Here is a 144179-nt window from a genome sequence, read left to right as displayed (position 1 = left end):
GATGGACACAGTGCATGCTGTACTTTCAACTGTAATTTTCAAGTATTCAGAAAAAATGCTTTCAGCAGTCACCAATGCTGATCTGCAGTTTAGTAGATATTTTTTATTGCTATGTTGGGGACAGGGTTTAGGCTAAAGTGTGGTATATAGTTATACTGCTGGGGTGGTGCAAGGTGTATTATTTGGGTTGATAAAGGATAGAACTCAGATTACAAAATGGGAATTAAATTAGGTAGCAATATTGTCTGTAAGGTTGATGTTGGGGGGGTGTTGGTTTGACTTAGCTGGAGTAGTTTTTGTATAGAGGACCAAAATATTTGGGATTATTTTGGTTGTTTACCAGATGTTAGAGAAATAAGCTATTTTGTCATTGCTATTGTGCTGTTTTGCTAGATTTCTCAGGTGTGTAAAGGTATGAAAGGTATTTTTATTTTCTGTTTTTGATCAGATTGTTCAAGCATGATCCCTTTGTTGGAGAAGCTTACTGGTAGATTTTGTTAGCCATGGAGCTGGGTTTGATCTTACCCTTTTATTTCTATGAGGCACATGTTGGCAAATGCACTCTTTGGTTAACTCACTATCTTATATGTACTATACTTCTATAAGAAGTATAAAGGTCGTGTGCTCCATATATTGTTTATTGAATCTTTTGGTTAACATGTCTTTCTCTTGTTAATGATGTTACTGCTCTGGAGCTTTTCTCCCAGGGCCTCCACTAAAAATGGACATATATCCAGTTGGACACTCCCGGTTAACAAATCTAAAATAAATAAATAAATAAATGAATGAATAAATAAAGTGTTCATTTAGTATGTTTAATAAAGTTTGGTTGAAGCATGACACAGTGTTGTCTAGTGGCATTATTTTAATAGAGCTCCAGTTGTATCATTTTAGGATTTGGTTGAATCTTTCTGGGTTAAAATTTGTTTAGTTATGAACTTGTTTAAAGGTTATGTGTTTGGGAGTATTTTTCTGCTGTTTGGTTGTGAAGCCTGGCAGGTGGTCACTAATTATGTCTGGTGAAGTTCCTACTGTGCTAATAGCAGTAGGGTTATTTGTAAGTATCCAGTCCAGTGTTAATTCTTTATTTGTTTTTGTGTACTCTAGTGTTGATATTTACTAAATGAGTCGAAGTGCATGAATTTAGATTTGTTTGGTTGCAGGCTAGTTTTACATCTTTAATGAGGTTAATTTCTTGACTGACATTTTTATACTGCTGTTGCAGTATCTCTTCCACTGTTGACATGTTGTTTCCTGGGGGATATATATAGTCTAGAGATGCATATATTTATTTCTATTAATCTTTAGATGGGTTATTAGAATTTAATCATTTTCAAAATTTTGTGATGGGATGTGGATAAAGGATTACATTAAAAGAGTTTCTAAAAATGACTGCTAATCTACCTCTTCATTTTTGTTTCCTGCCTTGTCTATACATATTGAATCTTCATTATCTTTTGTTTCTGGTTTTAATCAAGTTTCAGTTGCCACTATTAAGGCTGGTGAGTAATGGGCAATGAATGAATGGAAATCCAGAATGTGCTTCTGATGTTTTGGAAGTTGATATTTAATATTAGTGGATTAGATCATTTTGTTGGTGGGCATGGGAGAGATGATGGGGTGAGTGTGGCAAGGGTTGGAATGTAATGTGTAATAGAAGTGGGTCCTGGATTCATAAGGGTATAACCACACAGTTTGAGTAATTTACTGGAGTTCTTGAAAGGGCAGTAGTATTTATAGTTTTAAAAGGGTCCCTATCAGGTCAATGAAAAATCAGTTCATCATTTGGCATGTTCAGTGCAATTACATCGAACATGTTGTTCATTGCAATGTTCATACCAAGATTGCGGTACAGTGAGGATCAGGAAATTTGTCCTTTCCCCACTGTAATGCGATCTTGGAGTTGGTATATATAATTAGCTGTGGGTGGGGCGGGTGTAGCCCCCCACATGAGGGGAATTTGATGAACGGCGTTTCTGAGGAAATGCCATTCGTTGAAGTGACAGTTCCCTGAAGTGACATAGACCTGTTTTAAAAAGGTACTTATATTGTGGTTTAACAGTCATTCTATGGGTGAGAGAGTATATTGGGTATGTAGTTTTTATGTAGTTAAATGTGTTAAGGTTTATTATTGTTTGATGATACAACTCTGGAGAGATTGCAAGGTAATTGGGTATGATGTAAAATTTATGGGAGTTTGGATTTGTAAGAGAAAAGTTATGAGTAACAGGATAGTTATGGAAGGTGGGGACATATGTGAGGAGAAATTAGGAGTAATGCTAAGATAATGTGATATTTGTACATCTTACAAGAGTAAATAAGGAGGTAGATGTATTACCGTAGGCTATGTTATGTGTAGTAATTACAAAAGTAGGTAGTGGGATAAAATGTTAAGGCAAGAGACAGGGTTTAAGGGTTAGTGTTTGAATATAATGGTTGGTTTATGTGTGAGGGAATATGTGTATGGATTAGATAGTGTGTGTGTGTGTGTGTGTGTGTGTGTGTGTGTGTGTGTGTGTGTGTGTGTGTGTGTGTGTGTGTGTGTGTGTGTGTGTGTGTTGATTGGTATGGGGGATGAGGGGCACGGTTATGAAAGTATAGGGTTAGGTAAAGTGGGAGTGGGTGGAAATTGGGAGTAGGGTAGGGGAGCAGAGTGAAACCTAAGTAGAACGATGGCTGAAAAGAGTGGGTCACATCAGTCTAGGTGGTATCTGCAAGAAAAACAATCATTACATTATTTTTCCAGGTAAGAGCTTGGTCTCTATTTCACTCAAGGCAGATATGTAGTTCCAAGTTGTTACTGTTACTAGAAAAAAAAAGCAATACAAATAGAAAGCGCTTTGCTTATTTTAAATTATTAATTTAAATTGTTAATGTTACTGCATGCCTGCCAATGAGGCTACTGGAGACTGGATTATTCTCCAAGCAGCTTTTGTTTCTATCCCTCATTATCAGGGGGATTGTGATGCTACTATTTGATTATCATGGGAAAACTGACTACTTAATTATTTTTAATTGTTAGCATAAGTTGAGAGCAGGGATGGTACCTTCTGCGAGTGTGCTCACCAGTAGAAAGCTTTTACAGATGAAGTAGTGTCTAATATTCCTGACAAACTATATTAAATAAATATTTCCATATTTCAAATCAAGTTTGTCTGGTGGGGTCCTTGTTTTTTTTTTCTTTTTTTTTTTCTTTGCTGCAGGAATATAAGACTTAAAGTCTCTCCAATTTGCCACCAGTTGTTTTGTTTTTTCTTGAGTATGGGTAATTTTATTGTTTACAAATGGCTGGAGAGAGAGAGGGGAAAATGATTAGATAGTTCAGCAAAAGTGGGCTACTTAGTTGTACAATATAACAGAAAGTACAAGAAACATTATATCTAGTCATCTTGTTGCTGCTGGTGCACCCTTGGCATGTATTAAGCAGGTGCCTGGAGGATGGACTCCAGGAAACGAGGAAATGACCACGTAAATAGAGTAAAAAAAAAAAAACATTAGTGCACGACTACATAGTTTGGCTATCTGGAGTTTGAAAAGAAAATAGTACCTCTTGTTACAGAGTGCTGTCATCTACCAGTGTTCAGATGGAATAAATTGCAGAAAATGTTATGGGGGTTGCTGCAGCTATTGTAAATATGTATCTTCAGGAGGCTCTAATTATAGCTGCTAGAACCAAATATACTAAAAATAAATAGCAATGCAGCACTAAATGAGGGAAGGGCATAGCATTAAGATCAGACAAGGTTAATGCAGGCATACATCAGTCAAAGAACACACACCATCTCATTAAATTCATTTATAGTAGGACTTCTGGATGTGCAGCATCTCAGACACATAAAAGTTTTTAAAATGGAATCACGTTTATCTGAATGAGACACTAAGGCCATTATCCGCAGTCGAATTGTGAAGTATGCATCATGATCTTACCTCAAAATCCAAATGTGCAGCAAAGTATTGACTCAGAGAACCACATAGTATTATAGGACAATTTTCTAAAATGAACAAAAAAATTGTATTAAGATAATTATACAATAGGCACATTAAGGACTATAGTCTAATCAGTGCATAATGTTATGCACTGATTAGACTAGTGAGTGCATAATGTTATGCAGATGAGGATTGGAAAAAGCAGGTCACATTTCATAGTTATCAGGCATGCAATGGTGCTGCCTCTTACGTCTGAGTATAAAGGCAAACAACATTTCAAAATCTGTGGCATTCCAGCAGCAAAAATGCTAGGAATAAATGTTATTATTTTAAGGCAACATTTGACTAGTGCATCTAGTGGCCATTCAAGGATTATACATGCCAAAGGAAATGGTAATGGCAAACAGCAACATCTCATCAGCTGACAGACCAGTAGATAGAGTAGAGTGGGCAAAGCTACTATATGGACACTGTTTGACCTGTATGATCCACAACATAGAACTGGAAGAATGTATGGACTTCATATACCAGTGTCTACCAAGTATGAATAATAGTTTTTACCATTCTAGATGTGTGGACCTTTCAGAGACAAACTGTGGCCACATTGCTTATTCCACAGTCATCGCCCTGTAGAATACTGAAGATGTACCTCAATAAGTTGCTGCCACATATGGACAGGAATATCTGTTTCCTCAGCATGGCAGTTTGCCCACTGGAACTCATGAAACAGGACATGCATGGAGTGTGCATCTGCGTTGCGGAAAGAAATCGTTTGGCCAAACACCAACAGCACACTAAAACAAACATATTTATGTGGGGGGAGGGGCTTTGCCCCTAACACCCCTCAACATGGGGTGGCTGTGCCCCCACACCCCCCAACTAAATATTCTATCTCTGAGACCACACTACAGTCAGGGAAATGGCAGGTGTCACAGGACGGCCAACCAATTTCTTTCTGTTGGAAAGAAATCGGTGTTTTAGCCATCCGGGAAACTTGGAGTTTGACATTTTGGTGTTGAACAAGTGAGATTTGACATTTTCACCTGTTGATCTCATGATATAGACCCGATGATTGTTGAGTCATCTGTATATTGGATGATAGATGGGTTTGGTATGGATTGGTGAAAGTTGTTAATGAATAGGTTGAAGAGAAGAGGGACAAGAACAGAACCTTGTGGGACACCTGTGGGTGTGGGAAGGAAGGGGGAGGTTGAAGTTTTCCATTGGACAGCTTGTTGGTGGTTGAACAAGTAGATGGAGAAACAGGTGATAGTGGTGGGAAAGAGGTGTAGGGTGGAGAGTTGGGATATAAGTAGGGTGTGTGAGATGGTGTCAAATGCCTTTGACAGATCTAGAAATAGTGTGGATACAAACTTGCCTGAGTCACGTTTGAGGTTTATGGTTTCAAGAAAGGAAAGAAGGGCAGTCATGGTGCTGTGGCCAAGGATGAGAAGTGAGGTTGATGGTAAGATGTAGTGGAGTGTGTGTGAGAGTTATGACAAGGGTTGGGGAAAAGTGTGAGATAGGTAAGAGAGAGAGATTAGTAGGGCAAATGGGGTTATAGGGAGAGATTTTATGTAGAGCAATGTAGGAGGGGTGGATGTTTGGGGTGATGTAGATCTACAGGTGGGTAGACTTTGGCTTAGGTGTATTGTGATTGGAGAGGTGTTGGGTGGGGAGGAGTCAGCGGATGTATAAAAGTAGAGGTAGTTGGGGTCGGGTGAGATTTGGGGCAGGGTAGGGGAGCTGAGTGAGCCCAAAGGGCGAACAGAGTGGGTTACACCTTCCGGCAGGAGTAGCAATCACCAAACAGAAAACAATCAGTGAGAAGCTTAGCAAATACAGAAATAGGACAGCCTATCATTTTGGTTTGAATGTTACCTTTCTATATGTTTTTATTATTTATGCACCAATGGGGGGGCTGCAGTTCACTGAGAAGTAGGAAAATAATGTAGTTATATCAGGGGTTATAGAAAGGGACATACAGTAAATTATGACTCAGTAGAGTACTAATTAAAAAAAAATGAAATATGGTATAAGCGAGTACACTACTGGGGATTCATATGAAGCAAGGGCAGAAAAGCTAAGTCAGAAGATGGTGCCTTTCTACATCAGGTTTTTTGATTACAAGTACAAATGGTACTTACAGTTGTGCACACTACTGAGGGATGCCCGTGGGACAGACAGAAACAGAATGTAATCAGGCAGAGGTTTTTAGTATTTAAAAATGGCACCACAGCTCAGGGGAGGAATACGTAAACTCTCAAGAGGAAGAGGGAGGGAATAGACAGGATTGACAGGGCTGGGAAGCTTACAATAAGATCATGTTAGGAGACTGAGAGAAGGGGCTAAGAGCCAGGGCTTGGAGAAAGCTGTGAGAAAACAGGTTTGACAGGGCTAGGAAATTTACACTAGAATTATGTTAGGAGAACAAGAAAAGGGGGGGGGGCTATGGACCAGGACTTGGAGAAAGCTGTGAGAAGAGAAGAACAATCAACCAGCTAGCCCAGGTCAGTACCTAAAGGTGTCTGTTTATTTGTGTGAATTCAAAAGCAGATTTAGTAGAGCATCAGGGAAGTAGAATATAAAATAAATGTAAAGCTTTGGGAAACTATATATATTTGTTACAATAAACATGAGAATACACTATAAGAATATAAAAGAAATGTGATATACAAGATAAATAAAATATAAGAATATAAAATAACTGCAAATCTTTGGAAAAATGTATATAATTGTTACAGTAAATGGGAAGAAAAAGGGGGGAGTCCAGTAGTGTGCACAGCAGAAGAATCAGTATGAGCATCACAGAGGGAAGATTATAATAGACCTACACTGCTCATATTATGTTGATTAAAGTAGAGCTTGCAGTAGCTTTTACTGGTTTGTACAGGGTTCTGCTCTCTGTGTTCTTGTATGCAGGTAGTTGCTTTAGTTTTTTTTTTGTAGTTGGACTTTTGAATTTGTTTAAAGGAACTGCTCACAGTCTGTTGATAAAAGTAGAACTTGCAGTAGATTTTACTGGTTTGTACAGGGTTCTGCTCTCCGTGTTCTTGTATGCAGGCAGTTGCTTCAGGGTTTTTTTTGTTGTTGTGGGACCTTTGAGTATGTTTAATGGAACTGCTCACAGTCTGTTGATAAAAGTAGAACTGGCAGTAGCTTTTACTGGTTTGTATGGGGTTCACTCTCCGTGTTCTTGTATGCAGGCAGTTGCTTTAGGTTTTTTTTTTTTTTGATGGACCTTTGGATGTTTAAAAGAACTGCTCACAGTCTGTTGATAAAAGTAGAACTGGCAGTAGCTTTTACTGGTTTGTACAGGGTTTTACTCTCCGTGTTCTTGTATGCAGGCAGTTGCTTCAGGTTTTTTTTTTTTTTGCTGGACCTTTGAATGTGTTTAAGGGAACTGCTCACAGTCTGTTGATAAAAGTAGAACTTGCAGTAGCTTTTACTGGTTTGTACAGGATTCCACTCTCCGTGTTTTTGCATGCAGGCAGTTGCTTCAGCTTTTTTTTGTAGTTGGATCTTTGAATGTGTTTAAGGGAAGTGGTGCACACTACTGAGGGATGCCTGTGGGACAGACAGGTACTCCATACCTCTGATGTATGAATTAGTTTAAAAGCAAGAGTGGAAAGGCAGCATTGTCTTATGAGGTGGCAAAAGCATTTTTTAGAAAAGTATGTCTTCCGATCTGGAGGTCTTCCCTTCTCTCCTAAGAAGGAGTACCACATCCAAATGCCCAACATGCCCTAAACTCTACATGAGACCCAAAAATATTTACATCAATAAATAAAACAATAAAAAACAATGACTGTGCATGGCACATGCAAAAAGAGAAAGCTGCTACATCCTGATCTAAAACTATTAAAGATTAAGTATGCAGTTAAAGTGTGTTTATTATGTTCTGAGGCACCTTTGTTTTGCAGTGAATTTAATTTCTAGTTATACTCCTGGTCAGCAGTGTAGCTAAGGTAGAATGAATGGAGAAGCTTCCCTAGATGCAATGCATTAGGGGTGTAATCAGCAGATTTGCCTTTTTTTTTTTTTTTTTTGCAGTGGAGCATGAGGACTTTAAGACCTGGTGCTTGTTCTTAGAAGGGAAGGGGTGCCAGATCAAAGAACAGACCTTTTTTTTTTCTTTTTGTTTGCTTTCATACAGAGTGTGAGGGCATGAGGACCTGGTCCTCCTCCTTAAGAGAGCTCAGAAGATTGGAGGCATTAGGACATGGCACACCTACTTATCAGAGAAGGGAGGAGCTCCAGATTGGGAAGCAGACTTTTTTAGATCCTGATGTAAAAGTTATAAATGATTTGATAAGAAAATGATTATCATGTATTGTTTGAGTTTTAGTTTCATTGATTATTCAGTTTCTTCATTTTTTTTTTCTCTAAAACCTCACTCACAAAATAATGACACTGTAAATATTGGGCAAATATTTGCATACAATGTCAACGATTTCTGTGTGAGCAGCTTCATTACATTGTAGTTTCTCTACTGCATCATTGCATATATTAATTTTCAGTGTAAGGTGTTCCACCTACAAGACCTAGTTCAAAACATATCTTTCTAGGAAGTAAGCAACTCCTGTTGATACATTTAGCATGGAAATACAATAGCCTATGTATTAATTTAATTAATGAGGCATCATGGGTTTAGTGCCTCATGATGTCACAGCAGGAGTTTTTAGTTTCCAGAAAAATTTCAGGGGCTATCATTATCACTGAAAAAAATGCAAAATCAGCACCATAAATTGTGTAAAATACAAAAACAAAATACGTTTGCACAAATAATTGTATAATTCAGCATTGTATATGATAAGAAGTTTATGTACAACTCCAAAGATATGTTACTTACACTTGCTTCAGAACAAAACCAATATACTTTGTTTCTTTGGTGTACACTGAAAAGCTGTGAGTAATGTACAAGAGAGAATCTAAGGTTCTTATTTGAACTGAAGAGTCAATGGTTACCTAAGGGTGAAAAAAAAGTATTTGTAACAGATCAGATGCTTCAGAACTGATGGTGTTTGTGATGCCCCAGCACTGGCCTAGTAATCAAAGAGGCTCAATCCTCACCACTGGCAACAGCTAGGGGACGTACATATTGGGAGGATGACAAATACACACAGTAAAGTGCAATTTCCCTTAGGAGCACACAGAGACCACATTCAGTCTGGGGCTGGTTTCTCCCTCTTTCTCCAGATCTCCAATAAGACTCCCCACTGGCACAGCTATAGGGCTGAGATCTCAGCTGAGTGGTCAAGCCAAAAGCTCCAGCACCCTCTCTGTCCAACCAGTGCTTCGTGTCCCTGCCTAAGTAGCTGATGCACACACTATGAGATTTGTTTTATATATAAACAGACTCACACCTGGGAAGGGATGGCACAGGTTTACTAGCTATGCTCCCTTCTGCCCAGATTATAAGGTAGTTATCACTGCCACCAAACACTCTTATCAGCTACTGTAGGCCCTTAACAAAGGGTGCCCAGTCCTAATGTGTAATGTTACTAATTATCCAAATGTTAGTCTTGACCAAGCGCCAGGCTATTAGGAGTGGTCTGTACAGTGTCACCAAATAGACATGCAAGTACACTAAGAGCTTAAATATGTCTCACGAATATCAGCCAGAAAGACAGGTTTAATTATATTTCATAATAAATAATAAAAGAACAAGACAATACTCAGTAATTCACAGTAACTTCTGAGTTCAAAATCACAGGAAATATTTTAAAACAACATTGCAGGACAGCCTCAGATAAACACAGAAAACATCTAAACTAATCTTTATTATATTCCTGTCTATATCTAAGAGAGATATTATGCCCTAAATCTTACTTACAGACAGGCAAGTGCAGATGATGATGATAAGTGGATGTTCTTGCTAGGTCCAAGACAAAATATAAAATGCACAGTCTCTCTCTCTCTCTCTCTCTCTCTCTCTCTCTCTCTCTCTCTCAGAGAGTTCTTAAATCAATATCATATTTTACTGCTGGGTTAGCCTGGATGACATCACTTTTTGTCACCTGACTTCAGTTCCCAAGCTAAAACAGAAACTAATAGAATTTAACATCTCTGTGTTAAAAATACATATCTCTCAGATGTTTGCAGATCTTGGAAGTTGTAAAACAATAAAACACATTACATTTTAAACCTAGTAATTACTTTTCATCCCAGACAGTACAAAACATTCTAGCTGTAGACATTGTGTCTGCTTCTGCATTGAAACTGAGAGATGACATTTCCTGTTTATGGTCCAGCTATAAAGTAACTTAACCTCAAATATTCTTAAGTTTTGCAAGCTAATCTTCTATGTTCCAACAAGGTATAGTGTGGTTACATTATTGAAGCTCAGTGCATAACATGTAGTTCTGAATAAATCATATCAATATTCACAAATGACAAAGAATTATTTACAACATTCCAGATAGCCAGGCTAGCAGCGTGACAGTGTTATATGAACCAAAGACTGTAGCATTCTACTGGCTTACCATGACGTCCTCAAACAGAAAATTGCACAGTATCTGTTTGCTGTTTTAATAGCTTTGTCTTACCACCATGCAAACTAACCATCAAGTTGCCACTACTACTTATTTAATCCACATTAAAAGGTGAGAGAAAGCCATGGCATGGTGGGTTCCTATTATCTAATCGAACTTCCAGAAGGTCAAACACCAGAAGTTTGAACCTGGAAAGTGAAAATGTCAAAGCTGCGGAAGTCCGAATTCTTTCCCAGGGAAAGAATTCAGTTGGATGTTTCTACGGCTTTGACATTTTCTCAACTGTGATGCGAAGGTTACGTAATGGGTTAAGGTAAGTGTGTGATTGTGACGGATGTTGGGGTTAGGGTGCGGGTAAGGTAAGTGTGTGATAGTGACGGACTTTAGGGTTAGGGTTTGGGTTAAGGTTAGTGCATAGGTAGTTGTGTATGTAAGGTTTAGTGTAGGTTTGTAAGGTTTTTGGTGTGCTTGTGTTGTGTGTGTATTTTTTGGAACAGCATTTTTTTTCCCTGGTAAAAAATTCACTGTTCTGATGTTTCGATGTTATTACATTTCGATCTTCCAAGTTCGAACATCTGGTGTTAGACATTATGGAATTTTGATAATGTAATCTGAACCCGGCGTGGCCATCCCAAGTCAGACACACGGATGATTTTTTTATGTGCATAACCCCTGCAGGCTGCCTGATATGTGCATCCATGTGAATGCAGGGGCATCTTACTCCATACCTCCGATGAATGCATGCTTCTCTACACATTCCCCATGAGGGCTTGCATTACTGGCTTGGGATTGCAAGCCCACATAATCTGATCCATCACTGAAGGACCTTCAATCACTGGTATTCTACAAGCTCTTTTTACACTGGAGTAAATAGGATTACCAGGGCAATCAGCTTCCTCCCCCTGGGAATCATATAGCCATTCACTCCCACCTTCCACTTCCAGACTATTAATGAACTCAAGCCATTAAAAATGCCAGATCATCTGTGTCAATTCAGGGAATTAACCTCTCTTCCATAGGGCTGGACAATGGCTATGCTGTTTAAAAAGGTTATTATTCTCTTAAATTTATACAGCTGTATATAATATGGATCATCTGGGTAGGTAGAATAAAGCCAAGTGATGGAAGTTAAGTAGTAGATATGGTCCTAATTAGAATGATGGTGAATTCTTCAAAATATTGCAAGGCGGACATCAGTGCAACCAGTGACCCAGACAGGCAGTGTCTGTTTGGGAAATGATTTCCATAATGAGAAGATGAGGAACTAATTGGATAACATAATGGAGGAAGGAGAGTAGGTAGATTTATGGATTAGTTTGAACCAAGAAAAGACAGGAAAGGATATGCATTTAGTAGGAATTGTTTGTGGCAGGGAAAACCATTTGGCTTAGTTCTTGGGCTAGGGTTTGTTGAAAGGACAGGTAATAGATACAAAGATGAGAGACAGAAACATGTTAGATCATGCATCAGTCATAATGATACTACAGAAGGGGAAGGAGAAGACAATGAATGCCTTTGCTTAAAGACAGAAAGAAAAGACTATACATTTACTAGGAGCTGCTTGTTCTATGTAATGGGTGCCCTTTTAAGAGAGATACATGTTAGATTCTACAGAAGGGGAGAGGAGAATGTTGAATGTTACAATGTTGCAAGTCACAAATGAGAGAGGCAAGAAGAAGGAAGTGTTTAAACAGGTGATTGTCCATGCATTACAAGAGCATTAAGAGGGAATAGTGTACTAAGGAGACTGTTGCTGGGATGGAGTAAAAAATGCAGTTACGGAAAATAGGATAATGTTGGAATAAAGGAAACAACTGAAGTAGATGAATATGATCAAGCAGTTGAAAAGGGATCTAAGAGAAAGTCAGAGGATATTGTCAGCTGATGAGACAGATGGCAAGACAAAGAGGGCAACTGCCCCAGGCTCAAAGTCCTGGAAGGCATGATCTGCCAATTCCTAATCCCTCCTCAGTGCCTAAACTTTACCAACTGCTTGCTACAGTTTAAAAGTGAAACAATTTTTTTTTTTATCTGAGACCCAAATGTTGTAACACTCTGTGCAGGGTGCAGAGTAGAAACTGTAGAAAGTTAGAGGTAAGTATGGGGGCATGCGGATTGGGCACTGTCTACAGCTTTGAGGGAATCCTTTTTTTTTTTTTTGCTCTTCAGTTGAAGAGCTGAGGGGGTGGGGTGCTGGCTTATGGTGCTTGCACAGGCTGCTGGTTGACCCAACTACTCTTCTTACTCTGAAAACAATTGTAGCTGAGAATGGACCCTTGTGGCTCGGTCCAACTACCATAACAAACAAACAAGCAAATAAATAAGGTTGCTTATTGGATTTCTGATGGACTCAAGTTGAGACTACAGGCAAATATTTAGCAAGAATGTTTAAGAAGGGAGAAGGAAATACAGAGAAAGAAAGGGGGCATGTTGAAAGAGAATGACATAATCATCAATGATTAAAGAAGTTATATGGAGAGATCTATAACAAACATGAATGAGTTAGAATGTTGATTAGGGTGTGAAGGGATTGGTAGTATAGTGCATACTAAGGAAAGAGGCAATTACAGATTTGGGCACCAAGATATTAAAACATGAGATGAAGAGGGAGATTATGATCTTGAATAGGGAGTTAAGGCAGGGGACTCCGGTGATATCTTTACTGAATTCTTCGGGTCTGTACCACATAGTCGAAGTGTCAAAACTTTGACTATGTAAATATCGAACCCGAAAGTTCAAAAACTGAAAAATCCAAACACTCCGAACAGCAATTTTTTTCCCAGGGAAAAAAAAATCGCTGTTCCAGTACAAAATGCGGAAACACACGAACACTACATACTGTTTCTAATAAGCCCCCACACCCCCTAATGTGGGGGCTGTGCCCCCAACCCCCCTACTTAAATATGCCAACTCTGAGATTGCACCACAGTGGAGGAAATAGCAAAGCCACGGAAACAGCCCACGGAATTCTTTCCCTGGGAAAGAATTCAATGTTCCGCGGCTTCATTATTTTTAGACTTTGAACTTCCCAGTTCAAAGTTTCGGCGTTCAGACATTTGTGTATTTGGACTTATGATATACACCCAAATTCTTCTAGCTGGGGAAGGAATTAGTTAAGTATTACAAGTGAAATGCATAAAATTAGGAAACTGCAGACATCTCCCCATCAATATACTTGTCAAGGGTGGTGATGCTTACTAAGGAAGACATGGATCTTGCAGACCTTGAGAATTGTCACTTCATATCAATTATCAGTTTCTCATATCAGTTTTGACATTACATTTTTAACATGTATGCACTTTTTCTTTTTAATAAAAGAAGAGCAGATTTACAAGGAGCAGGTATAGTAATACATTTGTGTAATTCTTTTTCAGTGAGAAAGGTACAGCAATTACTATAGCAGTAACTTACAGCTGGGTGTGGGTAATGCAGGATTTACCCATGGTTGGAGTGGTTTGGTCACAAGGGAGTTCTTACCAAGTTCAGTCCACTTATCAATGGTTAAATACTGTCTAATGGGATGGGTATCATGGTTATCATGGTTATGACTGGGGGTGGGATGATAGTTCAGGTTCTGAACAAGTACCAAAGGTTTAACTTCAAACTTATATGATGCTCACACTAGAAAAGGTCTGGCAGGTTTTCTAAAACGTATTTATAACCCTCAGTATACTCTGACTTTGGATGGCCAAAGCATGAGCAATTATTTTCTAATATTCTGAGTTTGTAAACAATTTCCAAAATGTTCAAAGCCTGTTGAAATATTGTTTTTGTTTTAAACTATGATGGTAATTGATGTGTGCCAAATGTGAAGGCATGTAAAACAAGTGAACAAGGGACAGCAGCTGGCTCCGATCTTCCATGCAAATAAGATGCTGCTATCCACACCAGCCGCAACCCCCCCACTCAGATGCACCTACAAGCATCTAACATAATCAGGCTGACTGCCTCCCTATGCCCACTTGTTGAAGCATTTAAATGTCCTGTTTCAAAGAAATGATCTGAAGAGGTCTGTTTCCTGAATAAAGTGCTCATCATGCTAGGAAATAAGTGATCAAGGAATGCTTAACAAGACTGATCTTTTCTTGTGTCTTGCATACTTAGAGCATAGACAGTATATTATACTTTTTACATGAATATCTGGTTGCTGTTGTTCATCACTTTACTGCTGAAGCTTCATTTTTGAGATTATAATCGATGCCCCCTGGGAACATGGGAGCATTGTAGAAATCTTTAGGGAATAATGGGAGGATGGGAATGCAATTTGTTAAAAGCAGGTTTTGCATGACACTCTCAGCATGGTTAGATCTGTGAGTGTATATAATAGGGCTTCAGCAGAATGTTGTTGTTGGTGCAGTGATTGTCCTTTGCATGACATATTGTGGCAGCCATTACAGATGTGATGCCACAGTGGATTGTACAATTCCTTCACCATATAATTTCTTCACCAACTGACACAGTTGTTTCTGGGATCAGACCACCACCTATGTCTGAGTCAATGTATTTCAGGTGGTGGAATTCAGGCTGGACATCCTAGACCCCATGGTATGTCAGTTATTAAGCTACCTAGCATAGTGCTGTGTCATCTGAGGATGACATGACAAAACTAAGTTTATTACACAAACAGAGCTTTCGGGTCTACACCCTTCATCAGACCCAAAAGCTCTGTTTGTGTAATAAACTTGGTTTTGTTTGACGTGGTTGTGGTCATTGAATCAACTTTTGGAGTGTACCTGGAATTACAGTGTTAGCCTTTTTGGAGGATCTGAGGATGACATGCCAAGTGTTGTGATCCTTTCTGTCATATCATTACATCAGTAAAATTCACGTGCTACCTTTCAGCTCACATGATGCCCTGTGTTACAAGACCATCACATGCTGCATAACAACTGACAACATGACCAAGTATATAAGGGAATGCATTGCCGGGGAATAGAATGTTGTGTCCTGTATAAGGTAAGTCTTCTTTTATACATCTGTTTAATCTGTGAATTTCTTTTTGTCTCAGTCCTTACAGCTTGTCCACAGTTCTCCATTATGATGTGACTAAACTTTCCAAGTCTTTGATCAAAAGGTCATCCATTTATAAAAGGTTAGTCCCTTCCTTAGGAGCCTGAAAATTAATTATCTATTTAAGTAGATAGCTGAGATATATACATAACAACAAATGAATAAACAGACAATTACACAGTACAGAATGTTTTCCTATCTTTCTGCATTCAGTTCCAGTAATTTTTCTTCACAACACTCTTCCTGTTCTGCATTTTTGGCTTTTTGATAGACTAATATGATAGGAAACAGCATTGCCACTAACATTTTGGCACTGCATTTTCAGTAAACCAACCCTAGATAAATTAAGACATCTGTATTGCAATGTACATTTGCATTTAATAATATGGTCAAACTTATGTAATCTAAAAGAAGGAGGCCAATGAGCATCACTGTCTTCTGTTAAATGTCTTTGTCGTCTTAATGTGTGAAGGTTTGGTTTTCAACACTACCAGGCCTTTATTGAGGTAAGGCTTCACTTTAATAGACGTCTAATTACCTTATTAAGAGTGCAGCTTAGCTGAAATAATTCCAAGATAAAGAACACAGCACAGACATTTACAGGAATGGAGCTATAGCTCCAAGAATGTTAGTTTGATGCAGTATAATTAAAATGGTAGCCATATGTCTTGATCAGCGGCCTGTGATGTTTAATACAAAACCATGTCATTCAGTCAGTTAGTCTCTGATTACCTGCTACCTCAAACTCATGGCTGTGAGGAAACTTTATCTTATCCTGGAGTGGTTATAAGGCAGAGAAACACATGTCAGGTAATGAACCATAGCATTGTAGAATATGTAATCTCATTTATATACAGGATGTACAGGTATAGGTAATTTGGACAATCACCAATTCACCTCATGTATGGCATGTGTTTAGGATGTGGGAAGAAACCAAAGTACCACAAATGCAGAACTTGTAGAAGCCACACATTCAATTAATTATTTGTATTTTTACCAAGGGTAGATCACTAATCTTCTTCAAGCATTTTCAACTGTGGTCTGGGAGTATAAACTTAAGTAACACACAATCCCATAAAGCAGTATAAGTCACAGTTCATAGTGGTAATTAATGACAAAAATATTTAAAACAGGGCATCACAGCTGTAAAAAGCTACAAAAAGTGTTTTAACTGCACCATACAATGTAACACAGTGTAACAATAAGCTAATATCTATAGTATTCTCATCATACTGAATGCCACTTTGAGAAAAGCAACAGCTGACAACTCGGACATAAGAAAATTTGACATTATATACTGAATGTTTTCATATTCTGAAGAAAAAAAAACACCCTTAATACTATACTATTACTTTCAATTTTGTTTGAAGGGCAGGATTAAAATGTTAATGCCTGTAGTTGAGTTAAAAGTTTACACAGGAAGAATAACAGTGAAGAACTGAACTTAAAATCACTCATAATTATGAAAACAATTACTAATGTGCACTTCAACCTGGTTTTACAGCAACGCTTCATAAATGAAGTACAATAAGCTGTCTTATGGCTGCAAACTCATGTCAAGAAAAATGCAGCTACATCCATATCATATCAAAGAATTAGCCATGTCTGCATGATAATTTCAAAACTGCATATCTTCTTTAACTAAAACAGATCTTATGAATTAAAAGTACTAGCATAAATGCCCCAACTTCAAAATGCTAAAGTAAAACCGCTAATAAATAAAAACAGATAGAGAGACAGATAGATAGATAGATAGATAGATAGATAGATAGATAGATAGATAGATAGATAGCTACATGCATACATAAATAGATATAGATATGGATATGCATAAGAAAATGTACCTATCATATCCATCATGCAAGGGAGACTCTTTGCAGCCTTGACTTATTAGTTATCACTTCTAGGGTCTACACATTTCAGGGAAATTCGAAACTCACTAAAACAGGACAAATTCATGGTTCAGTCCATCATCTGATTGATGCCTTGTTTATGCATACAATTATAGTTCCCTGAGACATAAAGTAATAATTTATGTTTCTACTTAAACCATCTCTGATGTATTCATTATATTTATAAGTATTTTACTTTTCTGTGCATTTTTTATGTTTTAAATTCTAGATAGCCTCTATGCAGAACATTCAATCTGTGACCCTCTTCCTATCAATTTCATACATTCAGTCTCACTAAGGAATGAGACCTTATCAGTGGGTTACATATCTGTCATGCACTAAGATTCAGAGAGGACTTATTACACCTTACTCAGCCTGCCCACTTTTATTAATGCAGTGGACTTCATTATGCCTGTAAATAATTGCTACAGTCTATGCTGAATATGTCTGTCAAACTGGCATTACCACTACTGTGACAGCATAATATAATAAATCTTTTAGGATTTTGCTGTGGTCAATGTAGGCTAGCCACCAGCAACAATTTTTTTTCCTACCCCCTGCATAAATCACTTTTTTCAAGTATGGTAATCAACCATAGGTTAAAAGACAACCACAGAAACAGTTAAAAAACGAGAATGCAGACTCCTTGAAACGCAAACCCTTACTGGAAAACAAGCTGTACAAAAACAGCCTATGCCTTTTGCTGCCAACACCAATAAAAAGCGAACATTAACGGAGAGTAAAAACTTGGTAAAACACAAATCCTTAACGCCAAGTTTATTGATCCAAAGCAATAATACAGGCATTTTCACTGGAGACACTGCTACAGCTTCATCAGAGGTACTAACAAAAACACCCGCCAAATCATGTTTATAATACCACGTCATTGCGTGCTCCAAGTAACGCCATTTAAAGAAACATGTACATTTCAATCAAAAACATAAAAATCATATCCATAAACCAACTTTATATAATAAAAACATCAATTACAAGTATATTAAAAATATTGTATAAAACTATTGAGTAAAGGGTTCATGTATAAATAACCCTCATCACCTTAAGTGTTGATTAAATGTATATATCATTACCAAATGCCTAGCATCAAATTTATTATGTTTCGATTACCATTAATATCAACTATGTACAACTTTATGTATTTAAAATTCTAATTTAATTTTCTAAAAAAAATCTTTAAAAACTAAGATAATTTATATTAGTCAAATTAGCAAAATTAACCACATTAAGTTGGCCCCAGTCTTTATTCACAATGCGATAACTTTACCTAGACTTTTTCCTAAACTTCCACCAAATAACGAAGCATATTTCAAAAAATGAGGGACACAGCTTTGAATTCATTGTAATAGACCAAGTATTAAACACAGGAAGAGGTGGTCCGACACCACTTATTTTAGAAAACAAGGAATTGGAATGGCAACTACGGCTGGATGCCTTTTCCTTTCCTGGGTTGAACGAGCATTGTAATATTGCTTGTATATTGAGACTAAAAAGTTACAAACGCTAACATTAGTTAGAAATTTTCTATTATATGGCAAACATTACAAATGCTAACATTAGTTGGAAATTTTCTATCATATAACGTTTGATTTTTTAGTTTCAAGTTTGTTATTTGATACTATAAGCTGTTTGCCCTAAAGAAATGGTTTTATGTTCATGTACACTGTGTTATTTGGTGGAAGTTTAGGAAAAAGTCTAGGTAAAGTTATCGCATTGTGAATAAAGACTGGGGCCAACTTAATGTGGTTAATTTTGCTAATTTGACTAATATAAATTATCTTAGTTTTTAAAGATTTTTTTTAGAAATTTAAATTAGAATTTTAAATACATAAAGTTGTACATAGTTGATATTAATGGTAATCGAAACATAATAAATTTGATGCTAGGCATTTGGTAATGATATATACATTTAATCAACACTTAAGGGGATGAGGGTTATGTATACATGAACCCTTTACTCAATAGTTTTATACAATATTTTTAATATACTTGTAATTGATGTTTTTATTATATAAAGTTGGTTTATGGATATGATTTTTATGTTTTTGATTGAAATGTACATGTTTCTTTAAATGGCGTTACTTGGAGCACGCAATGACGTGGTATTATAAACATGATTTGGCGGGTGTTTTTGTTAGTACCTCTGATGAAGCTGTAGCAGTGTCTCCAGTGAAAACGCCTGTATTATTGCTTTGGATCAATAAACTTGGCATTAAGGATTTGTGTTTTACCAAGTTTTTACTCTCCGTTAATGTTCGCTTTTTATTGGTGTTGGCAGCAAAAGGCATAGGCTGTTTTTGTACAGCTTGTTTTCCAGTAAGGGTTTGCGTTTCAAGGAGTCTGCATTCTCGTTAATCAACCATAGGTTACTGACCAAACTTTGGAACTTCTGAAAACTCGACAAGCAGAAAACAGGCTGAAGATAAATCCAGACCACCACGCCGGACAGTTGAATGGTGCAAACAACAATTTATTAAAATGTAATGTTAAGCACTTTTCATCTCGGTAAATACCGAGACTTCTTCAGACAATGTTTAAAAACACACCCCTCCCATAAATGCAATTACTGTTGATCATGTGCAACGTACTCACAAATTAATTGGTTGACAATACATCTTCTGATGAAACTCAGATACAAATAATATCAAGTAAAATTATTGTTTATATACTGTATAAAAATTGTTTGCAATACTAAAGTCATTCAACGTATGCGATCCTCACCTACCAACAAGTACCATAAAATGTGGAGCAAGTACAAGTAATCTGCTAAGAATAAAAAGGCATCTCGACTCTTGAACAAGTATGTAACTAATGCAATGTAAAAAACATACATCTAAAAATTGTTCAGGGATAACAACCAAGTATAAAAACACGTTAAGTATGTACAAATGTCTATAATGTGTACCAAAAAAATGATATTTCTAGGTATTAAAAACTTAATACTAAATGTTTGAAGCCTACTTCATTATAAAAATGCAAATCAACACATTAAAACTCAAAAAACAAAGGCAGGGATGATCCTACCTTGTCTAAATACCAAAATTTAATTAAATGTTCCTATTCATTCTGAAACAATTAAATAAAAAATATATTATGAAAAATATTAAATAATAAATAATTCAAAACCTATGTATAGCAATTAATTATCTCAATAGGCTTCTTAATTTCAAAATACAATTAATAGTACAAGTTTCATTCAATCCAGGGAATGAACATGCATCTGTACATATTTCCCAAAACAGTTCCAGTACTTTTAACCTTACAGACTCAGGCCCTTCTCTCCCATCTGTAATAATGCAGTCAATGGCTCTAAACAGAAATTTGTGGTTTGGGTTTTCTGAGACATGCTTAGCTAAAGCATTATTCATTTTAGCCTTCTTGATGTGATAAAGATGTTCATAAACCCAGTCGTGGAGCTTTCTACCCGTCCTCCCAATATAAAAAGCAGTGCACTGTTGGCACTGTGCAATGTAAACCACAGCTTTTACCTGGCAATTAAATTTTTGTTTGATCCTATATTTAGAATGCCTCAAACCAAAACATTCTCCTGTTACCATGTGGGGACAAAAGTTGCACATGTTACATTGGAACATGCCCCTCCTAGTTGAAACTCGTGGGCCATTAACTTCCAACAGTTGTTTTAAATTTTTACTATAAGAGTAAGTGTTATCAAGGTCCAAATGCACCTGTTACTAATAAAATAAATAAATGATCCAAAAGAGAAGTACATGAGGAAACCAAGGCTGACAACAAAAATCAGCATAAATCCAGCAGTCACTAAGGCTTATTCAAGCAGCAGAAACAAATGCTAGTTCAAACAATGACTGAATCCATGCCAAAGACAAGTAAAATCCAAGCTTTTTTATTGGTAAGCGCTTTCACCTTGTAATGGCTTTGTCAAACCATAAGAAACAAACACTGAACAAAATCAAGTCACATTTTATAAGAAAATAGGGCTGACATCACTTCCTGTTCCTGATTAAAACTTTTCAGTATGCAAAAACAATACATCAAAAATGTATATAAAAAACTATATATATAAACAATATATATATATATATATATATATATATATATATATATATATATATATATATAAAAATGCACATCTGTGTATAAAGGCAAGTATAAAACATTTTGTTAACATTCTAAAATATGTTTGTTTATCTCACAGTAAGTCTCCTATTCTTGAGAACAGGTTTCAACGGAATTTTGTCATACAAACCTGGTCTCCGGTCTGCTCTAAGTCTGATAATTCATTTTAATTCCAGTGTTTCAGTGTAATTGCTTATATCCCCTCCCCTAACACTGGGTTCATTGATCTGTATAACTGAAAAAATAAATGAATGTGTATTATCACTGTCTATAATATGTTTAGAAAGTGCACTGCGTGGAGACAGTGTGCGGATGTGATAAAGGTGTGCCCTTACCCTATCTCGTAGGCGTCTGTCTGTCTTGCCTACATAGAATGCTTGACAGGTAGTGCACTTGGCTAAATAAATGACATGTGATGTATTACAACTAGCACTGAGTTGAAACCTGAAACAATAGGAAGTAACTGGGTGAATAAACTGGGAACTGGTGTCTACAAATTTGCAGAAATTACAACAATTACAAGGAACAGTACCCACAATATTGTTCAAACACTCATTAGGCTGTGTAGATAAACGAGGGTAACAAAGTAATCTATGTAGGTTAGACTTGTTCCTATATCTAAAATATGGCTCCTCACCAACAATGTCTTTGAATTGTGAATCAAGTAAGAGTAAATTCCAATTCTTGTTCAAAACATCTCTAATACTGTTTATATCTTATGTATAACTAACAAAAACTCTAACTGGTGGATTCCTAACTTCAAGACATATATCAGGGACATTCTCCACTGGATATGGTTGTGAGAAATATGGTCTAGCAATACCATTCCTCAGCTCCAAAACACCTTCAAAGTGGGAGGTGATCTCATCTGGCCTATAAGCTCTTTGTGAAAGCCTGTTGTTTAAGTTTGACAACTCTTGCAAGAAGCTATCATAATTTGGATTCATCCTGGATGCTCTTATCACCCGTCCCCTTATCAAGTTCTTATAAATGTAATTGGGGTGCATACTTTTCCGATATAATAGGAAGTTCCTATAGCACGTTTTTCTAAAGACTCCAGTACTGAGCATCCCATTTGTCAGTCTGTCAACAAAAACATCCAAAAAAGTAATGCAACTAATCGAACTTTCAATAGAAAAGTTAAAAAAAATGGTTAGACTGTTAATCTCTTTATGGAAGTCATCCAGGGCTTTATCTATACCAGTCCACAGGAGGAAAAGATCATCAACAAAACGTGCATAGAAAACAACATGTTTCTTGAAACTATCTAGGACAAACAACTTATTATGTTCCCAGTCCAGCATGACAAGATTGGCATAGCTGTTGGCACATGAAGTGCCCATAGCTACGCCATCCTTCTGAATATAGGCTACCTCATTAAAAAGAAAGATGTTATTTTCCAGGACAATTTTGAACAAGGCACCAAATAAATCCTTCATAGCTGGACTGTAGGCTTTGCAACTCTGTAAACATCTCATAACACTGTCAACACCTTCAGAGTTAGGTATCATAGTAAAAAGGGAATGTACATCCAGGGTAACCATTTTATAATGCATATCTAATGGTAGATCTACAACCTTGGAGTATAAGTCCAGTAAAAAATGTTTTGTGTCTCTGAGAATATGTGCAGATTCATTCACCAAGGGTCTTAAGTGTTTCTCAAGGTAGATGGATAATGGCTCAGTTGCCCAACCTCTCCCTGCCACTATTGGTCTCATTGGTGGATCTTGGGGATTTTTATGTACCTTGGGGAGGCCTTGGATGACTGGAATCAAGGGATCTATCACATGTAAAAAATTAAACAGGTCTTCATCTATAACCTCATTGATTAATAAATCTTGCAACATATATGATATGTTACGCACCTTACTCCAGATTTCATTCAAACTAATTATTTCATAAAAATCACAGTCACTTAACATGAGAGTCATTTTTGTAAATAATCAACACTATTGAACACCACTATGTGTCCACCCTTATCATCTGGTCTGATAATAAGGTTCTTATCATCCCTAAGATTATTCAAAACTGTTCTCAGTCTAGGGGCTAAATTTCCATACCACTTCTTCTTCCTGTTATTCTGATCTAGGGTGTGCAAATCATCCTCTACCATTTTAGTAAAGGCATCTAGTAGGGGATGTAATACTGGTACATAAGTCCTAGGTTTTTTAAAAATCTTATTATGCAGAATGTCCTTAGAGGAAATACCATAGTCCAGTTTAAGCTGGACATTCCGACTGAACAACCTCACATCAACAATAGTGTCTGTGATTTGACTCCTAATTAAAGGTATAAAAGCTAGACCCCTGATAAGAATCTCTATTTCATCCTCGGATAACACCCTACATTTTTTAAAATGTTGCCTCTCTTACACACGATCTTAGGGACCTCAGGAAATTTGTTCCTCAATTCATTGTCATTGGAAATTAGGTCCCAGTTTTTCCAAATAATAGATAAGATGACATTGTTATCAGTACTTAAAGAGGTAAAGACCCTTATATAGGGAAGGACTTCCCTATCCCTGTGATGTAATCCCATTTGTTGGGTTGATATATTGTCTCTTTGTAACTGGTTCATAATTGGTTGGTAAACACCTGTTTCCCTTAGTACTGACTTCCTTAATCAAATTGTCAACTAACTGGTTGGGGTAACCCCGACCTAGAAACATACTTCTAAGTGTGTTACATTCCTCCAGAAAGTCTGGAAATCTGGATACCGTGCAGGCAGCCCTGACAAGTTGGCCCTTTACCACGGATCTTTTTTGGTACCATGGATGACAACAACTGAAATGAAGGAAAGTATTTGAATAAGTATCTTTCCTATGGATTTTAGCACGGAAAGAGTTGGTGTTGAGAACTTTACAAAGATCGATATCCAAATAAGCAATTCTATCCGTGCTGTATGTGTGTGTAAATGATAGGAAGCTAGTCGTGGAGTTGAAAAATGTTACTAAATCATGTGCTACTGCCTCACTTCCTTTAATCAAAATGAAAAAATCATCCAAAAGCCATGGGTAGTAAGCCATCTGGTAGACAAAATACTAATTCTTCTGAATAATCTCCTGTTCCCAATAGGACATAACTAAATTAGTGAAGCTAGCACCGCATGGTGACCCCATAGCTACACCGACCCTCTGGAGGGAAATAGTGTCATTGAAGGTTAAAAAGTTACATGACAAGATAATGTTCAACAACTCATCCACCAATGATATTTCCTGTGGGGGTGCACCTCTCTTCCTCAGCATAAAATTGACCCACTCAATTCCTTCCTCATGTGGAATAGAGGAGTACAAATCCTTTACATCCACAGTAAGAAAGTTGAGATCCTTGTCAAATTTAAGGTCATTAATATGCTGTAGAAATGACCACGAGTCTTTACAAATGTCTGGTTCCTTGGCTACATATTTTTTAAGGATGTTATCCAGAAATTTTGCACAAGGGTATGTGATGCTATTCCTAGCATCAACTAAAGGTCTCATTGGTGGATCGTGAATAGACTTATGAATTTTAGGAATCCCAAATAATTTTGGGATTCTGGGGGCCAACATAGTCAAGTAGTGAAGAGATGCAATATCAATTTTTCCTTCTATAAATAGGTCATTCAAATAAGAATGAATTCTGTTGTAAGCTAAATTTAATTCATGTCTGGATTTTTCTTCATATGTATTGCTCTCTAACATTCTCGACATCCTGTCTGTATAGTCTTCCTGTTTCATAATTACTACGCCCCACCTTTATCAGGCTGCAAGATCCTTACTCCTGCTTCCCTAATGGACCTTAATGCCTCCCTTTCATCTAAGGTGATATTAAGTTTGTCATGGCCATGTAATGTTTTAGAATGCAAGGAACCTCTTAAATCTAACTCACACATTTTGTCAAATAATACCAAAGTCGGATGAATCGGTGGTGAAAAAGTACTAGATACATGTAAACTGTTGCTGCTGTTGGTATTACCACCAAACAACAAATTCAAATTAAGTTTTCTTATAAAAAGTTTAAAAATCAATAATTGTATTTACAATGTCAGCCCTAGTGTCAGGGACAAAAGTACTACCTGTAGCCAAAAGTTCCACAAGTAATGGATCAATTTCAATGTCAGTGAAGTTGAAAATCTTAAAATCCAAACTTGTGTTCAACAAAATGTCACAAGACCTTTCTGGTACAAAAAGAATATCCATTACCTGTCTCTCCTCCCCCTCTTATTGTAATTGCTGTTGAAATTGTTCATTCTGTGGGGGTATAGGCACAAATTGTAGTTTGAGGCTCCCCCTCTAAAATTTGATTGCACCCCCGAATTGGGTTTGCGTTGTAGTTCAGACCCTGCTACTGCTGAAGCATAACTTGCTGTCCCTGTGTTTTCCGTTGACACACTATTAATTTGCTTCCGTAATGGTGGGTATTGGTTGTGGGCGTTCCCTTTAGGACCGACTGTCTGGTTGTTAGGTTGATTATTTACGACAGGGGGATTCTGGCCAATGAACAAGTTAACTTGGCAGGGTGGGGGTGGTGGATAAACCTGACCGCTACTGTACGCTAGATGGTCCCAATTCAGTTTTTTTCATCTTGGCTTCCTTAATTTTACCAATATGTGAGTCTATACTGACAAAAATATGCTCATAATCAAACTTGTACCATGCAAAGTCAAGGTGTTGATGTAATGATTGATCCAGCACCGTAGCTTCCTCCATAAGCACTTCACACTGAGTTGAATAATGTTTACAAATTAAGTCCAAAAGTTCAAGTCCATGCCTATTAAAAAGTTTAATCAAATCTTACTGAAAGGCAGAACCATCCACTAAACCTGTTGGGTATTGCCAGGAACGCAACCCCTTGGGTACAATTCCTTCACTTATGCACTCCTGAAAATAGGCTATTTCCAACTGAGTTTTCTTGTGTTTAAGCAGTTTTTGATCCAATAATTTCAATTGTATGGAAATGTCTGTTGGACCTCTCGCCGATTGCTCCTGGTTGTTACTGCTGGTAGTCCTTTGTAGTGATAGTGGTTTGGCTAACCACTGAACAATATTCGGAGATCCAATAAGCCCAGAGGGTCCGTTGTCATTCGACTCAAGTTGTGCATTAGAAATTAATGCTGAATGCAAGCGAGTAGCCTCCTGAAAATTAGGTCATGTAAGGGACCCTAATTGTGTTGTTTGCACATCAGATCCATGCCACTATATCACCTATCTTACCTATTTATTTATGTCTTTATTTACTTATTACTTTATTTATTTATGTATTTATGTCTTGTTTTTCTTGTTAACTTGATAAGATACTAGACAACAATTTTACTTTTCAAGCACAGCCTGAACAGGACATATGAACATGTACACACACACACACACACACACACACACACACACACACACACACATAAAATATTGATACTGGCTTAGTAACGTAGTACAGATAACAAGTATTCTGTGCAGTTTAAAAGTGGTACAAAATCAAAAGATAAACACCAACAAAAAGTGGCAAAACAACAAATCCAACAAGTTGTAGAAACGAAACTCTGACTTCTGCAAGGCTATGGAGTTAAAATAGTTATAAAAAGTACAAATCCACACAATTCATAAGCGCTTTTGTCCCTACAAAGAAACTTCTTCAGATAAAACACATACTACTTCCTTTCTTTATATACATCCAGCATCAGTTTGAGATAATTGAAATCAATTAAATAAAATTCACCACCAACTTAAATGGCCATAACATTACTTCAGCCTATGCTTTTGTTTTATTTTGTTTTTGATTATTATTCCCCTTACTTTTACCAAAACATAAAACGTTCTAAATTATACACACATGATCAACATCAAAAAATGCAACTTAACTATTTTTAAAACATTCTAAAGCTCTCTAAAATGTTTTTTAAGTTAAAACATCCGCTTTCTCTTTTAATACTGGTACATTGAAAACTTGGTCATTAAAACCTAGCAAGAATGTGGCATTTAACCTCAGCTGCCACATTAATTCCTACATCATAAGCAACCTTTGCCAGTCACCACCCTTGGGGTTAATTTTCACCTTTTCAAAAATCCCAAAAGAAAAACATTTAAAATTTTCACAAATGCAGGAATGTCTGTAAAGGGCATTTGTTCCTTTCTTTTTACTTATATCATACAGATGTTCATATATTCTTACTTTTAATGCCCTTTCAGTGTTCTCTATATAGAAGTCTGCACAGTTTTCACATTTAGCTAAGTAAACAATTTTACTCATAGCACAATTTCCATAATAAAAATCTACTTTATTTTGCAACATATTAAACAATACTATACTTTTCTCTTTTTGTACTTTATTTTAACTCCATAACCAGAAGTCAGAGTTTAATTTCTACAACTTGTTGGACAAAATGAAAAGATACCAAAGCATGTTATAACAACTGTATTGTACAGATGTAGATGTTAATAACCAACATATTGGATAAAAATGCATAAAAAAGGGAAGAATATGATAAAGATGTCTTGATCCTCTAGATTAAACAGGGAAAATGAAACATCAGCAGAAGGACAAAGCAAGAAGGAAGAGGGTAGTATTAGGCATTACAAAAGGGATACATTCTGTACATCCTTAGAAAGAAATGCAAATGGGAGATGCTGAGAAGAGGGTGATACTACCTAAGGGGCAGCTGTCAAGAAGCACATTGAAAATTTTAGAACACACTCCAAATTAAGAGCAGTGCAAAGGGAATCCCTAGCAAGAACTATTTGACTGCTAAAGTCAAAGCAGTGCATGATGGTTAGGATGCAAGATACTATGAGCAACTGAGACTTTTCCAATATACTCTGTCAGGGATTTCAAGAGAAATTTAGTAGCTGACAGACCAAATCAGTAGAAATCGAACATCACATACTGATGGGAAAGTACTACAGAACTGGCAGCCACAGAATGTGCAGTTTAATAAACAAACCTTAATGTGGAAATTGTGGTCTTACATGTATACTGGCATGAGTATCAGAAGAAATAAAAAAAAAAGAGGATAGAATTTTGTATATTTTCATCTGGAAGAAGGAATATTTTAATGTCAAGTGTATTTAATAACCACATCAGCTTTAATATCACATCAAGTAAATATTTGTCACTTTAGTTATAGTATGGCTTTGGTAACTAGCAGAATTCCACCTTTACAGATGCCCAAAGTGGGGCATTTCTTATTGAAATGTAAGATTTTATGGGTCGATCCCTGACTTGAGAAGGTACAAAAGGCTTATTTTCAGTTTACTGCCAACATAAACATGTAAATTAATAGCATTTTAATAATGTCTTTTATTTTATATAATTTTGAGGTGTTTTAAATATAATATCATACTTTTCATTAATATTAACAGGAAAGATATAAAATATTTTCTCCTATGATATCAGGACAGTTACCATTTTTTGTTTTTCTTTTTCTCCACAGGACATAGCTACCCAGTTCATGGCAATCTTGTATAAAGTGGGACAGCTGGCAATGCTAGTAACTGGTTGAAAATAATACTTTTTCTTAACTTTGTTATAGGCACAGTAATCTAGCATGCCATATATATTATATATGGCAATTTCAAATATATTATAGAAAGGAGAAGGACATTCCTTTCAGACAGAGTATGTGCAATGCACACTTCATTGCAGATGGCCCATTCAAATTAAGTTATGATGTACAGGAGAAACCATTTTTTTCCTCAAGATGAAGTGATCTCAGAAATGACTGCATTATATAATGGAATACAAGGGACAAAGTACCCTGCATAGGTTGTGTGGTACTTTTCATGCACCGGAAAAATGTTTTAAGTGTATACAAAATGCTGTTTTGTGTTGATTTATTTGGAGAACTTCATTTGCACTGGTTTTGTTTATGCTGCTACACTAAGCTCACTACAGACCATAGAAGCCCATATGAGCTAAAAGTGAATTGGCAGTCTAACTATTACTAGTTAAGGGTAACCATCTTATTTGATCAAACTACTTATTGTCTGAAGAAAAGGGGGTGATTGTTACACATAGAAAAATGCACTGGATTTGAATCTCAGAAAAATATAGCATGATAGAAAAAAGAGAAAGCAAGGCAGAAAGTTGGTAAATAAGCTCATTGATTATATACATTGTGCTAAAATATCCCCCATGGGCAAACTGCTCCTTCTACAGTGACCTCTGCAACATTAACAATTGCCTGTTGGTCATCCTCTTTAGTCTTGTGTTGATGGCATTGGGGTCAGGAGAACATGTGAGTGCCCTTTGCACATTTTGAAGAATTTCAGGATACAGGTCAGCTGCACATAAGCTATTTTGCCAAAAGTGTACATAATGGTGGTCATTCCCATATCTTATGGATGTCTGAAGCTGGGGTCTCTGCATATGTCTCTTTGGCTAAGTTTTTAGGCTGTAAATTTTCAGATGGAAAGTAAGCACTGCACATGTATTTCATCCGCTTAGATTAAACTGGAAGCTTTCAGTATGCCAAATGGATGAAAAGTTCATAATCTTCTATTTTAGGAGCACAACAGGATTTTCAATGTCATTGCTTGTTTAGACAGCTATTGAAAGGTAGTCCTTTACATTTTCAACAAACAATTTCAGATAAAGCTTTCATAAAGCTCAAAGCATATCTCTCAACCTGGAAATATCAAAAATCTGGACAAAGGCCCATGAAAAATAGATACAACTGGCCAAAAATCGGTATTCCGATTAACATAAAATTTGCATACATACTTATTTGGTGCTGCGGTAGCATTGTCACCTCATAGCAAGACGTTGTCCCGTTCGATTCTCAGCTAGAACGTCTTCTGTGCAGAGACATACGTGAATGGGGCGTGCCTTCGTTGAAGGTTGTGCGTCAGGGCTGATAACCCGGTACGTAAAAATCCACTACCAATCATTAGTGGACCGGAGTTCCGCTGTGGCGACCCCTAACCGGGAAAAGCCGAAAGACACAAACAAACAAACTTATTCAGCCCCACCCTCCAATGGAATTGTGGGATACCAACATTCAAATGCAAATTGAAAATCAAACAAAATATTAAACCTTGTATATGTGTGCATGTAGATAAACCTATCCCCTAAAGGACCATTTTCCAAACTGTAATCAGATGGGATTCAATATTTTTGCATGAGTTCATGAGTTGATGAGAAAACTAAATATAAATCACACACACACAGACATATACACTATATATATATATATATATATATATATATATATATACATATATATATATATATATATTTATATATATATATATATATATATATATATATATATATATATATATATATATATATATATATATATATATAAAATCATTATATATCATATGTTTTTGTCTCTGTGTGTCTATACACGCACACACACAGACACACACACACACACACACACACACACACACACACACACACACACATACACACACACACACACACACACACACACACACACACACACACACACACACACACACACACACACACACACACACATACACGCGCGCGCGCACACACACACACGCACGCACACACACATACATACACATATAATTTAGAAACTACAAAACCTTGAACATCACAATCCTGAAGCTCAGATATTTGAAATTTTGAAATCTCGAAATAAAAAACAAAACACCTAAAACAATAACATGTCATCAATTAAATCGTTGCAGGGGGGCAACCCCCCCTGCACCCTCCATGTCCATAGGTTCATAGGTTCATAGGGGTGTACTAGGCTAATGGCCCTGGAGCCTTTACAAGCCCAGCCCATAGAAGTGCCCTGGCATTGTGCCACCTGACGTTAGTTCCCAGTGCCTCTATCAAGTAGAGTCACTGGAGTGATCCTGGGGTGAACTTTCTATTACCCATCCACTCATCAAGATTTCTCTTGAAGAGGGACAGCGAGGTGCTCTGCTTGACATGTATGGGAGGTCTATTCCAGAGCATGGGCAGTCTCTGGATGAGGAAAATTTCCCTCCAGCATGTTCTGTTGATTGTGGTAATGAGCTTGAGGTCTCTGGAGCGTGTGGTGTGGAGGGATTGGGATTTCTTTAGATGTAGCATTTCTAACAGAGCTGGGTCAGACATGGCTTTGTAAGTCAAGCAGAGATCGCCTCTAAGTAGGTGATATGAGACAGAGAATAGCTGGAGTCTTTTGAGTCTGTCCATGTAGGACATGTGCTAATGCCTAGGATCCTCTTCGTGAGGTACTTCTGTGGCCTCTCCAGCAGTTGCAGGTGTCTAGTGAGGTGCATGCCAAATGGGGCATTATACTCTATGATTGGTCTAATGAGGAAAGAGTAGAGAGAGATGATGATCTCTTTCTTCCTGGATGCAAAATCCTTGGTAATGAGATGTGCCACATAGAAGGACTTTCTGACCACAGTGACAATATGGTGGTCGAAGGAGAGGTTGCTGTCAACCTGCGTTCACAGATCTCTTATAACACCTTCAATTATCATTGTCTCCCTTTGATGTGGTAGTTAGTGGGAACTGAGTTTTTACCAAAAGGGATGACGACGCATTTTTTGGCATTAAGCTTAAGGCCATGATTTCGACACCAGTCATTGGTCTCAGTGAGGCCTTTCTGTAGGATGTCTGCATCACTTATGGAGTTAGTAATGGCTCCCAGCTTGCAGTCATCTGCAGACTTGGTCAGCCAGAGTCCCTTTGTGTTGGTCTGGAATTCTGAGAAGTAGATGTCAAACAGGAGAGGACCCAGAACCGAACCCTGTGGAACTCCACTCATGACTGGTCAGCAGTCTGACTTGGAGTTCACTACTTTCACACTGTGTGCTCTATCTGTGAGCTAATTTGCAACCTACCTAGTGATATAGGAGTTAACGCCTAGTTTGGTGAGTTTATCAATAATTCCCTACCTTACCTTCATTCACAGCCCTGGTGACTGACTCAAAGAAGTCAACCAGGTTGAGTAGACATGATCTCCCTTTTACAATGCCAAACTGCATGGGGTCCAGAGTTTGAAGATTTCCTATATCTTTGTTAATTAGGTCCATGATGATACACTCAATAGCTTTACATATCAGACTTGTCAGGCTAGTGGGACAATAATTCCCAGTGTCTGTAGTTGCTCCACCTTTATGGGGAGGGATGACCATAGCAGTGCACCATTTGGTAGGGACAAAGCCTGAGGTGAGGCTGTGACTGAATAGGGCACACAGATGTGGTGCCAGTTCACTTTGTAGTTTATGGAGAACACAGCCAGGGATATTATTGGGTCCCACGGAAGCTGTATTCTTGGCTTTGGACAATGCAGCTTTAACCTGGGCTGCAGTAATGCTGGGTGCCTGGCATTTGTTCGGTATTGTGATTGGTCCTTTGGGGGGAGAGGGAGTAAAGTTGGCACTGAATCTGTCAGCCAGTATGTTGGCAATATCTGTTGGCTCAGTATAGGATGTACCATTGTGCAGTAACTCAGAGCAAATCTGGGTATTGCTGTGGAGATTTTCGATATAATTATAAAATGTTTTCTGATTGTTTTTAGTGGCTGCCACAATTCTGCCTTCATAGCTGGCTTTAGAGAATTTGATGAGGGATCTCAGCTTTTTGTTGAGGCTAATAAGGGAGTTTTTCCAGTCTTAGGACTTCACCTTTTTCTGCAACAGTTTCTTCCTTCTGTTGTAGAGTTTATTAATGGCAGGGGACCATCAGACTGGCTTCCTTTTTTTTGGAGGAGAGCGCCTTGGTTCTTTTGTGTATGGCTAGTTCCATGCATTTATGTCCATGTTTCGTACAATGCATTGGTGTATGATTCGGCAATCATGCAGCTATTTTCCATTTCCATGGGTGCCGTGAAGTTAGCCATCTCTGTTTTTAGGATTCCAAAGTCTGCTTTGGAGAAGTTTTTCAAGGTAGTTACCTTTGTGGGGCGTGTGGGTGAGATGTGGATTTCCATGGTGATTAGTTTATGGTCAGATCTGACCAGGGAGGGATTGACTACTGGTGTAGAGCAATGGTTGTCCATGTTAGTAATTACCAGGTCAAGGATGTTGCTTCCTCTAGTGGGGTCAGAATGAGCTGGTTCAGGGCACTGGAGTTGATGAATTTCAGGAAGCATTGGGCCAGTGTATTGGTGCTTGAGTAGTTTTCCCAGGTGATGGAGGGGAAGTTGAAGTCTCCTAGTATGAGAGTGTTGGGTTGGACCTTGATAGATTCCAGGGTGCTTAGGAACGTGGAGTGAGAGTCTAGGGACATGGTTGGGAACCTATAGCATGCTATGACCTGGATCTCAGTCTTACCCACTGTTAGTTGTACCTGAAGTATCTCTGATGCATTATGCTGGACTAATAGTCTGGAGGTGTGCATATCCTTTATGAATATGGATTGGAGACATCACCAGGGTTATATATGTATGATGGGTCCACTTCTAAATTTTGAAACTACAAAACTTCGAACATCACAATCCCGAAGCTCAGATATTTAAAGTTTTGGAATCTCAAAACTTATCACTTGAGATTGCCCGACAGTGCGGAACAGGAACCTTATCATTCTCTTCACTGTAGTGCGATATATATATATATGTATATTTATATATATATATATATATATATATATATATATATATATATATATATATTTGGTTTTCCTACACCTGGTCGAATGACTAGTTATGCTGACATCTGTTTGGTCAACACCATTTAGTAGATGCAAACATATGTTCAACAAGTGTGAAAGGTTGAATTCCTGGGTAGAAGAATATTCCCTTTCCCTGGGGATTGTGCAATCTCAGAGAGGGGATGTGGGGGTGCAGTCCCCAGCATGGATGGTACAGGAGGGCTTTGTCCACTGCAAAAACACTTGTATTTGGTTTACTCTGCTCAAAGAATCTGCAGAATGTGTTGACATCTTTACATTGATTGTCATTGGTGGCGTAAGTGGTCGTTCGACAAGGTGTCAGAGGTCTATATATACATATACATATATATCTATATATATATTTATATATATCTATATATATATATATATATATATATATATATATATATATATATATATATATATATATATATATATATATATATATATATATATATATGGGTCTATCTGATAACACTGACACGCCAAAACACCGACAACGAAATAACCGACACGAAAAAAACGACAAAAAAGAAAGTTCAAAAACGCAAAACTTCACATGCCTGACAAACCAAAATCCTGACAATTAACAAAACAAATTCCTTTCCCGAAAAACACACACACAACACAATCACACCAAAAACCTTACAAACCTACATTAAACCTTACATACACAACTATCTATGCACTAACCTTAACCCAAACCCTAACCCTAAGGTCCGTCACTATCGCACACTTACCTTATCCGCACCTAACTCACTTAATCTGCCCCTAACCCTCAAGTCCGTCACTATCGCACAATTACCTTACCCGCACCCTAACACTATCTCACTTAACCTGCCCCTAAACCTAAAGTCCATCACTATCACACACTTACTTGACCCGCACCCTACCCTAAAGTCTGTCACTATCACACACTTACCTTACCCACACCCTGACCCTAACGTCTGTCCCTATCGCACACTTACCTTAACTTGTCGGTGTTCTCAGCGTCGGGATTCTCAACTGTCGGTCTTCTCCATTGTCGATCTTGGCGTTGTGCACTTTCGGCATTTTCAGGTAGACCTATATATATATATATATATATATATATATATATATATATATATATATATATATATATATAAAATTATAAGCGTGAGTGTGTGTGCATGTCTGTATACATTTAAATTGAAAACATTTAGCAAATACTTTAATAATAAATAGGTTTCATAGTACAGTAGTTTAAGGCTGTCATAAAAAAGATTAGTAAGAATATTTTTATAAACAAAAAAGTTGGCATCTTTAGAGCTGATTTATATAAACATTACATGTAAAACTTTTTGCAGTTGCATTTCTTGGCTGCACAACAACAAGAAAAGCAATGACTTCTGTGAATTTGTACTTCAGTGGATTTATCTAAAGGTTATGTTGTCAGCAATAAAACACTGTGTTTCTTAACAGAGTGTTTTCTTTATTTGCATTTGATGGAAGACAAAACTGTATTATTTGTCACTCAGAATGCCCTATTGGTTTCTCCGCAGTGCAAAGTAAATGAAAGACAACATTCTTTGTGAAAGAGTAAGCTGCCAAAACAAACTAGCAGCGGTACACACAACATAAATATATCATGCAGCTACTTTTACAACTATTATGAATAAGAAAATACAGCCGACATTTTCAGGCCAACCAAATCAATTAGTCATCAATGACATAAACGTTCCTTTCTCAGGGAGGCTCAACCTCTGCTATAGCCTGTGTATGAACTCTTAAGCACCTGTAGTAGATTTGTTTTCAATAAAAGGACTTAAGTTTCCGTAGATGTTTTTCCAATGAAAATATAATGTTGACAGCATGATCTGAGGAAGACAAAGTTAGTTATGCAGCTGTTAATATACAAAGTATGTATAATCTCTGTTGCAAATCCATTTTTAATGTTAGGATTCATGATTTTTTTGGCCTGTGGAAACAGCTCTCCTCTACTTTCCTAAGGTGGGCTCAGTTTTCACAACTCATTGCCTGCTGTGAGAGGAGACTTGGTTCAGTGGCACTGCATTCTCTTGTATGAGTGCTGTTCTCAAGAGAAGTATTATTAGGGATGACTTTTTGCCTTCCTTTAATGAATATTCACTGTTTAAATACTTTACTTAAATGCATGAAAGTAACCTCTGATGCTGTAGTTTTTGCTGACGTTGTATTTTAAACGCTGATCTTACTTCTGTGTCTTTTCTATGATTTGTGTCCCTTTCCTTAACCCATGGTTAAAATTTCAGGCCAACAAGGACATTGAGCTATTAAAAAAATGACAAATTAGTATGCTTTAAGCCTTTCAAAAATGGTTTGGGATGGTCTTCCCAGAAGAAAATGTACACAGTAGTCCAAGATGATTAGGGTTTGGAAAAGAAGATAATGCCTAACAAATACAAACTGTTTAACTGACTGTTGATCAGAATCTTGCATTATACAAATAATCAAACTTTAAAAATGCTCTGATTATACTTTTGCTTTACTTTTGAGATCAAGTTACCGCAGAGCTGTATATTATTTGTAAAATATCTGTGTAGATGCAAAGTTCACTGATGCACAGTGGGAACAAAGCTCCCAGAAAAAGATAAAGACTCCATTTTTATATTTTTCAACAATGTTTGGCATAATACTCTGTGTTGTGGTATATCCAAAATGAACAAATGTATTTATTTTAGTTAGTTATGCCTTGATGTTAAATTGTAAGCATTTATAATAGAACACATAAACATAAATAAAATAGATTTATTTGAATGCTCTGACTGAATCATGAACATAGTAGACAATGGAAAATATGCTGAGCATAGCCTATTCTAAAACATGTCATAAAATTAGTAGGAACATGCCATTCAAGTACAATAAGTTAATTAATATACCCCCGGATTCATGAAGCTCGGCGCAAGTCCGGCATAAGGCTTGCACCGGCCGTGCGGCGTAGATGTGGAGTAGTCGCGCCATATGCATAATAATGAAGGCGTGCAGCCACCACAGACACGTGCATAGGAAACGTGCGCGAGTGCAAGGGGCGTATCGAAGTAGCTCAGGGAGGCGTGTCAATGTCGACTTTCAAGGAGCAACCTAAACTGCTGAATATTATATTCCGCCAGCAATAGTAATCGTACCTATCAGTGTCCATGGAGACTGAAACGTATGCAAAGCAGAGTCCCTGCGAACAGAAAATGAAGACTCAAACACAAATGCACGGTAGTGAATAACGGGTCCCTACCCATGAACAAATGACATGAAAACCGTGTGCCTCTAGTCCAACGTAGTGTTGATAGCTATACCATGTGGAAGTAAAACGTATCAGATGTTAGTGCGCCACCAGTAGGCACGTCCAGTCCAACAGAGAGGGTCACCAGCCGACCCATAATGTGAGGGAGGGAACATAGCTGTGCAGATGTGTCCATAACAAAATACACGAGGAGAAATATAGATATAGGTAGTGACCGTATGTCTGAATCATATCCCACAAGCCATGTAATAGTCACATACAAAAGGTATGTCCGTATTTCACATACCAAATGTGATAGGAAATAGCATACGCATGTAAACAAAACAGAAGGAGCATATAAACGAGCCATAACAACACAGACACATGTAGGCCGAAAGGAAGAGTATGATCCATACCATCGACCAAGATTATCACCTGTCCCACTTTGCGAGCGACAGTCCCTCTGTGGGCAGATGTGTCCTGACACAAACTTGTAAAACTGGCAAATGTCCAGAGAATATAGGACATAATTCCTCCGTAGACGTCATGCAATAGTTGTATTAAACATATTTCACTGGACGTATATTACATAAATGTCATAACAAACAGAATAAGATACCGAAATGCTACAAGAATAAGCTTAGATATAGGCAAGAATTGCAAGATCTATCTGCCGAACTGACCGTGGAAATGTGTCGGCCTGTAAAATATGCTGTATTCACCACAACTGTCACAGTAGGGTTGCCACCTTTACAAATGGCCAAAGTGGGACATGTTTGGTACAGACATCAGATTGTACAGGCCGACACATACCCATGGCCAGTACAAAGGACAGAACATAACTGTTTTGCCTACAGAAAAGCGTATTCCTGTAGCATTTTAGTTGCTTATTCTTTTTCTCATAACAGTCAGGTATTTCAGATACAGAATTAACTGTTTAATGCAACTATCACATAAAATATAAGAAATATGTTTGTCCTAAAATCTCAGGACATTTGCCATGTTTACAATTACATGTCAGGACACAACTGCCCAAAGAGGGACTGTCCCTCGCAAAGTGGGACAGGTGGTAACCCTATGTCACACAGTGGCCAATTGAAAAGGTGGAAACACAACCGTTGACTGTGGGGAGGCAATGTCCACAACAGTCGGACATGTGTAAGGAATAGCTTGGACATAGGAAAAGGTGCCATCCTACCAATGAGTAGAACAGGCTGGCAAAATCCGGAAGGCAGCTGTATAATCCGAACGTGTATGTGACACAGTTGAACGGGTAGTACCCGGATACACCAACCAAGTAATGAAAGTGAAGTAAGGGTGTGTACCTATGTGCTTGAGGTATAGCATGTGGAAAGCAAACATGGCAGGGTAGTCCACACAACCATAAAGGTACCCGACACATGTAGGGTAGTCAGTGTGTAACTCTGGCCATGTCATGGGCCAACAACCAAAGTAGTGCTCTATGGGGTGTGAGTAATTCGCATGTGAGGGGTGTGTGTTTAATGGTAAATTCCTCAAAGGCGATACTTGTGTCGTATGCAGAAAAGGTGAACCAGAGGTGTATGAGGGGGCAGTGGGTGAAGTGGAAAGAAACACAACCTTATGTAGAAACAGCTGCAAGACAAGCAGACAGGCCATAGTGTAGAACACAATCCCATAAACATATGAATATGGAAATATGCGAGGCAAATGTATAGATACGGCACCGTCACATACCCACAGATGGGTCCTGATGGAACTGGCCATAACAAACGCAGCACACCTGGATGCATAATAGCCTACCCAGCATACCCTCTACAACACACAACCTGCCACCATACCAGAATGTCCACCAAATCCAGCCGTACTTGGTCCACTGGTTTGTTGCAGAAACAGCTACACACAGTGACCCCTACCCATATGTAGTAGGTATTGTCACTCTAGGCAGTGTCAGGATTGCAAACCATGTATCCCCTGCAGGTAAAACCCCCTGCACGTTTTCATGAAGCCAAAAAAATCTTCGTTATCTAACTTGTTTTGGTCTTGACCAATTTTTGGGATATCCCTCATGGGATGACCAACTTGTGTAAATAGTAGAATGGGTATGACGACATGATGTCAATCCAGTAGATATCTGGACACAAGTCAGAATGTGCAGTGGAGGTCCATGACACTGTCCAGCCCTAAGTGGGCATGCATAACCTACCACCCAGGATAAAATACCTTCCCGTGACGCACGTGTCCAGACACGAATAGGAGGGAGAATATAATGCACACATTTGCAAAGTGGAAAATGGCATGAGGGCGAGGAAGACACTACGTAAACAGGTCAACCCTGATCAAGTGTGAGGGACACTGACTGTGTGCAGTCGTGACTGATCATACCTGTCAACCTGTGTGAGCAAGATATCTGGACAGAGCCGTGAATATAAGTGAGACAAAGGTCCAAAATCAGAGACAATCTGTAAACATATCTCTTAGAAACATAGAATTTGATAGAATAACAGTTTGCACATTGGCATTAATGTCTGGAGTATGAAGTCTGAAACACAACTGTCTGTCAGCACATTCCAACTGCAGTCTTTAATGCTGAGCTACTGCTGTGCCAGAACACAACAGCGTATTACAGAGGTCCGTGCCATACCACTCAACTGTCCGGATATTCACAGAATGACTAGGGTCACCACCTGTCCCACTTTGCGAGTAACAGTCCCTCTGTAGGCAGTTGTGTCCTGTGAAAAAAATCAAGACATAGCAAATGTCCTGAGAGTTTAGGACAATGTTATTTCCTACTTTACTTTAATAGTCGCATAAAACAGTTATTTTATATATGAATCCTCAATATGTTATGTGAAGTAGCATAAGCAATTCAAATGTTACTAGAATAAGCTATTATATGTACAAAAAAGGTTAAAGTTCTGTACTATGCACGGCTGTAGGTATGTTTTGTCCTGGAAAATCTGACATCTCTACAGAACATGCCCCACTTTGGGCAGTCGAAAAGGTGGCAACCCTAAGAATAACCACAGGTTCGCCCCAGTGTTGTTGTGTGCCTCCGACAATCTGCACCAGTGTGGTAAATAGCTGAGGATTGATGTCACTAAATAATGAGAAATATCCTGAGTATAAGACTCCACAATGTGCAGAAAAGTCATGCTAATGCAAAACCTAGCATTCTAACAATGTTCTAAGCTTGTATGAGCAATCGTTAAAATGTGTCCCTAATTGTCCCCCCATCGTGTAGGTTTTGCGCGGGTTCGGTGCTCTAAGAGGTTGAGAGGTATGGTCCGTACATATTTACAGGAACAGCCCTTCACACTTGTGTAATGTACAACTGCATACCTGTAGTCACTTCATGTCCAAAAATAATAATCCCCGTATGACTGTATACAGGTAATAGTCAAATGTGAATGGGAACACCCCTCACCGTGGAGTATGGACTGTAACAACCCCACCCATAATATGTAATGCCAACAGAATAAACTGCTGACAGGTGACCAAACACCTGTGTCTAGAAACACAGGTAAAACTTCAAAATAGGGAGATAATCCCTGTCCATATGCTTCGTCTGACATTTGACCTTGACCAGGGAAGTTCTGTGCACCATGTGGACAAGCCTAAACCCAGATCACTACATGAACACCTTGACAATCAAAGACCTGTATGTGGCTGGACTATATACCTTGGTGTTCTGCATATCCTTGGAGTGATTAACAATGCAGCCGGAGTCCACAGCAGTAGGCAATAGGGAATGTGTAATATGTAGTACCGCCTTTTTCCCAGCAGGAGAATGGATGCCTGTGTCATAGGTGAAGCGGTGAGGCTTATGTTGATGTAGCTAAGTACTATGGGTATGCATATTAATGAGGGAGAACACCAATAGAATAGCTGTTCCGGTATCCGGCCAACGTGAATGCAGTCCCGGTTGACCTACGACCACTGCACATATAACTTGAAAGTGTAATGAAAGCATTCGTGCTGTACACACATTTAAATATGTAAAGGTGAACGTGTGTTTCGCAGTAGTCCGTAAACTGGAATACAGATATGTAACTGTTACGGTCAGAATTATGAAAGTTCACGGAAGCACAATTATCTATGAAACATATGTAACCCACAATAAGGATATGCAAGTGCGCCTGCACGTGTGTAATCCGCTCACAGAATAGAAAATGAATGGTGTTTTCCCCACGTTCTATGTACATGGCTCATACCTGTTAACCCCGTAAAGTACAAAACCGGACAAAGCCATGACAACTACTGGTACAAATAGGGACAATCCCCAGATATTGCCTAACAAAAATAGAAAGTGGATAGAATAACAGATGTGTCACTAGCATGGATTCTCTGAAGGGTATGAAGTCGTAACCTGAAATGTTTGTCATTATTTACCAACGTCAGTCTTTAATGATATGCCACTAACTTGCCAGATAGACACAAGGTTATGAAAAATGGACCAAAGATAAGAGGCAAACAGCTGTACATGCAGCGGAAATCTGTACAATTGAAAGGTATGATATGGAGATATATATACACATATATATCCACAGACATAATCCAAAGCAAATTACGAGATGAGGAATGTACAGACATATGTATATATGTACAGATATATATATATATCTATACACACACGATACATGAATAGATATATACACAACAAACATATGTCCCTGTACATATAACACATGTACATAAATAGGTCACGGTATAGCTAATATGGATAGACAGACAGACATGCATGAAAGGAGAATACACCAATGGTTTCCAAACCATTGCCCGGAAAGTACCAGTGTGACAGGGCCTGCAAGTTCTACACGTTAAACATGAATATAGGTGTCCTTTGCAGGACCCCAAAAATTGATCCTGTACGAAGTGCGAACCATCATTGATGTGAAAGACGTCACAGTTGCAACTATGATATAGCTGTACATGCAACAGTTGCAGGTGTAAGGGTAATAACACATGGGTCGATTGAATGTATGACGTATGAGCTGATATCCGCAGAGTGGGGAGTGCCCAGAAGTGTTCCCATACTTTATTATCGCTCACATTAAACATATCTAATGGGTACTGTGGAGGTGTGTCAGGTATGGGAATCATGGGTATGCAAAATTGGGCCAAGGTGTTGGTTGGCACAGATCTATTAGGTACGCCCCATGGGAGTGATCAATATACCTATGTGGGTATAGCACATGCCTATATTCACCAAAAAGGTGCAACCCATCCACTGGATATTGTGTAAACCATTGGGGGAAGACGTAGGGACCTATATCAGTGTCATGTAGGCGATTATCATGGATGGACATGCATACGACCAAGATAGTAACCATACCTGCCAGAATGTCAGAATAAGACAGCTGGACTAAGGCATAGTACACGACAGACTAATAGGGACTATATTAAATATACCTCAGACAAAGTCAGATCGTTGATAGAATAATTGTGTAGTCAGGAAAATGAATGTTATGAGAGTTAGTAATCATGAAACAGAAATGTAAGTCATGATTACCTAACCGCACAGTCCGTCATGGTTTGCCAGCAATCTACCAGAAAGGCACATTATGATGACAAATGTAACAGAATCATAAGTCAAACCCCGGGGCATATACCCATAATGTGTACAGGTGAGAGGTATGAAAGTAACCCGTCCTAATGAAATGTACAGAACTAGTGATACTAGGTGGACAGGTGAGAAGAAAGACGTCAGGACAAATGACAAAACATATACAAGTCATAAGCATGTTTGTCCACAAATGTGAATTACAACGTATGGCCTTTGAAAGTCAATGTGGAAGGTTAATGGACTCAAATGACATGTGTCCCTCAGGGTATCATGCAGTGTCACCGATACAGTGTCCAGTCCCCCATACTCGTACGTGAGCTCTGCCACTGACGGAAAGCGCAAATACCGGCGTACACATAAGGTACATGATGGAATAAGTAGTGTGAATAAGCATCTGTTGGCCTGTGTGAGGAATATAACCCAGTGGGTGGGTGTGTCCTACAATAGGAATGTAATGGTAACTGGCCTGTGATGGCGCCATGTATTGTGTGTATTGGCATAACTGTACGAATGTGCAGATGTATGCCTCATATGTGTGGTGTGTTCCTCTCACAATCTGTACCTGTCTGCCAAATACCTGAGAACTGACGTCATTAAATAATGATAAACATATGTGTTTAAGACCCCAAATCCCTCAGAAAGGTCATACTAATGCAAAACCTATAATACTGTCAACTATCTATGTTTGTAAGAGCAATATGTAGAATCTGCCCCTATCTGTTCCCCCATCATGTTAGGCTTTGTACAGATGTTTTGCACTAGGAGGTTGATAGGTATGATCAGAAACAGATACATGTCTGAGGAAACAGCATTATCGACCGCAAGATAACTCAGAAGGTATGAAAAGCGCTGCAGTAGGAAGTTCATCCACAGGTATGTGCTGACATGTCAAATGACAGAGCAGTCTACAGGAAGTACCTATAGGGTGTCACCTTTACCAGTGATGACAGTGGGACATACCCACAGCCATGCATACACCACAAATAGACATAGCACACAGCAAAGCCTAGGCCATGATACACGAAACCTCCGGCATGTATGGATTGAGTGAGAGTACAGCAAGGAAAGATGACTGCCAGGCTCTTCAGCAAACACCTGCAGGGACGTGCAAGACCGCCCGTAACACGAACATTGCACGGACAATGTTGGGATTTGCAACATACCCCATTTGTATGTGTAAGCTATGCAAATGATGTTACACGATACATGAAACAGTAAGCTGTCCGTGCAAGAGCAGAGTTATGTGCAGAAATGTACCCGGATGTTATGCGACTAACATTTTGCATGTTGCTAAACGGAGCAATGACAGCTGCAAATACAGTATGAATACAGTCGAAGAAGCATGCCAATGTCCAAGTCCAAGGCCAGTGGTGGCCTTGTCCATTGGATATCAATGAACCAGTAGTTGTCCTCCCCCGATCCCTGGTGTGGAAGCGTAGCGCAGCAACATGAGAACGTGCTGCACTTCAAAACAAGACATATGGATAATATACATACAAAATGTAGGTTTAGTTAGATGTTAGTACGCCATGCAGATGAATGGCAAGCTGGAGACATCATGGCTACTGCATACTAGTACCTATGTGTGGAAGCGCCCTGTCAGAGATGTAACGAAGCATTTGTAGGCAATGCGAGGCAAATGAGGCTGAGGATAGTGAATCACAACATGTCATGCCATATGGGCCAAGCCTCTACAGTGTAGTGTAGGTTAAGGGGACTATTAGAGTAGAAGATAGGTGACAACAGGAGTGTGTATGTACAAAACACTGTAACCTCACTGGAGCAGTGTCACATGAGTGCTGTCAGTACTCAGTGGAAGAGTCATGTCATGAGCTATCCTAGCGAACATCAGGAGACTGACGGCATACGCCATGGATACCACCGATGTGACTTGCAAACCTGCCCACAGTGTGTCTGCGCCTGTACGCGCCAGTAAGCCTGAGTAAGCATGTGTGCACATGTGTTAGCCCGTGTGCGCGTGTGGAAGAACAAGTAAGCTAGTGTACGAATGGTGAAGCCCGTGTAATGTCGTGTATGCGTTTGTAAGTATGTATACATGTGTACTACACACATCACACACGTACTGCACACACAGACACACATGCTGCCAATACTACACACATCAGTGAAATGGCACATGGATGGAGACTACATCATCAGAAGTAACAGTGCTGTAAACTATGCTACAGTGATGGTCATAGCTGCAATGCATCATGCCTGCTGAAATACACCTGGAAGTAACACACTGTGTGTTAACAGCATGCTAACATCAATACAGTGGAATAAAGCCACCGTGTGCAGCAGCACCAGGTTAGTCAGATCCTGCATCAATGTTACACATCACAGGTGGTGGCACAGGTGACATCATATGCACAGGGTGTGGTGTTAACATGTCCAGAGCTGTCATAGAGCCATCCAATGTACACGTAGGTGTGTGTGTGTGTGTGTGTGTGTGTGTGTGTGTGTGTGTGTGTGTGTGTGTGTGTGTGTGTGAGGGACAATGGTTATTGCATGGCCCAATGGTGGTGCAATGGGTGTGTGTATGTGATAGCTGTAGCTGTTTGTGGTAAGTGTGTGTGTCTGCATATACACAGGTACAGCATGTGTCAGTCATATACACGAGTTTGTGGGACAGTCACAGACCGTACCTGCCAGGCTGTAGAGATCCCCATTACTGGCCATGGACACCCCTCCATGCATCCAACACAACCCAGTCCTGCCCCTGTCAATGTCTACACATACAGTCCTGGGATCTGTACCACAATCTGTGGATAAACGTGCGTCTGTAATGTTAACCTGGGGTGCATAGAATTGACAGTTACTACAGACGGATATGAGCAATACTCACACTCCAATGTAATAACCACTGCTGACTGTTGCCGAGATCTGCATATGACCAGTCAAAGGTGCTGCACTAACAGTGTTTCCAATGCCCGTGTAATACCCAGCAACACAATAACAAGTCACTACACATGTATAACCCACGATCACTACAGCACACAGTATGTGCACTATCACAGAGCCATAGCAGATGTACATACATCCAAGGTGCTCACGTACAGACAATGCAGCACAGTCAAGAGTGATAATCCCAACATACATATCTATATACAATATACATATATATATATATATATATATATATATATATATATATATATATATACATACATATATATATATATATATATATATATATATATATATATATATAGATATATAGATAGATGCATACACACACACACACACACACACACACACACACACACACACACACAAGGCAGGGTTGGGAGCAGAACATAAACGTAAGCAGTGTACTACACGACAGCATTACGCAGTTACAAAATGCGCTATTGTGATCAGTGGATCACATGATTCAAACAGGCACACGTCTAGCCTGCAGACAGCAGCATCAAAGGCAAAGACGCCGCACGGATGTTATGGAGAGTGAATACTGTAAAAGCAATGTACTGTTGTCATGCAGCTGGAAACACACACACACACACACTTGGCAGGGCTGGGAGTCGAACATACACCTAACTACGCTAACTCACTACAGCATGACGCATTTACAGAATGCGCTACCGAGATTACAAAGCACAGCAGTCCCAGAGGCAGACATCTAGGTGAGTGTCATCATCCGCAAAGGCAAAGACGTCAGTAGGAAACTGCTATGGTGTGCGGCGTATAAAAGCAAGACTGAGTCCCCAGGTGGACGGGAGCATGCGCGCAAACACACACACACACACACACACACACACACACACACACACACACACACACTTGTCAGGGCTGGGAGTCGAACATACACCTAACTACCCTAACACACTACAGCATGACACATTTACAGAATGCGCTACTGAGATTACTAAGCACAGCAGTCCCAGAGGCAGACATCTAGGCATGTGTCATCATCCGGACTGACAAGGATGCCGACATGGATTGTATAGGGAGTGATCAGTCTGAAGGCATACAGACATATTACTGTCCCATGGTACACATAGACAAACACACGGCAGTGGTGTGATCATGGCAACGTAAGATGTACGGTGCACCACGACAACATGGCATAGTCACGGGATGCCTCACAGACAGTACACCCTTCAAGATAGTCGACCAGTGTGTACTCCGTAGGCATCCATCATGACATTGAAAATGGACATCTGTTGGCTGGATGACCACCATGGCTATACAGGATGTCAATGGCCATGCACAGAAGGACATCAATGACACAAGGTGTCACTGGGTATGGCCACACGCTTAGTAACACACGTCCGTTTGGACTGTACTGTGTGTCGATCTACACAGCGGCATACTGGGCATGCTCACACACTTAGCATTTGCAAAGGGCCGTCTTGCATGCGGACGGAGTCTCAACTCACAAAGGCTCAGTTGGGACTGTCATGTGTGTCCATCTACACAACAGCGTACTGGGCATGCTCACACACTTAGCATTTTCAAAGGGCCGTCTTGCATGCAGACAGAGTCTAGACACGGAAGGGCACAGTAAGGCATAACTGTCCCCACGCACAGAGCGGTCACACACATGCAGTGACCAGCACATGCTCAACTGTCATCACAGCTGTCACAGGTGCAGATCACAGATGTACACACCGCAGTCTACACTGTAGCCCCCAATACATCACCATGTAATTGCTCCAGCAGTACACAGCCATACATTATACACAACACCGTGTGACACATGACCAGTGGACTGTACAGAGGTCTACAGCAACTGTGCAGGGTACACATGTACTGAGAGGGTTCCAACAGGTGTTATGCATTGCAAGTATACCACTATACATGACCAGGTCAGCTCAAGACATACCAGGGGCCCCGGGTGGTACACAGCTGTGACCCATGAGTGTTGCTGTACACCAACAAACACACATGTTTGGATATGTCAAACATGTGATTGTAGTGGATGTGTGCATGGACCACACACAACACATATGTACATAGCTAAGCCTTTGCTATCCCCGTGCAGAACAGTGGCCTAAGCAATCATACGCACGCAAATAGAAGGTGGGTCCATGTCTGTTGAATGCTCGCAGTACAGGAGGTAGCAATGTCAGAGGACACATTCCCCTGTAGTAGTCACCCATGACACCCGTGATATCATACCACAGTCCATGTGTCATGTATGTCAACACACATGTCCACCAATAGCAATGCATACAAACATGGCTACAGGAGACACATGTAGGACCAACAAACATGTACAATCTGTACTGTGCATGCAGCATCCATGCATGTGCAGTGGCCGATGTCCGTACCACAGCTGTGCCCAACTACAACATGCAGTCGCAATGACCCATCATTGACACCTGTATATGGTGACATACAGACAGTACAGTTGGTTGTACATCCAGTATGGAGGGATCTGTGTACATAATGTGGTGATCCACCTGTGTAGATGTATGTGTGCCATGGATGGCTCACAGGTGTGTCACATGCCACCCTACCATGCCATGTGCAAACAGTACACTATGTCACTGTTACTTGATGGTGATGACTTAACGCATACACAGTGGTCAGGTGTATCCAACTGTATGTCACGTGACACCTGTATCACTGACACCCACCCGTGTGCACATAGCCACACAATTGTCAGACATAGCGTTGGTACACATACTGCGGACAGTACCATTGCATGTCTATCAAACAGATCATCTTATGGCAGATGTATCATTCCCAGCACTGTCATGTGTGTCCGCTTGTGTGACCACACATGCCACATATGGTGGGGACTACGTCCCAGATGTAACACATCCCTGTACATCGTTGTACAGATCTGTACATACTGCAGTGTGGAAAGCATGAGGTCGGCAGGTGTGGTGCATCACACACATCGGCTATCCGTAAACACATAGCTGGTCACCACAGTGTGTCTGTGTATGTATGTATGGCTGTCTGGTGCTTGGTGTGAGGGTGTATGCTACCATACTGTGGAAACAGGATCACTAACCCCTCATGGTGATGCAGTCTACTACCCTGTTGATGCCATTGGTCCCAGCCATACTGGCTACCTGTGCATGTCCCTTCTCTGTGCCACGTCGTGTGGGTGCAAAGTACTGCGAGGGTGATGGCAACATAGGCACGGGTCCACACATGAACACTATGGGGTGTGTTATACTGCTGTAGGCCACGTGAATGTGGCCATGTACCTGTACTGTGACAGGGTATTACTGCTACACAGTGTGACCTCATGCTATCAGGTGGCCTCTAATGTCATCATTGGCCTGACCGCTGTGTACAACCCCTGCACCATGTCAACATACCTGCAATGTTTCCCGGTATGTATGTCACATCTCTGTCCACTGTAGCCTGTTCAACTGACCACATGCTTCAGGTGCAGTATATGTGTGGACATCTGTGTCATGTTTGGACATCTGTGTCATGTCTGATTGTCCAACAGTCGGGTTGAGGGTGCATTTAGCATGCTGATATTGCCATACGTGCCTGTGAGTACTCCACAGTTACACATGGGGGACTGCAAACACTGCTACCTGTAGGCACATGCCAGTACACCATAGGAGGGAACCAGGGCATTACCAACATGCTGTTACTGTTGTAACCGAGACACATACTGTGAACATATCACAATGCATGTTGCACCTGGGCTACATGGTATGACTGGTGCATGTTGACAGTACACCACTGATGTCACATACACATCTCTCAGTATTCACACACGTCCAATGCAACATACACATCCCTCAATATGCATACACAAGTAATGTGCGATACACCTCTCACATCTCAGTATTCACATACGACCAATACAACATACAAATCCCGCAATATGCATACACAAGTAATGTTAGATACACCTCTCTAGTCTGTTCACCCTGTGCATCAGACCATGTGAGCATATCCCTGCACCGATGGTGTTGATGACAGGGATGTGGCACAGGCTTCATCATATGCACAGGGTGATACTGTTTGCCAGGGGCATAGGCTGCACCAATGGATGACATCATGTGTGCGGGTAAGGCCAGTGATTTGAATGGACATGTCTGTTCTGTATGTATGTGGGTGTTGTGGAGCCCTACAGTTGTGTTTGCTGTGTGCGTGTATGTATGCACACAGTTCTGTCATTTGTGAGGCCTACACAAGGGTATTATGGACAGCTCCAGAATGTACAGACCAGGTTGTACAGCTCACTGTGACCGGACACGGCCACGTGTCCTGTGCCTACCAGGGGTTGCACGGGCACTACCAGGCAGAGGTACAGAATGGCTACTGTCCCATGACAGATGGCCACTGGAACCGTGTCCCCACCGGGAACGTCCAGGGCCATGTCCACGTGGCCTGCTGTGACCTGGTGTGGACATCACAGCACCAGCTGCACTGCTACTACTACCGGCACTATGGGAGCAGCCATGTGAGGTGGCACACACACGTTGACCTGCACTAGGTGGTGTAGCTGGCCTATGTCCATATGTCCTATGCTTTACCCCTACCAGATGTTCCAGCACAGACAGCTCACGCTCACGGATTGCCATGCCACGGTCGAGGATTCTGACCATGTCACCCAATCGCCTGTCCAGAACATCAGCAAGCTGCTGTTGAGCACCTGCCAATGCCGGGATGTTGTTGTTTAGGGTATTGATAGCCGCCCTCTGCAGCCTCTGCCCTTCTCTGTTCTGCCGTTCAGCATGTGCCAGTGCCACCATTACAGTCTGGAACATCCGTCTGGTGATCCCAGCTGCTGCACTATGTCCTGCAGGTGCATGTCTGCCAGAGGTCCTCCTATGAGCAGCACCAGCCACATGCCTGTGTGGCACATCTGCAGTCAGTATACTGCCACCATGGTGTGGAGACACACCTTCTGTAGCCACCACACGTTCCTGTTCAACGCTAACAAATGATGACTGTCCTTCCTCTAAGGCCACTGTAGATGCGGTATGTGTTGGCAGCTGAACTGTGTGCGGGGAAGAGGAGGACATAGCTGGGATGGCAACCGTTGGCACAGATTCTGTCCCTGACATCCCTGCCTGTACCTCATGTATATGTTCATCATTGCTAGCATCTGTGGGGACACTATCAGATGGACCACAGGAGGGTAACGCACCTACATCACCTGTGAATGCAAAGAAATAGTTTACATTACAATAGACACACCGACACACACACACACACACACACACACACACACACACACACACACACACACACACACACACACACACACACACACACACACACACACACACACACACACACACACACACATACACACACACACACACACACACACACACACACACACACACACACACACACATACACACACACACACACACACACACACACCGACACACACACACACACACACACACACACACACACACACACACACACACACACACACTGACACACCATGCATGTGAGATGACAGATGGCATGCAGCATGCTTGTGATACAGCTGACAGCATGCAGCTCAGACATCAATAGTGTTTGTAAGCATACCCCCTGGAATGCACACTACAGCAGGCAGGTGTCATATCATTATCTATGCAATTCGCACAATCATGGTAGTATGCATGCATCCCCGTGATACACCATGTGGACCAGAACAGGATAACAGTACACATGGCTGACGTGACCTTGACATGTAATCTGCTGACATGTTCATTAACATGCATGCATGCCTGACACAATGGTGTTGTAACACATGTACAGCATTGTACTGGGAATCACATTGCAGTGTTGTCCATATGCCCTACAGATAGACTGCATGTTGAGCAAATGTGCATGGGCATGGTAGGGGACTGGGCTGTCTACATTGCTGTAAAGTGTGATGTACAGACACTGTGCCATTGCATGGCATCATGACGTGTCTATATTGCTAAACAGTGCATGTTATGTACACATTGCATATCCAGAACTGCATGCATACCCATGACATACCTGTGGATTGTGACCTATGATGCTGAGGTGTATACACACCCAACCATGCTGTGTCACGTGTCAGGTCACTGGAGGACATACAGATGACACCCCTGCATGATGACTACAGAGTGTTAGCTGCCTGGCAACCATGTCTGGCAACCATGTCCACACATAGCGGACCTGTCATGTCACCATTTCACACATGACATTGATGTACCTCGCACACATGGTGCACAGCTAACAGTGATGTCCTACGGCAGGGGGGAGAAGTACTGTTTCTGTGACCTGGTGTCACTGTCAGTGGAATCTGTGAAGGTGACTACCGTCATGCTATGACACAGACAGCATGTTCAACACATCTTATGAGGTACATGTCACTGACACCTCCGCTAGCTGTGCACAAGCAGTTATGATGTGCACCGTACCACATCACCTGTACAATCGGTCTAGTATGGCTGTACTTGGACCATGTGTGGACAAAATGGGACAGGGTGTATCCACATCCCGTCTTCTGTGTGGCTATGTGTCTCTGGCCATCCCCCATGGCCATGTGTGCACATGTGTTGGTCATGTATGTGATGGCCGTCTATCACACATGTCTGTGTTGTCCCATATGACATACACCCATAGATGTTGGTTATGTCACCATCCACAGGGCTATGCAGACAACAGGTGTATGTGGGGTATGGGTTATGGGGAATTGTGACAATATTGCAACCAAAACGCTACGTGTCTCGGACATGTCGGAGGGAACATCACCATGTGTGAAACCTTTGCAGGGGCATATAACACAATGGTGACACCTGTGGTCTGCCCATATCACAGCTCACTGTGCGGTACTGGTTTGTGTACCACACATTCTGTTCCACTGTATAGTACATATGCCTCCATTGTAGAACACCTCCACCATTGTATGCACAGCTGGACACACATGTAGCAATGACAAATACTGTAGTTTCATGTCTATGTATCATTTCAGTTGTATATATTGCACATGGGTGGCCTGTGTGGATGATGGGTGATGCAACCTGTATATCCATGTATTAACTGGCCACATGGCGAATAGATCTATGCTTTGACATGCCTGATACTGATGATAGACTCACCTGCAATGGACTCTTGTCTGTGCGGCATGCCAGAGGTACCTGTATAGGTTGACACAGCAGTATGAACATTATCCATGACTGTATGACAGCCACAGGGTGCACAGTGCAGGTTAACACATTCCCCTGTACAATAGCATATAGTCAGCACATGTGTGCATACCATACTTCTCAACCTCTTAGAACAATAAATGTGGACAAAGCGTACTATGATGGGGGACATATAGGGACAACTGTGACATATTGCTCTTACTAACCTGGATATTTGATAGACCAATAGGTTTGCATGCACATGGGTTTGCAACAGAATGTGCAGTCATAAATTCAACTGTATGTCATCATTTAATGACTCCATTCCTCAGCTATTTGCCAGAAAGGGACAGATATTAAGGGGAATACACCGACAATATGAGGCTGACATCTGGACATCCTGCAATTACCTGTACAGTTCGGAGGTATGGTGCATACACAGGGTAGCATAAAGCATGTGTGTCCACATACCTTGCATATGTTGTTACATTACATGATGTACACTGACACATGCACATACGTGGGATATACTGGCCATATGTACAGTACTGACTTACTAGGCAACTCCAGGCTCATTGGTTGGGAGACGCCCACCTCCACGATGGTAGCTACTGTTTGTGGGGGCTGTTCCGAGTGTGTTCCCAGACTGGCCAGTAGCTCCTCTGTGTGTGTGAGTGGAGGCTGGGTTGGTGGCCCACCACCCCTACCACCTTGTTCTCTGGCGATTGCAGTGGCATGCTGTTTTGCATGATGTATGAGGTCCGTGCAGTGTCTGCGCACCTGCTGGTAGGTGCGGTTGTGGCCGCCCACTTCGTTGACCCTCCTGCGAAGATTCTACCACAGGTCATCCCGCTGCTGTGTATGCTGTGGCACGTGGCTGAATAATGCCTCGTAGTTCTCATGGAGGTATGGTATTACAACATCATCCTCCTGTTGGCTATATGCTGGTAGGCATGTATGCGGCATTATCTGTAAGACATGATGAAGGTGACAGGTCACATTTACAGACATGTACAGTGATACTGCTGCACATACATTCTAGTACATTCGCACAGTTATCTTTGCAAATCAACATGACACTAACACGACTGGCATGTATGTGTCCCACACATGTAACACCCAGTATGCATTAGATATCATCCCCATATATGTGTGTCACCTCATTAGTGTTCCTACTGCATGTGACGTCAGTCTCCATGTGGACATGTCTGTTTGCATGCACTGGTGTTCTTACCTATCTACCCATGCCTGATGTATCCATGGTAATGCTGCTGACCTAGATGCTGTGGATATGTCACATATCAACACGGACACAGTCTTACTGGACTTGGGCAGTGACAATGCACCAAGTACGCATGAAAACCTGTACATGCATCTGTTTTTCCATAGACATCTACAATGCACAGCTGTTCAACATCCTGCCACGGATCACCTGTGTTGCACATGTGATAGACATTTGACAGTGGCTAGTTGGACGTCATTTGCAGGTAAGGTTATCGGCTATAGCATGTACGGGCTGGGTTTCCTAGCTATATCTGACACCCATTACGCCACCACGAGGGGCATCAGTGACACATTACTGATCCAGATAGATGATACTACATCTACCATACGACCATCACACCATGTATGGCAGGGGTGATATGTGCAGCTATGTGGACAGGGCTGCATGGTATGGTGGGAGTATGGCACAGGGATCTGTCCAGCATGTGGCCATCCTAGTCATAGGACGGTGGTTGTCCATGACGTATGTCTTTCAGATCAGGCTATGGACATGTAGCATGTCTAACAGCATAGAGTCGCATATGTCTGTATGCAAGATGGATAGCATGCTGCATACTGGAGGTGAGTATTGTGGAGGCTGGTATTGGCCATCCACGCATGGGCCCTACCCCTAGAGGGTGATGTGTATTCCAATATTGGTCACACGGGTGCTGTGTATGCCTGTCCAATGATCTCTGTGCACATGAATACCACCCTGTCATGTCATGGGTACCTCTGATGACTACCTAAAGGGCCAGGGAGATGTCTTCAGCTCAGGGAGGTGTACTACACTACACCATCCCTAACACAGTGTCCATACTGTTGACCACAGCCTAGGTGTTTCCTAATGGGTACAGGGGTATTCCCCTACTGATGTCATTGCTGATATCATCCACCAGAATGTGCACATATGTCACACACATCACACACACAGCCCATTCTGTATGTTGTTCACAACACTGTGACAACAATTGCCCATAGGTCATGGCCATTCACATCATCACATACACAGATGGCTGACATTTGTCTGTGTGGTATGGGCTACAATGCGGAAGGGGTACAACGCATTAACCCTGGTTTACTGTAGCTGACACTGTGTGATATGCACATGTCACTGTAGCACCTTTGGTAGTTGTGAGTCTGTCAACAGGCCACTAGTAGAACACTCCTGTGACATACACAGGCATCTGTAGCCGAACATCCGTACTGCCTTGTACATCTGTACTGCTAACATCTACATTGATAATGGTTCATGAACCTGCAGACCATACCCGGCAGTGTTCTGATGCGGTGCCACCAATCATGACTGTTGTCAACATATGTGGGTTGATAGTATACAACACCTTATCTGTAATGTGTGGGCATGCTCAGCACATCTTCAGAGCTTCTTGGCACGTTATGTGCTACTGCTTAGTTTAGCACCCATTTCACACCAGTCCTCACAGGTACACTGTCTGTCCATACATTTCCAGCTTGATAACTGTACAACAGCTGTCGTACACACATCACTCACATACCTCGTGAGACATGGTGGTTTCACAGCCTGTCCACCTGCCACGTACCACTTATATACAGGCATGTCCAACTGGCACGTACCAGTGCTATTGCCTGTCACTATGATGACTATGTTGTACATGTGGCAATGGAGCTATTCTCATGTCCACAGTCAATGCACACCTCCCAACATACAACAGTACAGCCTGTGGGGGATACACATATGCAGCCCTGCTGGTGGTTATACTGTCACCAACACTGACTGCACCTGACAGTCATGTGGGGTTGTGCAACACTGGCAATGCACCCCACACATCACATGGTCCCACATGATCCCCACCACAGGCCACACATATGGAGACACCTTGTACAGTACCCCTCCATACTCTGTGTGGGCAACAACAACAGCCCACATCACCAAACACAACCACACCAACCTGTAGCCCACAGATACGTGTGCCCATCACATACAGCCAATAGGGTGTCAGAATATACTCAACACACCTGTCTTAGGTGACTGTCAGCAGTCACACTGCTGTTCCACTCAGCAGGCTGCACAAGGCGATAGTCACTTACATTCTGCTGTCCAGTAACTGGTTCTGCAACATAACCTATGCACACATGCCACAAGTCAGCAGGTACGGTGTGACTCCCCTTCCATGTTTGTGTGAAAGACGTTGTCACTCAGGGCACAGACTACGTGTGCAGGGACATGCAATAGCCTACCAGTGTTGTCGCCCTCCTGGTGTGGTCCACGCCCTGGGAAGCATTTTGCGTTCATCCAGACCTGTTACCACTGTACTACGAATGACTGTGTCACTCCCAACAGTTGTCCCTGCTTCTGCTGTCATTCCACAGGCATCTAGTATACGTCCACTTTGACAGACCCGGCCAAACAACATGATGCTGTGGCACAGTTGACCTGCACCTGTCAGCCCTGGGAGTACAGATCACATGTTGGTCTCTTGCTGCTTTTATACTGCCTGTCTTGCACAGTGCCCAATAACAGTCACCACCAGAATGGGAACAGGCTAGCAAAGCATGTGGTCATGTCACACAATGCTTGACATCATCCTCTGTGACACACGCAGGCAAGGCACACCTGATACTGCACCACTGCAATATCTCTGCAGTCACTGGGACCTACCTCTTGGCTCTGCAGAGCACACCTGCATTGACTGGGTATAGACAGACCCTACCTCTCAGGCACGTACCTGGACTGGCACACCCACAGCTGAGGTGTCCCCATATTCCACTATGTTGTACACACATCCCGGCTGGTTACTTCGCACAATGCATCACAGGTGCTCCACGTGCATATGACTGTGTCTAGAACTACTGCTGCTACTAATGTGAGACTGACAGTAACCCACACCTAACTGTGATAGCCGCACATGTACTGACACATTAGGCGTACACTGTGCGTGAGTCATAACCTCCGCTCAGCTGGTTTGACCCATACATCACCTCCAAGACCAACAGTATCCTTGACATGGACATTACCAACATGTGACTGCTGTTCGACACCTGCAGTTGTCCCCTCATTGGTGGAATCCGAACATCTGCTACCCACCCTTGTTAGCCACATACCGGCACCACACACTTCACGGCATACACGGTAGATGAGTACTACAACACCAACTACAGATGTCGTATGACAGCGGTAGTTGTTGTTGTGACACACATGCAGGTGCACAATGCACATGCAAACGCTGAGACATACCCCAGTGCACTTCAATAGCATGTACACGACAATGTGGTTCATGCTATTCCACACAGAGCCATGCAGGTACACACCAGAATACAGACAACACTCTGGGGGTGCAGTCCCACGGACATACTTTACAGTAACAGGTGGGGGCTGTTACACAGTGGTGTACATTCTCATGGGCAGGGTGACTCACTGGTCAGCCTCAGTAGGGCCACAGGATCCCATATCACATACACCATAACTAGCTACATACACATTACTGCGACACATTCCGAGATATACCACAGGGTATTTTGGTGGTATGTCAGTAGTCGTATGTAATACCCACAACTGCTCACACATACAACTGTCACTCTGGAACATGACAGTAACAGGTGATGTTGGCAACATCCTGTCTGATATCTTCATTGATATCATTACACCCTCGCACTCCCTGCAAGGCCACATTCCTTGCAGGTACATTGCGGTGTACCTGCAGTCACACCTACACAGTACTGACCTGCACTCTATATGTCCTAGGACACAGGCCCCTTGTCACCCTGCAATATCCCAGGCTGTGATGTCCACGGAACTCTGAGCAGCATTTCTTCCCACTGGGACACTATATTCAGTAATAGCCTTGTACCAAACTTTGTGGCCCCTGACTGGCACCCAGTGACTGTAACACTCCTCACAGGTGGCGCCACACTACACGACTGGGACTATTGCCCTACACACCTCACTGGTCTGTCATGCACGGCTATAGGGCACATAATCATGGACATCATTTGTCAAGTCTCTGTTGTGCCCCAGTCCTTTGATGCCAGCTGGGTTGGTCTTGTTGGGGCCACAGCATGCCTCCTACACCTGTTGAACACCTTTCCTACAGTCACCAGAGTTGTTGATGACAACACGGGTGTCCACACAGCCTGCATTGTCCTCTCACTGCCATTCAGCACCATTCTCCATTCTGGTATTGACTACATACACATCTACCTGACCTGCACATCACAACATATGTCTCCGGATGTTATGCAATGTGGCTAATGGACGAGACACATCCACACTGAGAGTGGCATACCAAATCACATACTGCAATCCAGTTACACTTGGCTTACCACAGTCCTCAGTCATGGGGCCCTCATGTTCGGTATATGCTTCCCTGAGGTACAGGCTACCACTGTGAGGACTTCCCTGCCTAGCTTTACAGACCACTGCATACCCAGCACTGTTGTTGCTCCACCAGCTGATACAGACCCCATCCATATGGGTGTCACTGTGACAGATACCTATATGAACATCATGGCCTCTACCTGCATGACACTTGGTGTGTACATCACCTTTGCAGTACACCATCCTCCCACTGGTTATCACATAGGTGTTATTCCCCTACATACATGTTGCATTGTACATGTGTGTAAGACACATGTATGTCGCACACACTCTTGTGATTACCACATTGTCACTGTGGCATGGATATCCTTCTACATGTTCACACGTGTCTGTCCTGGGTGTGTAGCTGGTACATAGGCACCCATTGTGCCTCTGAACACCGAACGTATACACACTTCCATGGGTACAACACCCCGTGTAGGGTGTACCTTACACAACAGCTTTACATACCCCAACATTAATACGCCATGATGTTTATTGAGCTACACCTGGTGACGTATGCAGCTTATGTACAGACACCACATCTGTACACATTTGCAGATGACATACTCAGGGGTGACGTCTGCTGCACAGACAGGGCCCATGTCTGCAAATATGTTTATGGATATACTCTGCATGCACGACATACACAATAGCCACTATGACCATGATGCTCATGGATATGTGCACACATGCGACTGTGTGTGGCATGTGCTTGGGGGTTGCATTCCCAGACCGGACACTCACCATGCTTTGGGACATGTTTCCTATGTACATCACGCATGGACAGTCAGTAGCAGTGTTCATGTGATACCTCGCTTGCTGGATGGTGGACACATGTATGCCAGGGATCACTGCAGTGACTTTACTGTGCAGTGATGCAGGTTATGCATGGCTCTTCTGTTCACAGGACACTACCCTGGAGAGGTGCCACCGGTGTGCACACTGTAGTTGTTGTTACACATTGACTTGCCAGACTGCATGGTACACCACTATGAACCTGTGCAGCTATTGCATGTCCTTTGTGCATGGTTACTGGTATAGCCCTTCCAGTTAGATTGGCTGTCACGCTATTACAATGTCCCATGACTACGGGCCATATGTCTACTGTTATTGTACACGCCAATCATGTTCATGTTTGTCTGTCACATCTCTTCCGCTATTCTAGTATGGGAGTAATGTTTGCGTCCTTTGCAAATGCACAGAGTGGAGTACATAGTTATTTCATCATAACTGTTTATACATATCTTAATTACATAGTACTCACATCACTATATGATACCTTTGTTATGCATCATATGCCTGTTCTCCTGTGTAACATATTTGACGTATCAATCTACTGTACTATACATTACACATGTTTTACATGGTATCCCATAATTCAACCATTACTTGCACAGAGGGTCCACCTTAGACATGTCATTGATGTTATATGCACATCCACATGCGTACTGTTACAGTATATCTACATATATTATCCCCTGCTATGGCACGTACTTATTGGACATACCCTGCCACTGATTGCGGGTCGTATGACATTGTTCGGTTTAACGCTGTCATGTTGCATCCCTTGTGGTGTCTGTGCTGTTTACCGTGTGGCCCACTGCTGGACGCACATCTTCTACAAGCATTGGTACGATCAGCGAGACATCACTACATAAATACCATTCCCCACTTTATGCATGGTGGACACTGTTAATTACTGCAAACCAGGCTATGCATACACTGACATTACGTAATTCAGAACATACTATACATACAGTTAAGTGTTATACATACCTTGATATCGTTCTGGTGTTTCATCTCTATCTCGACCCTCTGTATCACTCTTTCAACTGTTATACGGTATGAGCATACAGTTTGCATATCTGGCAAGTCATCCTTATATACGTCTATACCTGCAACATGTGGTTTACTGCCGCCAATTGGTGGTCCGGTGTGACTAATTACGTGCACTTCAGCTGTGCAGCTACTCCATTCCCCAATTATGTGGCAGCAGTGGGGTATAATTGAATTTTCCACCTGGGCGTTGGCCATTTGCCCTGCCTTCGGGGAGACGGCCTGTATTGTGTTTTGTTGTGTGTAATTGCAACTGCTTTGTGTAGAGCCAAGTCTATTTTGGGGTCATGTCCCCCATGGATTGTGTGTGATTCTACCTGTGACTGTACCTGTCATCCCACCAGTCTGATACAGGACTATTGCAAACACCTGTAACATCGCCATTTGTTCCGTTATACGATGGATACAATTTTGCATGGCGCCTTTAAATGTCTCTCACAAGGTATGTCAATGGTTCAGCAGATGTAATTGACTAACTAGATGTTTGGGCTGTGGTTATGGTCTGTATTGCTATTGTTTACAGTGTGGGGGATGTAGGCGGGTGTACGTAGCATATACGGTTTTGTGGGGCTTGCATTTCTACGTAGTCCATATATATGTGTGTGGGCCCCTTCCCTAATTACAGTGCTATCACTTAATAGACTTCTATTATGGGAATTTACTGTGGGCCATTGTTAATTGTTTTCAATATGGTATGCAGGTGCGGTTGATACTTCCATACCTCTGGATGTACGGCGATATGTGCAAAGATATTTGTAAATGAACGCTATCCCGTGTATGTCTGCCCCAGATATTTGCTGTCATTGCAGTGGTGTTGGTGTCAGACCCTCTGTCACATGGCTTGCCACCTTTTCATATGGCCATACTTGGACACTTGCGGGTCACACAGTGGTGTTTACAGGCTGACATATGGCCACGGTCAGTACACTGGATAGCACATACTTTTATCCTCATTACAAAACTATTGTTCTTGGTCCTTCACTACGTATCGGTTTGCATGTAATATTTCCTTTTCTTACATACAGGCATGAGTATTTCCTGCAACTATTGCATATTATGTGGGACGTACTAATGTCCTACACTCACAGACAGTTGCCCTTTCTAATGTTTCATGTGAGGACACACCTGCCCGGGGGGGGGCGTCCCTCCCGATGTGGGACAGGTGTTTACCGCATGCCTACGGATAGCTATACCCGCACCTACCGTAGTCATCTACTTCCGAGTTGCCACCTACAGACACACTATGCGGACACACACGACACACTTTAGTCACAAGGGAACACACATGGCACCCTCATCACACACATACACAGGCTACATCACACACAACCACAGTTGTACAGGGTACCTACGTGGTCTGCACCACCGACAGCGGTGACTACATGTCCTTACTATTGTCCTATTGCTCGCAGTTCTACTGTTCCAGTACTGTGTTCTTTCTCTCTGTCATCCTCCTGGTTACGCGTGTCGGTGTGTGACACGTTCCATAGCTGGCGGTATCCTGTTTATTTGTACCTCAAAGGTGTTTTGAATGTCGACCTATCTATATATTTGCAGATGCCAGTGACACCTTGTATATCGACATATATCACACTATCGCCCTTTCTATCTGTATTATATATGTGTAGATGTATATATATATATATATATATATATATATATATATATATATATATATTTTTTTATATACATATCTCGGACAGGGGTGGTGACAGGCACGCTACGCCTTTCATTGTGTGTTTGTCAGTGTATACTGTATTTTCCTAGACTCTGCATGTTTGTGTCTGTACCTGTCACATTACACACCTGCCATAGGTTAAGATTACCTCCCATCCCACTTTGCGAGGGACAATCCCTCTTTGTGCAGTTGTGTCCTGCGAAATATTTGTGAGCATAGCAAATGTCCTGCAACTTTGGGACAAACATATTCCCTATAGTTTATGTCATTGTTGCATGTCACCCTTATTCTGTATCTGACCCACCTACATGTTACAGGACACGGAACACGCATCGACCATTACTAAACTATAAGCTTTTTATCTATGCAAAACACTATTGTTCTGGTTTTCATCCTGGCCGGGTGTGTGTCGTCCTGCTGACATCTGGCGTATGTCCCACATTGTTCATTTGAACTGTGGCAAACCTACCGTACGTACATCTTGCCTAGCAATAGTGTTGGGTGATTGTGTACATGACTGCCTGTTCCACTCCTGACAGTGGTCATTTTACCCTTCAGAGCAGGCGCTATTTGTTCAGGGGTGACTAACGCTGGTGTCACCTGTTCTGTACATCATTGACCGTGATCTGCACAGTGGTCGGTGACACTTGTTTTGCGCATATCCAGATAGTCGTATTTAAACATCACTTACCAGCTGTGGGCAACGCTTATTCCCGCTAATGTGTGTTACACATATTCTGATGACCTGCATCCGGACTGCATTACCCGTGCCGTCGGGATTATGTTACATCCCTTGCGGGATGTGGGACCGGGAACATGCACGACAGTCACTGCATGTACCACTTGGACATCTGGGGGTTGTTCCCGAATTATGTAAATTTGTATGTGCAGTACACTACAGCAGTTACTCCACACTACACCCACATGGACGACTCCATTAGTTTACAACTTGATGGGTCCAGTTAATGGTATGTCCATGTGATGTTTACTGGCTGTACTCCAGCACTGGGTATGTATATCACAATTAGGTACACCCGATAATTTGCTACACCTTCATACGACCGTGGATGCAGCATGCCGGGGTGACTAATGCCTGTCATGGGTACATCCCCTGCCTTAACACTACATCCATGATTACATTTTGTGGAGCCCCTCAGTAACGTGGCGGGTAATCCTTGGTGACTGTGTCTAGGACAGTGCTTACACACATGTGCTCCCACAATTGCCTCTGCTCCAGTACGCGACAGTTGCTTACTCGATGTTGTGGTGACGGGTGTCACTGTTTGCCCCATTTTGTGTTTTGCCTATGACAATCGGGCATGTACCTACCGATGTACCTGGGAACCTATACACACAGCACCAACAGATGCTGATGGGCGCATCTACTGTTCAGGTGTTGACAGTTCCGTGTTCCCATGGCTGTTGCGTGTACAATGTTTGAGGGCTGCCTATGTAGGATTCCACAGTGGGCCACCTATACATCACAATTTACAGGTAGTCGTGTTTGTGTGCCATCCATGTTACTGTGTGCAGGTGGGGAGAGGTGTCAGTCCGTGGGAGCCTACACTGTCAAGGTATGTGCTATACGTTCCCTCTTTGCCAAGGCGTAGGCATATTGGGCACACCTCTGTCTACCTACTGGGGCTGGCACAGTGTGTCCGTGGTCTGGATCCCTCTGTGCCTGTGTTGGCCTTGGCACTTGCAGTGGGCTGTGAGGCCCTCCCCCATTATGACCCTGCTGCAGCTGTTTCCGCAGGATCATATTATGTAGCATGGCACATACTATAAAGATGTGGGCACACGTGCCTGGAGAGTACTGCAAGGCTCCACCAGATGTGTCCAAGCACCGGAACTGTGATTTCAGCATCCCGAACACATGCTCTATGATGATTATGGTTTGTGCGTGTGCCTCATTATGGCGTTCTTGCATTGGTGTGTGTGCGTTTCTGATGGGGGTCATCATCCACGGCTCCAGTGCATAGCCAGCATCCCCCACAAGGTGACCTTGTGGGATGTCCCCCCTGACAAATACCTGATACAGCTGTGAGGCATGCCAGATATGGCAGTCGTGGTAGCTTCCAGGGCTGCCAGCACACACATCCATGATAATGCCCTGGGCATTGCACATGACCTGGCAGTTGATGGAGTGGAATCCCTTGCGGTTTATGTACCACCTACCATACTCACCAGGTGGTGACTTAATTTGTATGTGCAGTCTATCGCACCCAGTACCTCCGGGTAGTTTGCCACATGGTGGAAGTGATGCATATTGCTGGCCAACTCCTCCTGAGTTCGGGGGAAGTGTATATGCTCATTGGCATGTGGTAACATGGCATCCAGGAAGTGGTGTAGTACCCTGGATGCCGATGCCTGTGAGATACCCATTATATCTCCAGTTGGCCTTTGAAAGGTACCTGTGGCTAGTATTCGCAAGCTTACACATACCTTCGTGTCCACTGGGATGGGTTCCCCTCTGTTGTTTCTGGTTCTCAGGTGTGGCCGGCACAGCTCTACTATTTGCTGTAAGATGTCCCTGTCCACCCTTTAATGCTCTACTATCTCCAGATCATGTAGCTCCTGGTAGGTTACCCTTGGTCTGAACACTTTTCTCCTCCTCCGAGGCCTACGGTGGTTGTCGGCATCATCCTCTGCAACACCATCGGTCTGTAACACATGCTGATGAATCACAGCTATGGCAGCTCCCAACATGTACATTTTAAAAGTTCCCCATCTGTTTACACCTATGGTGCGGTGTTTGGGAATACACAGGTGTGTGTTGGGTGCTTTCACACTTTATACTGTTCTGCTGTGAACACTGATGATGTCATAGGGTGTGTATGTACGATCGTGGCTACAGGGTATCTTCTGTGTTTTATTTACGAAACTGCTATTGTGCTGCCTTTGGTGTTGCATTACATTTGGCTGCCGTGATTACCTCCTGCCCTTCCATTTACATTTGTGCACGTTACACCTACCATTTGCTGACATGCATCCAGCTGCCTGCTTTCATTTGTACTTTCTTAGACCTGGCTTATCTTGCGTAATGTGTGCTATTGCTGATCTACTGTGGGTTTGCTTTGCTCTGCTATGACAGTTCTCCTATCTTTGCATTCCGGGTCTTCCACACATTTCTTTGCAATCCTATGCCTCTCCTATCCTGTTTTGCAGGTTTCTGCATGCAGGCTTGTCTACTGCCGTCGATTGGCCGACATGTGTTGATTGGTGTTAATTGCTCATTACTACTCCAATTACCCTGCTTCAGCATTTCCTTCTTTTCTTCCCATGACCTTCCTGTTTGTACTATTGTTCACGGCGCGTGCATCCGCTTACTGGGTTTCGGGCACGAGTTCATCCTGTACACATGCGCTTTCGGGCACCATGTGTGCTCTCAGCTAAATGGTTCTATACCCTCCTCCCCACCCCTGTCCTTCAGCTTTGCTTAGCAATGGCCAGGCCAGATTTGCATTGTTCCAATGTGCTTACTGATACGGTGGCACACCCCTCTGCTGATGTCATGTATCACCTTTGATACACTCCTCAGTTTTATAGCGCTGCGCCGTCAGGTACATCTTAATCCAGCGGGACGTTTGCGATTCAGTATTACCTGCCTCATTTGCATGGGATTGACTACTAATTCATAATTACAGCACCGAACACTGTCACGGGCCCCTAGCAACCCTTGCGCCTTGCTTGTGGTGTGCCATGCCTACCATTGCATATTATGGTGCAATCCTGATTTGTCTTTCATTGCAATTTTCTGCCATTTTTATATATTTCCTTTGTATTCCTGTTTGCACACACATGCCCTGCGGTTGTACTGTGCGTTACTGTGGACATGACATTAAATGTTGTTTTTTAGGTGTTGTGCATCTTTTCTTGTGCCATTGGCTGTGTATTTCTCCATTGGCATATGTTAACTTTGTAATACATGTGTGTGGTCCGCTTCCATAACTCCGATGTTCTGTTTGGGGATATGTAAACCGTGTTTTTTGGTTTACATTTCCATGGGCTTGCGCTACGCCTGCACCAATTCATGAATCGCTGTATGCCTTCATTAGCATGGTGCGACACTGCGCATGGGGTGATTTGCATACCTATGCAGAGGGCTGCGTAGCTCTGGCATACGCCAGTAGTGCACATGGGATTGGTTCGTACCTGAATCGCTCGGCGGACATATTTGGAGTTATGCCTGTGCCTGGCGCAAGCCTCATTAATCCGGGGGATAAACTTTAAAAAAGCCATATTATGCATATTTTAGAAAGTAGATTAAATGATTATAACAAATAGATTTACAGCACCTGTGGCCTCAGCCGTCTAATGCAAAGCCAGATCCAGCACTAGATAACTTAGACACCTGCATAGGGCCCACTGGCTATGTGGAGACCTGGCCACAACATTAATTTAATAAAAAAAAATTTCCAACATTACATTGAAAAATAAAATATCCTATATTACTTTACAGATGTACTCTTTCTGTATACTTGCTTGCCTCTCTATAGACATTACACATTTCTCTTACTGGTTTATAAATGTATGCCCCAACAGACTTTGTGTTATGCAATATAAATTACTGCTTTAGCAATGTAAATGTGAGATTTCCAAGGATGGAGCAGCAGTGCAGCATTATGGATAAACACAGATACTTTTGTATCCCCTTATTGATTTTTGAGCAATAAGCAAGATTTGATTTTCTCAACTTTGAGCAGCAGCATTATATTTCAACATAGATACTTTGGAACTTGGCAGCGTTATATCAGTTACAGATATGTGTGTGTGTGTGTGTGTGTGTGTGTGTGTGTGTGTGTGTGTGTGTGTGTGTGTGTGTGTGTGTGTGTGTGTGTGTGTGTGTGTGTGTGTGTGTGTGTGTGTGTTAGGGGTGACAGGTTAGTTAATTAACTTGCTCAGGCTCAAACCCTGTACTTTGACTACTAGAGACAAGAGTCTTAATCCTCTACACTAACTGCCAGACACTTATGTTACACTTAGTTGTTAGAGTTGGTTGAAATGTTTTGAATGGGTACTTTAATCTTGTGTTGGTTTATACATTTTATTTCACTATTTAATGAAAAAAATGTTCAAAACTACAGATTTAAAATACATTAAATCAGGTAGGTGAATCTTTTAACAAAATCTTGGAAAGGTGTGGAACTGCGAGTAACTATCTTTTCAAACAGAAAAGGAAAGAGAATTAAATTATTTTATTTTTTTAAATTCTTTTTAAATAATTAAGTGCAGTTGTGACACCCATGCACTGGCCAGTAATCAAGGAACCTCAATCCTCACCACTAGCACAAGTTATGGGCGTGCATATCGGGGGGATAACAAGTACACACACAGTAAAATATAATTTTGCTTAAGAGCACACAGAGATCACAGTCAGTCTAGGGCTGGTTTCTCCCGTTCTCTCCAAATCCCCAATAAGACTCCCCACTGGCACAGCTATAGGGTCCAGATCTCAGCCTAGTGGTCAACCTAAATCTTCCAGCACCCTCTCTGTCCAACCAGTGCTCCATGTTCCTGCCCAAGAAACTGACACATACACTTTAAGATTTGATTTATATTCAAACACACAGACACTCCTGGAGAACGCTGGCACAGGTTCTCCAGCTATGTCCCCTTTCTGCCCAGACTAAGGTAGTACTGACTGCCACCAACCACTAATATCAGCTTCTATAAGGCCCTTCCCAAAGAGTGACCAAATTCACTGTGTAATGTTACTGTTATCCCAATAGTAAGCGTGACTGAGTAGCAAGACTATTGGAGTGGCTTGGACAGTATCACCAAATACATACAAGTATTCTAGAGCTTAAATTATCTCTACACAAAACAGCCACAGTTGAAGGGTTTAAAATATTTAATAATAAATAATAAAAACACAAGACAATACTCCTCAATTCAACACAGTGCTAATCAAGAGTTCAGAGATCACAGGAAATTTTAAAACAATATTGTAGGATAGTCTGACATAAATATAGAAAACAGTTAATCTGGCTATATTTCTATCTTACTCAAAGAGAAATCACAGTTCTAAATACTACTTATATACAGAGTAAGCAAGTGCTGGTGAGTTGTTGTCAGCTTCAGACAAAATCCAAAATGCTCAATCTTTCTCTCTGAGAAAGTGTTAAATTGATAACAGTCAGTATTGCTGAGTTATTTAATATTACATCATTGTTATCACTTCTCTTTTAGTTCCCAGGCTAAGATAAACTCATAATTTACATTTCTTTGTAAGCTGCACCTGGCCAGGAAGCCACAGCAATAAAAGACACCTTTACATGTAAAATCTAGTAATTATCCTTGTCTTAATAACAATAGAAAGAATTTGCTAGCCCAGACATCCTGTCTCCAAGCTTGAGATCAAACACAGTTGTAATTCTTTAGTTAACAGCTTTCTTCCAGCAGGGTGCACTGTGGTTACATTTTTGAACTTCAGCATATAACACAGTTTTCTTACATTTAGTTTTCTTTACATTTGTAAAACAAGCCAGTGGATTATATTAATATTTACAATGGCATAGAATTATCTACAAAATTCTATCTAGCTAGGCTGGCAGCCTTCACACCTCCCAGAAGACTCAAGCTAGTTTTTCCAGTGTCCCTTGAGAAATGTTGCTTGAGAGGGTTAGGTCTATCAGGGTATACCTTACCCCACTCCCTGTCTTGAAAGTTTATTTGCATTGGTGTTGCTAACCCCACTGCTGCACTGCACTGAAATATCATATGCTTGCAACCCTAGGCTCCATCTTAGCACTTGGCATCTTATTGGCTGGCTCAGTGTAACCATGTTAGGGGGGTTGTGATCTGTAACTACAGTGAATTTTCTTCCTTACAGATAAGGCTGAAGTTTCTGCAGTGCCCACATTATGGCTAAACATTCTTTTTCTACAGCTGCATAGCATTCCTTCCTAGGCTGGAGTCTATAACTGAGATAAATCACTGAGTGCTCTTCTCCCTCTGAAAAAATCTGGCTAAGTACAGCCCCCATCTCATGGTTTGAAGCATCCACCTGCACAACAAATTATTTGCAGTAATCTGGACTGGCTAACACAGGGGGTCCTCCCAAAGCTTCTTTAAGCTTCTGGAATGCCTGCTCACCTGCTGTGGTCGACACTACCTTATCTGGCCTGTTTTTCCTTGTCAGGTCTGTGAAGGGAGCAGTTACGGTACTATAACTGGGGATGAACTTTTTGTAGTATGCTGCTGTCCCTAAGAATGCCCTCACCTACTTTTTGGTAAGAGGTGCAGGCCATGGATGAATGGCTTCCACTTTGGCAGGTTCTGGCCTGATCTTACCACTCCCCACTCAATGTCCCAGGTAGGAGACCTCTGCCATACCCACCTGACATTTGCACAGCTTAATGGTCAATCCTGCCCTCTGTAGTCTGCCCATCACCTGCCTGACATGTTGAAGGTGCTCTTGCCAGGAATAGCTGTAGATGGCAATATCATCTAGGTAAGCAAGGGCAAACTCTCCTGCTCCTGCTAAGATATGATCTGACAGCCTCTGGAAAGTTGCTGGGGCATTTTTCATCCCAAAGGGCATATTTGTGAACTCATACAAGCCAGAAGGAGTCACAAAGGCTGACCACTCTCCAGCACTGGGCGTCAAGGGCACCTGCCAGTAACCCTTGGTAAGATCAATGGTGGTAAGATACTTAGCCCCACCCAGCTTCTCTAGGGCTAAATCTGTCCTAGGTATGGTGTAGGACTCTGACTCTGTGTGACTATTTAATTTCCTGTAGTCCACACAGAACCTGGTGCTGCCATCCTTCTTTGGCACCAGTGCCACTGGGGAGGCCCAGGGACTGTTAGACTCTTGAATTACCACTAGATCCAAGATTTTCTGTGTCTCCTCCCTCAGAGTCTGTTTGACTTTCTCAGACACCCTATAAGGGGCCTGCCTAATAGGCCTTTGTGGTCCTGTATCCACATGGTGCTCCACCAGGTGGGTACACCCTGGTTTCCCAGTGAACATGTCCCCAAACTCCTGTAACACTGCTCAGATTTCTCAAACCTGAGTAGGAGATAGCTGCTGGAACACTGCTACCCATTTCACTGAGGTGTCAGTCTGAGTCTCACTGAGATCAGTCACCATATCTCCCTCAGACTCCACCTGCAATCCACTGCAAATTCTCAGCACAAGGGCCTCCCTATCACGGTATGGTTTCATCATGTTAACATGGTACAATTTGTGCCCCTGCCTCCTGCCTAACAGTTCTGCCATGTAGTTTACATCACTGACCTTCCTTACCACATTATAGGGTCCTTCCCAAGCTGCTTGCAGCTTTTTATGTCTGACAGGAATAAGAACCATTACCCGTTGCCCAATAGCATACTCTCTAGCTGAAGCATTCCTGTTATACCAGATCTTTTTCAGTTGTTGGGCTTCTTCTGACAGGTTCTCCTGGGCCAAGCCCATGAGTTCCCTCAGACTTGCCCTGAGGTTTATGGCATATACCACAACAGTCTCCTTGTGAGATTCATACTCACCTTCCCACTCATCATGAATTAAACCTAGAGGTCCCCTCACCCTATGCCCGTATAACAACTCAAAGGGTGAAAAACTGGATTCCTGGGGAACCTCACTGTAAGCAAACAACAGATGGGGCACATATTTGTCCCATTCCCTCTTAAATTGGTCTGCAAATGTCCTTAGCATGGACTTGATTGTAGAGTTTAACCTCTCAACCAGACCATTAGTCTGGGGATGGTAGGGAGTGGTCTTCAGGTGATTCACCACACATTACTTCCACAGACAAGCCAGCAGGTCTGATGTGAAATTGGCACCTCTGTCAGTCAGTATTTCTTTTGGGAAACCTATCCTGCTGAAAACCTCTAACAAAGCATTTGCCACCTTTTCCTCCTCAATGGAGGAAAAAGTCACTGCCTTAGGTTATCTTGTAGCATAATATACTACCACTAGGATATACTTTTTTGCTGTGGAACTTGGAGTACTCAGAGGCCCCACAATATCCATAGCTACCCTCTGAAATGGCTCCTCAGTCACAGGCAAAGGTATCAAAGGAGCTTTAACCTTGTCTTCTGCCTTGCCTACCTTTTGGCACTCTTCACAGGTCCTGTAGTACCCTGTTACATCTCTGGAAATTCCAGGCCAATAGAAGTTCTGCATAATAAGTCTCTTTGTACGTTTTATGCCCATATGACCTGCAAAGAGAATATGATGGGGCTATAGCTAGAACTGCCAGATGGTAGGCTCTAGGCACTACCAAGTGCTGTAGCCTCTCATATTCTAGCCCTCCTTCAGGGGTCCACTCTTTATGCAGTAACCCTTTGTCCCAGTATACAGATTCCCCCTTCCCTTGAGAATCAGGTGCCTCACTAGCTACCAGCCTCAGGCCTTGCAATGTAGGGTTTGAGAGCTGAGCCTGTCTCACCTCTCTCTTTGTAACCCTTCCCAGCTCCCCTTCCACAGGAAGTCTGGCATCTTCTGTCAGTGGTGCCTCACTGTCAGCCTGGGTCCTACCGCTCACCTCTGCCCTTGCAGTCACTCTGTCCAAAGGGCCATCAGTATCCCCAAGCAGCTGTGGCTCAACTCCAGTCTCATTGCTACAGAGTAGCTCCGTCCCTGAAGTAACCATCTCACCAGTCCTGGCTGCAAGTATGCAGTCTGACTGGGTCTCCCACAGGCTACCAGACCCACATGCTTGTCTCTAAGCCTGACTGCATCTAACTGCATGAGCATATGGTACTGCATTATCAAAATCATTCCATATCAGGACATCTGCAAGGATTTCCTCAAACACACCTCATTGCTGGCTTCCTTTTCCACTCCCAGTCAATGTGAACCCTAGCCAAAGGTATTTGGAATGGGGATGGGGTCCCTCCTAAAGCTCTGACTAGAATAGACTGCCCAGGCAAGTAGTGCTCCTCTGTAACCATTGCAGGCTTCACAATGGTTATGTCAGAGGCTGTGTCTCTCTTAGCAATGGCCTCTTTGCCATTCACTATGATAGGATATAACCTCTGGTGGTAGTTTGCTACCATTGTTATCTCAAGACAGCCTACTGTTGGCATTTTATCCTTCCCACTTACTAGCTCCCTCACCTTTTGTTCTCCTTCTTGCCTCCGTGGACATCTCTATGCCACATGGCCCCACTGGTTGCATTTGAAACATTTAACCATAAGTCCTGGACATGTACCTGGACTAGTGGCTTCCTCTGCTACTGTGAGATTCTGTTGGGGCAGTCTGGGATGCCCACGATGAGTTCCTTTAGACCAATGAGCAGCAGTGAGTGTCCCTTTCTTGTGCAGTAATGACCTGTTTGCTAGGTATAGGTCTCCCTTCTTCCCCAACTCATCTGAAGTAGCACATTGTCTATCAGCTAAACAGATCCTCATGTCCTCAGGCAAAGTGCTAAGGGCTTGTTCTCTCATCAAAAGGTCTGTCAGCCCTTCAAAAGTGGTGACCTGACATCCACTTATCCACCTATGAAAATAAGTGCTTAGTTCAGCAACATATTTACACACACTTTCATCTGCCTTGCATCTATGCTTACAAAATGTTTTCCTATAAGCTTCAGGTGTTAGCTTAAAAAATTCTAGCAAGCAATTCTTAACACCAGTATAATCAAAAAAATCATGATCAGAATATTTAGACAGCACAGTTACAGCTTTACCATGGAGTAAGGGGGTCAGGAACCATACCCAGAGCCTTTGGTCAACATCATACTGTTTACATACCCTCTCAAACATATGAATGAAACTATCAAAATTTTCCCCCTCTATAAACTGCAGAAGAAATTTACTGACCTTTTGTTGTTCTGGGGTCCAGTTACTCCCTTCCCCATTACCTCCATGACTCTGGCAAAGAGTCAACATCTCCTTTTCGTGCTGCCTCTGCCTCTCCTCAGCTTCCCAGCGTAGCAGTTCCTCATTTTTCTCATCCTATAGACATCTCAGTCTCTCTGCTGCTTCTGTTTCAAATGTATGGCAATCACCTCAAGTCTCTTTAGCTCCAGATGGATTTTTAAGTCCTATGCAGAAAGGTTGAGCTGTCCATTCTGTGGGTTTTGTATGACCAGTCTGATTGCCCTCCTTGTTGCTATTCTCTGATGCAGCTGTGACCAAAGCTGCAATCATGTCTGCTTTAAGTCAGGTTTCCATGCACCAGTCCTTTAGCCTGGCACATCTCAGCCAACTGGCTCCTTGTCAGCTTACTGTAGTCCTGTGCTGACATGCTTGCCTGCTCTCATTGACTAACTACGTTAACAAAGGATATAAAACAATTGTGATCAGACCTCTGAATATTCACTAAGTGGCTGATTTAGAGTACAAAAACCCTTTCAGTGATCACTGTACACAAGCTACAGGAATTCACTCACAACAACAAACCAATTAGTATGTGACGTAGCTAACTCACCATCAAACAATTAATATTTGATATAGATATCCCACCACTGCCAAACAATTAATATGTGGTGTGGATATCCCACCACTGCCAACCAATTAATATGTGATGCCTGTGCACTGGCCCAGTAATCAAGGAGCCTCAGTCCTCACCACTAGTACCAGTGAGGGGTGTGCAGATTGGTGGGATAACAAGCACACACACAGTAAAGTACAATTTCCCTTAAGAGCACACAGAGATCACAGTCAGTCCGGGGCTGGTTTCTCCCTTTCTCTCCAGATCCCCAATAAGACTCCCCACTAGCACAGCTATAGGGTCAGGATCTCAGCCTACTGGTCAAGCTAAAACCTCCAGCAACCTCTCTGTCCAACCAGTGCTTCATGTCCCTGCCCAAGTAGCTGACACACACACGCTTTAAGATTTGATTTATATACAAACGCACAGACACTCCTGAGGAAGGCTGACACAGGTTCTCCAGCTTTGCCCCCTTTCTGCCCAGACTATAAGGTAGTACCAACTGCCCCAACCACTAATATCAGCTACTATAAGGCCCTTCCCAAAGGGTGACCAATTTCACTGTGTAATGTTCCTGTTATCCAAATAGTAAGCGTGACTGAGCTGCAAGACTATTGGAGTGGCTTGGACAGTATCACCAAATACATACAAGTATTCTAGAGCTAAAATTATCACTACATAAAACAGCCACAGTTAAAAGGTTTAAAAATATTTAATAATAAATAATAAAAACACAAGACAATACTCCTCAATTCAACACACTGCTAATCAAGAGTTCAGAGATCACAGGAAACTTTAAAACAATATTGTAGGATAGTCTGGCATAAATATAGAAAACAGCTAGGCTAATCTGACTATATTTCTATCTAACTCTAAGAGAAATCACAGTTCTAAATACTACTTACATACAGAGCACACAAGTTCTGGTGAGTTGTTGTCAGCTTCAGACAAAATCCAAAATGCTCAATCTTTCTTTCTGAGAAAGTCTTAAATTGATAACACTCATTACTGCTGAGTCATTTCACATTACATCATTTTTATCACTTCTCCTTTAGCTCCCAGACTAACAGAAACTCAAATTTTACATTTTTTGTAAGCTGCACCTGGCCAGGAAGCCACATCAATAAAAGACACCATTACATGTAAAATCTAGCAATTATCTCTGTCTTAATAACAATAGAAAGAATTTGCTAGCCCAGACATTCTGTCTCCAAGCTTGAGATCAAACACAGTTATAATTCTTTACTTAACAGCTTTCTTCCAGCAGGGTGCACTGTTGTTACATTTTTGAAGTTCAGCATATAACACAGTTTTCTTACATTTAGTTTTCTTTGCATTTGTAAAACAAGCTTGTGGATTATATTAATATTTACAATGACATAGAATTATCTACAAAATTTTATCTAGATAGGCTGGCAGCCTTCACAGCACTTATGACCTATGTTGTGATACTACTTTGTACTTTTCTGCAGTGGTTCATCTGATTATAATTTTTAGTTTGTTACTTGTAAAAGCTGTTTGTATTTTAAACCCTGCTGAACCAAAGTATTGCATTTAATTCACAGTTGTGGCAGAACTGTGTACTCCTATTAGCAGATTTGGGTCTTACTCATTTATTGCTGCATTTTATTTCATAAATGGTGTTACTGGTACATTTCTGCATAGTCTGGTACCTTAAATTGTAACAGATGTTCAATAGTTAGAGAATTGTCACTGATCCAGTTTTTGCTTCAATGGTTCTATATTCTGCGTATCTTACATTCTGTGTCTGCCCTATCTCCCACTAACACATTAAGCTAAAGTTTGTGAAAAAAAAAACATATATTGCCTTTATTTGATTGCTAGCCTTTGTAGCTAGCCTGTTTGTTCATTGAAAAATTTCCCAACCTTTTAAAAGGCTCTGTCTCTGCGCTCCACCCCTTATGATTGTCTGATTTCCAAATTGCCTCCCTCCTTTTCTTTCTTTGCTATTTCTTTGCTATTGACTGTTGCATAAGCTATTTATGTACTCTTCTCACCCATTGTGTTCCACAGACCCATGATACTGGGTGCCCATCCAGTAGACCAGTATTGTTCTTCAGTAAACCTGGTGCTCGGCAAAGCTTGAAGTCCTAGTCTGTATTCCAGATGTGTTTTACCTGTATTTAGTGCTATCCAGGGAAAGTACTTTGATTGCTAAATCACACAAGTTATTTTTATTGATACCTTTTGTTTCCTTCTTTTATGTGTGCATTTCAATTAATTTTATGTAAAAAAATGCTCTCCTCACTGTTACTGGCTTGAAATTACCTTCAGCAAGGGGTTTCCAGCTAGCCATTTAGGTGTTTTGTGTTAGCAATGCAACTTATTGGTCTCTTCTACTGTTGTTCTTACATTATGAGGACTTTTATTCATCTTGTGGCAGGAGATGTTTGCATGGTCTATTTGAGTTGGGAAATACACAGAAGGACTCAGTGTGGTCATTTTATTGGCCAGAGGCCTCATTATTTAGTTTTCTGTTTTTTTCTGTGCTGCTATAATTTTTTTATGCTTGCATGGGTCAGTAGTACAATACCAAACATCTAGAAAGAAAATTTTCTGTCTAGAATGATCCATAAAACTGCAACCTGTAAAGCAACAGTATAGTGCAAATATCTTGTGCACCGACAAGATTAGAACAGCTAGTTGGACATGAGTGGCAATACCCACAGATTTAATAGAATTCAGTACTGTGTAAACAATAACGTTTGTAGAATTTAGCACTGTTTAGCTTAATCTGCCCCAATAAAGCATTCTTAGTAGTCTGTACAAATAAAGCACCCTTTATAGGCTAATAATAGCTGTCTAACTCCAATGCACTACCCCCTTGTAGCTCAGAAATCAGAAAGCTGGACATTATGGATACACAATTTTTTAACTTCTCTGCAGCTTTGGTGGATATGGGCATCTTGAGACAATGTAACAATTATCTCATGTTTAATGACACCCACTTAACCTTTAAAGAATCAGGCACATTATGCAAGAGGTGTAATTACGCAATGACACCGGAGGCTAAACTCTTGCATGCAAGTCCACATCAGGTTGTTGAAACCACACACACAACACCCACCTCACATAGCAGAAAACACACACATAAACAAACATATGTTGAGGCACTTAAAGGCAATCTTCCTATACAACAAAGATCACCTTGACCACCTCTATCAAAGCTATGCCTAAACAAGCCCAAAGGCACTCAGAAAAAGTAACATCTAACACCACGCATGCTGTTACTCTCAGTGAAGCTCCAAACACTAAGCCCCCAAGGCGAGCAAACACACTCCCCAGGATGCTCATCATAGGGGATTCCATTGAGAGATATACTGATGCCCCACTAACCTGCCCAAACAAGGAGAAGATAACTGAGTTGCTTATCAGGAGGCATGAGCCTCCAAATTACTCATACACTCAAGTCATTATGCCACAGGTAAAAATATGATTCCATTGTGGTCCATGTAGGTGTAAATGACCTGAGATTTACCTCCCTAGACTTTATGAAGAGACACTTTATGAAGCTTTCAGACTATGTGTCTCAGGCTGGTATGAGCCAGACACTAAGCAGTATATTACCATAACCAAGAATGATGCCACAATACTGAGCTGAACTAAGCAGGGCTACAAGCTGAGATACCATAGGACTAGAGGCTTAGAGTATCCCAAAAAAACATAATTTACCTGTTTTTATTTTTTGCTTATTTATATTATTTACTGTACTTTTTATTGCCTGCCGCCTACTTTAATGTTGTATTTATATACTGTGTACTAAACTGCACTGTTGGACTGTAATTGTCTGCCTAGTGTGCCTGTTAAATCATGTTTTATTGCTGTTTTCACTGTTTGCTAAGCTCTTTTTTTACTGTTTTCCCTGTTAAATATTTGCTGGTACTTTTCACTGTTGCAAAGCAATCTCTTCTGCTTGTTCTGGTTTTCCCACCAAGCAGTGTTAAAATAACTGATTTGTTAGCTGTTGAAAACATTCTTTAGAGTCTCCTTGCTGTTTTTCTGCTGTTTATTTTTTTTAGTGTCTCACTGCTATTTTTCTGCTGTGTTAAACATGCTCTAGTGTTTCCCAGTGAAACTAGAGTAGCTAGTAGCTGTAGTGTAGTGCAGATACAGGTTTGCTTCATTTGGGTCTGTTTGTAGTAGTTGTTTGTTCTGAGCACATTTTCCAGGCCATCTTTGATTGAAAGTGGCTCTTCTGCACTCTAATGAGAAAACTGTGCTGATGGGAACCTGTCTGGCAGTTGGTCTAGGGCTTGGAGTAAGCATCCTCATTGGTCCTTTTGAACCTTTTTAAATTAGTTTTTAGCTTCTGACATTTAAACCCTGCATTTGAGCAGGTTTCTGCTTATTTGTGTGTTATGCAGCATTGTGCACTGGTGTGCAATTTTGCCCCATAGCCGGACAGATAAGTTCAACAATTTTTCCCTTAGATACAGCTGTAGCACATTAATGTAGCCCTCATCCTTAGTACTTTTCTGGTCAAAGAAATACTGCTAGTGAGCTGTAACCTATCAAGCCACCAAAAAAAAAAAAAAAAAACCCTGGCAGAAATATCCATCCTTAACCCCCTTCTAATAACAGTTCTTCAACCTAGCATTATGGACAATTGAACTATCCTTGCTTCTCCTGCCAACCTTGTTGACTTGGGTCTCGATGCAGTGTAGCAATCGCCTCATGTACACTGACAACCATCTACTAATAACTCACTCTAATACAGAGTGCAAGAGATGTATTTACACCAACAACTCTGAATCCTTGCTCTCTTGCACATTAAAGAGTAACACTGAAGAGGTTGTCAACCCACCCACCTCTACCCATGCACATAGTACCACTACTCATACACATAATACTCATCAAACACAAAAATCAACATATGCGGAGTTTCTCTCAAAAAGCTTACCAAAACACCAAAGACCTCCAAAACACAAGACTGCTACAACTAGAACAGTTTGCACAGCAACCATGACACATAGTATCACCTGTATCTCACCTACCAAGCCCGTAAGGTGTAACACTCAAAAAACAAATTTTCTTGTCATTGGAGTCTCCATAGCGAGACATATGGATGTCCCACTCACTAAACTGAACAAGGAGAAAGTCTTGGTCACCTGCCTGTCAGGTGCCAGGATTCATCAGATCATGCATGCACTCAGGTCTCTCAGCAGCAAGTACCATTATGACTCTGTCATAGTTCATGTTGGAGTGAACGACCTGAGATGTACTTCATGGGACTATATGAAGAGAGACGTGATTGAGCTCTCTGATTATATGTCCCAGGTAGGTATGTCCCTAGCCTTGAGCAGCTAAACTACCCTCACCTAGAATGATCCCACAGTATAAACAAAAGATGATTGATTTCAATAATTGGCTTAGCTTTTTGTGTCATTCAAAGGGGATCCGGTTTCTGTCAGTCTAGACAGTGATGTTTGACAAACCCACTTGGCACACTAGGCTTTTGGCTGTTGGCAAAGGCTCTTGCCTTGCTCATAGTGCCTTTTTTAGGTAAGGCCTCAAAAAGAAACTTACTGACATGTAATTTTCCAGTCATAACAAAATAAGGGTCATGCTGCTAAATGCTAGGAGCTTAAAATAAAAACTGCACACCCTGGAAGCACTTCTATCACTGGAGGATGTAGATGTCTTTGTAGTCACAGAAACCTGGTTCAAGGCCTCATAGAATACCCTGGCCTTGCAAGGCTGCAATGCATTTCACAGCTTCAGACCACAAAACGAACATGTGAGAACCAAAGGAGGCAGGGTTTCTATCTTTATTAGAGATAAATTAACCTCCCATCTAGTTAGACTGGACAACTCCATGGAGTTACTCCAAGTACAGATTACTGTAGGTAAGACCACCATTAAAGTCATAGCCTGTTATAGATCCCCATCTATGGGTCTTGATGTGCACTAAGTCTACCTGACCAACCTGGTGTCCTGAACACTCTGGTTATAGGGGATTTCAATTTCAATTATCTTAGTATGAACTGGGAAACCTACGCTAGCCATAATTCACAAGCGCAAAAGTTCCTTGACTTTGTTAACTCAAATTCTCTGGAACAAACTGTTCATACCCCAACAAGAGGAACAAACATACTAGAGTTGTTCCTCACTAACATGTCAAACAGACGCACTGCCACAACTGTAAAACCCTCATTAGAAAATCTGACCACAAATCAGTCATCTTCGAGGTGGTAGTAACACCAGAACTCACAAATGGTGAAGCCAGACTAAAAAGCTTCACCAAGGCAAATTATACCCTCCTAGGTGGAGGTATAAATGCATTCCAAGCCCCACCACTAATCGGAAGTGGTAACTACATTGAAGCTTACACTAAAGCCCTGTGCAATTACTTGCATAAGTGTATAGACTCGGCTGTGCCAGAAAGAATCAAAGCAGAGCCCCAAGTAAAAACAAGCTGCCATGGTGGACATCCAGCATCAACAGACCTCACAATATACACAAAAAGTTGTTGTTCAATGAATCAAAGGAGAGGCCCCAACATTAGAAAAGCACCCTCCTCAGCCTCAAAAGGCAAATAAGACAACATGCTAAATCCTCTAAATGCTTCTTTGAGAACAACCTAGGATGCATAGCCAAGGATAACCATAAGGCCTTTTACAGCTTCCTATAGCCTAAAAGGTAGGACCCAAGCATGTGCAGATCTATTGACTAATGGTATCACACACACACACTGACCCTACAGAGATAGCAAACCTGCTAGTAGATAAGTTTGGTGAAAATTTCACTCTCTTATCCCCTCCAAACCTATCAAAAACCTTCTCCAAACTCCCCCCACCCTACGTATCTGAAGAGCATGTCATTAAAGCCTTGTCCAAAGCAAAAACACAGCCTCTGTGGACCAGATGGCATCCCAGGCTGGCTTCTAAACAGGTTAAAACAGGAACAAGCATCACCATTAAGTACCCTTTTCAATCATAGCCTAACCACAGGCTTTGTTACAGTGGAATGGAGAGCAGCAACAGTTATTCCCCTTCACAAAAGTGGCTTAGCAACAGACCTGGGGAATTACAGACCCATAAGCCTTACCAGCCTCATCTGTAAGGCCATGGAATGTATCATTATGGATCTCATAAATAAAGACATAGGCGACCTACAAACCCTGGATCCAACCCAATCTGGCTTCGTCAAGGGCAGATCTTGCCTGTTAAATCTGGTGGATTTATTAAAAAATGTGACCAGGGCCATTGACAAGGGCAAATCTGTGCACAAGGCAAACCTCGACTTGGCAACGGCTTTCAAAGCAATCCCACAGTCAGGCATTACAGATAAACTTAGCAAACTGAATGTAAACCCCTTTGTTGTAAGATGGGTTGCCATCTGGCTCACAAACCAAGCACACACTATTAAAGTGGGTGTCTCCACATCAACCAGCAGACCTGTCACGAGTGGGCTGCTAAAGGGGTCAATGCTGAGCCCACTACTGTTTGGTATATACTTCTCAGAAGTTCAGGCAAACTAAGGAGTTGTGGCTTACCAAGTTTGTGGATGACTGCAAACAGGGTGCAATTATTCAATCTGCAAATTATATCAGTATACTCCAGGAGGATCTCACGCAGACCAACTTGGTGTCTTAGTCTCTGTCACAAACTGAATGCAAAGAAATGCATCACCATTTGTTAACAAAAACAATGTCCCTTCACACTATCAAATCAACAACGATTCCCTAAGTATCCAAGAAATGGAAAGTGATCTGGGATCACAAGTAGTCTACGACCTTAACTTCGACATAGCATACTTGAGTAGTAAAGGCATCATCTCAAGAGAAAAGGAGGTTATAACCCCCTCTATACTCTGCACTAATTGGCTCATAATTGAGTATAACACCTTGTTCAGCATGTACCATACAAAGCACCTGCAGCAATTGGAGAGACCTTGGAGGTTTTTAACAAAGAAGATCAAGGGACTCCACAAGTGCCATATACAGTCTAAATAAAGTCCCTGTGACTATATTCTCTATCATACAGACTTCTTAGGGGAGACTTATGCCTGACTTACAGAGCAACTTCAGACCCAAACCTAATGAACTTGCTGCATATTCATAAATCAAACAGGACTAGCCCACCCATTACAGGGACCTAAATATGGCCTGTGACTTAAATCGGACATGCTGGAGGGACAGATTTTTCTCCCAGTGATAACACCCACAACCCTCCTGGACATGTTCAGTCATTACCTAATGCAATCCTGTGTATTGACTAGCATTGCTATAGTGTATTACATTGGGATGAATCAGCTAGGCTTGGAATGACCTCCAGGTTGATATTCTAGTAACCTTGTATGATCTTATGAGCAAAAAATGATTGATTTCAACAGCTGTCTGTCTTTTTGGTGTCATTCTAAAGGGATCCAATTGTTGTCAGTTTGTGAGGACATGATCAACAGACCATGTTTTCCAAGGATGGTCTGCACTTTTCCCCTTTAGGCTTTGAATAGTGGTAAAGGCTTTGTCCAACCCCCTACTGCCATTTTTAGGCAATGCCAAATTGAAAAACCTACTGGAATAGCAAAATTAACTCAGTAGAACCTCAAAGTATTACTGCTCAATGCCAGTAGCCCTCCTCACACTCAAGAATGTAGATATCTGTGCGGTTACCAAGACATGGTTTAAAGCAGCAGAGAATACCCCAGAAGTGCAAGGTTTCAGTGCCTTCCACAATTTTAGACCTGTAGCTGCACAGACAAGGGCTAAAGGTGGAGGTTTCTCAATATAAATTAATAACAAGTGTAGCTCTAGGGTGGTCAAACAGGATGACATGCTGGAGTTCTAACATGTGCAGATCACCACAGACAATATCCTGTACCCTTTCCTAGCCAACTAAAGGTCACCGTCCATTTCCCAAGAAGCTGAAAATGCATACTTGGGCCTACTGGAGACATTTACCATCCAACCTAATACCCTACTCATGGGAGATTTTAATTACCCCTCTATAGATTGGGAATCCTACTCTTCATGTACAGAGATTTCTGGACTTCGTAAATACAAACATCCTTGACCAAATAGTGAATACACCCACTAGAGTTTCCAACATACTGGACCTCACACTCATAAATATGGGAGAACACTGCACCCATCCCCCAATGTTTCATCTTCCCTGGTAAAACTTGTCTTCTTTGAAATCAAAATCATCTCTATAACCTCATTAAAAAACAGTAACAGCTATGAACTATTACAAGGCAAATTACCTGTTATTAAGTGATGGTTTGTCAAAATTCCATGCCTCTCCAAAGCCCAAGAACATACCAACCTATGCTGAATTGCTCTCACAAACTCTGTACAACCATGTCATTGGCTGCATAGAGGCTGCTGTACCTACCAGAAGAAAACACAGAAGTATCCCCACAAACAAACTGTCCTGCTGGCATTTCAAGTTAAACAGGGTATACAACAGAAGGAAAAAAATGGCAAAAATCAGGAAAGGTAATTCTCATAAAGACTCTCTCATCAAAGTAAATAGGCAACGAAGAGGGATAATTAGGTCAAGCAAAGCTAGCTTTGAGGTTATGATATCCTCCCAGGTGGAAGATAACCATAAGGCTTTCTATAGCTATGTCAGAAACCTGAAACACAGCACACAGCAATGTGGTGAACTGGTAGTTAATGGTGCCACATTTACTGAGCCTAGCAATATAGCAAACCTATTAGTAGACAAATTCTGCTCTTACCCTCAACCATCCCCCAATAATACATTGAAGCATAACATCTCCAGCAATAACTAGGAAATATGCACTACATGCACTCACTAATGCCAAGAATACGGCCTCAATGAGTCCCAATAACATCCAATGATGTCTCCTAAATGGTCTAAATATTATTTATCAGGACTCCTGGAGTCCTTATTTAACAATAATCTTAATACAAACTTTGTGCCACATGAATGGAGGCCTGCAACAGAATTTTAAAATAGTCTTTGTGCCACATGAATGGAGGAGTGCAGCAGTCATCCCCATTCATAAGGGAGAACCTTCAGTAGATACTGGAAACCACAGACCCATTAGTCTGACTAGTCGTATTTGTAAACCCATGAAAAAAGTCATCATAGAAATGATCAAAAAGCATATAAGATACATCCAGACACTGGATCCTTCCCATTTTGACTTTCTCAAAGGAAATCATGCATACTGAATCTGGCGGACTTCTTTGAAAAGGTCACTATGGCAATGGATGAGTGGAAAACTGAATCCCTCAAGACAAGAACACATTTCAGGAAGGTCTAATACTGAGAAACACTTGGCGCCAAAGCCGTGACTTTAAAATCAATACGTAGAAATGCATTATAGTACCTTTTGAGAAGTCTGCTACCCTGGATATCTATATTTATTTATTATTTATTTATTTCCAGTTTGACTACTGGGGAGGTCCACTGCGCCCAGAGAACCCATTTTCAATGGAGGCCCGGGGAGAAAAGCTCCATTAAACAGCTTACAGTAAAGATAGCAGTCCAATAAAAATAAGGTACAACTACAAATACATATCAAATAATACAAAGTGTGAGCAATATTGCCCATAGTGAAAAAATATCGTGCAGATACATTTTAAAAAATTCACACAGTTAAAGTCAAAGTTATTTACGATATTTACAGAGTGTGAGAGATTGTGTAGGAATTAGCTATAGAAGGTTATAGCCAGCTATAAGGTGCTTAGGAACTCAGGAGAATACCCTCCCAGGGGCTTTTGTTAAAGAGTTCTAGGTAGGGAGAATGCAGTTACATTTCCATTTGGAGGAGAGGTAGGTGTAAAGCTGTGTTTTGAAGTTGTTTGTATTTGACATTGCTCTTAATGCGGAAGGGAGAGAGAGTTCCATTTCTTACCCAAGGAGAAGGAGAAAAGAAGTTGTCTAGCAGGATGTTTAGGTTTGGTGGATAGTAATCAAGTTTTGATGTTCAGATCTGAGAGTTCTGTTTGGGGTGTATGGGGTAAAGATGCTGGTTAGAGCTGGGCATTTGGTTGGAGTAAATATTAGTCTATGTGCTGTAGAGCGTTGAGGAAGTCCAGGTAATTTGTGAATTCTAATCAGTTGAGGGATTGGAGGGTAACACAGTGATATATGGAATGTTTGGCTTTGGTGGCAAATTTAGAAAGTTTGTTATAACAGCTTTCAAGTTTAGACGTGATGGAAGAGGATAGGTTAGTTAGTAGTGGGGCACCATACACAAGGGAGGGAAGGAGGTAAGAGGAGGCCAGAGTATGCCTGGTAAAAGTAGAGAGGAAGTGGTTGTTCCTGTATAGCATACTTAGTTTTTGGTGGGTTTTCTTTTTCTTTTTTTCTGAATATGGATGTCAAACTTGAGGTGTTCAGCTATAGTTACACCGAGTAGTTTGGAAAAGGGAACAACTTTGATCGGAGAGTTGTTTTGGCTAAGGATTTGGAAGGAATTTTATCAATAGAGAAAGATTTTGAGGGAGTGAATAGTAGTATTTTAGATTTGTTAGCGTTGAGAGAAAGGTGATTTTGGCACATCCAGATCTCAGTAGTTGAGAAGGCAGTCTGAGTTTTAGATAGGAGTTCAGAGAGGTTAGAGGTAGAGCAGACAAGGTAGAGTCTTCTGCATATTGGATGACTTTGGCATTAAGAATAGCAGAGTGAAAGTTATTGATAAAGATATTAAACAGCATTGGTCCAAGGATGGACCCCTGTGGTACTCCGGTAGGAGTGGGTAAGAAAGGTGAGGTGCCTTTCTTCCATTTCACAGCCTGATATTTATCTGGCAGATAGTTTGAGAACCAGGAAAGAGTGTTTTGGGAGAGATTTAGGTTTGATAGATGACTTAAAAGGTGTTTATGGGAAACAGTATCGAATGCTTTAGAGAGATCTAGAAGCACTGTGGATACTAAGTTTCCAGAATCTTGGGCTTGATTGACAGTTTCTAAGAATGAGAGTAGAGCTGTTATGGTGCTATGTCCTGGTCAGAAGCCATGTTGGGTAGGGGTAAGAAGCTGGTTTTTAGTCAGAAAAGGCAAAAATTGAAGGTGGATGCATTTTTTTAGAATTCTGGAGATTGGAGAGAGAAGAGCTATAGGGCAGATGTTTGAAATGTTATTGTTTTTGCCTCCCTTGTGGAGAGGAAGAATAAAGGCAGAACACCATAGTTTAGGGACATAGGATTCCTTTATAGCTCTATTAATTAGGATACTAATTGGGAGAACTATACCATCGGCAGCAGACTTGAGAAAAGAAGAGGGGATGTTGTCTGGTGCATTGGAGCAGGGTTTATGTTTGAATAGAAGTCTTTTTGTGTAGTTAGTGGAGACAGGTTTAAGCTCAAACATAGGGGGGAAATTTTGGGGGGACTTAGATGAGGTGGAATGTAGGCGAGATGGGTCATTGTTGGGAAAATTTTTTGTTAGGTTGGATATTGTCTCTATAAAGAAAGAGTTGAATAGTGAGGCTAATTTGAGGTCAGATTTACTTGGGTCTGGACGTGGGTTCTTTTTGGAGCCTGGGTTGAGGAGTGAGTTTATGGAGTTCCAAAAAAGCTTAAGGTTTTGGGGATGGTTGGACGGTTGTACTGGAGCTCAGTGTAGTAGGATGTTTTGTCTTTGAAGATTTGCTTTTTTGCAAAGTTACACAGCTTGTATATTGGAGAAGAGTTTCGGGATGTTTATTCTTTTGGTAAAGCTTCCAGGATTTGTCTCTCTGATGCATAATTTGCTTTGTTTCTTTGGTTAGCCAAGGGGCAGTTATAGTTTTTATTCTTTTTTTCCTTGGTGGAGCTATGGAATTTAGAGCATCTAGGAAAGTAGAATTAAAGTGGTCCATGGCTTTATTGAGTGGAAGGGTTTTTAGAATGTTCCAATTCATTTGTCTGAGATAGTTAAAGAAGGTTTTGGGGTCAAATGTACTAAGGTTGCAGGTCTGAATATATTGATATTGATGTGGATGGGAGGTGGTTGCACAGTAAATGAATGCTGGGAGGTGGTCACTAATAGAGTCAGGGATGGTGCCAGAGTTGGTAATTTTATTTGGATAGGTGACTAAGATCCAATCAAGAGTAGATCCTGGGGGATTTGTTTTGTTCGGTCTGGTAATGGAGTGGATTACTTGAGTAAAGTTGAATATGTTAATGGACATGAAGGGCATGGGACTGTTGATTTTATTCCAATCGATGTTTACATCACCTAGTATGTAAATTTCAAGGTTAATTTCAGCCGATACTCATTGGAGTATGTCTTCAAGGACTGAGATGTTATTTTCAGGAGGGATATAAAGAGCAATGATACAGAGGCTTTTGTGATTATTCATTTTTAATAGACCGATTGTTAGTTCTGCATTAGCGAATTTAGGAATGGGGTTTGGTAGGGGAATTAAGGTAAGTAGATTGGAATAGATTAATGTGAAGCCTCCACCTTTTTTTGGGTGGTTACATCTAAGAGTGTGAAATCCAGAGGGTAGGATTTCAGACTCAGATATGTGGGGTTTGAGCCAAGTTTCAGAGATGGCTACAATGTCAGGTTGGTTATGACTTAGCCATGCTTGAAACTGATGTGCTTTGTTGTTGAGACTCTGGGCATTGAGTGTGAAAAATATGAGTATTGTAGGGGGGGTGAAAGGTTAAAGGAAGGGGGCGGTAATTATTAGTGTGTGGGTTAGGTCCGGGGTTTGGGTGAATGTCTCCAGCTAAGATGAGTACTTACTTTTGGTGCAGAAGGGTGTGGGTTCAACTTGCACTCCATATAGTAGTATTTCTGACACTGCAGTGTACTTCAAGGGGATGCTGCACTGCTGAGTGTGTAGTCCTTCAGCTATGACGTTAAACTGAATCCCTATCTGTCAGTGTTGATGGTTGGTACTTTGTGGTCTTTTACATCCACCTGATCTATCAACAAGAGTAGGGAGAAGTTCCCTGATGCCCTGGCCAAATTTCTCCTTGTAATATTCCATTCATGCCTTAAACAACCTATATTAAACTCACTACTCTCAGGAGATGTACACCCAAACCCTGGACCAGCCATCAACCCTTCTATCCCTACTCAACTCATGAACCCCTCCCCTCCTTTCCCCCTTTCACAGACAACCACTTCCACACATGCTAAAAAACTAACTTTCTTTTCTCTCAAAATTCAAAGTATTGTTAATAAAGTCACTGAATTACATGCCTGGCTGTCTTATCACTCCCCTGGCATTCTCTCTATCTCTGAGACATGGCTAAAACACCACATATCAAACAATGAAATCTTACCCCCCCCCCCCAGGTTATAACATATTTTGCCAAGATAGGCTTAACAAAAAAGGGGATAGGGTAGCACCACTGCACTCTAACCACCACACCCTCCATCCTGTATCTATTACCTCACCAGACTTTCTCCCAGCAGAAGTTCTCATATTAGATTACAAACTTAACAATATTAAAAATATATCCACTGCTACTGTCTACATATCCCATGGGAATAACATCCATATCCTAGAACATTTTGTCTCCTGGATATTGTGTACTATTTCCTATGAAACCATTATACTAGGTGATGTTAATATTGACTGGAATTCTCCCTCCCCTCACTCTCCCAATGCCAGTATCAATCTTTATGGTTTCTCCCAACTTTTCACTACCCCCACCCACCTGAATGCTCACTCTAACACTAGCTCCACACTCAATTGGATCCTCACAACTCACCACCACCAATACCAAAACCCCTCAAGATAATTGATTCCCTCAGTGATCACCTCGCCACCTCTGTGTAATGACTCTCCCCCTCGGGACCAAAACCCATCACTTCAAAGACTGCTGCATACTATCTCAGTCCAACCTTTATGCATTTAATCAACTACTCTCCTCTATCAACTGGTCCTTCCTGCTTACACTACCTCTTGATGAAGCCATTCATCAATTCAATATCATCTTCCTTAACACCATAAACTCCCTAGCTCCAATCAGAAAGATCAGGATTAAAGATAGCTATGCACCATGGATAACACAAGACAGTCGCTCCTTTATGAAGAAGTGAGATAATGCTTGGAAAAACTATAATAAGCACAAATCTCCTTCCAATTTTCAATATTACAGAGAACTACACAACCTAACAAAAAAAAATGTCAACCTAGATAAATTTTTTTTTTTTACCTTAACCCATAACTAAGTGCCCACTATAATCCGAAAAAATTTTGGAATGCTGTCAATAAACTCTTACACCCTGGTAACCCCCCCTGCACCGAACCGATCCCCTAACACCTCCCCAGTACAAACAGCTACACTTCTTAATAACTTCTTCATCAACTCCACACACATAACTAAAAATGACTTAAATAGCACACCCACTAATTCTCCCATCACTTCCACCAACTCTACCTCCTTAATGCTTAACCTCCCCCACCTCCTATATCAGAACACTGCTAGGTAAACTTAAAACATATTTCCCTTCTGTTGATAACTTACCCCCCTACCTTTAGCTTGCAGCAAAATACATTGCCTATCCCATCTCCATTTTGATCAACATATCTATTCAAGCAAACATAGTCCCTGAAATCTGGAAGAAATTCTACGTTATTCCCCTGCATAAAGGGGGCAACTCTGCTGGCCCCTCTAATTTTAGACCTATTGCCATCCTCTCTCCTTTTTCAAAAATTTTTGAAAGATGTATTCACAAACAGCTCCTTGCTCATCTACTTCAAGAAAATCTCTTTACTCCTATACAAGATGTTTTTTGTCCCAACCACAGTTCTGCCACTGCTCTAATATCCTTTATACATAGTATCTCTACATGCCATCACCACAACAAAATAGTCTCATGTCTTTTTCTTGATCTCTCTAAAGCCTTTGACATTGTCTCTCATAACCTTCGCCTGACCAAACTATTTAACCTTAATCTCTCCAACTCTACTCTCTGCTGGTTCTCAAGCTATCTCTCCAGCAGATCTCAGGCTGTAAAATGGATGTCTGCGTCCTCCCCTTTCCTTCTATTCTCTAATGAGGTTCCCCAAGGCTCCATCCTTGGTCCCCTTCTATTCAACATCTTCACTAATAATCTCCACCAAGCCTGCCCTCAGTCCTGTCTAATACAATACAATATGCTGACGACTCCACTATAATTTCTACCTCTGACTCTTTACCTCACCTTCTCACGCTTACATAAGAATCTTGGGTCTATATCAGAACACCGAAAGTTCATACTTTTGAATGTTCTTACATTGACCCCTATTCAGCGAATGCTGAAAATAGTGAAATGACAGATAACCGTTTTTTTTTTCCTAGGGAAATAATTTGGTTGTCCGTTTCTGTCATTTCACTATTTTCAGCACTGTGGTGGAAAGTTATGGGTTGGGTTCAGGTAAGTGTGCAATTGGGCATGGGTTAGGTGACTTAGGGTTTGGGCCTGAGGGAAGTATGTGTGCGATTGTGTGGACATGAGGGTTAGGGCGGGTTAGGTGAGTTAGGGGTTAGGGCGCAGTTGAGGTGAGTGTGCGATAGTGATGGACCTTAGGGTTAGGGTTTGGGTTAAGGTAAGTGGATAGTTAGTGGTGTTGGTACAGTTTAGTATAGGGTTAGCTGTAAGATTTTGGGTGTATGTGTGTGGATTGTTGTTTGTTTGGTGTGCTTGTGTTGTGTGTATGTGTCAGCGATTTTTTTCCCTAGGAAACATTTGCTGTTCTGAATGTTCGATGTTGTCAGCATTCACTGATTAGGGGTCGATGTAAGAACATTCGAATATGTGAACTTTCTGTGTTCTGATACAGACCCAAGAATCTTTACACTCAGTTGAAAACTAGCTAAACTGGGACAAACTCCTTCTTAACTCAAACAAATCTAAACTGCTCCTCTTCCTCTCCAAATCCCTCTAACAGCTTAAATCCTCCTTTACTGTTAGCTTAATAAATAATATGACTATCAAGGTCGAACCCCACACCAAGCTCTTGGGGGTCATAATTGATGTTCAACTTAAATTTGATCTTCCTATACAAACCTCAATAATAAAAGGCCCTCCAGAGACATGGCCTCCTCTATAGAAGTAAAAATTTCCTTACAAACAAAGCCAAACTCTCTCTGGCAGAAGCCTCCCTTCTACCAACCCTTCTGTATGCAGCACCTATCCTCACTAACTTCCAAACAAATATTTTAGCTAAGCTTGAACTGGCAGATAATAAAATTGCTAGATTTGCTCCAGACCAACCCTCTTGCCTCAACTTCACCTCACCTACTCCATTTTAAATCAACCCTGCTCCTGTCCTGCTCTCTCCAACCTCATTACACCCTATATTCCTAACCATACACTCCACAGTTCAGACCAACATCTCCTTCAAATATAAAAAAACAAAGTAAACCATTGGCAAACTTCTCTATAACCACACTGTCACCAATGCCTGGAATAAACTGCTATAACACATAAGAGTAATTGCTAATGCAAACTGCTTCAAAAAAAAAAACTCTGGAAAAACTACCTATTCAAATCTTGGACTTGTTCTTGTGCTGACCCTACTTAACCATCCTTCTCTTCATCTAACATAACCCCCACCACTACTTTTCCTTCCCTCTAATTCCTTTCACCTACCTCCTATTTCTCTTCCCCTTTTGTTTTCATAAAGGTAGCTCCAGTTCCATATAGTATCACTTCTGAGACCCACCCAAAAATATCAGCTCAAATCAGCTTAATTTTCACTACATTATGTAATGGGGTTACGGCCAGCCGTAGAGGAAATAAGTGAGTCAGATGTGTGAAGTAGGGATTTTCTGGTCTGGGCAAGATGGGGCAAAAATGTAGCAAATTTATTGTAAATCTTAAAGCAATATACTATTTGAAATTTACAAGTTTATATATTCATTTCAAGAGAGCATGAGTATATACAGCATACGCTACATATGATTGAGATTGATGGCAAACAGCTGTGAATTTATTCATTTATTTATGTATGCTTGTTTGCATGCATTTATTTATTAAAAGATGAACAGCAGAAAATAATAAGGACATAAGCTGTTAATGAACTACAACCCCCAGATCTCAATGACCTCTGTTTATGTTTAGTGATAAAATGATATCAGGCAGGATCTCCTTTCAGCTGAAATGCCTGTGCCTATTTAGTTTTATCCAGTAAATATAAAATAAAATGATTAATTAAATGACAGTGCATACAATTGTTTACTTATTGTTATTTATTCAATGCCTTTAATACCCTGCTGACTCATGAATTTATCTCCAACTTTCAATATCATAAGCTGCTATGAAAAGCAATTCGGAGCTGTTACTTACAATCTTCATTGAGTACATACCTCTCAACTTCTTAGCTCAAGAAATCTGGACAAATCCTAAAATAATGGGGGAAAAAAGGCCAAAAACTAGGGACAGATTTTTTAATTATTGCTATTATAAACTTAGAAAGTTGCTAAAATAACATGATTTGTGTTAGCATACATTTCATAAAGGGTTTGAAGTCTGAAATTCAAATGTATGTCATTATTTAATTACTTTAATCTTCAGTGATTTGCCAGAAAACTACAAATTTTATGAGAAACAGATCAAAAATATGAGGCAAAAATCTGGACATTTGTTAACTAGTTTGTTGGTATTTAATGATGCTGCTATGCATCCACATCTGAATGAAACCCCAAGCCTTCTTGTTATATGTATTAGAGACGAACGGCCAACATGGTGTAAGAAGCAATATATCTAAAGTACATGGTTTCAGAAGCAACATATCTAAAAGGGCCTGAAGTCAGAACTGGCATACGTGTGTGGCATAAAAGATGATGCTGTGAGAAATATTTTTCCTCATTACAGTATTTAACTTTGAATAAGGCCATTGAGATTTGTTAGATATATGAGTTCACAGAAAAACACACAAAAATGCCAACAAATGAGAGCAGCTCTAGAAGGCACAGTGATGGAGCTCATGTTGATAGTATACACCACGTGGGTAGAAGAAGCAGGCCCAAGCACATGGCAGCTGTAACACCTGCAACACCTACTTGTAAATCCCACAACTTTCTAGCACATTCCAGACTTCGCACAGTCTCACTGAAGCATAAGAGTGAGTCAGCACACTCAAAGCATGGGCCCCAACCTAGTTTCATTACCACCTGTCATAATTGTGGTGGAAACTATGAATCTAAAAGGGAAAAGTGTTTAGCTTTTGGTCAGCAATGCCACAAATGTAATAAATAGAATCATTTCAAAAGATTTTGTAAATCAAAAGGCCCACATTCTTTTATTAAGAGGGAGCATTTGATAGTTAGACTGTAACATGCTTAATGTTTATGTTAATGGTTTGTCAGTGCTTCATGAAACAGTTAATGCAGTTGATTTAATGGCCAAGAATGAAGTATCTTGTACTGTTCAGATAAATGGGAAACCCACAGAGCTCAAAGTTAACACAGGTTCTATGTGCAATGTTATGTCTGCAGAAACGTTTGCCAGAGTATGTAAAGGAAAAAGGCTTGATTTGGCAAGGTGTGCAAATCATGTTGCTTATGGAGGTGAAGAAATTCAAACCAAAGGCTCGGTAGTGATTTCATGTTACTTCCAGCAGAGTAGAAGAAGTTACAACTTGTTATTTTATGTGGTCAAGAGGCACTTTCAGTCATTATTAGGCTCAGACATTCTTTGAAAATGGGACTGCTCTCATTTAATAAGGAAGTCCATCATGTTCACTTAAAAGACCACTACTCTAATTTTGCACAGCACATTTTTTCTACCTATACCAATATTTTCCAAGACAAACTAGGCAAACTTCCAGTTGTGTATTCCATGAAGTTAGACTCAGAGGTCAGTCCAGTTATCAGGCCAGCACATAAAGTTCCAATAGCCATGCAGGACAGAGTCAAGTCTGAGTTAGATAAAATGGTACAACAAGGTGTAATTTGTCCATTGGAAACTCCAAAAGAATGTGTATCTTCCATGGTGGTAGCTCATAAGAAGAGCTCAGATGACATCAGAATATGTATTGATCCACGTGATTTGAACAAAGCGCTAAAAAGACCTCATCTTCCAATGTCACAGTCAAAGAAGTCACAGCCTTTATGCCAACTGCCACCCTTTTATCTGTCTTAGATGCAGAGAGCTCATTTTGGCAAATTCAGCTTGACAAAAAATCCTAACTGCTTACTACATTCAGTATTTTGTTTGGCAGGTACAGATTTTTGAGAATGCAATTTAGAATACATTTTGCAAGTGAAATCTTTCAGTGTGTAATGGAGCAAATTTTTTCTGGGTATCCTTGTGCTATTATAGTAGATGACATACTGGTAGGAGGTTGTGATGAAGCTGAATATGACAGAAACCTCAGGAAAGTTCTAGAAAGGGCAGGTCAAGTGAATCTTAAGCTCAATGCACAGAAATGCTAATTCAGGCTACAAGAAGTTCCTTATGTTGGTCATTTATACATGAGTACAGGCCTATGACCAGATCCTTCAAAACAATCAGCTATTCTTGAGCTGCCAGCTCCAGACAATGTTCAAGCCCTGCAATGTTTCCTTGACATTGTTAACTTCCTAGTCAAGTTCATTCCAGACTAGAACCAACTTTCAGTACCACTCAGAGAGCTGGCACATAAATATATATCTTGGTCTTGGTTAGAGCAACACCAAAGAGCATTTGATGTCCTAAAATAGAGAATTGTTAGTCTGCTAACACTCAGATGCTATGATGTTCACAAGCCAGTTACACTTTCCTGTGATGCTTCAAAATTTGGTCTTGCTGCAGTTATTTTACAAGAGGATCAACCTGTTGCCTATCCATTGAGAACTCTTACCCAAACTGAGCAGCAGTATGTCCAGATTTAGAAAGAGGTTTTGGTAATTGTGTTTGCATGTTCAAAGTTCCATGATTATGTCTATGGTAGACCTACCCAGATCAAAACCGACCACCAACCATTAGTCACTATCCTGAGAAAGCCAATGCATTCAGCTCCAACAAGAATATAATGTATGATGCTGAGATTGCAAAAGTATCATTTCAATCTTTTCTACCAGAACGACAAACTTCTTTATCTTGCTGATATATTATCCAGGTCACCCAGAAATACCACTGAACAGAATGACAATCGAGGTTCTCCATTGATTGATTATTTTGAAGTCATGGAAGTGAGAAATTTTTCTTCCACATGTCTTAATGAGCTGAAAGAACACACAGCCACAGATACAGTTTTACAAAGGCTTTACCACTTTATCAATCAAGGATGTCCATCAAAGCAATCCAATTTACCTCAAGAAGTGCAACTTTATTTTCCATACGAAGATGAGATGTTATCTGACAAAGGTATCATAATGAAAGGTCCAAAAGTAATTGTGTCAAAGTTTTCGCAACCTGAGTATATTACTATCTTGCATCGTGGTCAGCCAGGAACCAAATCTAACAAAAGAATGGTGAGAGATAGTATTTTGGCCTTCTATGTCACAAGACATTGAAAGAGCACTTTTATCTTGCTCAGTATGTAGTAGTTCTAAGCCGCATCAACAGAAAGAACCACTTCATCTGAACTAGATTTGCAGAGTACTATGTATGAATCCACACAAAGTTATTTCTGATAATAGCACGCAGTTTACAAGCCAGCAGTTCAAAAGATTTACTGAAGAATGGAACTTTACTCATGTCACAAGTAGTTCAGAGTACCTGCAGTCAAATGGTTTGGCAGAATACACAGTGCAAAGTGCAAAGTAGTTACTTAAGAAGTCTAAACAAGATAATACTGATGTTTTCTTGAATCTCTTAAATATCAGAAATGTTCCTTGTGATAAACATCTTGGTTCCCCTGCTCAAAGATTTCTGTCAAGACAAACTAGAACCACATTACCAATCAGTAGTCAATTGTTGATTCCATGTGTCAAGAACAACAGATCAGTGAAAGCCAATCTGTTGAAGAAGCGCCTATCCCAGAAGTCCTGTTATGATAAGACCAGAAAACTGGTCAATCCATTAAGAAAGGGAGAAGTGGTAAGGATGCAGAGGTCCAAAGGTTATGATCGGATTGGTGTCATGAAGAATATTGGTCCAGAGCTGTGATTGTACATTGTAGAATCAGAACGAGCAACTTTTAGGCAAGATCAGAAACATTTGAGACTGGTGTCTGAGACTATACCACAGCAGATAGCCTGTGAAAAAGACTCTTTATCTCAGAGTGAGTTGTCCAGTGTTCCAATTTCAGAGGAAATTCAAGAGGACATTCCTGCTTCTATGATGAATCCAGAAGATCCTGATACGAGTTGTGCACCACATACTGTCCCTGTTGCTAAATCTAGTCCCAACTGTTATGTTATGAGATATGGTTGAATCTCTAAACCCTGTAGCAGATACAAAACAACTTGGACATGAACATTGTATTTTGTTTCTAATGGACATAGTAATGTATGCTTATCGCTAATATTCTTTTGTATGAATGTCAATCTTTTTAAGAGGGAGGATGTAAATCAATGAGTGTGTCTAAACCTTTAAGAAGCTATCCAAGGGCTTGCACTAGAGTATAAATACTGAGCACGTGCGAGCCTGACTGCCATTTTGTAGTTAGCTCTTGAGATGTGAACATGTATGTATGTAAGCTCTGTTTCTTAAATAATTTGTTCATATTTAAAGATGCTGTTATTCATTCTGATGTGTTTGTATATATTAAAGCATCTGAATGACACCCCAAGCATTCCTGTTATATGTATTAGGGAAGAACATGTGACACACCGAAACAACTGACTCAGTATAGGTTTATATTCATTTATTCTGTAAGTATGTTTTTATTTATTTATTAACATATGCATCCATTAGCATAATATGTTTTCAAATTATATATACATCCATGTGTTTGAATATTACAGTAGTATGTCTGCAAAATACCCCAACCACTGCACTATTTATTTATTAATCTACATGTTTAGATTTATATACTAGGATGGAATACTGATCCTAGAGAACCAATTTCAGACTCAGCCCAGATGTCATACAAAAAAGAAGGAAAAAAAAATCACTAACATAAAATATGTAAGATAAATCTATGACTAAGCCAATAAAAATTCACCAGAAAAAATTGTTGTTGTTGTGTCTTTCGGCTTTTCCCGGTTAGGGGTCGCCACAGTGAAACTCCGGTCCCCTAATGATTGGCAGTTGATTTTTACATGCCGAGTTGCCAGACCTGACACACAACCTTCAACGAAGGTACACCCATTCATGCATGTCTCCACACAGAAGACGCTCTAGCTGAGAATCGAACCGGACAGCGTCTTACTGTGAGGCAACAACTCTACCGCAGCACCACCACCAGAAAAAGTAAGGTAACAAAAATAGCGTTAGGTACAGAGAAAAGGAAAACATATGTTGAAGAAAGACAATGACACAGTGGATGATGCAGTGCTGCAGTGGTAGCATTGTTGCCTCACAGCAAGAGGTGCTCTGGTTCAATTCTTGGCTGGGGGCCTTCTGTGCGGAGTCTGCATTTCCTCCCTGCAGTCATGTGGGTTTTCTCCAGGTACTCTGGTTTTCGCCCATGTTACAAAGACATGCATCTAGAATGTTTCTCCCAGGGCCTGTGCTGAAAATTGGCTTCATTCCAAGTCAGAATTTCCCAGTAAACAAATGTTAAATAAAAAAAATAAAGTAAGAAATAAATATACCCTGAACGAAAGGCTGATGGGATCTTTATTTTAATGGAGTGAAAACAGTTATTTACATGATGTGCACAGCTGGTTTCTCAAGTTTGTATCTATTCGTGTAAGTGGCAATGTTTCTTTTCTTTTTTCTTTTTTTGCTTCACTTTAATAAATTTCCCATGTGCTCTCTGTTCCTTATACATTGTTTCTTCTGCATACCAAGAATAATTTCCTAATACACATGAAATAAAAAAAGACATATATTATACAGTGTAGAATTCAAATAACCTTTCAGGAATTTTCAGTGTAACATTGTCACAGCAGAAAATGAGCAGTTATGCCATCTACTGAAGTCTTGAAGGAAGATAGGAGACTCCTTAAGATGAAATGAGAAAATGCAAAAATGTGTTGGAAATTGCCTAGAGAGAGAGAGAGAGAGAGAGAGAGAGAGAGAGAGAGAGAGACAGAGAGAGAAAGTAAATGTGAGAGTGAGTGTTTACGATGAAATAGCATAATTAGATGGAGGCAGATACATTAGATGGACGTATAATTATCTTCTGCATTGTTAGGGACAAATCATATGTATGTTTTAGACTGCACTAATTAGAAGCTTATGCTGGCGATGTTTTTAAATCATTTAAGTGACTGCTGTGTTTTAAAGCATCAACACTGTGAGGCTTCTACCTAAAGTTTTTAAGGCTTTTTCTTAATTCAGCATAACGAGTTGTAGCTTTGAACAGATTGTGGGAAGATTTCATGGACCTTACTGAAAAGCTATGGTTACTGCATTGTTTGGTTTTGTAATAGATATGGGGAAAGTGGGAATTATTGGGGTTAGACCTTAGACTGTAGATTGTTTCTCTTATTGTGAGAATGCCAGCAAAGTATGCGAAGGACTTCAGGGTGGAAGTCTAAACAGGTAGGAGCCTAGTAGGAGTTCATCCCTTTGTTGGACTGATAGCTATTTAGCTTTGTGTAGAACTGAGCAGTGGTGTTCTTTCCTAAGGGAAGAGATGTTCATTTTATTTACATTTGTTTACCAGCATGGACTGGCTTGGTAAAAGCCCCTGTTCAGTGGAGGCCTGAAGAGAAAAGCTCCAAATAAGAAAACAGTGCAAAGCATAAGATACATTCTCCTGAGAAATGAAAACATACATTGAACTTAAGTAGTGAATTTATCAGAGCCAGCAAAAATAAATAGAATGATAGTGTTTTAATTCCATTTGGTTTAATTTAGTTAGTAAAGGAGGAGGTGGCCAAGGTAAAAGGATGAAGAGAGAACAGCAGAGTCAGATATGAGGTGAGGTGGTGGTAAAAATACTGCAGAGAAAATAAGTAGAACAGGTAGACAAGTAACAGAGGAGGAAGGATAAAAGTCTTGTCCTTCTACTCAGTCTCGTACAGACGACTCAGAGGTGACCTGTATCTGGCATACAAGGCCATCTCAGACCCATCCTCGATGGAGTTGCTGCATATCCGTAAGTCAAACTTCACTCGGGCAGCCCACATGCAAGACTTTAACCTGGTCTGTGACATTAATAGAACTTGTTGGCGGGACACCCTCTCCATGTCAAGCAGAGTACCTCTCTAGCCCTCTTTAAGAGTAACCTGGATGACTGGATGGGAAACAGATAATACACCTCTGGGATCACAGCTGGGGCCATGCTGAAAAAAGGAAACAGGTACTGACTTTGAGGGAACATGAGCAAAATTATTGGTTAGGCTTATAAGGGCCTCTGGGCCAATAGCCTAGTATCATCCTATGAACCTATGAACCTATAAGGGAAGGTAGAGGTTGTATATATTATGCAGGGGTAGAGCAAGAGCAGGACCAGTTGTCCATCACATGTTGTTTGAGCTGATTTTTAAAAGGTTTAATTTTGGCCTGATGTCTTATGGAGGGTGGAAGGTAGTTCCAGAATTATGAGATATGACAAGAGGCTAGTGAATCACCTGCTAAGTTGCTGGATCTGCTTGCTTACAGTAAGTGTTTGTCCTCTAAGCAAAGACATCTGCTGGATGTATACTGCTTGATGAGATGGGCTAGGCTTGGGCATTTTTCTGGGGAACAAATAAAGGTTTGAGTTATAACAAGTTGAGACAAGGTGAGATGGTGTGAGAACTTTGTCCAGTGGAGTAGTTTTAGGGCTGAGCAGTGATGAAACCTGTGTGGCAGATTAAGTGTTTTGTGATAGCACACCTCAAGTATTTGAGATTGGGAGCACTGCAAGCTGATGAAGATTTGAGTTCCATAGAGAAGGGTTGGAAGTAAAACATTTTCTTGCATCATTAGCTTAATTCTATACATTGCACAAAGTTGCTGATGTTTTTGTTTGACTGCATCTTTTGTGTGAATGGCAAATATCATATTTTGTCAATAGTTATTTCAAGAAGCTTGACATTTGGGACTATTTCCATTTTAGTGCTATTATGAGAAAATATAGTGATTTGGGATTTTTTGATACTGTAGGATTTAGATGTAAACAAGATTAGTTTTGTTTTTTTGGGAGTTTAATAGGAGTTGTGAGTTGAAGAGTTATGTTTCAACTGCATGCAAGGATTCATGGGTTATTTATTGCAATTTTTTAAGGGTCATTGCAGAGCAGATTAGTGTGGACTTATCTGCCTACTGTATGAAGGTAGCATTGTTGGGTCCTTTATGTAGGTTGTTGATGAAGATGTTAAATAAGATGGAGCCTAGAATAGATCCTTGGGGAACACCAACAGTTACAAGAAGAAGTGATGAAATCTCATTTTGCCATTTGACAGCCTGCAGCCTATTTGAGAGAGAGTTGTTGAACCATACAAGGAAGAAAAGGTCTATCCCAGATTTGTTAGTCTTTGTATTAGTTTGGGGTGAGATATGGTATCAAAGGCTTAAACAGATCCAGGACTGGAGCAGATCCTAGATTATGAGAATTTCTGTTTGTGCTAATGGATGTTGCAGAGTGTAAAGACAACACTGTGGTGTGGGTGAAAGCCACATTGGGTTGGGGAAAGAAGATTATCATTAAGTAAGGAGTTAAGGAGTAGAAGATTAATGCATTTTTCAAGGATTTTAGACAGAGGGGATAGGATAGGATAGCAATAGGACAATAATTAGTGAAGTCAGTAGACCTATCACCTTTATGTAGAGGCAAGATATAAGATGCTTTCCAGACTATGGAGACATAGCTTTCTGCAATAGAGCGGTTGATTAAGATGGATAGAGGGTAGGCTAGGATGCCAGCTGCAACTTTGATGTATTCAGCTGGAATGTTGCCAGGGCCCAGTGTTAGTTTTAATTATAGGAGAAGTTTTTTGATTGAGGAGGTTGGAATAGGTTGAAGAGAGATTTTAGAGGAGTGATATTATCTTTAGGTGGTGGATTTGAGGCTTTGTCTTTTAGGAAGGATGCTACTGATTGGCTAAAGAATTAATTGAACTGGCTAACTATACTATTAGAGTAGTTATTAGGTGTTGGAGTAGGTTGGGTGGTATTGCCTTGGTGGATGAATTTATTTATTGGTGATCTGAACATTTTTGGGTTTGCTACTCTGAAGTGTTACAGGTTAGTATAGAACTTTTTTTGTCAGATTTAACAAAGTTTTGGCTTAATTTATTAATTGCTTGTGTTTCTGGAGGTTGTTTCAGTATTGTTTTTTTTTTCCCCAAAGGAGCCAAGTATTACTTCTTTCATTAAGACTTGTTTCTGTATTAAGTCAGGGAGCATGGTTGAATTTGACCCTTTGTTTTTAACAGGTCCATGTTTGCTGAGTATATTGAGAAATATGTTATTAAATAGAGAGAGACAGTGTGTCAAGAAATTATATTGAGTTTAGCTGAGTCCAATTTACCACTTGTAGCTCAGCATTAAAAGAGGTTTTGTCAAAGTTAGATATGCTGCGTGATAGGTTGTAGCACTGGGTTCTAGCGGTAGCTCAATGTTGGTAAGAATCCAATCATGGGTGCTTTGTTCATCACCCATTCTGTTGAGTCCTGTTGGTTTATTTATAAGTTGAGAGAAACTACAGAAGTTAATGTTATTTGTGGGATAGTCCTGTTGGCAGGATGACTAGTCAATACTGAAGTGACCAACTATTATGTTTTCATGGCAGGTATTATTGGCCACCCAAGAGAGTATTTCTTCAAAGGTGTCATAGCTGTTGCCAGGGGAGATATATGCTCCTATGATGGTTATATTTGTCTGTTTATTTTTAGGGCTATATTGCCAAATGTAGGAGGAGTGAGTGGGTAAGTAGTCAGACTGAGATTTTGTTTACATATTATGGCTACACCACCTGCTTTCCTTTTTATTCTGTCACATCTTTGCATATTATAGCTTGGTGGGACCACTTCCTCATTATGAGTTACTGGTTTTAGCCATGTTTCTGTGGTTATCAGAGCATCAGATAATAGGCAGTTATCCAAGCATGGACTTCAGGAATACTATTATATATGCTTCTTGGATTAGCATTTAAGATAAATAGACTCATTGAACAAAGTGAGTAGGCTAGACTGGAAGAGTTTGTTGGACCTGGGTTTGTGTGTGCATATCACAACTAAATTGTACATTTTTGGGGAAAAGTGATCGTTGAAAAGCTACCATGATTCCATTAGGTACTTGGGGTATTTGTTGGTTGAATTGGGAAGATGGAGGAACAGTTTGCACCTATAGAATAGTGTACTGGAAGTTTGAATTAGGGAGGAAGTGATGGGGAAGTTGATGGTAGTTTTATTGTTAATCAATTAGTCATTGTAAGGAGAGGTAATAGGAAGTTATGTAGGTAATAAATATTAAAAATGGGAGACAGAGTACATGGATGATTTTCATGATGAGCTGATGTAGTTGAGTATAGCTAGAATAATGCATAGGCTAGGATGATAGAGCAGAAGGTGGTCTGTGTGATAGGTGGTCGGGAATAAAGAGAGGGTGTGGAGGTGGAGTGGGGCAATTGTAATAGGTAAATAGGAGATATATGCATATGGAAGTGTAAGGTTAGTACAGAAGTGGGGGGGAGACAGCTGTGTACTTTGGACTTTGTAGGGAATGGATGGAGGACAGCAATTTATATGAAAACTATGATGTAACAAGATGTGGTGGGTTTGGAGAAGATGTAGATGGGATTTGTTCAGTATAAAAGCAAAAGTATTGGGGACAGGTGGGAATTGGTGGTAAGATAGGGGAGCAAAGTCAGCCTGAGTGGTGCAAGAGTGAATAAAGCAGGTTGGGCAAATTCCCAGGTTGTAGCTTCTGTCCACTAGAAACAATCAGTTCTTGATTATAGATGTAAGGTTAGTTTTCAAGTTTATATTTTTCAATTAATGTTATTATAAAATTAAGAAAAGCTGTAGTAATAGACAGTAAGAAAGCATGCTTAACTAATGGACAGATTTTGTGTTAAGTAATGATGGCCATGCTTGGGATAATTACAGTAGCTAAAAGGATTCCATGCCTACTAAGGGTATATCAAGAGAAGGAAGTATAGTACAGTTGAGTTAGAGGTTATGGCACTGAGTAGGTTCCCCTTCCACATTTATTTATTTTTTAAGTTTGAAGACAAGTTAAAAAGTTGCTTAACCTGAGCAGCTATACTCCTTTAAGTGTATACGTGTCTATGTGTGTCGGTGGGTGGAGAGCTGTACTGACTCTAACCATGAATGCAATTCAAACCTGTTTGAATTCTTCTGAAATCCTTGAGAGTACAGAGGTCATGTGCATTCAGAGTCATTAGCAAGTTGTATTGTTCATTCTCTGTTAAGTAAAGCAAGCCAAAGCAGGACAATTAAAAGGGGGCAGACCTGAGACTGATGTGCTTCAAAGAATCATAAACAATCACTTTCATCAATCAATGGCTAGTTAAGTGTTAATTATCTTGAAAAATTAACAGAACAAACAGCAGCTATCAGTGCCTTGACTACACTTTTGCCAGACTTCAGTATAGGAAAGAAAACAGTTATATGTATGACTGATAAGGAGATGGGATAGTTTTTTTCTAGATGATCATCTTAGGTTATCAGTATGGGTCAATCTTCACTGAAAGGAACAATTGCAATATAGTTAAAAGCTTAATTTTTCAAAGGAGAGAGATAGTTTTATGCAGAATGACTCAGAATGGCAGGGAAATCAATTACTTTTGATACTATGTAGAAAGGGCACTCTTGCCCTGAGCAACTATAATCATGTGTGTGTGTGTGTGTGTGTGTGTGTGTGTGTGTGTGTGTGTGTGTGTGTGTGTGTGTGTGTGTGTGTGTCTGTGTGTACGTGCAAGTGTGTGCGTGTGTGTGTTGGGGGGGACATTTATAGGTTAGTCAAAAGGGTAACACCCCCCCCCAACTCTTCACCTTAGTGTATCTGCATGAAACTGGTATATTGCTTGCTTATTACAGATCCATGCCCTCCCCCAAGAACTTCCAGCAAATAGTAAAAAAAAAAAAAAAGACATTCCTTTTATTGTCAAAAAGCAGGTGGCCAGGTGCACAATACACCCTCCTTCCTCCTTCCCAGCCATTCAGGTCCCTTTTCTGTGCCCTGCCCCAAACCCTCCCCTTTTATTAAGATAAATAAACAATTTCTTCTTATAAACTGTAGAAAAGTACTTGCTACAAAGTTTATACTCTGCCTGCACAGAGAATTATGGTGCTCATGTTTTACTTAACATAAAGATTTTTTTTCTAACTTTTAAACTGTAGCACACAGTTTGCTGCAGTTTAGACCACATACGGAGTGCTGCAGCACTCAGGTTTGACCACAGATGCAATACTGGCTTTTAAAAGCCAGTGTTGCATTAAAGAAAAAGAGAGAGATGGGGATTGTGTGGTGATCACACTCCCCCAACATTTTAAGCCTTGGGCAGATCCCCCTCTCGCCCTACCCTAGCTATGCCACAAAGCTAGTTATGTGTTTTTTTAGAAGCTGTGGCTATAATTAGTAAAACATACTCTAGCTGGGCCTGTAGGACATGTTTTAGTCTATGGCTCCTCTACCTGTGGGGAATAAAAAGTGAAGAGTACCGCGCCTAAAAGAGGATATTTTTTATAATTTTGGATGTAGCCTATTTAAAGCACAATTGGAAGGTTAGACTTTCATCTAACTTTCAGTCCAGCTATTAGAAGAATGTAATGGTCTCTAGTAGGTATTGATGGTGGAGCCTCAAGGTTCTGTTCCTTTTTGGCATTTACTTCTTGGAAATCAAAGTCAATGTCAAAGTCATCTGGATAATCAAGTTAGTAGATGACTGCACACTATGAGTAATCATAGAATCCCCCAAGATGTTAACATTCTACAGGAAGGACTGACACAGCCAAATGAATGGTGCCAAAGCCATGGACTAAAACACAACGCAGAGACATGCATAATAGTATCCTTTGGGAAGTCGGCCGCCCTAGAAAACTACACCAGTGATAATACAACCCTAAAAATGGACCTGGCAGTCAGGGATTTAGGAACATATGTGGAGAGTAACTGGATTTTGACCTCTATGTGTCTAGAATAGTATGAAAAATCATTATCTGTTGCTCAGTTCTTAAGCAAGGGCATGGCATCTAGGTTCAAGAAAGTCATTGTTTCTCTATTTTGTCCCTCATCAGACTCATGATTGAGTGCATCACCCCCTTCACTATGTACCTGACCAGGTACATGCAGCAACTTGAACAGCCATAGAAAAAGAATACAGGGTGTAAACAACATGTCCTATGCAGATCACCTCAAGTTCATATCTCTAAACTTGTTTTCTTGCAAATAAATGAGAGGCAGTCAGTGCCTGGCATACCAGGCATCCTTGGCTCCCACTCCGATGGACCTTTTGCACATCCACAAAACCAATAGCATCGGCTGTACTTAATCTAGGGACTTAAAATTTATTTGCGACATAAACAGGACATGTTGGAGATACAGGTATATGTTTCAGAGAATCCCCCTCCTCTGGCACAGGCTTCCCATCTATGTGAAGCAGAGTTCTTCTTTAACCCTACTCATGTGTAACATTGACAAATAGATAGGAAATTGGAAATTCATCCCAGGTCGAGCAGCTATGTCTCTAATAGACAGTGGCAGTCTGTAAATCATACCCTGACTTATATATGCCCCTTAAAATATCCTCTAAGACTCAAAACACTAGCAGGATACATATGACAAGGCTTATAAAGGCCCCAGTGGCATTTAGCTGAGTATACAACTATGAACCTATAAACCCATAAGAACAGTGGAGAGTAAGGTGTTAGCCGACACTGTGGAATCTTGTGAAAACAGGACTCAGCTAAAGTCTGCCTGATATAGAACGTTGTGCGATTTCTGAAAAGTGTTGCTAGCTTTGAGTTAAAAGTTTATTTTCTGAGAGTGTGAGTTGCCGTGATGCTATTCATTTCAAAGGTGATGGAGCAGTGGTTACTTAATGAGGGAGAAATGAGAGAAGAGATTTATCTGGAATGTGAGGAATTGTTAAATATAACTATAAACTTTGCACTGTGGAATTAAAATATAAAGTTGTGTCACGTGTGTTCAGAAATTAGCTAGAATAGCCCATGGCCTACTAAGCATTCCATATATTTTTGTGGTTATTTTGGGCAATGGGGTATATAATAAAATCTCCCATAATGATTAGACATTTAGGTTGAGGAATGAATTGTTTGTGTGCTGACTAAATGTTTTTCTTCTTTTTGTGAGGTTGGTGCTAATAGATTTATAGATGCTATACGAATGTCAGTCCTGCTTTGTTGTGCAAAAATACAACTAGTAAGCTTGGGTTATAGAATTATCTTAAGTATGTGATCATTTGAAGTTCAGATTTCTACATAATAATTAAACCTCATCCACTTCTAGGTCCTGGCCTTTGGGTGATATAACTGTAACCAGGAAGTATAGATAGAGGGGAGAAATATATTTTTTTTACTTTGACTCCATAATTACAATGACATCTGAAGAATAAAGCTATAGGAAAATATCAGTTGGTTCTAATTTAGTTGTGATATTATAATATTCTATTTGGCAAGCAGACACCATTAAAGTGAGGGAGGGTTTGTGTTGTTTTAAGGGTTCATAGATTAATCTGAACTTAAGGGCCATTTTAGCTTAGCTAATGACCCCATGTGAAAATCAAACTCTGCATCTTATGTCTGGAAGTTAGATATCTTAACCATTATGCCAACTAAAGGGGTGGTGATTAGAGGCAGGATTTGTTTTAATATTGCTTTAGAGAGGAAGTCTAAGAAGAATAGAAGAAAGCCTAAACAGAAATCTTGGCAATTTGTATAGAAGTAAGATTTGTAAGGACTGTAATAAAAGTAGTTCGAGAGTGAGTGTGGTATAGAGAACTCAGTAGGGAAAATGTATAGCTCACTGGAGTTATACGTTTGGAGATAGGCCTATTTGCTCTACAGGTCAAAGCTGATATTTAGTAGCAAAAGTGATACTATGTATTAAGAAAGCTGAACATAGGGGTATTATTATTTTAATAGTTTTTTTTAAACAAATGCAAAAATAAGGCTAGACATGATTTAAAATAGCTCCAGTGAATATTTAAATAAAAGATGAGAGAAGATGGGCTATTGGCTTGCATTGCATGAGTGTATATATATACACACACGCACACACACACACACAGATAGATAGATAGATAGATAGATAGATAGATAGATAGATAGATAGATAGATAGATAGATAGAGATATATAGATAGAAAAAGAGATGTGTGGGATGTGCAGGAAGCTGGAGACATCTTCAAGGTTGGGAATTGGGAGTGGTTATATACCTTTATGGAAGTGCTGCATATTGGAGGGAGGAGGTTACATAGTGAAGCTGAGTGAAGTAAGATGGGCTAAGCTCCAGACAGTGTGACAAGAAAACAAAAACGTTATTTCCACATGTATGCAACTATGCAGCTGAACTTAAACAGGACGGCCATGAGTTATTATAATATTTTATTGCTTCATTGGCTAGAAGGAATTAAAACTTGGAGTGTTCTAATCTGACCAACAAAGGGTGACCTACATGACTACTAAAAAGAGAAACTGACTGATGTTATCAAGTGAGGTTAACTGAAACATGTTATAGTAACAAGTAGGAGAATATGTAAAAGTCAGAGGGATACCTATAATAACAACTAGGCCAGTCATAAATGCAAAACAGTGTAGGCACTGTACAGAAATAAATGCAACATATGGGGATAGTATTAGGGGCTAGAGTCACTGTGAACCAGGGTATAGGAATATTTAAGATATTTGCTATGAATAAGACAGTAAAAATTAAAATGAAAAGGGGAAGTGATTGGGCTTGTATTTGTAGACTGTATAGTACTGTGTTGTATTAGGCAAACTTGACTGTCAGACCACAGTGTGATGCATTGTGGGGAGGGGTTCTCCTGCTAATATACTACAGGGCTTTAATTAATGCAGTAAAATTAAAATAAAAAAGGGAAGGGCTTAGACAGGAACCCTATTCTTTGGCCCTATAAACTGTGCTGTGTTGTATCAGACTAACTTTACTATCAGGCCAAAATGCAGTAAGGTGTGGGAGAAGGCAAATCCTAGTAATACACTGCTGAGCCTGCGAGGAGGAGGTACTTGTTTATTGTAAGGTAACAGTGAAAGCAAAGTTGATCAGTCACTCTGTCTACTCAGTCACTCAGGAAGGAAAGCATCTTGACATAACATCATATTTTAAATAGAAAGCTCAGTAGACTCTTGCATCTAATGACGCAATACCTGTTTCCTTCTGAAGAACCTGATGAGAAAAAAAATAATCTAGTGTCTCTTTACCTGACCAGTGACGCACACGATGTCCTACAATCACAGCACTAAAGTCATCACTACCGTATTAAGTATTGTAAAAACAGGTTTTTCACAACCTATAAGGCACTTAGGAGTTTCAGCTTGATTTCTGCCTTCACAGTAAGAGAGGTAGCAGTTAATCCTAATCTGCTGTGCAACAGTGATAACTTCCACTTAGAGTTTGCCTATTGAATATTTTCTAGATCTTTAAGCCTTTCTGGTGCCTTGAATTATTTTATGGCTTCTTCTGAATATAACTGTTATATGTGCATCCTTCAATGCTGACAAAATGAAATGGCTGAACAGAACTCACTCCCAGGGTGTCTTTATCTCATAAACAGTATTTTGTATTCCTGTGCAAATTTCATGAATGGTGTTATGCTGGCATATATCTTACTGCTATATTTCAATGAGTGATATGAAAGTGGAGTCTATATTACCTTGACGAAGATTAATATCCTCAAACCTCCGTCCATCAAACATAAGTCAGCGAATGTTCCCGTCAGTAAATGCTCACATCAGAGAATGTTTTACACAGGGAATGGAGTTAGTTGCCCAGCAGTAAGAAATGTGCCCTTTTCTCCACTATAGTGTGATCTCAGAGTTGCTATATATAAGTATGGGGTGTGGGTTTGAAATGTTATGCTGTGTGCAACGGTCAAAGTGGTGGACAACTAACTCAGTTCCTTGTGTAAAACATTTGCTGAAAGGAATGTTCGATGAGGGTAATTTTTGACAAAGTAATATAAACCCACTGAAGTGGTATCAGGACTGAGCTTCTGTACTTATTTCCATGATGATAGATTTTCCCAGGCACGTGAATCTTTTCATACTCCTGCAGACATACAATACCTCATAAGTTTATTGTTGCACTGAGTGTTGTTTATTTCATTGTCAAGGCTGCTTATTATCCAAGGTTTTGTCTTAAACAGGTTTTGCCCAGGTTGTCACATTGAATCATGGTTGATAAGAGGAAAGCTTGAACTTCAAAACGTACCTCACAAGAAACACCCCATCAACAGTAAGTCTTATTTAACATTTTTGTAAATAAAACTGAACTAAATATTGAGTTACCCTCAGTAACGTATACTAACAGCTGTACCTGGGTTATCAAAGACCTTTAAGATTTCAGTGTTTGGATGCTGAATAATAAACATTTTTGTTTCCAATATTGTAAAAGACAAAATGACTAACAGTACAATTCTCGATATCCTGAATCATGTCTTCATTCTTTAAATATGTTAAATGCTTCCTCATGTAAACATTTTTATAAGAAACAGAAATGCTTTGTTTCTGGAAAGTAAGAAAAATATTCACATGAACAACTCACTTGATTTCCTTTGTGATATTATTTGCTTCTTGTCTTAAACCATTTTCACTTATGGCACTGTTTATTTAGATACAATGCAACATTATGAACATACTTGTATAATAATAAATAATTTGCCTTAGTGTGATACTCCAAGCCAGCTATATGTGACAGAGGAACCTGCGCAGGTAGAACAATTTGCTTGGTGTATGAACAGCCAGTGTTAAGTTAACAGAGAGGGAGACAGATATATATACAGGAAGTTCAAAATTAGGAGCAAGCTTAGAAGTATTCACATGGAGAAGGAAGAGAGAGGAATGAGCAGCAATGAGAGAAAAGAAAGACAAAAAAAGACAAATAAACGAAACATACATGTGGGCAGAACAGGGAGACAGACATATACAGGGAGTTCAAAACAAGGAGCAGACGAAGAAGTACTCCCATGTCACAAGGAGGATGAAGAGAGGAATGACCAAGAATGAGAGGAAAGGAAAACCAAAAAAAGAGAGAAATAAATGAGCCCTATATATATATATATATATATATATATATATATATATATATATATATATATATATATATATATATATATATAAATATAGACAGATATATAGATATAGATATATATAAATATATATTTATACAGGCAATGTTGATCCACAACAAGGTTTCTGTTTCTAAGGCAATTGTATAATTAAATGCATTTGATTGGTTCTCACTGGATCCGATGTACTCATTGGAAGCAAAATCACAAAAGGGCAACTTCAGGTAGAAAATTCTTCAAATAAAATACAAGTACCCTATGAACACAACCTGCCACATTTACTCAACACAATAAAAATTATTAAAACACTTTTCTCCAACAATTACAAGGACTTCTTCAACACAAAGCACACAAATAGATCTTAAAAGGTTTATGATGAATTAGAACAGCGCCCAAAACTTTAAAGTCTGAGTAATGCAAACAGCTAATTAAAGAGATGGGGATGCCGTAATTGTTGCATAAAGCACAATGAGGGAATATACACAGGAATCAAATGTTATAGTAACAGTATTAGTGAAGTGCATAGATATACACATACTATGGTCAAAGCCCTTGCATGCTGAAAATTAGCACACTAAAGCTGCAAGTTATAACACTTAGCAAATCTCAGGACAGGGATATAGACAAATCTGCATGAGCAGCTACATGCAATGAACCAGATGATTCTGTGATGAAGTATACAAATCAGGCAGACATCATGGACACTGCACACTTGAATCAAAAAGGCATGCAATAAATATAGGTCTTGTCTAAATTATTTATGATTTCCTCTTCTCTCAGGTAGTAAAAGGTCTAAGCAATTTTTTTGTTTATTTATCTACTTGTTAATAAGGTAATTGGGTTGGGCTGTTACCGCTGTTCAACCAGGATTCAGGCTCCTATCTGGAGCACAAGTGCAAGCAAAAACAGTTACATATTGTATAGACAGAAAACAGAGATTATGACAATAACAGAGCAATGTACAGATGTTGACATTTTCAGCTGACAGATTTGCAATGAACTATTTGAAATTTTCATGCAATCATGCTTTTATATTTTATATATCTGTTACCAAGGTAAGCCCACGGGACACAAGTGTCCCTTTTCAGAAGCAATCCAGGAACATTTCCACAGAAGGCAAAAAGAGGTGGAAAACTCAAATCCTATATCTTTCATTACAGAAAGCAGTTCATTAAAAATTAGGACTATTAATTCTTAATGATAACTGCAAGACTTCACAAGTGCATAAATTATTAAAGTATATAATTCATGTACATCACTTTAGATCCTTAGGTCCTAAGGCATGGTTTTAAACGTTGTTGCTAAAGTACTCATGTTTATGTAGGTTGAATAGGTAATTTTTTTGCATTGTTCCAGTGCTTCTTGATTTCAGATACAAATTCATAGCAGATTCCAAGTATCAAGGCCTGTTATGGAGAAAGCTATCTCTGTATTAATAGGCCAACAATGATGCCTTATTGCTGTAATTTCTGTGCGAAAGTTGCTGTTGTGATCATCAGTTTATCATAAAAGGGAGGGCAATACTGAAGCTTAACAACTTTATACAGGTAGTTATCCAGGACTAAGATTGGTGTGATGTTTACTGGACGATGAAGCCCCCTCAGAAAAATTACATGCAGGAATATGTTAATGAATCAGTTAAAAGGCTAAAGGGCAAGTCTTGTTTTCCATGGTCTGTAGTAATGCGGAGATAGGAGGAGAGAGTAGTGCAATAATAGCCATTTAATGTTCCAATTTTTGTAGAAGTACATTCCACATGTGGGCTTACAAAAATTGATAGGCTTCTCCAGTAATTTGGCCTTATAAATTGATGAGCCTCATTGTAGTACATTTCTGATTTATTTCAGCATGGTAAGCCTGATTCCCTCTTTGTAATCAAGTGTTGGTCTCTGGCAGTCCCTACCAGTTTGAGGAATCATGGGACTTAGGAGCAAAAATTGCAGAGTGATAGGACAAGATCATGCTGCTCTGTACTTTTATGCAATGCTGACATGAAATTTTTTCAGTATTTACTACAAAAGTTGTTTTATATTTGTTTACTGTCAGCTCTTTGTAGAATTATTTTATTATGGGAAACTCACTGGATTTTAAATAAGTCCCCATCAAGTTCATCTCTTGGATCTCCACATTGTGAGTTCTCCAAAGTCAGAATAATGTACAAAAAGGGAATTTTTCAGCAGCTGTTTTCTACTCAAGATTTTCCTTGCGGATTGATAAAATGGATGGAAAACTGGATTATATTTAAGTAAAACTGCAATAAAATGAACTTTTTAGAAGCACAATTTAATTTCTCCAAGTCTTTTGGGTTTCTAATACAATGATGGTAATGGACTCCATTCCTAAGTCAGAGTATGATCAAAGTTCATAAAATTAGTATTGTTTCATTGTGCCCAAAGTGCTCTTTGCAACACCTGAAATGTCCCCAGAACTGACTCCTTCTGAAATTCATTTGGATTGACTCGTATCAGTAGCATATCTAAATAGAATTGTAAATTCTTATTTATGAGACCCATTGCTCCTACTACTATTAGAACATTGCCTTCATTTCTGCCTGCAAATCCTGGTATTTTATGAATTTGTGTCTCTCTGCATATAAGACACTGTAATCCCTGGGTGTAGTAATTTCAGTGATCAATGCTACTTTTGCCTTCTTTTCATGGACTATTATATCTAGTTTTTTAGCATCTATTTTTTTGAACTGTTAGTAATGGGTGATCCCTTAGGATATAAACTTCATCATTTTCTATAATAATGTTTAGTAGCTCAAGTTTCCAATGCTTATCAGCTACTTTAATATTGTAATTGTTACATGATCCCCAATCCAACAGTCCTGCCACATTATTATGCCTTTCAGTGCCCTCTGCCATTAGTGTACCACACCTAGCAACAAGATGTGCAACTGTTTTCAATTCTGTTTTACAAAACTTGCATTTGTCTCTTTCTTCCACATATTCAATGGACTTTATAAAGCAATGTGTACATAGTCCTCTATCTTGGGTTGTCAATATTAACCTTTCATATTTTGGTTTAAATTCACCTCTCTTTAACCATTTCTGCATTTGGTCTTGAGTGACATGAGGTTGTTCCAAGAGTTTTCTGTATTTACAACTATATTTATGAATTTTCCACATTTCTTGCCTTCTCATCTGATCCTTCACCTTATATTCTTTCTTTCTTTCTTTGATTTTTTGGCGCATTCAGTTGCTGCCGAATTTTTATCTACTTCTGGTTTGATTTCCATTTCCTCTTGATTCCAATATTCTGCAAACTAAGCAGGGAAGTCATCTTAGACTTGCTCTCCTCATGTTTTAAAACTTTCACTATGTTTGGATCTTGTGAGGTCTACAGATATTTATGCAGTCCTACAATTATAGATCTATACATGTAATCGAGTTTCAAGGAGGTCCATACCTCCTTCAGAATGGGAAGTTATAATCTTGGTAAACAATGATTTTTCTTGATTCCAATATTATTGCAAACAACCACAGAATGAATACTTTGATGAAATAAAAAACAGATTTAATAGTCCACCAGATAAATCCACCATATAAAAAATACGAAAAACAATTAATACATCCACTGATTGAGCGCTTTCGTCTCCATTCGGAGACTTCTTCAGAATCAATTAACAATTTAAATCTTTCTCCTTATATGTACCAAAAAATGGGCTGGAAATCCAAATTGAATAATTGGTAACATTTCTTAAAGAACCACCTTGCTTCTCGGTCACCAAACAGTCTTTTCATATAATACAATATGTGTGATACTATGTAGTATTTTAATACACATACAAAAAACAGTGGGTAAACACTACCCAATAATTTTATAACCTCACATCTCAATATAATAAATTAAATTAGAATGTAATTTATATATATAATATAGTTTTATAGTTTAATATAGTTAGGGTCAAACAGTTCCAACGGAATGTACACAATCCCGTATATTTCCAACCTGTGTCTGCAATCACCCCCAAAAAAATGAAAGCCAGTGTGTTTATATACAAACATTTGATATATTTAAAATATGTAAAAATATATGTAAAAAATAAATAAATATATATATATTTTTTATCACACATATTTATATATAAAATCAATGTATTTCTTCTGAGCATATAACATATTCATATATAAAATCAATGTATTTCTTCTGAGCATATAACTGAACTATAAAAATAGTTCACTATCAAACTACTGTAAAAAATTATTATAAAAAATTATTACAAAAAGCACATACCTGATATTGGTGTATAGTATAGGCTTATTGCATTTCTGATTATACTCCATAGTTGTCTGAGTGAGATAAAGGTTATTACTTGCTGACTACTACCAGCATGGAGCTATTTTCTATTTTGGGAATTTTTCTGGCCTTTGTCAGTAATTTGTGCAACTTAGGTGGGAGGAAGGGCTAAGTGTTATATTATTTTACTGAATTACTCAGGTCTTCTTCTTAACAATAATAATGAGTCTGTTTTACATAACAGCTGCACAAGGTACAATATAATGAATCCCTACTCAACAGGTTATGTGCAGCAATTATCACTTGTGTCTGAGCATGCATACCTTTGCAGTAATGAAAGGCAGGTCATTATCACCTTAGCAATAAGTCAGTTACAATATAGCACAGAGTCATTATCACTTTTCAGGTAAAACTATCAGGACCTGTCACTGTTATTCACATAAGTACAACTCATTATCACATTGATGAATGCACAAGCCAGATTGGGTTTTTGTATGAGTTTAGATTCCTCACATAAATATTAGTTTCCACAGCTAAAACATGTTGTACTGTTAGGAAGAAGTATCTTGTCCTAAGGTGTTTAGGATACAGTGATACCAATAACTATACCTACCTGACCTGATTTACAGATCTTCATTCTAAAAATATATATCTCTATGTATCTGTATGTCTGTCTTTTCACGAGTAACATACAGATGCAAGTATCCATTTTATTAATGTAGTTCATATCTTTGTGAATTAATGTAACTGAACCACATATGGTGAAACAGTTGAATGTCTCAAACTATCACTACATACTGCATGTTGTGTTGCTTTGCAGCTGCCTCTGTGCAGGTGAGTAACATTATAGTGTTCTATACCATTGTGTATTTCAGCTTTGCATTCACCCAACATCACAACGTAAGGCAAACCAGAGTGAGGATGACTATTATGATGCCGATCATATTCCACTGGCACGCTCATGCTCACCTGTTCAGAATGGATGGCATTCACCTAACTGAGGAGGGCATTGCGTTGTTCTTGACAAACCTCCACAATGGCATGAGGAGAGCCATGCAAGATTGCTAACATGCAGCTTGTGAGAAGAATGAAAAACACCCATGATCAAGTCAGACCAGTATAGTAAGTAAAACACTATTATGAAATCTGTTGTGTAAAATTCATTTCTCTGAGCTTGGCAAATGACTCTTATGGAAATTATGATTTTTTTCATCTTTTGGTAAATAACTTTGAAAGGGAGCATCTGAATGTGCCAAGTAATATCTCATTTTGAAGACAGTATTGCTGGTTCTAACATGGTAAAAGAATTGTGCTTGTATGTTTGACACATGTGCAGATTTCAAAGTTTGTTTCGGACTTAGGTTATGGAAATTATGATATTTTTTCATATTTTGCTAAATAACTCTGCAAGGGATATCTGCCTATGAGTACAACATAGAGGCACCATTCTTTTACCATGTTAGAACTATCAGTACTGTCTTCAAAATGAGATATTACTTAGCACATTCAGATGCTCTCTTGCAAAGTTATTTACCAAAATATGAAAAAAAATCATAATTTCCATAACCTAAGTCTGAAACAAACATTGATGTCTGCACATGTGTACAACATAAGGCCCAATTCTTTTACCGTGTTATAAATAATCTTTTCAAATGACGTATTACTTAGCACATTCAGATGCTCCCTTGCAGAGTTATTTAGCAAAATATGAAAAAAAAATCATAATTTCCATAACCTAAGTCCGAAACAAACTTTGAAATCTGCACATGTGTCAAACATACAGGCACAATTCTTTTACCATGTTAGAACCAGCAATACTGTCTTCAAAATGAGATATTACTTGGCACATTCAAATGCTCCCTTTCAAAGTTATTTACCAAAAGATGAAAAAAAATCATAATTTTCATAACCTAATTCCAAATGAACTTTGATATCTGCCTATGAGTACAACATACAGGCACCATGTGCCTTACTATAGAGTCTCCTATTACTAGCGTGTTAGGTATGGTGTTTTCCCTTAAGGGCTGTTGTGAGGCACACTGTTGAGGTGAATTATGTGTTTTCTGGCTTGTGTTTGGGGGTGCAGGTTGCTTGCTTGTCTGCTTTGGAGGGCACTGTTTCTTTTTCAGCTTGGTACCTAGTGCCTCCGAATATGTTTTTGTATATTTATATGTATGTTTTGCCAGTGCTTGTTCTGTAGATTCATGTGTGACAGGTGTGTGATGCAAGTGTGTCCCTTATCCTCTTGACTGTCTGTTACAGTCATGCGTTGAGAGCGCTTAGCCTCCAGTCTGACTGTGTATTTGCATCTCTCACAAGTGTTTGTGTCTAGAGGTAAGAGGAGACGGTTGTCTGTATACATGAGGCAGTTGTGACATTGCCTCAGGATGCCCAATTCCACCAGGTGAACTGGAGAGTACACCTGAAGCTGACCTCTGGACATGCTTTGAAGAGTAAATTGAACTTAAGTCCTGCGGACGATCGAGGATCTTAGAAAAAGTAATATGAAAAACTTTCTACCACCAATTAATTTCATCATCTTTTTCATTATTTTTTCCATTGTTCCTCTCCAGTGTTATATTTTCTAAGCCTCACCCTAATAGACAAATCTCATTCATTTTAAAATATATTTTGGAAATGTTTCCTCTGTTTCCCAAACCTTTTTTTGTTATATTCAGCCTTACTCTCTTCGGCATCTTCTTAATCCTAATCATAACTTAATTTGTCCAACCTTTACTTATAGGTGATTACTTGGCTAATGACCCCAAGGGGGGCGCTTTTTTAAGTGTAGTCATGCTTCCCAACTGTATCTGATAGTTTTAAGGGGAGTATGTAGGCTTGGGCATGGGTGGTTGAGCATTTACAGGTTGCCCCTGTCTAATAGAAACATAGGTACCAGACCAGTAGTAAATTTCCAATTCCCCATCCACTGGTCCATCTTATGCTTGAGTTGGATTAAGGAAGAATTTTATGTTACAGATGAGGAGTTTTGGGCATACTTTTCTTTCCTTTGTTTTATGAAATATTTATACTGGGATTCCACAAGGGTGGCATATTTTTGGAGCTTGTCCTATGTTTATTTTGGGTAGGTGCAGCTTTCTCCATGCAGCAGTTTACATGATTGTAGAGTTTTTTTGTGAAGAATTCCACATAAGCAGCTGTGTTCTTGGGGGATGGAAAGCTTGAACTTTTGCTAGATTGTCACTTGGTAGTAGGTAATTAGCCTTGCAAATTTTTTTAAATTTTCTGGGGTTTGTTGAGGTTCCAAGTTTAATATTTATTTCAAAGGTGACAGTTTTATGGTCCAAACTGAACAATGAAGATATTACACCAGGGGGTGTGCATCATTCCTCCATGTTTTTGAAAACCTGGTCAAGAATGCTTGCACCTCTGGTGGGCATGCAGCCTAACTGTCCCCGTTTCTTTTGCTAACAAAGGTCAGTAATCTCTGGGCTGCATATTTGAGGTGATGAATGATTCACAGTTAATGCTGAGGTAGTTAAAGTCACCCATGAATATCATGCTGTATTGAATGGAGAGTGTATTTAGTTCATTCAAGTTCTTGTATGGACTTTCTGGGTTATGGAGGGAGAACTATATCTTGCAAGGATATGGTATGGTGCTTTACTTATGGTAATGTGGTCATGAAGAAGCTGAAGTGTATCATGCTGTTTAACCAGTCTTGAGGTGTGTCCATGTTTAATGTAAACTGAGACTTGTCTACCTTTAGACCCTACCTATGCAGTAACTGGTATAAATGTGTGGAAGGTATTATAGCCTTGCACTGCCAGGGTGCTCTCTACAGCTGTAACCAAGTGTTAGCAACTGCACATATGTCTTTAGTCTCAAGGATGAGGACAGTCTCAGTGGAGTTTCATGCTTTGACTCCTAGCATTGAACAGCAACAACTCTGGATTATTCTGAGCTAGTTTAGCTATGCTGGAACTTTATCAGGTTTGCACTGACTAAAAAAGGCACTGGAGTGGGCAAGTTTTAGCCAGTATTAGATATCTAGGGGTGACAGGTACAGACCATCTGTGGAAATGCAGCATGGTCTGTCTACCATATCCTCTCAGGCAGAAGAATATTGCACCCCCTTGGAGTGACACCAAAAACAAAGCCAGTTATTAAACTCAATTATCTTCTGTTGGTACTATGGTATCATCCTTGGAGAAGGTAGGATGCTGCTTAATGCTAGGGTCATACCAGCTTATGAAGCATAGCATGAGAGCTCTATCATGTCTCTCTTTATAATGTCCAGTGAGGTACTTCACAGGTCATTAACACCCACGTTGTCTTTGACAGAGTCATAGTGGTACTTGTGGTGCATTGACTTGAATACATGCATGATCTGGTGGATCCTGGACCCTAACAGGCAGCGGACCATGACTTTCTCCTTATTTGGCCTGGTAAGTGGAAAATCTGTGTGCCTCACAACAGAATCTTGTGTGTCTTAAATATTGTGTTTTGTGATGGGCATAGAGATTGAGACACATCACAGTGAATTGGTATGTGTTTTGGTATGTGATGTCTTAGCAGAATGCTCTAGGCTTTGCCAAGAATGAGTTTTGTGTTATTCTCTCCAACATTACATGAATTGCTCAGCTCCTGCTTTTCCTTAAACCTCACTCTTCTTCCTGAATATTATTCTGCAAGTATTTCCCATAAGTTCTATTTATTTTTATGTAATTTGCTCCTTCCCTTTTATAACAATCCCACTTCTAGTACTTTTATCTCCTTTGCAATGTTCATATCAATTGTAAATGGTTTAGATTTTGATGTAACAAAAAGGACTAAGAACCGAAAACAGATTTAAATGATGGAGTTTCTATGGGTAGTGGTTTAAGACTATGTTCATATATAGTTTGATGGTTTATCATATTTAGTTTAGGAATGATTTTTTATTCATGTATTCACATTTTTTTGGCTAAGAATGCGTAGTAGATTTATATGTGTTTTAACATGGTGCTTTTAAATGAAAGTGATGATTGGATATTTTTACCCCATGTGAATAATGAGAGGGCTATTTAAGCAGAGTGGTTTGTGCATGTTTTTTTTTTTTTTTAATTCTGAAGAAGTCTTATGTTACAATAGACGAAAGTGCTCAATTCCTAATAACTTCTTTACAGGTGTTCTGTCTCTGCTGGCTGGTTTTTGGTTTTTGGATTTAGAACTCTGTTTCCGGTTCTTAGTCTGTTTTGTTATGTCATCTTTGGAACCTGTTACTGGAAAAAGGGGCATTTCACTGATGTACAAAATTAAGAGGTGCAGAATTTAGGATTATTGATTCAACTTATTCAATAATTTTTGCAACAAATTAAACCTACTTCGGATCATTTAAACAGTGTCAGGAATGCCTCTTATTCTTCCTCTGTTCCACCTGGACAAGGTAATCCTAGCTTAAGCGGGTCTATATTATAAGCACAAAAGTCCTTTTCAGTGAATACGGAAATAGTAACACATATTGCGTGAACCGCAAAAACACCGAACATCCTAAACCACGAAATTCAAAATCTCGAATCATCATGGTTGGCCAACCCCACCACCCGCTACATACTACCTACACAAACAAAATAAATAAACCGCATGCATACACTAAACAAAACCCTACTTCTAAACTAAAGTAAAGCTTGCATATACTACCATGTATACACTTACCTTAACCCGCACCCTAACCCTAAGGTCTGTAACTATCACACACTTACCTTAAGGAGCTATAACCAAACAAAATAAATAATCCACATACATACACTCAATAAAACCCTACTTCTAACCCTACACTAAACCTTGCATACAGTACTATCTATGCACTTACCTTAACCCGCACCCTAACCCCAAGGTCCGTAACTATCGCACATTTACCACAGAAGGGCCAACTATGACGATTCAACATTTTGAATTTTGCTCTTTAGGACAATCAGTGTTTTCATGGTTTGCTGAATACATGTCGATGTTTCCGTATTTGCATAAGTGGACCTTCACGGTTTTAATAGGGAATCAGCTTAAGCACCTGTTTCAACAATGAGGTTTCCTTAGCTTCTGTTGGTTCACAGACTACGGATACAAATGCATTACATATTTAACAGTTTAGCTTAATAAGCTTTTTTCTTTTTGTGATTCCATCTTTTCTGAAGTGGGGACAGTGAAACAATCTATGCTAAACTTGAAGAACATACTTTCTAAGTGCCATAGATTGCAACTTGAGAATGAATACTTTAAAGAATGTTTGCCATTGAAAATTGTCCTTAAAGTACTAAGAAACTGGAAATTCCCCAATGGGCTTCAGCCTTATACTTAAATTGTTGGACCGGCAAGGTTTCACATTAATGGAAGTGCTTATTAAGCACAATTAGAGAGCAATAGACAAACTTGTACAGAAAGCTACTGTGCTTGATACCAATATTACCCATGATCACCTGTGCCCACAGCAGAATGTGTATTTTAACATCTTTATCAGCCTTGACAAAATTTCTAGTGGTATTAAGACTTACAAAGAAAAAAACTTCTTTGGGACCAGAATAAGTTTCAGAAAAAGACTGCATATCCTTTACCTAAGGGTTCTTCTATGGCTGGCCAGGATGAACAGGTTTACACCAATGAAATTTCAGATAATAATGTTCATCAGGATGAATGTCATTCCCCTTTAGATGCTACAGTCCCAAGATTTTCAGAGCAGTTTTGCAACCAGAGACAGTGTTATGGAGAACACCTGGACCATTACAGGAATGAACAAATGAGCTATCAATGAACCAGGGACGTCATCAGGGGAAGAACAGGTCTTAAGCAACTCACTAATTTTGTTCAATGACTTAGACTTAACATATGGAAACTTTGGTTTGGTTATTATCACTAATTTTCAAGGTGACTTTTTTTCTTTACAACTATTCCAGGGAGCCATTTGGAACTGAGAATGCTGATTTATTAAACAAAGGATTTGCATTTGTCCCTATGCTTAGGTCCTCCATAGAGGAATTGTGTGTAGATATTGAACTCTAATTAAGGAAGCTCAATTTAATTATTTATTTATTTATTTTTTTTTATGACAAGGGTATTCCATTTCAACTTAAGAGTTTGACCCGTAAAAGTTTATCTACCCCCCCCCCATACTGGCCTTTTTGTTATTTGAAAAGATGTGCATGTTTGATTTTAAGAAGCTATTACAGTTGAAAGCCAAATGTGGTGACAATAATTTAACCCCTAATGAGTGGTCCTTACTGACAAGATTAAGTAGGGATAAGAATATTCAGGTTCTGAATCCCGATAAAGGGGGTAGAGTAGTTATTTTGGGTTCCTATTATTTAAGTGGACACTTAACTTTGCGAATACTGTTTTGTCAAGCGTGATTACACAAAATGACAAAATGCCGAAAGCACGTAACAGCGATTTTTTTCCTAGGGAAAAAAATCACTGGGCCAGTTTCGGGACTTTGCCATTTCCTCCACTGTGGTGCGATCTCGGAGTTGGTATATTTAAGTAGGGGTGGAGGGGTAGGGGTGTGTGTTTGGATTTTTTTTTTCCCTGGGAAAAAAAAAATCACTGATCCATGTGTTCAACATTTTTTATGTTCAGTTTGTTTGGGTCGATTATATAGCATTCACAATTTAGTTTGTTCGCTTATATAATATAGACCCCGTTATTTTGAACAAGACTGGTTATTTAAATCAGATGAGTCGACATGTTTAAGAAGATGACTTTTATGAAGAGGTTTCACTGAACTATGTACATGGTATTTAACAAAAGATAGAGTATTCACTGCAGGATATGGTTTATCAGGGGCAGATTAGCGGTGAAGATTATTATTTTCTAAATGCCAAGTATCCAGTTATACTTTCTCTTTTTGGCATTCCCAAGGTCCACATGGACCTCATGGATCCTGCAATGAGGCCCATCATGGATGCTGGAAAATCTAAAACACATCCCCTGGCCAAGTATCTTGACATTAAATTAAAATATTATTTAAAGAGAGCTAACCATTTTTGTCAAGTTCTTGGGATTTCCTGCACAAGTTTAAACAAGTGAAGTTCTCTGCATCCATGATTTTTCTCACTGCAGGTGTGGTTAACCTCTTTAATGTTATTCCTCACTCAGAAAGGTTACAGGCTTCTTATGATTTTCTAGTGTCTTTTACCAATTTTGATAGTGATGAAATCAATTCTCTATACTCTTTAATGGAAAGACTTTTAAAACACAATTTTGTGTCCTTAGGTCTTAAGTGGGCAATACTTTCTGCCAAAGAAGGGGGTGGTGACTGGTGCATCTTGTGCCCCAATTTTTGCCAACATTGTTATGTTACAATGGGAATGTGAGCACATTTTTCAAGCATTTCAGCCACCCCCTTGGTCATTCTATGTCCTCTACCTTGATGATATTTGTATGGTTTGGGAAGCAGGACAGGATCGTTTACATGTCTTTATTGAGGATATAAATACTACTTCAAGTTTTTTGAAGTTTACTCAAACCTACAATCCTTCAAACATCAGTTATGTGGACATATATATTACCAAAGATATTATGCAGCAGAGAATCATCAGTAACATCTGTAGAAAAGTAACATACTCCAACAGTATGTTACATTATGCTATTTGTCATCCTGAGTTTCAAAAAAGGCATAGTGAAAGGCCAATTTATTCAGCTGGCATGCGTGATTTTAGAGGATGGAACCTTCTTGGTAGAATGTGATACATTGTGTTCTGTGTTTATTGCCCATGGTTACCTCTTTAGTTTAATTAGATCTGTTAATGATGAAGTTAAAAATAAAAGGGGAAGTGGTTTGTATGCCATTATTCTTAGATCTCAGGAGATGTTTCCTTTAAATAAACATGAAAATTATGACAGCTCTCAATTTGTCGACTGGTTTGTGACCAAATATACAATGGATATTCCAAGAATAAGTGACATTTTAAGAAACAATTGGAATTTTTTTTTGTTTTGACAATATAAATGATGTTATGGGCTTACAGCCTAGATTAGTGTTTAAAAAAGAAAAATCCTTGAAACAGTACATAGAAAGGGAAGAGTTTGTGACTGTAGTTTACATACCAACAAAACAAAGGGCACATATAAGTGTGGGTTTTGTTCTCAGTGTAAGAACATACTAGAAAGTGATAGAGTGGTGACCAATGGCACTAAGGTCAGGCCTGGTTTCTAGTGTAATTGCAATACTCCTGGTATAGTATACCTTGCTCAGTGTCAGAATTGTACATGTTTTATGTGGGAAAAAAATGAAAAGAAAATTTAAAGATAGAATTTACAAACATTTACTGGAAATTAAAAATAAAAAAGGACACGAATGCTTTGTATAGGCACCTTTTTAATTTTACCTCCCATAGGCTTTTGTTTTTTGTCATTGATGCAGTTTATAAAAATATTACGGGTGACCCTTGGGACATTTTATTGGAACTTTCTCAGTTAAAATGGCAAATTAAACTTAATGCATGTTCTCATCCAGGTTTAAATGATGGAGTTCTATGGGTAGTGTTTTAAGACTACTTTCATATATAGTTTAATGGTTTATCATATTTAGTTTAGGAATGATTTTTATTAATCTATTCACATTTTTTGCCTAAAAATGCATAATAGGTTTATGCATGTTTTAACATTTTTTTAAATGAAAGTGTTTGGATATTTTTACCCCATGTGATTAGGGAGAGGATTATTTAAACAGAGTGGTTTGTGTATGTTTTTTTTTAATTCTGAAGAAGTCTTATGTTACAATCTAAGAAAGCCCTCAATTCCTAATAAATTCTTCACCGGTATTCTGTCTCCGCTGGCTGTTTTTTGTTTTTTGTGATTTAGATTTTGATGTCCATTTTTTAATAATTGTTTTTTTTTCTTAGTAGCCAGTTGCATTACACTTGGTAAGCCCTTACTGTGTATGCACAATTCATATCATTTGCACAACTCAAAAGAAGCATTTCCTTAGTTGCAACCATTTGCTCCACAAAATGTCTAACAATGAATTCTGTAGAGATGTTTTTTTTTAAATCTGCCAACTTGTTACACTTCTCAGAAAATATGTTCCCAGATACCTCTGTTTTTCCCATCACACCTCCGAAATTTGCCATATACCTGAGTACAAATTCTCTGAAGTCTGCTTTGAATATGAATTTGCATATGCAAACAATTTCCAAAGCAAAAATTCTAAGCATTCCAAACTTTGCTGCATACTGGGAAACTATACAGATGTCCTCCCATTGTTACTTTGTACATTACCTTTTCAGTCCCTCTTCCCAACCTTTTCCATCCTCCTCTGATTTATTATTACAGATAACGTAGTATTTTATAAGCCCTACAGATTATCCCTTTTTAAATAACAATTTCTGTTCTAGACTTATCTAAAAACTGGTCTTTCACTTAGCTCCCCCTATCCTTTTTTCATTGTCTACACACTGATATCAGTCCCTGGTAGGGAAGACAGTCTCTAAACTGCAGGCCAAACTTCTGTTTGTCCTCATCCCACTCTGTTACCCTTCCATCTCAACTTATTTTCTTCCATTACCTTGGCTTCTTTGCCAATTTTCTGCAGTACATTCTAGCCACCTCTAGCCTATTTTGTATAGCCCTACCTCCAGTCAACTTTAATGGGAAAATTTCCTGTTGATACTTCTATGTTGGTTTTGTTCTTAGAATACTTTCTGCTTCTTTATGAATTTTTTTTTTGTGGCTGTTTTTATTCTCCTTAAGAACCAGTAATCAAAATCCTGCTCTGTCCTTCTTTCTTGAACTCCCACCATTTCATCATTCCTTACCATGTGTATTATTATTATAACCTTCTACTTGTGCTGCATATATGAGCTCTTACTGCATAGCTCTAAATTACCCCTTCAAATCAGGTAATGCTAATCCACCTTCTTCTATGGGGAGAATAAACTTATCCCACTTAACTCTTGCCCTCTTCCCCTCCAAAAAAAATTACTTATCATCGACAACATTTCCTCTGGTTGACCTGAATATAAAACTGAAAGTCAAAAAACAATAGAAAAACTGATGTTTAAGGAGAAAACAGGAACTGATTTTATTTTACTATATCCATAACCGAGCTCTTCCATGTTTCTCAGTTTTTGTATTGTCTTTGTTTAGTCTGTTCCCACTTGTCCTTAGCTGTCATAGCAGAATCCTTTTTAATCCATCCACCTAATTACTTCATCTTGTCATGTCCATAGAAATACGGGTGTTGTTGAACTAATTTGCATGTAGTTACATAGTGTGTTGCTATAGCCTTTGTTTTATCTGTATTAATTTTGTACTCTGAAAAGACTTGAAATGGTCCCAAAATGTTCCACAAAACTGAAATAAACTTTCCTGGATTATTAAGTACAAAATTATATAATCTGCAAAAAAGCTAACTTTTCTTGATTACAGTAGTATTTATATCCTTGAAGTTGTGAGTCCCTTATTTTCTTTGCCAATGGATCTAAATATAAAGCAAGTAAAGGGGGAAAAGGCCACTCCTGGTTTGTTCCTCTGCTCAAACCTGACTTTTTTTTCAGAGTCTGCTTCTCTCTAGATCATCATTGTTCTAATTTTGTCAAATGCTGGTCTCACCTTCACAAAACCATATTGATCTGTATCAATCAATTTTGACAGCACCTTTGCCATTCTCTTAGCTAGTATAAATATGAACATTTTATAATCATAGCTTATAATTGAAACTGGTCTATATAAAGCTTGGTCTGAAGGGTCTTTACCCTCCTGCGTAATGCAGCTTCCACAGCTTTCTTTCAAAATGATGGTACCCGACCCCCCCACACACATTTATTTATTTTATTTTACATTTGTTAACCGGGCTAGTCCACTGGACACATTTTCAGTGGAGGCCCAGGGAGAAAAGTTCCACACACATGAATAACATGTAACAAAAAAACTACAAAGTTTACAAAGTATACTTAGATACAAAATGCAGTGAGTCTTAATTAATAGTAGTATATTCATACACATCAGTCACGTCGTTTTAATTTGTCTTTCGGCTTTTCCTGGTAAGGGGTTGCCACAGCGGAACGCCGGTCCGCTAATGATTGGCAGTAGATTTTTACAAAACACCGAGGTGCCAGCTCAACGCCCAACCTTTAACGAAGGCACACCCATTTATGCACACATGACTTTCGAATCACATCAGTTACAATTAGTGAAAATAGAGAAATCTTACAGTAATAGTTTCATTAGTCTAAAAATATGTATATAATGACCTCTGTCATTGCTGGAGGGAGTCATGTGTAAACTAACAACTTCTTAAAGGTTAATGGGGTCTAAACCATAACAATCTATTTTATTATATTGTATGTATTCTACAGTAATAGAATATAGACCTATCTGTTTCTCTTGAGGTGTGAGATAGTTAAGGTATAGCCTGGTGAAGTGCAAGAGCATAGCCAGTTATTAGTAAGATGCAGTTTTAATACTTTTTTGAACTCCGTGAAGGATGTCATAGTAGTCATGTTATAGGGTAGAACATTCCATATTTTGGATACATAATAAGAAAAGAAGGCATCACCTCCTGTATTATTTGACTTAGATACTGTGACAATAAGTTTGTTACTGGAGCAAAGAGTTCTGTTATTGGTGTTGAGGTGAAGTAGGTTTCGCAATGCAGGTTTTTTTTCTGGTTGATATAAAATTTTATGGGCCAAAGAAAGTTGGTTGTAGTGCCGAAGTTGAGGAAGTTCCAGCCAGTTGAGCAGCTTCAAGGATGAGCAGTGGTGAGATCTAAATGGGGAGTCAGAGGCAAATCTAGCAATTTTGTTTTAGCAGGAGTCAAGCTTAGCTAGGTCTACTTTTCTAAGGTTGGTGAGAATAGGTGAGGCATAGAGGAGGGTAGAAATAAGGTGGGTTGAGATATAGAAGTAGCTTTTGTTTGCTGGGTAAGGAATTGTCTATTTCTATAGGAGGTACCTACTTTTTGTGAACTTTCGTGATGGCCTGGGAAATATGAATATCAAATCTTAGATTGGTGAGAATTTCAATTCCCAGGAGTTTGGTGTGCTCTGTCAGAGAGATAGTAGTTTTGTTACTGGACATGATATTAAAGGTAGAAGTTGATGAGGTGGACCTAGTGCATTTAAAGAGTAGTAGTTTGGTGGACTATGATGTTTGCAGATGACATTGTGATCTGTAGTGATAGTAGGGAACAGGTGGAGGAGACCCTGGAGAGATGGATATATGCTCTAGAGAGAAGAAGAATGAAGGTCAGCAGGACTAAGACAGAATATGTGTGTGTGAATGAGAGGGAGGATAGAGGAATGGTGAGGATGCAAGGAGTAGAGGTGGCGAAGGTGGATGAGTTTAAATACTTGGGATCAATAGTTCAGAGTAACGGTGAGTGTGGAAGAGAGGTGAAGAAGAGAGTACAGGCAGGATGGAGTGGGTGGAGAAGAGTGTCAGGAGTGATTTGTGACAGACGAGTACCTGTAAGAGTGAAAGGGAAGGTCTACGAGAGGGTAGTGAGACCAGCTATGTTATATGGGTTGGAGACAGTGGCATTGACAAAAAGACAGGAGTTTGAGCTAGATGTGGCAGAGTTAAAGATATTAAGATTTGCACTGGGTGTAACGAGGGTGAAGAGGATTAGGAATAAGTATATTAGAGGGTCAGCCCAGGTTGGAAGGTTTGGAGACAAAGCCAGAGAGGCAAGATTACATTGGTTTGGACATGTGCTGATGAGGGATGCTGAGTATATTGGGAAAAAGATGCTAAGGATGAAGCTACCAGGTAACAGGAAAAGAGGAAGGCCTAAGATAAGGTTTATGGATGTGGTGAGAGAGGACATGCAGATGGTTGGTGTGATAGAGCAAGATGCAGAGGACAGGAAGAAATTGAAACAGGTGATCCGCTGTGGCGACCCCTAATGGGAACAGCCGAAAGAAGATGATGAGTTTGTTTTTTGCAGGGATAGGATGAGCTGGATTGATATTGGATAACAATGTTTCTATAGAGAGGAAAGATTCCTGAGTTAATGTGTGAAATTCCTGTAGTGAAGCTGCACAAATTAATGTAGAATCATTAGCATATTGGATGACAGATGCTTTGGGAGTGGAGGAATGAAGCTTATTGGTATAGAGGTTGAACAGCAGAGGGCCTAAAACAGAACCCTGGGGGCACCAAGATTAACTGGGAGAAGGGAGGAGAGTTCTTGTTTCCACAAGACTGCTTCTTGACAGCCAGCTAAATAGCTCTGCAACCAGGCTATGGCAGGAAGAGAGAGTCCTAATTTGGACAGTTCTTTGATAAGAATGTCATGTCTAACCATATCGAAGGCGTTTGAGAGGTCAAGAAAAGTTACAGAAAAAAAATTACCAGCATTTCTATGAGAGTTTACTGTATTGGAGAAGGTCAATAAGGCAGTGGTGGTACTATGGAAGTGTCTGAAGCTGTGCTGGGTGTTTGATAAGGGCCTGTGTGTGTGCAAGTAGTGAATTATTTGGAAGTGTATTCACTTTTCAAGGATTTTTGCTAGAGGAGATAGAATTGCTATAGGTTGGTAGTTTGTAAGCTCTGTGGAGTTACCTCCTTTATGTAGGGGGATTATCTGAGATATTTTCCATATCTCTGGGACAGTGGCTTCTGAGAGGGATCTGTTAATTAAAATGGCTATAGGGTAGCCACTGCATCTGCAGCAATTTCTAAGAATTCCCCTGGTAATTTGTTAGCAGCCAGAGTAGTGGGCTTAAGTTTTTTGAGGAACTTTTTTATCCTATCTCTACATACTGACTGGAATTTGAAGGAGCTATTCCTTATGGGAGTAGTAATGGGTTCAGAGGAAGGCTGTGTGTGTTGATTTTTTCTGTTGGTTGGCTAGGGTCAGTATTGTTTCAGTAAATAATTTATTAAATTGAGTGTGAATGCTGTCAGAGTAATTTACTAAGGTGGGAGATGGTGTACCAGTTTTGCCTGGTAGTAGTAATTTGTTAATGGCTGCCCAACATTTTTGTGGGCTATTTTTGTGCTTGATTTGAAGATTGGAATAGTAATTAATTTTGTCATGTTTTACTAGTTTCTTAGCTTTATTCCTAAATTCCTGATATTTTTGTTTTGCAGCTGGGGACTTAACAGTTTTCCAGTGATCCCATGCTTTATCTCTAGCTTTGAGGAGGGCTTTGATTTCTTTGGTAAGCCATGGAGTGGGATTAGATCTGGTTCTTATGGTTCTAGGAGAGGCGTGAAGATCTAATACATTTACAAAGGTGTTATTAAAGTAACTGCGTCATTTAATTCCACGTATTTCAGGGGTGCCAAATTGCAATGTTTTAGTTCTACTGTGAAATTGATGGGGTTAAAGTTCTTTTTCTTTGTAATAAAATGATAGACTGTACCATTGAGATTATGGTTGCATTGTCATAGAAGGAAGGTTGGCAGATGGTCACTTAGACCATCAGGAAGGCAACCTGCAAAAGAGGGATGGCTAGGCTTATTAGTTAGAATCCAGTCAAGGATTGATTCCCTCTTAGTTGTCTTGTCAATTATTGATGGTGTTTGGATGGCTTGGATAAAGCCATGGAGATTAATATGATTTGTTGGGATGGAAGAGTTACATGCTAGCCAATCTATATTAAAATCACCCAGAATGATGGTTTCATTTTGGAAAGATAAACAGGGCCAATGGAGCAGATTTTCTAGAGTGGGTATATTTTTGCCGGGAGGTATATAGCATCCAATGATGTTTATTAGTTTTTTGGATTTGAGTTGCAGTTGGGTGAACAATATTTCTGCATTGTCAACAGAGGGATACTGTATACTTAGCATTTGTACTGAAAGATGGTTCTTAAATAATATAGCAATGCCACCACCTTTTTTGTCCTTTCTATCCTTCCTTAGTATATTGTATCCTGGGAGAATAATTTCATTGTCATTGATATATGGCTTTAGCCAGGTCTCAGTTATAACCACTATGTCTGGCAAGTATAGAGAAAGCAGGCATTCAAGTCATTGATTTTGTTGGGGATACTTCTACAGTTTGCATTTAGAAACAGTAGGTCAGTAGTTTTCCTAGGAAGTTGATTTAGACTATCGGGGAGCAGGGGAATTTGCAGGGGGGTAGGTTTGCAGTAATTGTTGGTCAAGGGTTGGGATGAATATCCCCAGAGCGAGATAGTTTAGAGGCAATGTAGAGAATGGACTGCAGGAGTTTTGTGATTTTTCTGTTGAAGTTTAGGGAGGGTCGATGATATTTGGGGTGAGGTTGTATTTTAAAGTATGAGTAGTCGGTGGGCGATAGGGTAAGGATAGAGGAAGAGATAGAGAAGAAAGATTGAATGTACTTATGATGAGAGGCAGCAGTATCTGCATAATGTGGGGGTTACCTGTAGGTGGGTATGGCAAGAGGTGAGGAGAGAAAGTTTAAGTACTACAATTATGGAAGTAGCATGTACTAGTAACATGCTAATAAGATGAGTGGATTGTAGTCTTTGTGCAGCGTAGGGTTTGGGAGTGATAGTTGGTGTATCACTGATAGGAGGAGTAGTAGAGTGGAGTTAATAAAGGGAGGGGCTTAGGAGGAGATCTGGATGATATGGATAGATTTACGTGATTGGTAATGAGGTGGGAGGTGTGGTTATGTGTAAAGATAAATGTAGATCAGTGGAGAAGGTAGGTGTGTAGAGAAGTGTTAGGATAGTTAGAAAATACAGGCAGAGAAGGTAGGGAGGGCTTAGGGGTGGTAGTAACTATAAGTAGTGAAAGAGTTTTAATAGAAAAGCCAGTAACATTATTATGAGAAAGAGAGGTGTAAGGCAGGTTCTGGTTGGTTACCAACTACAGCGCTAATGGCAGATAAGAAATACAAGATTTATTTGCAGTCCCAAGGTATAGTTAGAGTCAGTGAGACCTGTGGTTTTCCTTTATGGTAGATGCCTGCTGTTAACGTGTGAGCTGGTGGGAAACCATGAAGTGGACTGCCAAGCTGGGTAACTCCAAGCTGTCTTCCAGGGACCCCAAGTGTAATGGCTGGGTAATGACCTGTAAAGAAAAGATATGGGTTAACCGGATAGTTCAGGAGATGCAGTACATGTGGTTTGGGGGCGGGGGGGTAAAGAGAGTGGTAAGTACAGGAGATATAGGCAGCAGGTTAATATCCTCACAAGAATCAGCAGAGAATACAATAAAATGTGCAGTAGTTAATACAACGTATATCAGATAGCAATTTACCTTTGCTAATACTTCAACAATAAAATGTCCTACACATTGACTAAGTCAGTTAACAATATCCCTTACGATAATTAGGTCCAAAAGTATACTTAGAGTTGAGTGCAGCTATAAAGACTAATTAGTACTTTTAGTCAAATTAGTATGTAATAAATTCACAATATAGTCACTGCTTTTGCTAGACTTTAACTACACCTGTCAGTGAGATAGCTGACCACTATACACTATGCATTAGATTGTTTTGGTAGTGGTAATAAGCTTTGAAATGAATACAGTAGCATACACCATGGAGCACTATACAATCATTACGTTCTTGTTATGTCCTTCACATAGGTAGCTGCAGTATATATTGTAAATACAAGTGTTGAGAACAGCATTTTTATATAGTACTAGTAGCCAGTGATTCTTTCTAGACAATATTTGCAGCGGTAGTATTTCTACATTGTACATTTACTACTGCATTCAGTCGCTATTAACAGTATTATAGTGACAGTGCTGATACTTTCTAATTAGGCCGTGAGAAGACTTAAGTGGAATAAACTTCAGTTTCTAGTCCTGTAGATGAAGATACTATAATATATGGTCACAGAAGGCAATCACTCTAACTCCTTCAAACTAAAGTCTTTGCCTGTAATGCCCACCAGTTCCTTTAAGTTATATTAGCATCAATCACCAAAAATTTGCTTCGTAATGCTCAGCATTTCCAATAAAAATTGTATTAGCAGCAATCTGTAATAAATGTGGTTACAAACAGAAAGAGACACAATTAATACACTTTAAATTAAAGTAGCAGCAGTCACTACAATCTTTATAGCACACAGAAGAGATACAGTCATTACTGACTGAATATTCTGTTGCAGCACAGAGTGCTAGGAAGATGCTCTTATGGTTGTCTGATTGCTTTAATTATAAAAGGGTAGCCAAAAATGTGCTAAAAACATATATTTTAAAATACTGTTAAACAAAGCATCCAGTTGTTTATTTCCTTCCCTCCCAACTTCCAAACTCCCACAGGAATATAATTTGTTCCTGGAAACTTCCATTTTGATTAATTTTAGATCACAGATTTTTTAGCTCATCCGTTCATGTCCTAGCTTGACACTCTTCTACCTGTACTCTTAGCTTAATTAAATCTTCCATTTGTGTCTTTTCTTGGTTTCTACATTTCTCTGCTTTATAAGGACTTATAACAGTTCTGAAGTATCTCTAATTCCTCTATAGGATATTTGGTCTCCTATAGTTTACATAAGTTTGGCAATAATCATATCTACTTTCTGTTGTTCAAGATGTTTATTATTTTGCACTGGAGTTGTAAAAACAAGGTGCTTAATATCACCCTTCCCAAGATCATGATCATTGCCTATATTCTCTTTCATTTTCAGTTGCTGAGAGGTGATCTGTGTCTTGGTTTTCAAGTCATAAAAGACCCAGTGATATTTGACCTCCTATTTCTTTGCAAAACCAGTGGCTCTACAAACACTTACACTAAAGACCCAAATGTGCACCGACAAATAAACAAGACTCACTGGAGAGATACGTTCTTAGCTTAATGTATTCCTAGCCTATGGAATAAGTTACCACTATAGTTTAAACAAAGTACTTCTTTGGCTACCTTTAAGAATACTCTTGATGACTTTATTGGAAGACACAAATTTACGCCAGGGGTATTATATATGGCCCAGCTCAGTTTGGGAGGTGAACACTAGTAACTGGTTGAAACTGGGGGCAAGAACTTTATAGTTTGTTTGTAAAGAAAGTGTTGAAAGTCAGAAAAATTCCTTAGTGTGGAATTTATCATCCCATGACCTAACAACCACTGACATGGAGCTACTAAAAAAGGGACTATCTTTTATTCCAATGCAGAATTCGGACTTTGTTGAGGTAATTTTAGGTTTAATGACCTTTACCAGAAATTTGATATTAAAGTTGAATTACAAAAGTGCTATAATTATCGATGGTATTTTTTCTTGTAAAGAAACCAGTACTTGTGCTCCAGTACTACATCCGTTAACTAATGCTTTTGAGAAATTATGTGTAGAAGAATTTCATATGTTGAATACTACTAAAAGAAAGTTTGTTAAAAGTTCTAAGTTAACATGAGAAGAGTTTGCAGCATTACGAAATTTGCAAAAGAACACTGATATTGTTATAAGACTGTCTGACAAGGGTGGGCCGATTGTTACACTTGACAATGAATGGTATGAAACTAAAATGAAAACTAATACGAATTTTTATGTTGAGATTCATAAAAGTTGTATTCATTTTATGGTAAACAGCATTACATGTACTTTGGTTATTGATAAATCATTGATTATTTTACTATTAATGGATGCTTACTAGTAAAATAATCATTGATTATTTTACTATTAAGCATCCATTAATACCCATTATTCAGGGCCTACCTAAATTATACAAGAACAAGTACATCCTCCTTTACGTCTGCTAGTTGCAGGGCATAACTGGTGTACAGAGCCTTTGCCCATTTACATAGTAAAGACCCTGAGGCCTGTTCTAGATTTGAATATATATATTTTAAAAGACACTCAACATTTTTTGAATGATTTATTCTCTTTTATTCAAGAGCATGATATTGAGAACAATGTGCTCTTGGTCACTTTTGATGTGGTGTCTTTATTTACAATAATACCCAATGATGTTGGCATCAACAGTTTTAAACAATTTTTGAGTTCATATGCTATGTTTACTGAGGAGAGAATCAAAATGTACTGTACTCTTAGACGATAATGTGTTTGTCTTTAAGGATACTTTCTATTGGCAGAAGAATGGTGTAGCTATGGGCACATATTGTGCGAATAGCTACACCAGTGTTATCATGGCTGTACAGGAACAGGAGCATATTTTAAGAGGACCTTATAGTAGGTCCATATTGTTTTACCATAGATTTGTACATGATATGTTCCTTTTATGGGATGACTCTATAGACAAATTTCCTAAGTTGCAGGAGTATATTTCTTCAACTACTTCATTTCTACGATTCTCCTCAGTGATCTGGAATTAAAGCATTTGTTTTGTGAATATTAAGATCATGTAAGATTTCTACACAATTATTTAGGAAACCGTGTCATTGCCATCACTTGCTATTTCGTGAAAGCATGCATCCACCACACATTTTTTAAAAATGTAGTAAAAAAACAGGTTATTATGGCATCTAGTCTGAATGCAGATGACCAAGATTTTCTTGATCAAACCAATGACATAGCTGAAGCTTTTACAGAGAGAGGTTATGAATAAAATGAAGTTGGTAAGGCCACTGAAAAAGTTACAAAGTTAAGAACTAGTATAGCAAAGCCATATTTTTCAGAGGTTCATACTGCTAATATCAATGGGAATGTTTCTAGAAAGGTAGGGAAGTTAAAGGTACCTATGTATTATTCTAGCAGTATAAATTCCTATATAAATGTTATCAAAAAATATTGGCATGTATTAATCACTGGTGATGAGATTAAGGAAATAGTAGACATTCATCCTAAATTCTTGTTCAAAAACATGAAATCTTTGAAAAGGCAACTATGCTACTCTAGGGGCAGTGTTGAGTCTAATAATATGAAGATTACTATAACATGTGGAAAATGCCTAGCTTGCAAATGCACTGATACTACAGGAACGTTTATGCATCCAGATCAATGCAGGAGTTATACTTTCAATATTCATGCAACTTGTGACTCTTCACATGTGGTATATTCAGCTCATTACTTGATATGTTGAAAATTTTATGTAGGAAAGATGGACACATTTTTAAAAGATAGGATAAAAGAACATGTGTATCACATTAGCAAATTCAGTACCTTCAGTGCTTTAGCTAGACATGTCAGGGAGACAGTACATTCATGGCCATTGGTAGAGTGTATGAAAATATTCATGGGGGGGGGGGGATATAAGGAATTCAACTGAATAGCTTGAGGCCAAATGGATTAGCAAGTTACGAAGTGTTTTTGCACAAGGTTCTTATTAAACCTATGCTAAAGGCTAGACCCTTATTGAGGTAAGTTTCACTTGTTTTTTTTTTTTATTTGCATATAAGTGTGTTTCATTTCTTCCAATTTTATTATTGGTATTTTAAGTTATAAAGTAATTTAGGAAATAATTAATATGTTTTGTGTTATACTTTAAACATATGTTGTATTTTATGTGTATTTACAAAGTTGTTTTATACTGTATGGTCTCTTTAACCATGATTGTCATCTGATTGGTTAATTATGCAAGGAGTCAGTATTCAATGAGTTGTAATTGATTGTTTTAATATATCTGAAGAAGCAGTCTAACTGTGAAAGTGCTTATGTGTTTCAGATTAGAATAAACGGAAGATATTCTGGATATATTAGATAGGCTGGCCATTCCTGAGTCCATTTTTAATTTTGAAATTATTTGTTTTATTTAATTTTGTGGACTTGGTATCTGGCAGCTTTTGGTGGCTTTTTGTTATTTTATAGTTTGTTTGTTTGAAGCTGTAAATGATTAGCCTAGCATGTTCCTGTGATCCTATGCTCTTGTTCTGTGAGAGTCCATTTATTCTGTAATACTTTGTCAACCCTGCAAATAGTTTCTATTATTTATTTTCCATAGCTCTTCCTCTTTTATTTTTAACATGTTTTGAAACTTCATTTTCATTTTATCCCATTTACTAGCTATCCTTTCTGAAAGAAATTTATATCTTCCCTAATAATTCTCAAATAATTTCCACTATCCATTTCTTAAATCCCTCTATTTTTAAAAGGTAAGTAGGAAAGTGGTGTTAATGCTAAAAATAACTTCACACAACATAGTTCAGCAGAACAGAGTAATGTGCTTTATTAATTTAAAGAACACAAATAAGTGGGAGACACAGCAATCATGGTCTTGCCTCCATGAACACAAAAAACTTTATTTTTTTTATATTGTAAATGCATCTAAGCAAACTATTTTGTATATATTAAACTATAACCACTGAGCAATTAAAACTAAATGCATTTGTATTATTTTGTTTACTAGGTATCTGAAGACCCCTTATCTGTGCCTTTCCTTATTAGCACTAGTTCCAATCTTCCAGCTTGGAATTTTCTATGCTGGCAATATTCATGTTTGCAATATCCACCCTGGAAGTAAAAGAAAACTAAACACAGGACCAGACTGTTAAAAGATGGATTCCCAAAAGAGAAAATATTATGCATACAGTAAACGTTTTCTCATCTTATACTTCTCCCTTCACAATCCACAATTTGATGCTGTGAAACATCACTTAGCTCATATACTTTTGAACGACTGGACAATATCAGCAGGTTTTCAAATGGGTAGATACTTTTCCACACGTAATCTGACATTCATCACATGCTGTTTCTTTCTGTCCTTGACAGGCACAATGCTAATACAGACACTTGGCAAAAATGTTTTATTGAACAATAAGCCCATGCTTATGTTCGGATGGAATAAAATGTCAGTGCAAATATTTTTGATTTCAACCCCTGCCCCAAATTATCATATATCTATCCAACATTTCTTAATACAATTTCCTGACTGTCCTCTTCTTTATTATGATTTTCTTCAATTGGTCAATAGCAATGTCTTTACTCCATTTCTAATGTGCACATTTTGTAATTTGATACTTATTCTAGATTTAAGAAACTTTATGATTAATGTTTTGCACATGAATAAAATGATACTTAAATGCATAATGTTTATTGCAATCAGCATGAACATTTTCAAAATGCTTCCTCCTCACCAAGAAAACAAATTAGTTAACCATGCCCACTGAGAGCTGTTAGCCTCTTTTGCATAAGATAGCTACACAGTCTTCTATATAATTTCTAGGTGATTGCCAATAGCATTTTTTATCAGGAATAAATCAGCAGCACTCCTTTTGATGAGTGTGCACATACTGCCCTTTGAACCAGTCTGTTCTGCAGCACCATGCTGTGCATGGCAATCATTTCAATTCTTATCTGATTTATTGATTCAGTAGTAGCATTGTTTAATATTTCTAATAGTATAGACTAGTTTTCTCAACTCCCAAATTGACTTCACTGCCCTGTAAGTGGGCAGGATTCCTGCTCCCAAGTTAAAACCATCATACAGATCCATATGTGATAATTATTTTAGCAGAGTCTTCTGTATGGCATGATTGTAAACCAAGAAGTGTCTATTTTCCCAAATGGATTTTTAATGTCCTTTGCTTCCCTCTTTCAGTGAGAACTGTGAATTTTCCCTCTAGGTAAAGTCTCAGTATGTGGAATAACATGACCTATATCAGAACATTCTGACCAGTCTATTGGTAACCAGGAGTAATCGTGATTTCCACAGATATAATAATATTATATTCATGCAAAGATGCCATACCCAGCCCTATATCCCATCATATATTTTCAAGTAAAATTGAAGTTGTTTCGTCTGACATAAAGTGTCCCACGTTTAACATAACAGGTATATCCCTTCACAGTCACTGACAATTGAAGTGAAAAAAGTCTACAGGTGGTAGTGTTATGCAATGAATTTAGTTTAGTTTGTCGATTTCTGGTAAAAAGAATTGCACAAAATTCTGCTTCATTGTTTGCCTCACTTGCTGGTATTTGGAGGGTGGAGTTGGTATATCAGCACACACTCAACAGTTACTGACATTCATTATCTGTGTAAGCATATGAAATGCAGCAGAGAACGTGTTAAACTTAGGATGCCAGTCTGGTGTTCTCTGTTTAGTTTTAACCAAACACCTATCTCTGATTTTGGACAAATACTTATCTCTGACAAAAAATTGTTCAGTACCTACAGTTCGATTGTCTCCTGGTGAAAGAAGAAAATGCAGTAAAATGATGATGAACACCAAAATACTAGTCTCAATAATAATATCTTGAAGATCTCTAAATACAGATGATAAACCTTCTTTTTTTATTCCATATAGTATTGATTGCCAAACAAACTCCATTATAAATTCTGAACTGGTTGCAGTTCCACGAGTGATGATTGGTTACTTTAATTATTGCCTAGATCTTAGGACAATTTCCATTCATTGTCCATTAGAGATGATTTTGCTTGAACATTAGTCTTACCTCCGATAATGTTTTGACATTGTTAAAGAATCACTAAGCCTTATTTCTAACCATGAAGACCTTGCTGAAGGTCTCACTTCCTGATATGTTGGTTTCCCGGTATTTTCTTCTAATATAGGATGTAATAGGCTCATCATCAACAAATGAAATGATGTCATCAATATACAGTCAACATTTGTCACTAGGAAGGGGGTTCTTGTCATACAGCACATGCATCCAAGCAGATGATCCATGACACTGGATGGCTGTAGTGGTTACAAGCAAACTCAGAAAGGGTCTTTTTTTTTTTTGTTTTGTTTTTTTTTTTGTTTTTCAAAAATCTTTATTAAGGTTTTGTAAACAATAACAATCAATGAAAATAAACACATGGAACCAAATCCCACTGTAAACAACAAAAAGGTCCCCACATCTTTTTTAAAGACTGTGTAGGAACAGGAACACTTTTTGACAGATTGTACTCTAAACATATAATACAGTTATTTACAAAATGCTGAATAACTTCAGAAGTGTAAGGGGCATACTAATCAATCAAAATACATCATATTAATGCCCTTATCTCCAAATGAGAAGGCAAATGATAAGCCCAAGCCAATTGAATTAGAAAGGAGTGTAGAGCTACTAGCTTCCCATCTGGGTAGTGTCATTAGCTTTATTTTGAAAAGACAACAATTGCTGTAAAGAAATAGGCATGTTAGATTTCTGCAATTGTTACAGAACTGAAGCTTGATCATGATAAGACAATGTAGATTTTCTAACAACCATAGCTGCAAAACTATTACCTTGAGAAATGGAATGAAACATCAGTCTTATGTGTGGCACACTTGACCACAGATTTTTCCTTGGGTGATGGCAGCTACCCTCTTTCTCTCCAAATAGTTCCAAAATAATAAACAACCCTATAAGCATAACATGAGCTTGTAAACCTTGTTACTGTTTTGCCCTTTGTTAATTTTCATGCTTCAGTGATGGCTACAAGTTCAGCTACTTGAGCAGACACATTTTTAACTGTCCTGATATCAATATTTTTTTATCTATATACATGGAAAATGCTGCTTCTAATGTGATGCCTTCCATCTGAACACAAGATCCCTTTTCAAATAGATGTAACTTGGAATTTAGGAAGAAACACATGGCTAAGTACAAAAACACAATTGTGTGTTTTCCTTTGTCAACTGTAGGAATTCAAGAAGGAGGGTTAAAGGTCGACATCTAACAACCTGCAAAGGAGGGTTATCAAGCAAAGCTAATAAATATTTAAACAACTATACAAGAGATAAATACTGCATTTTGGTTCTTAATAACAATTCTTTACAGAAAGCCTCATGCCTGAGAGTTAAGGCAGCTGCCATTTCTATTGTGCAAGCCATTGTGGCCACTGCCCCAAGGCAGTGGGAAGGATTGCTGCTAATGATCAGCATTTGCACTCAGATATTCTAAAACCATCATTTCTGCATTGTGTCAATAGCCCTGCTGCTATTTTATTCCTATCACAATGGAACAGAAAAATATCTCTTTGAATAATAGCATAGATCAAGAGCAGAAGGGTTAGATGGTAAAATTTTCAACTGGACAAACGTTTGCTTATGATGTTCCTGCCAGGGAAGGGCACAGAAGTATCTTTCGTTAGTAATTCTAATAATGGTTTTGCTACTTCTGCATAATTATAAATCCATTCTCAGTAGTAACTTATCCATCCTAAAATACCCTTAACTCTATTAAAGTAGTAGGGCATAGTGCAGCTTGAATAACAGTAATTCTTGAAGGTAAAATTTGCTGGGAGCCTTCTAACATGAGATGTCCCAAAGTATTTGACTTGTGGTTACCATAGGTAGATGTTCATAAGGTTTTACAACAACTCTACCTGGTTCTGCATCTTTTAAGACTCCTACCCCATTGTCATGGGAAGTCCACAGCTGCATTGGAACAATTTCCAGTCCCTCCAAATAAGCCATTGTAGAGATCTGTTCTGATCTAAGTACTGTGAATAGTGGGTCTTCATCTGCACAGATATCATCAGAATACAGACACAAAGGGGAAGTTTCATTTGGAATATCTGAAAATTCCAACTGGAGTGTAAAATAAAATACATTGTAATTTGCACTGGAAATCTCTTCCTAAAAGATTTAAAGGAGCAGTATTTCCTGTAATGAAGGCATGTAGTTTTTTAAATAGAATTATCAGAATGGGAATAGTTTTTTTCCTCTGGGTAATACAAAGAAAGCCTATTTCTTCACATCCTGAACTGATTTCATCGAAAGTGAGAGGTGTTCTGCATTTGATGAGGTGATCATAAATCGAGATGCTCCTGTGTCTACAAGAAAGGGAAGAGCAAAATTACATGCTGCAATAATAACAAAGAGACCTGCTTGGTCCACTGGTGCCAAAGGAGATAGCTATGCCTCCTGTTTATGGCTGCCCCAATGATCTTGCTGCCTCACTGGTGGCTGCCAAGTGGTACTCTAAGTGGGAGGATATCTTTCTGCTTGTTAAAGTGCTTGGATATTTGGCTTAGTGGTAGGCTGAAAAGATGGGTCTATTTGCTAAAGGAAAGGACACTCATTATGCCAGTGTCCACTCTTACTACAATTAAAGCACAGGCTAATATGTAGCCCACGCTGTTAGGTCTGTGCTGAAGTGGGGGGGGGGGGTAAAAATGTTGCCAGTCTTATCCTGGGTCTTGTTGTGGAAAGAATCTAAATCTACCTCTACCTCTTGATTTCTTCTTCTCTGTGAATAATTTTGGATTGCTGAAGTTGAACATCTACTATTTCTTTCCTCTGCTTCTTCCTCTCTGACTATATTGCCTGCCACAGCTTGCACTTGACTAACAATTTAATGAATAGCTAGAATGGAGAAATTTAGACAAATATTTTTGATCGGTTCTTGTTTTGATGGTAAAAAACCTTCTATAAATGCTGCTGACTGCCTATTGGCCACCGCTACTTCTGTAGTTTCTGGATGTCCTGAAAAAGCTTTGAATGCATCTATCGTGCTGAAGATACATATCAATGGGCTGTGCTGTAGTGATTGTGTTAAGTAAAATGTCTCTTGCTGTTAGGAATCCTTCATCGGTATGCTCATTTATTTATTTATTTTTATTTGTTTTTGTTCATCAGGAAAGAATGAGTGGGCAGAGCCCGTTTTTAGCAGAGGCCATGTAGAAAAAGTCCATCATAGTACATTTATATTATCAAGTGAATTTCAGACAATTCTTAGAAAAACAATAGTTACATTTCTCACAAAAACAAACATAATTGCAAGACAGGTATATACATTAAAGTATTTACATCAACAATTTCAAGTATATACCATTCTTGTAGCTCTAAAATCTTGCAGGAGGTAAATGGATTGATGCTGCAGAAGGGAAAACATTGTTGTAACTAAGTTTAGTGTCCTTACATTTCAGTAAAGAAAGGTTTGCAAGGAGTTCAAGATACATAATGAAGTAAGTCAGAAAATTACAATATTATGTAGCAAGGGAGATTTGAGTATTGTGCAAGTTTGTAAATAGTTCAAGAGATATAATGAAATAAATTTGTAGGAGGGGAGCTGAGATATTAGTATGCAATGTTTTTGAATATTATATCCTATAGCTGGCATTTCCCAAATGTTTCTAAAAATATTTGAAGGAGTAGAAGCTTTTAAGACTTCTGGTACATTTTCAATAGAATGGTTTTGTAACTGTATGCATCCTTCTAACATTTTAGCATATTCAGCTGAGTGTGTTCAGACAGGAGGGAGATGAAAATCTATTGCAGTTCACAGGCATACTATTCTTATGGTGGGTGAAATTGTATAACTAGCTTTCTGAACTTCTTTAAAGTGCTTGCCTTAGAAGAGGTGCACTTATTACCAAACCATTATAAATTGCCTATATGTTTTGCCCAGTTACCTGCTTATATTTTAGATATAAGTAGACTCATAGATTAGTACTAGGCTAACTGTCCTCTGGGGGCCATTTTAAGCCTAACCAGTTACCCCATGTGAGAATCAAACCCTGCACCTTGTGTTTCTAAGGTAAGCAGCTTAACCATTATGCCAACCTCCCATCATTATCTGTCCATATTTGATATTCTCTTTTGCATTTAATCAGAACATGAAACAGCATATTGCTATCACTGCTGCTGGAATCTAATGTTGTAAACTGATCCTGTAAGATGGGCAGAAGTATTGGAAGGGACACAGGAAATACCAGGAGAAATATTAGATGGTCCATCTTCACATTATCCCCTGACTCTTATCTCAGAGAGGGAGAGTTGTCTGCTTCATAGGAAGCAAAATGGTCTTAATGGGGAGAGGGAGATGAAGGAATTAGTGGCCAGTCATTGTCAGATGAATTAGGTTGGTTTACTTTTATTTGTTCTAGTTGTTTTGAAGAATAAAGACCCCAAGTACAATGAGATTTATCTCCTGCACATTCCTGTAATGTATTTACTATTCTATTAGCTGCCAGCAGCTGTGTTTTTAATCTAGCTGAATCATAGTCTTCTAGTTGCAGATTCCATTCCCTTATTTTTAGACTCTTCTTGCTGGTCATTAAAAGCTGACCAATAAGAGAGAGAGATACTTTGTTTCCTTTCTGTTTAATATATTTTTTAAGATTTTTCTAAAATAGCCTTATCAAATGCTCTGCCGTCAGTGAACTGCAGTGCACTTTCATTTTTACTGAGTTCAGACCACTTTACCAAATAACTACAGCTGTCTCTTCCATATTTATGAAACGTGTTTAGCTGGAGTTTCAGGCTCTGGCACTTTTAATACACCTACATTCGCAACTGTTGTAAATTTGTTAACACAGTGGCAGTATTACCTACTCATTTTCATCCAAAAAAACCACACTTTCATGCAATACATAATAGTATATCACTGATTAAAACCCATTCTCATTCATGTATATGTGATTAGATGAGCTCTAATACAGAAATATATATTTTTGTGATTAAAACCCACTTTCATGTGAAATATGTATTGTAAGTTGCTCTCATACAATTTAACTTGCTCGATTACAAAATCAATAATCTATTGCAGAGATTGTGTAAAAAAAGATCACCTGTAGAGACTTCAAACTCTGCTGAAGGTGGACAATTATATTGGGTCCTGGTATATCTGAAATGCACCAGAGAGAAAACCAGTCAAGAATGGTGCCACATGATTTCTGCTGCAGCAGCTCACAAACAGCTTGAAAGATCTGAGACTTCATGGCACCAAACTGTTGAAGTTAAAAATGACTTTATACAACACAGCTCTGTAGATTAGAATAATCTCCTTTATTATAAAGAACTCACATGTGCAGGAAATTAAGCAATTAAGGCTTTGTCTCCCCGAGCACAAGAAACTTCGATCTTTTATATAGTAAATGCTTCTAAGTAGAATATTTATAGGTTCATAGGTTCATAAGTAGGTACTAGGCTATCAGCCCTGGGGCCTATACAAGCCTAGCCAAAAAAGTTCCCTGGCTTTCGCCACACAAGAAAGTTATTTTCCTGAGGCCCTGTCTAGCAGAGCCACAGAAGTGATCCCAGGGGTGAAATTCCTAATTCCCAGCCATTTGTTGAGATTTTTCTTAAAGAGGGCTAATGAGGAGCTAAGCAAGCTTTGCTTGACATGAATGAGTAGTCTGTTCCAGAGCATGTTCTGTTTATTGTGGTGGCAAGGTTTAGGTCCCTGGAGCGTGTGGCTCAGAGCGATTGGGGTTTCTTTAAGTGTAGCATGTCCAACATATCTGGGTTTGATATGGCTTTGTGTGTTAGGCAGAGGTTGCCTCTGAATAGGTGATAAGGGATGAAGTAGAGCTGGGGTTTTTGAGATGGTCTGCGTATGGCATCTGTCTGAGGCTGGTAATCCTCTTAGTGAGGTATTTCTGTGTCCTTTCTAGTTGTTGTAGATGTCTTGTGAGGTACATGCCAAATGGGACATTGTACTCTATAATGGATCTGATGAGGGATGAGTAGAGAGGAACAATAACCATTTTTTCTGGAGGTAATCCCCTTTGTGATGAGATGTGTCAAGTAAAAGGATTTCCTGACTACTGTGGTGATGTGATTATCAAAGGAGAGACTACTGTCCACCTGTTTCACAAGGTCTTTTAAAACACTTTTGGTGTTTAGTAGGCTACCCCCTATGGGGTAGGTCATGGGTATACTGTTTTTCTCAAAAGGGATGACAATGCACTTCTTGGTATTGAGCTTGAGGCCATGACTTTGACATCAAGCATCAGTCTCAGTGAGGCCCCTTTGTAGAATGTCCACATCATTAGGCGAGTCTATTATGGTACCTAGTTTGCAGTTGTCTGTGAACTTCATTAGCCAAATATCTGCTGTATTAGCCTGGACTTCTGAGAAGTAGATGCCAAACA

The sequence above is a fragment of the Protopterus annectens genome, chromosome 1.part1 (genome assembly GCF_019279795.1).
Source record: "Protopterus annectens isolate FY-2018-M chromosome 1.part1, PAN1.0, whole genome shotgun sequence".
NCBI classification, from domain to species: Eukaryota; Metazoa; Chordata; order Ceratodontiformes; family Protopteridae; genus Protopterus; species Protopterus annectens.
The sequence above is the reverse complement of the archived record's forward strand: the minus strand, read 5'-3'. Positions refer to the sequence as shown.